General features: G+C 45.2%; 3 protein-coding genes and 1 long non-coding RNA gene across 6 annotated transcripts; all 4 read left to right on the top strand.

Annotated features, from left to right (window-relative positions):
- The first annotated feature begins 9901 nt into the window (after positions 1-9901).
- Positions 9902-14709, top strand: LOC141992553 (uncharacterized). The gene is made up of 3 exons (XR_012640610.1): positions 9902-10434; positions 13839-13926; positions 14462-14709. It is a non-coding gene; the product is annotated as an uncharacterized LOC141992553 (long non-coding RNA).
- A 19228-nt stretch (positions 14710-33937) lies between these two features.
- Positions 33938-60541, top strand: LOC141992551 (cytochrome P450 4B1-like). The gene is made up of 12 exons (XM_074961789.1): positions 33938-34242; positions 36928-37066; positions 39321-39365; positions 43082-43209; positions 44978-45099; positions 47022-47173; positions 48059-48165; positions 48947-49137; positions 53151-53284; positions 56068-56132; positions 58017-58099; positions 58973-60541. Exons 1-12 carry the CDS (start codon positions 34036-34038, stop codon positions 59139-59141), a joined length of 1542 nt encoding a protein of 513 aa, XP_074817890.1. The 5' UTR covers positions 33938-34035; the 3' UTR covers positions 59142-60541.
- Positions 60542-71849: 11308 nt separating this feature from the next.
- LOC141992550 (cytochrome P450 4B1-like) lies at positions 71850-92982 on the top strand. Of its 2 annotated transcripts, none has more exons than XM_074961787.1 (12): positions 71850-72174; positions 74608-74749; positions 76601-76645; positions 78328-78455; positions 78895-79019; positions 80158-80309; positions 80779-80885; positions 81829-82019; positions 83327-83460; positions 85958-86022; positions 86740-86822; positions 91417-92982. In XM_074961787.1, exons 1-12 carry the CDS (start codon positions 71965-71967, stop codon positions 91583-91585), a joined length of 1551 nt encoding a protein of 516 aa, XP_074817888.1. In that variant the 5' UTR covers positions 71850-71964; the 3' UTR covers positions 91586-92982. The 2 variants fall into 2 exon arrangements, with proteins under 2 accessions (XP_074817888.1, XP_074817889.1); XM_074961788.1 differs by lacking the exon at positions 71850-72174 and adding an exon at positions 72476-72482 and having other exon boundaries at positions 91417-92981.
- A 6424-nt stretch (positions 92983-99406) lies between these two features.
- LOC141992549 (cytochrome P450 4A4-like) lies at positions 99407-128244 on the top strand. Of its 2 annotated transcripts, XM_074961784.1 has the most exons (12): positions 99407-99645; positions 101245-101386; positions 105889-105933; positions 108028-108155; positions 109753-109877; positions 109966-110120; positions 110938-111044; positions 114970-115160; positions 115949-116082; positions 120076-120140; positions 120826-120908; positions 121827-128244. In XM_074961784.1, the coding sequence occupies exons 1-12, from the start codon at positions 99460-99462 to the stop codon at positions 121993-121995; spliced, it is 1530 nt and encodes a 509-aa protein (XP_074817885.1). In that variant the 5' UTR covers positions 99407-99459; the 3' UTR covers positions 121996-128244. The 2 variants fall into 2 exon arrangements, with proteins under 2 accessions (XP_074817885.1, XP_074817886.1); XM_074961785.1 differs by lacking the exons at positions 101245-101386; positions 105889-105933 and having other exon boundaries at positions 99523-99645.
- Positions 128245-144179: the final 15935 nt, after the last annotated feature.

The following is a 144179-nucleotide window of genomic DNA, read 5'->3' as shown; positions in this document are numbered from 1 at the left end:
ATATGTCTCCATAACCAGGCAGACATCAGACTGGTTACTGCTGATAAGTTTTGAATGACTCTTCCATAATAGTTTTAACATAGCCTGAAACGATCTAAGCTCTGAGACATTACATAGCCCAGGGGCATTCTGAATGGCTTTTGTCATCACTTTTAACAGGTGTACTCCTGCATCTAGAAAATGGCTGGATGAAGTAACCTGATTTTGAAAAAAAGCACGCTTATCTTTAAAGCCATGTTTTTACAAGCTCTTTAGAACCCCCTCTAGGATTTTTAAATGTTCTTCTGACATAGCGGACAAAGGTAACACTATCCAAAGGTTGGCAGTGGAAGCTAGACAAATTCAGACTGGAAATCAGGTGTATCTTTTTAACAGTGAGGGTAATTAACCATCGGAACAATTTACCCAGACTTGTGGTGTGTTCTCCAGCAGCCAACTTTAAAATCAAGATTGGATTTTTTAAAACAAGATCTGCTGTAGAAATTATTTGGGGGAAATTCCCGTGTTATCCAGGAGGTCAGACTAGATGATCAGAGTGGTTCCTTCTGGCCTTGGAATCTATGAATGAATGCGTCATCCAAATAAAAGGCAACACCATTTACCACCAGCACTAACTGATCCATTATTCTTTGAAACATAACACACGCACTAGCTACCCCATAGGATAATATTTCATATCTAAATAGCACCTTATATGTGTTCATTGCCCACATTTTTTTGAATCTAGCTCCAATGCCATCTGCAGGTCAGCTTGAGACAAGTCTTCTTTAGTAAACTTCACTCCCACTGTCAGCTTTGCAAATAAATCTTGTGGTTTAGGAACTGGATATTGGTCCAATTCCAGCCAGGGGGATATGGCACATTTATAGCCCTGCAAACTCTTATGCTGCCATTACCCTTTGGGCTACCTACAAGTGGTGCATCCCATTCGCTGAACTCCACAGGTAAAATTATGTCCTGTTTTTGCAATTATGCCAGTTGGAGTTAGATAACGTAAAATACTCTTGCTGGAAGGTTGCAATGTAACACTATTTTGTTTCTTAGGATGCAGAATGATACCCCAAAAGAGAGAGAGACAAAACAGGCACAACTCAAGTCAACTCACCACACTCTAGGATGGCTCTGTGCAAGTTGCTTACTAAAAGACCCAGATCATATGCTTCCTATAGAGCCCCCTAGCCTGCAAACAAGACCAGGAAAACCCCATAGAATTTAAAGTGATAGATCACAATTTTAACCCAGCTATAGAGGCCCAGCTACAGCCTCAATAATAAGGCTACAATCTAGCTAGGCCATAACATAATGAAGATATATCAAATATGGATCTGATCCAAAGCATATTGACATCAATGGGAAGAATTGCTAATGAATTTAATGGCCTTTGGATCAGTTCCTATATACCTAGACCTCCGTGGACTAAACAACCAGTCACAAGCTCTTCTCACTATTGTGTTTTGAATGTGCTAAATCCATTAGCCCCTGTGAGGAAACCAAGCACCAAATAAATGTCCGTTGTCTTCCCTGTGGACTATTTGAATGTTAATTTCCTCGGAGGGTTCTTCCTTCAGGTGAAGGTCACGCCTTTAGTCAGGCAGAAGGAAAGTGAAGATTATGCCAAGAGCCTGTCTGATCTGAATGACAAGCACCGATGATCTTTTTAGCTCTTCAGAGGAAGGACTATCTCTAATGATGTGTTTGTGCAGCACCTCACACAATGGTGCAGCGGCCTTGCATGGGAAATAAATAATAAGAACAGCAGCAATGGTGGAGCATTCCTCCATGACCCTTGTAAATTACACATGTGAGTTAAAGTGGCACAGACTTACTCTTTCAAAAGATGACCAGCTTCAAGACCATGGACACAGAGCACTTTGTATCCTTTTAATTCAGAATGCCATTAGCCATCACCTTCAGCCCCCAATTAAAACCTCTCCAACGCATCATCAAGGATCTACAACCTATCCTGAAGGATGAACCTTCACTCTCATGGATCTTGGGAGACAGACCAGTCCTCGCTTACAGACAGCCCCCCAACCTGAAGCAAATACTCACCAGCAGCCACACACCACACAACAGAACCACTAACCCAGGAACCTATCCTTGCAACAAAGCCCGTTGCCAACTGTGTCCACATATCTATTCAGGGGACACAATCATAGGGCCTAATCATAGAATCATAGAATATCAGGGTTGGAAGGGACCTCTGGAGGTCATCTAGTCCAACCCCCTGCCCAGAGCAGGACCAATCCCCAACTAAATCATCCCAGCCAGGGCTTTGTCAAACCTGACCTTAAAAACTTCTAAGGAAGGAGATTCCACCACCTCCTTAGGTAACCCATTCCAGTGTTTCACCACCCTCCTAGTGAAAAAGTTTTTCCTAATATCCAACCTAAACCTCCCCCACTGCAACTTGAGACCATTACTCCTCGTTCTGTCATCTGCTACCACTGAGAACAGTCTAGATCCATCCTCTTTGGAACCCCCTTTCAGGTAGTTGAAAGCAGCTATCAAATCCCCCCTCATTCTTCTCTTCCATAGATTAAACAATCCCAGTTCCCTCAGCCTCTCCTCATAAGTCATGTGTTCCAGTCCCCTAATCATTTTTGTTGCCCTCCGCTGGACGTTTTCCAATTTTTCCACATCCTTCTTGTAGTGTGGGGCCCAAAACTGGACACAGTACTCCAGATGAGGCCTCACCAATGTCAAATAGAGGGGAACAATCACGTCCCTCGATCTGCTGGCAATGCCCCTACTTATACATCCCAAAATGCCATTGGCCTTCTTGGCAACAACGGCACACTGTTGACTCATATGCAGCTTCTCGTCCACTGTAACCCCTAGGTCCTTTTCTGCCGAACTGCTGCAGAGCCATTCGGTCCCTAGTCTGTAGCGGTGCATGGGATTCTTCCGTCCTAAGTGCAGGACTCTGCACTTGTCCTTGTTGAACCTCATCAGATTTCTTTTGGCCCAATCCTCCAATTTGTCTAGGTCCCTCTGTATCCTATCCCTACCCTCCAGTGTATCTACCACTCCTCCCAGTTTAGTGTCATCTGCAAACTTGCTGAGGGTGCAATCCACACCATCCTCCAGATCATTTATGAAGATATTGAACAAAACCAGCCCCAGGACCGACCCTTGGGGCACTCCGCTAGATACCGGCTGCCAACTAGACATGGAGCCATTGATCATTACCCGTTGAGCCCGACAATCTAGCCAACTTTCTACCCACCTTGTAGTGCATCCATCCAGCCCATACCTCTTTAACTTGCTGACAAGAATACTGTGGGAGACCGTGTCAAAAGCTTTGCTAAAGTCAAGGAATAACACGTCCACTGCTTTCCCTTCATCCACAGAACCAGTTATCTCATCATAGAAGGCAATTAGATTAGTCAGGCATGACTTTCCCTTGGTGAATCCATGCTGACTGTTCCTGATCACTTTCCTCTCGTCTAAGTGCTTCAGAATTGATTCTTTGAGGACATGCTCCATGATTTTTCCGGGGACTGAGGTGAGGCTGACTGGCCTGTAGTTCCAGGATCCTCCTTCTTCCCTTTTTAAAGATGGGCACTACATTAGCCTTTTTCCAGTCTTCCGGGACTTCCCCTGATCGCCATGAGTTTTCAAAGATAATGGCCAATGGCTCTGCAATCGCATCCGCCAATTCCTTTAGCACTCTTGGATGCAACGCATCCGGCCCCATGGACTTGTGCACGTCCAGTTTTTCTAAATAGTCCCAAACCACTTCTTTCTTCACAGAGGGCTGGCCACCTCCTCCCTATGCTGTGACCTCCAGAAGAAGAAGGAGGAACGTCCATGTACCAGCAATGCAGATACAGGTAAGTAACCGTTTTCATGTTCTCTCCACAGGTACCATTGCGGGGAGTGGCCCAGATGATATGTCTGGGGGAAGGGAGCAGAAGGAGACTCCGCCAGCTGAAAGGCATGAGATGCACTGTCCTAAGGTTGGGGGTTCCACGACCACCACTCCCAAGAGAAGGAGGTGGGTGGTGGTGGTCGGGGACTCTCTCCTCAGGGGGACTGAGTCATCTATCTGCTGCCTGACTGGGAAAACAGAGAAGTCTGCTGCTTGCCACACTATCAGAGGCTCGTTCACCTGCACATCTACCAATGTGATATATGCCATCATGTGCCAGCAATGCCCCTCTGCCATGTACATTGGTCAAACTGGACAGTCTCTATGTAAAAGAATAATTGGACACAAATCAGACGTCAAGAATTATAACATTCAAAAACCAGTCGGAGAACACTTCAATCTCTTTGGTCACTCGATTACAGACCTAAAAGTGGCAATTCTTCAGCCAAAAAAACTTCAAAAACAGACTCCAATGAGAGACAGCTGAATTGGAATTAATTTGCAAATTGGATACAATTAACTTAGGCTCTAATAAAGACTGGGAGCGGATGTGTCATTACACAAAGTAAAACTATTTCCCCATGTTTATTCCCCCCCCCCCCCCCCCACTGTTCCTCAGAAGTTCTTGTCAACTGCTGGAAATGGCCCACCTTGATTATCACTACAAAAGGTCCCCCCCCCCCCGTTCTCCTGCTGATAATAGCTCACCTTACCTGATCACTCTCATTACAGTGTGTATGGTAACACCCATTGTTTCATGTTCTCTGTGTATATAAATCTCCCCACTGTATTTTCCACTGAATGCATCCGATGAAGTGAGCTGTAGCTCGCGAAAGCTTATGCTCAAATAAATTTGTTAGTCTCTAAGGTGCCACAAGTACTCCTGTTCTTTTTGCGGATACAGACTAACACTGAAACCTTTTAATTCTGTTACTCCTCCCACTTTCTTTAAGAGGCCCAATAAGGAACTCCCTCATCAAATACATTTTACTCAGGTCAGGCAAATTCCTAGTAAAAGCATCCAGGTTTCCCCTTGTAATGTGAGATTAAACCCTCTCCCCATCTATACCTGCAAGAGGACTACTTGGAAGCTTATTTGGCAAGGAGAGATGTCCTTAAAATAATAATAATAAAAAAGGTCTTGGGCTAAATGGCGACTATCACAAAATGTAATGTGCAAGATATCACACCAATGTCAGCAAATGGGACACCTGTATCACTTGATGATGCTGTATACAGAAGAGTTTTAAGAATAAGTGTGACCTAGGAGCTAAATATTATTATATATTGAAGAATTCAGTTCGTTGTGTATTTGTTAACAGATTGTTTCTGACTACTCATTGAAGTATTACTGCTCTCTTTCATTGTATTGCTGAAGCACATTTGCTCAACGGAGGCTTGGGCTGGGCTTTTCAAAGGAACCCAAGTGAGTTAGGCACTGAAATGTCACTGTGTTTCAGTGGGAGTTGGGCGCAAAGACCCCACTCTCAGTAGTGCAACATGCTGTGTTCATCCCCTAAGAAAAAAAACCATCTCTTGTGACTTCACACCAGCTTTCCAGGTTGGGCCTTTGGTTTGCATATCACATTCCCTCTACAGCTTTTTAATCTGCTAATAAGGAACACAGCATTGTAAGGAATTAACATGAACAAGGTGGGAGCTACTCTTCTCTGGTGAAGATACACCACTTTATTTAAACATACTGCTACCCCATTGAAGTCAAGTATGTGTCAGGGTGATGTGGGGGAGATGTAGTGGCCATGCAGACATGCCCTGAAACTATTCTTTCAAGCAGATCAGGAGACCAATTTCATAGCTAGGCTCATAAAAGAAGTATGCCCTTCCTTGAAAACTAATGCTACCATGCCCAAACTGATGGTTTAGGACTGTAGAAAGATTTAACCATATCCTTAAAAATATGCCCAAGAAGTGTACATCCCATGAACCCCACCATTGGGATCAGCTATTCCTGGTTCCTATTCTTTGCTGCATGTGGGATACCTCAACAGGATTACCCAACTGAAGTTACTCTATGGCAGTCAACCTCAGGGTATTCTTGATTTGCCGAAAGGGCATGTGGGAAGAACAGGTCCCCAGATGGGAAAGCGTTCAAAATGGGCTTAATCCATTGAAATAATTTCATTAAATTCTATGGATGCTGAATCAGGTCCCATGTCTTTACACTGTATGAGAAGTTAAAAGCTCTAGGGACTTATATAACAGACCTTATAGATTGCTTTGCAGGTCCAGGAACAACATCACAGCTAAACAGATGTTAATACCGCTGACCCAAAACCGGAATTTGAGATTTTGAAATGTCACATGTCCCAGACCTGGGCAAAAAGTCCAAAATCTCAGAATTTTTCATGAAATGAAATATTCTGAAACATTTTGTTTTAACCTTATCATTTTTGACATATCATATATTACAAAAGTCAAAACATTTGCACTTTTGTATTATAAATAATAACATAACAAAAGTCACAACAAAACATTTCAATACACATGTATCGAAAATTTAGACAGAATTGATACATTCCTCTGAACCACTTCCATTTAACTGCACAGCAGACTTCCACTGATGTGCAGCCTATTGCTTTGGAGCATCAGACTCCTTCCCTTCTTATTGCTGTTCCTGTTTCTACTCTTTCAACCCAGGAAAAGTTCGTACAATCTGGCAGCAGAGTAGCACTTGGGTATATATGCAACTGCCTCTTTGCACAACGCGTGACGATGCCAACTGAAGTCAAATGGAAGGTTGCAGGATGCTTAATTAATTATATGTGGGAACCTGCAGTGCTGCAGCAACATGAAATCTGTGCTAGAGAGGGTGGAAAAACATCTCTTAGTCATGAGTGTAGGAGGATGTCTCTTGGATTGATCACCTGCCTGCTGCTGAAAGTGATCCAACTGTGTCATAGGAGACAGGAGATGATCAAAAACTTACAGTTTCCCAGGTCCTCCGACCCACTTGTCTTGTGGCAACCGCCACAAGGTAGGAAGGAGTTGGATTGATGCTACATGCCCTGAAAGAATGAGCACTGACACAGCAATAGACATATTGCAACTGAAACTTAACTCCAAAGCACTGGACCTTGTGGCAGATAAGGGATGGGATCCTAGTGCTGGCTGCCCTGTCAACGGCTCTTTGTGCTGGAGTGTGGAGACAACTGCCTGTTCCAATAGGGATAAGAATAGTTATATACGTTACTGGAGTGTTGTGGGGAGTCCGTTACCCATGATCAGAGAAATAATTCCCTTTCCAGCCTTAATGCTAAGGTAATTTCTTTAATGCTACATGAACTATGGGGCCTGATCTCTCTTAAACTGGTGTAAGTCAGGAGTAACTGTGGTTAAATCTGTGGAGTTACACTGGTGTACATGAGAAGCAAATATAGCCTGCTGGTTTAGGTCGGGCTGATAGTCTGTAGGACGTCTGCCTCATTTGTTGCAGAAGTTGGAAAGTGTGTAGTAATAAGGGCATTGCAGAACGAGAAAGGACAGTTTCATGGGTAAGGTAGTTTAATGCCACCCACTCATCTTCCAGGGGTATAAATTAGTTAATGAAGATAAATTAGTTAATGTTTGTGAAGCAGTCAGATATCTTAGCAACAGAGTTAATAATTCTGTCTTTAGAGGAATGTTTGAATAACCTGCCATGAATAAGGCCTGGGGCCACACATTGAAAGCGGAGGAGCAAACAAAATATTGAATAGCTGCTCATTCACTGAGCACCGTCCATCCTGTGCTCTGAATGAGGCAGGGGTTTCTGGGCCTGTGCTTAGCTACTGCAGTGATGGATGCCATGTAAGTATCTCTGTATCTAGCTATTGCTAAAAAGGAAAGGCTCAAGATAGTGATCTGCGCACACCATATGAGCACATCTCACAAATCCCGCTCTAAGCAGGTTACATGGGTTTCCCTTATTAACAGGTCATTATCTATTCGTTAAAAAGTTAAATATGCTTTGCTTATATAGATGCCTTAATATATATTACTAATTGAGGACCAAATTCTGCTTTCAATTATACCAGTATAATTCTGAAATAAACTCACATCACTGGAATTATTCTGGATTTACACTGGTTTAGCCAATAGCAGAATTTGAGCCTGACTGTCAAACTGGTATCCTTGGGCCTGATTCTGATCTCACTTACAATGGCGTAAATCAAAGTTAATTCTACTGAAGCCAATAGAGTTACATCCTATATCTGAAGTGCAGTTCTTCTCAATGAAAATAGCAGTGTGGAGTTCCATGTTAATTATCTCTCAGTGACATCGAGAGCAAAACATGTTTGTTCAGTTACAAGAGAAGAGTGGTTGGGATTTTTTTGGTCAGCTCTGCAAACTCAGCTTGGGATCTGAGAAGCAAGCTGGGTTCTTTCTGGCTCATGGAATATCACTACTAATAAAGCTTTAAGATCAGCCAGAGTGCTTATGCTCAGAGTCCATAGAAGCATTTCTCTAGAGAATTGCAGAAGGGCATCCTCAAGGCGGGATTCCTGATTTTGGAATTTATCTTTCTAATTAGTCCAGCGAAGCCCAAATCTCAGGACCTCCATGGGACACTTACTAAGACTTTCCCTGAGTACATCAAGTTGCATAAGAAGGCTTGGCCCTAGATCCCTAGCTAAGCTGATTCTTATCCAGTGGGCTGTTTTTAATTATGTTTTAAGATGTTTTTAATTATGAAAATATGCCCAAAGCATATAAAGGGCGTGTATCTTACATGTCTAATAATTGCTACATGCAGCAGTGTTTGTGCTGTCTCTTATTCTTTCTCATGTTTTCTTCTAGCTACTATTGTGAGTCATTGCTATTAATGTTTATAGAGAAACAATTAAAAGTACAGAAAGGTAAATGGTTAACAGCTCGTATATGATCCCAAATACAGCACACTTCACAGGATCACCGATGGAATGGGACTGTTACTCAGTTTTACAACTCATCAAAATGACACAATCAAACAATGCTGCATAGACACAACTCATTTGGGTGGGGATTACTGAAAATAGGAGAAGATATATATGGAAGGGAAAGGAGGGGACTGGGAGGAGGGAAAAGGATGAAAGATTGGGGGTGGGAGCCATAGGTGGAATGGAAGTCTGGCACTCTTTGAGCTATCTTAATGGTCTTTATTCAAACGTATCTAGAAATAAGTTGCAAATTTCTTTAAATTCATGTCACTGATCTCTGCGGTGGTAAGTGATTTTTTCGTTGGCTGCTAACTAGAACATGTCTGAGTACCACTGCTGTATTGTGGGCATGGGCAGAGGGTATCATAGGCTGAGGGAGACTGCGTCCCAGAACAGCCTGGTGTGGCCCCACCCTCAGGCCCCTTCCTGCAATTCCCGGTGTTCTGCCCTGGCCCTGGCTGGCTGGGGCTCAAGTGTGGGCTGCCAGGCGCTGGGGACCATGGTGTGGGTGCTCTGGGCTCCTGCGGGGGGGTGGGGGGAGAGGTGAAGGGGGGGCCTCAGGCACAAGGGGAGGGGTCAGTGGCTAGCCTCTCCCAATGGCCGGGCAATAAGTATACTCTTCCACATTTGTAACCACATGGGCTTGGTGATCATTGCAGCCCTCAAGAAACAAGTCTTTGAGGCAGAGTGAAACCCAGCCCAGCCAGCACATGTCCTAGGATATAAGTTCCAGGAGAGGTTTGGCTGCTGAAGTTGAGTAGCATTTGAACTCTCATATCCACCTCTTTCTGTAGCTCCCTGGTGGTTGGACAGTCCCTTAGCATATGCACCAGGGTCCCTTTTTCCTTATTAAGCACCACAGACATCAGAAGACAAGGGCTTACGTTGTGTGACCTCAGTGGCATCCAGTCGTGGTATCAAGTATAGCCTGAGATCCACAGAGGCATTTTTAACATTATGTGACATGCACCGTGGCAGGGGGTTAGACTAGATGACCTGTGTGGTCCCTTCTATGATTCTACCATTGGGGTTCTTTCACATACAACTGAAGACTAATGAAGTTCCTCTTAATTCATAAATCATAGAGGGGGCATGAGCCTGGGGAGTTTATGAAGCATTTCTAAGGTTCTTGGTAGTTCTGGGGCCTTGGGCAGTGTCCAGATCAAATTGATCTGTCATCATTTGTTTTAGCTGTAAGTACTGCCACTCTGCTGAGGGTAGCCGGTCATAGTTTCGCTTCAGCAAATCCCTCATCATTCACTAATCCATATGATGGCCCTACTCAGTCAATTCTTCCAAATTATAGACTCCCCTCCCTGAAATGTGTAAGTCTGGGTTTTCCCATATAGGTGCTTTTGGAGGAAGGTTAGGCTGAAATTGGTACCTCTTAGCTAGGATAGATCAAACTCTTCTAAAGGCAGCTACCACTTCAGGCTCTTAAGTGAATTTTTGAAAAATATAGCAAAAGAGATAGCCCATTCTTTGATATCTACCCGTCCTCATGTTCTTTCTTCTCAGTAATACCCCTGGTAAATTGTTTTCTTGTCTTTTGTCTCATGGATCACATATGACAATTTTGGATCCTTTTCAATACTGCACGAGCTGCTGCTTGAGTATGAAGAAGCTGAATATGAATGTCTGAAGGTGAGTTCACGCCCATGACGCCAGCCTCCATTTCCCACTTGTTGCACTTTCGAAAAAGCACCTTCATGCTTGTCTCCTATCCTGGCCCTCATGGTTGGGAGGAGTTCCCCATTAACACCAACCCATTATCCTGCTCCAAACTCTCCTTTGCTGTGATGCCTTCAGAAAACTTGACTGATGGTATACTGAAATCACAACCTATCATGCTGATCAATATTGTCTCATTGTTTCCTTGTACTCCCCCATCTATCTGCATACATCCGTTGTCTCTTGTCTGATACTTAGATTGTAAGACCTTTGGTGCAGGGACCGTTGTTTTGTTCTGTGTCCATACAGCACCTAGCATGATGGGGTCCTGGACCGTGACTGGGGTGCCTAGGTGCTCCACTAACACAAATAATAACTAATGATCATTAAAAAGACTCTTGGAGTTGATTAAAAATGCCAAGCGGCACTGCAATACTCTCATGCCAGCAGGCATTTCAGCACTGACACGGAGACATATTTGGATAGATCATAAACACATAACACCCCATATATATTTATTATTAAACCATTCCAAAACAAAACACCCCACCGGAAACAATTCTGCCCCTGAAGAGCCAATGAGAGAACAAACACAAGACCAGGTGTTAGTCATGCTGCTTAATGCACTACAGAATAGTCATTCTATTCTATTTAGGTTTTTTACACTTCACCCATCAATCTGGTCTCTGAATGGCTAATGAGCCATTGCCGGTTTGTAATAGCCTCTGGTGATCATTTTTTGACTCTGGAAAGACTCTTGCACTCTGTAGGAAGGAGGTTTTGTCAACAACCTTATTTTCCTCTGCTGTCCCCACCGACCCCCTTATTGCCGCCATTTCAGCAAGATGAAAATGATGTAATTTGGAGCCATAAATACTTCTATGACTTTCCTGTTGGGTGGAGAGTTTCTCGGTGTATTTAAGGATCAGCTGCCCTGATTACGCTCAGGCCATATTTGCCAGAGAAGAGAAGAGTTATTGCATTTTATTTCTGAATGGTCACAAAAATGCCAAGTGCAGTGCAGATCCATCCCTTCATAGGACAGCCTGGTTCTCCAAATCTATTACAAAGAGCTCACCGTTCCCTATAGCCAGCTGTGTAAAGTTGTCTGATAACAACCACTGACTGTTATAAGCTCAGTACTGTTAACATATTATCTGTCATGGAAGAGCCCATGGTCTTTCAAGGAAAGACACCAGTCACCCCTTTCATCACAGTAGCAGCCATAGCTTTGTTGCAAACCTCATTTTCTAGAATGCTACATACAGATATGTCCCTAAACAGGAATCTTCGCTCCAGACCTTTGAACTTTGTCTGTTTGGGTAAAATGGAACCCAGAACCAAACCAGCCCCCATTTGGGGTTTATTAAATCAACCGATGACGTTTTCAAAAACATAAAGCAAACCCACACTCAGTTTGCCCATGATGATCTTTCATCCTCCACCCTCAAACTGCACTGGGTCAATTAAAAAGAAACCCAGCTCTGAATCAACTCTGGTTTGCGCTCTGAGGGTGCAAAACCTAAGCCCAGCTTTCCAAGACAACTAGGAACTTTGGAACTGCCAAAGAGGGTCAGACCGCAGGTCCATGTAGGCCAGCGTCCTTTCTGACAGTGGCCAGCACCAGATGAAGGTGCAAAAATCCTCACATCGGGCCGATGTGGGATAATTTGTCTTCCATTTTAGGTCTCAGCCACTGTGATGATTAGAGCTTGTTGCTCCTAGTGCCTTCAGAGAGGGATTGGTTTAAACCCTGAAGTGATTGGTTTAATTCTAATTTGGACTTAGTCACTATCTAAATCATTGATGAAGATATTGAGCAGAACCAGACCCAGAACTGATCCCTGCAGGACCCCACTCGATATGCCCTTCCAGTTTGACTGTGAACCACTGATAACTACCCTCTTGGAATGGTTTTCCAACCAGTTACGCACCCACCTTAAAATAGCTCCATCTAGGTTGTATTTCCCTAGTTTGTTTATGAGAAGGTTATGCGAGACAGTATCAAAAGCCTTACTAAAGTCAAGATAAACTATATCTACCACTTTCCCCCTACCCACAAGACTTGTTACCCTGTCAAAGAAAACTATTAGGTTGGTTTAACATGATTTGTTCCTGATAAATCCATGGTGACTGTTACTTACCACCTTATTATCTTCTAGGTGTTCACAAACTGATTGCTTAATTATTTGCTCCGTTATCTTTCTGGGTGCTGAAGTGAAGCTGACTAGTCTGTAATTCCTCGGGTTGTCCTTATTTCCTTTTTTATAGATTGGCACTATATTTGCCCTTTTCCAGTCCTCTGGAATCTCTCAATAGGTAGCTTTGTACTTCTAGACCCTCTTCGTGGCTACATCACAAATTTGCTCAAATTGAAAGTTTATTTTTGTAACTGGCTAGTGATGTGGGAATTGAAAAAAAATAATCCCTCACCAGTAATAGGGATTATGCAAGCAGACCTCAGCTAGTAATTTTATTGCCGATGGATGAGGCAGAATGGGATTCAACTCTTTCTTCCACAGCTGCATGGACTCTACAGGGATAAGGGAAGGTAAAAATTATTTCAGTCATAAAGGGTCAAATTTCCAAAAGTGCTTAAGTAACTTAGGATCATAGGTGCCTATGGGACTTTTGAAACTGGGACTTAGGTGCTTTTGAAAATGCTGCCCAAAGTCATTAAGTAAATGGCTGTGACCCTAAGGCTCCATCTATATTATGAGCTAGGGGTGTGATTGCCCTGCTTGCATCAGCATTCTTGCACCAGCTCTCATCATGCTAGCACGACTATAAATAGCAGTGTAGCCAAGGTGGCACATTTAATGGCAGACGAAGCACTACCTAGCTGTGCTGAGTACACACCCACTGGTTTCAGGGGGGGGTGTACACGGCATGGCTAAGTGATGTCTCTGCTGATTCTACCTGTGCTATCTTGGCTACACTGCTACTTATACTCATGGTAGTTTGACGAGAGCTAGCCCGGGTATGTGTACACGAGCAGGGGAATCGCCCCTCGAACTCATAGTGTAAATGTAGCCTTAGACACACAAGATCTATAAAGTAAGAAGGAGTCACTTTTCTGGTCATAACTACACTTTAAAGACTACTCTAATCTAACTATTAAAGTAGCTGGAATTTAACTCAGGCAGAGAAAGAAAAATTACTTTGGGCCTCTACCATAAATGAAAGGTGCAATCATATATCTTGTTCTTAGTTTAAAGATGGCATCTCTAAAATGTAAATAACCAGGCATCATTCTCCTTTCTGCCCAGTTTTGTTGCATAAACGTTGAAGGTACCTTGGGTATATTTTAAAAATGAAAGGACGATGGCATCTCACCAAATCATCTTGTTCCCTCTTATCCCTGTCTCCTTTTTTAGGTTAAATGGGAAGAACTGATCACAGAGGAGAAACTGGAGGAAATCTCTGAGCCAGTTACCAGGAGGCAGTATTCCGGGGCACGTCTAGGTGGGTGAGGGGGCATGTCTGGGGGCAATGCTGCATGTTGGCCCATTCCCCAGCTCATAGTGAAACAGTCCCCACCTCCATGCAGTTCCAGGAAGTCATCTCACCCCATCCCAGCCCTGGGATGAACTTGGCCCTAGGTCATAGAATCATAGAATACCATGGTTGGAAGGGACCTCAGGCGGTCATCTAGTCCAACCCCCTGCTCAAAGCAGGACGGATCCCCAATTTTTGCCCCAGATCCCAAATGGCCCCCTCAAGGATTGAACTCACAACCCTGGGTTTAGCAGGCCAAAGCTCAAACCACTGAGCTATCCCTCCCCCCTCCAGAATTTAAGGCCAGAAGGGACTGTTACGACTATGTAGTCAGGAGAATTTAGGTTTGAGTCAAATCTGAAGTGAAATTCTTGGCTGTTTCTTACTTTAGTCAGCCCTTGTCACCCTCATGACTGGTGCAGTGAGATCCAGCAAGATCTGTGAACATAATGTCCAATGGCTGACTGATTTGCACCCCTGAGTAGTATCCTTGCTTTACCAGGATAAAAATGGAGCTGGGTTATCCTGTGAAGATCTACGTGCTGAGGTGGACAATTTCATGTGTGAGGGGCCCGATACCATGGCCAGTTGGATCTCCTGGCTTGTACATTGCCTGGCCCTGCACCCAGAGCACCAGCAGAGGTGCAGGGAAGAGATCAAGCAGATTCTGGGAGACCGGGATACAGTTCAGTGGTGAGATGTCACATTGTACTTGATGACTTTCCCCCTCAAGATCATTTTCAGGAGACTGATCTATTCTTGAGAGCATTATTCACAAAACCAAGAAGCTCAGCATCTCTTCGGACACTTTATGTCATTGTGCGTCTTGAAGGGCTGTATGTTGTCATCAGTTTCATAGGACTTTCACCTTCCTAATTATGAGTGCTACTAGAATCATTTCAGGAACAAATGGCTTACGTCAAATAGCGGAGGCCCAGAGTTTATCCTACATTAAAAATACCAATCAGAGAGGTGCATTCCCTGGATTTTGTGTATCTGTCTTTAAAATCCCACTATCCCACCAATGAGAAACCCAGCTACTAAGTCAATGAAACTCATACACCATTATTTGTGTGCTCTATGTACCCTCTGCTGGACCTGTAGAAGCATTTACCAAGCACTGTTCCCCAAACAGTGCTCATACCATCAGCAGCACTGGGATACAAATCGGGGAGCAAATGGTAAATCTATTTAAAACATAGTCGGCAGGTGGAGAGGGGGAAACATTTTCCAGACAGAAAATGACAATCTCGCTGGCACTGAAATTAATGGCAGTATTCCTCTTGCTTCCGAGATCAGGATAGGGCTCAGAATGGGTAAAGGGAAAGAAATTGTACTATGGGGCTTCTACATATCAGCCATAATAATAGAACCTCCCCTGAGAACGTAGCACATAGGAATTGTCACACTGGCTAGATCAGCTGCTTGCACGAGTAGACACACCGACATCAGTGGGCTGCGCTCACCAATGTGAGTAAGACTGTGGTTCCCAAACTTTTGGGCCTTGAGTCTCCTTCAGGAGAACAGAACCAACCATGCCCCCCTGCAAACCCACCATAGGGTGACCCCTCCTGGGGCACCCTCCAGCCTCAAGCCACAGAATGAGAGGTGTGTCCAGCCTCACTTTCCCTTTTTTGTCCGACCATGAAAGGAACATGATCTCTCAGACCCAGGGTTTTAAAGGTATTTAGGTGTGGCTGCACAGCGTTGCAACACCTAAGTCATTTAATAGCCTACCTCTTATTCTGAAAAGTGATTTAGGCACGTAGCAACCTAAATCCTACTGAGGCCTGGTCTATACTACAGAGTTAGGTCGATGCAAAGCAGCTTATGTCGAACTAACTCTGCAAGTGTCCCCATTCAAATTTCGCTCCTCCACTATACTGATTTACTAACGTCACCTCCACGAGCAGCATAGAGACAAGGTCAATGTAATGCGGTTGTCCGTGTCCGTGTAGAGACCGTGTTGCTTTCATTCACTGTTGCTGGAGTTCAGAAGCTGTCCCACAATGCCCTGCACTGACAGTTCAATCGGTGCAAGTGCTCCTGGTGAGGACGCACGCCGCTGACACAGGGAGCAAAGTGGAGACATGCACAAGCGATGTGATTACTGCGGCGGCTGTGTGCCGACGTAAGCGAGGATGACTTAGTTGTGTAGTAGAGACGTGGGCGATACGCACTGTCAATGGGATTCTGGCTCCAAGGTGACTAAATCCCTGGTGAAAATGAAACGTCGGCTCCTACGTCAGTTAGGTGCTGCAACGCTGAGTCCAGCGACACCTTCACCTCTTCAAAAATCTCGGCCCCAGTGTCCAGCACACAGCTCACCGCTGGGCACAACGCATTCCCACGGGCCAGCACAGCAGCTCCCCAAAAGCCTTGCCGTAAAAGCATTCTGCAGTTCCCACCATCAACATCTAATGGGACAGCTTTCTCCAGCCCCCTCTCCGGGGCCATCCCCTCCAGCTCACCCACCCAAGAGTCAATAGCACCACATTGTTCACAGTTCCTGAGTCAGGGCCCCGCTCTCCGGGCCATTCACCTCTCAGTGACCAGTCTTTTGACTCTTTTACCACCTCCCTCAAGTCAGGTCTCTCACGAGAGGCCCCTCCCCACTCCTGCTTGCCTGGGACTCCAACCCCTGCTCTGGGAACGGCCCTCCAGGCCCAACCCCTCATTCCTTGGCTCTTCCTGGAGACCTTCACCCTGGGAGATCCCCACAGTGTTTCTCTCCCTGCGCCTCCCTGCTTGTGAGTCCCATCCCTGCTCAGGGGAGCCAACCCTTTTGCCTCTGGGTTCAGCTTCCCCGCACCAGGCTGGATCTTCCCCTCTGCCTGAGCCGGCCACTCACGGTGCCCAGGTTTGGTCAAGTTCTCACCAGCAGTTGTGTTCCCGCTCCCATCAGAACTCAGCTCGCTCTCTTCCGGGTCTCCTGTGGCTCTCTCCCAGTAGCTCTTGCCAGAGCTCCCCTGCAGCCCTTACCTGTCATGTCTGACTCCTCTCCGGCACCGACTGTCCCTCTGTCCTCCCTTGTAGGGCCCCGGTGCCCTCTCTTAAGCCCAATTGGGGTCAGATGACCAGTCACAGGTAGACTGGCCTCTTTTCTCTTAAAGGGCCCATGTCAGCCCCAGACAGTTATTAACAGCTTGCACATTGAAATTATATATCTCCCATGTGCCTCTCTCCTCCTTCCATACAATTTGAGCAACAGAGCTTTATGCTATGACCCTTCCTCTCCTTTTTTACATGCTTCGATGAGCAGTGAAATAGTTAACTGTGCTGACATTTAAAGTATCACCTTCTGCATCAGCGAGACACATGGAGCAGTTCACACCTCTCAGAGCTGCTCTTTCCCTCTCTGCTGCATCAGCCACTCTCACTTCACATTTTGAAGGTTTCCTCCTCTATAATAGCTAGAGGCTTACCTAAGAAATAGAACCGGATGGGACCTGCTGGGTCATGGAGTCCAGTCCCCTGCTCTCACAGGCAACCCCATCACGCAATTCCTTTGCTTACAAAATGCTGAGAAAGCGGGGCACAATCTTGCCCTACCCAAGTTTGACTATGTAAAATCCTCTATAAAATATTGAATATGTAAAATCCTATATTTCCAGATTCCCATACTCCCCGCATTCATCATATTGATCTCCTCTCTCACCTCTCCACACAGTACCATGATACTTTCACTCACTGTTGTTCAATATTAGAGCTTTTTACATGCTTCCATCCCACCCTGGATCATGTGACAAAAAAGTTGGCATGTGATCAAGCAGCACTTTCAGGGTCTTTTACTCCAAATTCTTTCCCTAAAAAATGAGATTAGGAAGGTTCTTAGTTTGTAATGTGGGTTGCTCCTTGGGCAGGTTGTTGGCACATAAATCAGCAAATGACAGGACTCCATAACAAAGGAGCACATTGGTTTTCCCGCACACCGTTCACTTAAAAACCATGAGCCGGATCCTCAGCTGGTGTATATCGATGTCGCTCTGTTGGCATCAGTGGAGCGCCACCCATCTAGAAGAGCTGTGGATTTGGCCAAAGTGATTTCCAGAAGCTGAGAAGGGAGCTACTAAAAAAAAGAATTCAAAAGAATTTTAAAAAAATATATTTTAAAAGCCCGTGTGAAGAAGTTGAGTGCCACACTTTCAGAGTGTCCGCAGCTCTGCTTCCAAATTTGCACACCCCAAAATGTGTGTGATGCAGGCTCCAAATTTGGACTGCGGTCACAAATGCTGTTTGGCCATGTGACCTGGAGAGTTAGATGTCTCATCATCATTGTTCTCTCTGTGGACTTTTTATCTGAATCTGAGTTCAGATATTGAATAACCCCAAGGTTTGGTGGGATTTGGAGATGGGGTTTTAATTAGGGGCCCATCCTCAGATGTAAAGAAGAGACAGAAGTGCAGTATTGTTTTTTATCCTCTTTAAAATTGTTTGGGGGAAAAATAAATTATTGTGGTGTACCAGAGAGACAAAGTGGGTGAGGCAACATCTTTCATTGGACCAGCTTCTGGTGCTGAAAGAGGCAAGTTTCTGAGCTTAGACAGAGCTCTTCATCAGGTGTGCCAGTCGTCTGAACAGATCCCATATCAATATAGAGATTTGCAACTTGCAAATGGCATTGCACTCTGTGTACTGGTGTTGGGCATGGGTTGCCTACTCGACTTTCTGTACCAAGAGGTAGGTGCCACTCATTCACAGTCTCTGTCTTTGGTTCGTTTTAAGAGTGACTGTGTCAAGATGCCCTATACCGCTATGTGCATTAAGAAGAACCTTCACCTTCATCCTCCAGTACCTTTTGTGTCCCGACAGCTCAGCAAACCCGACACATTGCATGATGGACATTCATTACCAAAAGTTCTGCTTATTCCATTGCCCCTTTTCCATTAAACCTTGGAAGATGGAACCTGTGATGATTGAAATGGGGACATGTGGAATGACCCAGACTCATAATCATCAGGTAGTCCCTGGGCGGGGCCTCTGCACCCCAACCGCCACCTTATGATGAGAGCCAGCAATTTCTGGCAAATCCTAAATCGAAACCTAGAATGGTACCTGTTGGAGTGAGTGCACGGGAGGAAGAAGTAGCAAACAATACTGTCACTGGCTTGGTAAGTCAGATGGAGGAGGATATGGAACAGTTAGCCGTGCACATTAGATGACAGGGGCTGTGACTTGATTGCAGGAGAGTCGATAGAAAAGAATTTTAAAGTGAAAAACCAAGAGTGAGTGAGTTAGCACCTAGAATTGAGGCAGTGTGGTGCCCAGAAATGGTTAACTGCAGCAGGGAAAGGCACTTCAGCAATCCATTTGGCAGGCAGACAAAAGCAACAGATGCTGAGGGGAACAAATTCAGGTTTTTCAGGAGCAGGTAGCAACCCCCACTCTCCTCCGAGAGTCAGGATAAAAACTAGGAGTCCGGATTTCCAGCCCCCTGCTCTAACCCATGGAGGCCCCCTCAGAGCTAATAATATAACCATTTTTCTCAGATAGTCTTGCATACCACTTAAGCTTTCCTTCATATCCTCTGTGAGTTTGCTAAAATTCACCGCTGCATTGGCTCCGGTCTCTCGCCCTTCCTAGGTTGCTCTCCACCCCCTCTCCTCACTGCTGCCCTCTCTTTGTTTTAAATATTAAAAGTCATAGTTATTACAGAAACCCCCATCACAGAAAGAAATGGAGCTGCTGAAAAAACCATGAGAAATAATCAAAATGCTTAAGATGGTAACATTACTTTAAATAAGTCCAGTAAAGTCATTATTTTAAGAGTATTTCCAGCTGTTGCACTCCTGAAGTGTTGACTTTCTTGACCATATGGTTGCCAAGCAACAGAAATGTTAACTCTGCTTCTAATTAACTAATATTTGAAACATGGGTTTCCTTATTTCCACATAGTAGCGTTTTTACAATAAAAGTCACATGAAGCAATGGAAACTGCCATGAGTTAACGAAATTAATACAACAAAGTGCGCAAATAACTTTATAGGAATTTGGTACCGATTCTTATTAAAAGTTTTAAATAAAAAAGGGAATAACTTGCCTATTTAAAGATTTAACTCTTTTGTTTACCTATCTGCTTTCTAAAATGCATTGCCTTAATAACTTTAAGCTCGTAATGCCTTATCTTGTACAGCTGTAAATTCAATTCTGGCACCGTTCATCTTTAATTGTAAGTTTGTGTTGTATGTTGTCCTCTCTCGTCATATGTTATGTGTGTTACGTGACTAATTTTTTGTTTGTTTTTATTTTGTTGCAACAAAAGCCAATTTGATACTCATTTTTAATATAAGTGGTATCACACTATTTGAATATTATGGTTGGATTATAACCATCATAATGGTTTTTAGATGCATTGGTGGAATAATGGTGAGCGTAGCTGCCTTCCAAGCAGTTGACCGGGGTTCGATTCCCGGCCAATGCAGAGATAAGAGGTTTGGGGGGAGGGATAGCTCAGGGGTTTGAGCATTGGCCTGCTAAACCTGAGGTTTTGAGTTCAATCCTTGAGGGGGCCATTTAGGCATCTGGGGCCAAAAATGGGGATTGGTCCTGCTTTGAGCAGGGGGTTGGACTAAGATGACCTTCTGAGGTCCCTTCCAAATCTGATATTCTATGATAATACCAATTAATTTTTGCAATGCCTAAAAAGGCCTCAGTTATTGATATATGTGCATAGATTTGTACCTCAGTTACTATTGCAATTACAAACATAAAGGGTTCTCTTTTATTAATCAAACGCTTTTTGTTCAAAATAAAAACCTCAACATTAATGCAAAGGTCATATTAACAAAAAGTCAGTTCCTTTTGGGGGTTTTCATAAACTTGTTTGTGCCTTTATTGAATATTCAAATATAATTATAGGAATGTTATAGCAACAATGTCAAAAAATATAATAATATTTACTAGGACTGGTTATGTTGCGAAATGTTAAAGTGAACCAAACAATTTCAACGGGTTTCCACATTTGTCTCCCAGACACAACCAAGTGTCATGAAAATTTAATACCCCCAAGGAGTTTGCATTTAAAATTAATTTGGGTTTAATTTTTATGTTATGTTAAAAAGAAGTAGTGGTTGTTAAAGTTTGTGCTTTCAAGCAGTTAACAAAAGGGGATTGCTATCATAAACAAATAACTATAAAATTCTGTTCCTAACTCTTTCGCTAAAACAGAAAGCTCAGCAGGGGAAAGCAATACACCCTCTCACAGAAGATAGTGAGCATCTATTTTAGCAGCCAAGCACTCTATTTATTATGAAAAAATTAATAGCGCACATGTTAAGTGAAAATGACTGCCTATGCAACAACTGTAAGAGCATCGAAAACAGGTATATTTAAGCTAAAGAATTGGGAAAATCAGAACAAAAGCATAGCTTGCGCTATAGAAGATTTGATTCCTATTATATTGTAAACAAGCTAAGTTAACGTATTAAATTTGGGTTATTGAAAACAAGAGAAATGTAAAACGAAAAGACTTGATTGTGTTAACCAAATTAAGCTGTTTAAGGGTGCATCCGAAATACTGAAGACACCAAAAGATATCAGTGCACAGTGAAGAAACCCCGAGGTGTCAGAAGAAGAAAAGATAAAGTGCTTTATAAACAACAGACTAGTCAACCACATCTCAACCTACCATATATGGACAATTAACTGCAAACAACTATAAACCACAAGCTGGACCAGGTCTGTTAGTTAAACAATATGCTACTAAGCAAAGTGAGTTCATGTGCTGGTGACTTTAAATCTTTCTTCCTGAAATATGGCTGAATTTGGTTAGCGTGTAAAAGCAAATCTATTATTACCATATACTTCTTTGTTAATTAACACACTAGCATCTTATCAGGAATATGCACAAGGCTCAAGGGCTGGGTAAGAGACTATTCCACAGTCTGGTATCTTTCAAAATAGGAGACTCCAAATCAAACGCAAGTAAAAATGAACAAGCTAATTGCAGCAAACAATATGAAGGCAAGGAAAAATTGGATTGGTAAAGAAATTATTTGTACTGCTTATGAGAGTTGCATAGTAACTTCCATAACTAACTCATCAGAGAATATTTAAAAAAGGAAAGTCACCTGACCTTATTAGTAATAAATAGCTAACTGGGATTGCCCTCAGGGTATAACAAAAACAGTGGTAAATTGGCAATGTGTCAAACTGTGTAGACAGACAAATTCCCTGTTACTACCAGTTGTAATTGAGGGTCAGTGACACTGCATCCGAACTGAGGTACATGCTATTCAAAACAATCTTGTTCGGTGTCTGGTTACCAATATTGAATCCTGACACAGCAATATTTGTAAAGTAGTTACTCTCCATTCAGTAGGGTATCTGGAAGACAGCATCCATAAGAAACAAGTGCATCTGCGTCAGCTGCTGGTGTATCACGCAGCAATGCAAAGCTGAATAATTCTGCACACGTCTTGCAATGCCAGGAATGTTGTTAACATCGCAAATCGAGTGTGTGGCCACAGTGGTTCAGGCCAATCTGATAGAACAGAGAAGCTAGTCGCTCCTGGGTCCTGCCTGGCAAAGCTTACCAGATGGTAACAATGAGCAGTAAGGGTAACCTATAACATGGATGGAGAGTGCTGTGTAGAAACAAATGACAAGAAATGTGTATATGAAGCCCTCATTTGTGATGTCATTGCTTTCTGTTTTATTCCTCTTGTACGTCGTGCCGTGGGACACACTGTAATAGTGCCTAAACCAGTTTTTCAAAGTGAATCGAGGGGCTTGTCGTCACTACTGAGGTAAGTCGACCTAAGTTACGCTACTCCAGCTATGTTATTCACGTAGCTGGAGTTGATGTACCTGAGGCTGACTTACCTCAGTGTCTTCACTGAGCTGCGTCAATGAGAGACGCTCTCCGGTTGACTTTCTTTACTCTTCTCGGAGAGCTGGAGTGCCGGGATCCACCGGAGAGCGCTCTGCCATTGATTTAGTGGGTCTTCACTAGACCCAATTGCAGCAACGTTGATCTCCCCATAGTGGAGACCAGCCCTAAGACTAGGCCTCTTAATGTCTCAGACCTAACATTCCCAGGCCCACTATATGGGACTAAGAACAACTAGAAAAGGAAAAAGTCCACAGGTCGTACAAGGGAATGTGTGGACCATTGGACACATGGGGCATGAATGTATGGTGGGCAAAGCACAATGGCCAAAACACTGTTTAGCCCACTGGGTCATTTTCAGTTCATATGTTATGCGTTTCCGGGATGATGGATAAACATCCTCCCCATAAAAAGACAAAAAAGAGGGGAACATAAGCCTTGCTGGAGCCCTAAGCATAAGTAACAGTAGGAACCAAAGCCTGTGAATGAGAGTAGACCTGGCCTTGGCAAAACAGAAGTGTACCAGGTGTCAGCTCACCAAATAAGCAGATTCCTGACCAGAAAGGATGGTATAAAAACACACAGATCTCTCAAGTACCTATGTAAACACATTCCTAAGAGATGGTAGAGGAACACACTGACCCCTCATAAGATAAGGATGGGGTGACAGGATAATGGATGAGGATGTTTTGTTCAAACCAGCAGGTACAAGGTGTAGGGTGGTAACGAACAACTTCTGGGGTGTAATACGGAACTTGTTTGTATCAACGTATAAAAGGAGATGTCACAGGAGATGCAACTTTGTTCTTGCCGATGGGTCAGCATCCTGCGGTGCCGGTCGAGCTGTACCAGTGGTGCTAGTACTGTGCTTTGTTGACAATAAACCTGACGGAGCTCCTTCACCGCCGAACTGAGCCCGTGGCCTTTCTTCATGAACGGCATCGAGCTCTGCTGAATCAGCCAGCTGTGCTCCCTGCTAGTGCAGCTGACATCGGAGCTCTGGAAACAGCAGCACCTAGCGGTCTTAACAACCCTCTGCAACACTAAGAACAGGAGTAACTGAGTGCCCAGGGAGTGATGTTTCCAGGGGTACAGCTAGCTACATTTATAATTTCCTTAACCTGTATTTTATGATTTTCCTCTCATTTCCAATAATTTGAAATAAAACCTGAAAATCTTCTTTGATGTGAGTGGAACTGACTTGGGCCTTGGGTACTGTCAAGTGGGTCAGTCACTCTTCAGAGAGAGATTTGAATTCTGATCTCCAGGAGGCAGGGCCAGGATAAGGTGACCCCTTGAATAAAAGTCCATGGCACTGAAGAAAACGTTATCTCCCTCATAGAATATTAGGGATAGAAGAGACCTCAGGAGGTCATCTAGTCCAATTCCCTGCTGAAAGCAGAACCAACTAAATCATCCCAGCCAGGGCTTTGTTAAGCCAGGCCTTAAAAACCTCTAAGGATGGAGATTCCATCACATCCCTAGGTAACCCATTCCAGTGCTTCACCACCCTCCTAGTGAAATAGTGTTTCCTAATATCCAACCTAGACCTCCCCCACAGCAACTTGAGACCATTGCTCCTTGTTCTGTCATCTGCCACCACTGAGAACAGCCGAGCTCCATCCTCTGTACTGGGCCCAGTCCTATTTAACATATTCATAAACAATCTGGAAAAGGGGTAAACAGTGAGGTGGCAAAATTTGCAGATGATACAAAACTACTCAAGATAGTTAAGTCCCAGGCAGACTGCGAAGAGCTACAAAGGGATCTCACAAAACTGGGTGACTGGGCAACAAAATGGCAGATGAAGTTTAATGTTAATAAATGCAAAATAATGCACATTGGAAAACATAATCCCAACTACACATATACAATGATGGGGTCTAAATTAGCTGTCACCACTCAACAAAGAGCTCTTGGAGTCATTGTGGATAGCTCTCTGAAATCATCCACTCAATGTGCAGCGGCAGTCAAAAAAGCGAACAGAATGTCGGGAATCATCAAGAAAGGGATATTGCCTCTATATAAATCCATGGTACCCCCACACCTTGAATACTGCATGCAGATGCGGTCGCCCCATCTCAAAAAGGATATATTGGAATTAAAAAGGTTCAGAAAAGGGCAACAAAAATGATTAGGGTTTAGAACGGCTTCCGTATGAGGAGAGATTAATAAGGCTGGGACTTTTCAGCTTGGAAAAGAGGCAACTAAGGGGGATATGATAGAGGTCTACAAAATCATGAGTGGTATAGAGAAAGTAAATAAGGAAGTGTTATTTACTCCTTCTCACAATACAAGAACAAGGGGCCACCAAATGAAATTAATAGGTGGCAGGTTTAAAACAAACACAAGAAAGTATTTTTTCACACAATGCACTGTCAACCTCTGGAACTCCTTGCCAGAGGGTGTTGTGAAGGCGAATACTATAGCGGGGTTCAAAAGGGAGCTAGATAGATTCATGGAAGATAGGTCCATCAATGGCTACTAGCCAAGATGGGCAAGAATGGTGTCCCTAGCCTCTGTTTGCCAGAAGCTGGGATTGGGTGACAGAGCATGGATCACTTGATGATAACCTGTCTGTTCATTCCCTTTTGGGCACCTGCCATTGGCCACTGTCAGAGGACAAGAAACTGGGCTTGATGGACCTTTGGTCTGACCCCGTATGGCCATTCTTATGTTCTCTTTGGAACCCCACTTCAGGTAGTTGAAGCCTGCTATCAAATCCCCCCTCACTCTTCTCTTTTGCAGACTAAATAACCCCAGTTCCCTCAGCCTCTCCTCGTAAGTCATGTGCCCCAGCTCCCTAATCATTTTCGTTGCCCTCCGCTGGACTCTCTCCGATTTGTCCACATCCCTTCTGTAGTGTGGGGGGGGACCAAAACTGGACACAGTATTCCAGGTGTGGCCTCCCCAGTGCCGAATAGATGGGAATAATCACTTCCCTCAATCTGCTGGCAATACTCCTACTAAAACAGCCCAATATGCCGTTGGCCTTCTTGGCAACAAGGGCACACTGTTGACTCATATCCAACTTCTCATCCACTGTAATCCCCAGGTCCTTTTCTGCAGAACTGCTGCTTAGCAGTCGGTCTCCGCCTGTATTGGTGCATGGGATTCTTCTGTCCTAAGTGCAGGACTCTGCACTTGTCCTTGTTGAAGCTAATCAGATTTCTTTTGGCCCAATCCTCTAATTTGTCTAGGTCACTCTGGACCCTATCCCTACCCTCCAGCGTATCTGCCTCTCCCCCCAGCTTAGTGTCATCTGCGAACTTGCTGAGGGTGCAATTAATCCCATCATCCAGATCATTAATAAAGATGTTGAACAAAACCGGCCCCAGGACCAACCCCTAGGGCACTCCACTTGATACCAGCTGCCAACTAGACACGGAGCCATTGATCACTACCCATTGAGCCCGACAATCTAGCCAGCTTTCTACCCACCTTATAGTCCAGGAGTGGCACAGAAAGGCTGCCCAAGGCCTCATCGGTGAAAGGATCCATGGAACTTGCACCTAGGGGTGAGGAGCCTGGGACAGCTGATAGTCCCACATCACCACCAGGAAGCCATACAGTGCTACCTCCAAGAAGCACTGTGGAGATAAGGCGCCGCAGGAAGTACTCCCCAAAGGGGCCAGAGCAACAGCACTCTGTGGCTTTCTGATCAGTCCATGCTCAATATTTGATCCTGCAGATTGGCCCAGGAAGTTGTCTGGGCCCACTACACAGACTTCTGACCTGCTTGACTCCAGACCTCACTGTGCTTTCTGTTCTCCAGTTTCTGACCCCAGCCTGACCCTGACTGTTGCCTCCTGATTCCAGCCTGGTTACTATCTCTGGTCTCCAACCCCAACCTGGCTTTGACCCTGACTCTTGCCCATTGATCTAGGCTCTAGTAATTATGCTGATCCCTGCTTGCTGGTTACTGTCTTGTGGCCATCCTTGACTTGTGGACACCACCCAGCTGTGACCACTAGGCCAGACTAGTGCCCTAGTTCCTTACAGTGTGGGTGAGAATCAATCAACCTGGAAGGAACCGGGTGCAATGACAATCCATGACAGATACCTATATCCTGTCTTTTCACTAGCATTTTATTCCTTCTCTTGCTTTTCAAGCTCCTTAGCTGCAATAAGTATTTATTCTCTTCATCAGAACTGCAGTGAGTGGCAAGACCCAGAGGTATGGTACTTCTTTAGTCCTTCTGATAAGCTGCTTAACATAAACTAGGTTATTAAACAGCTGAAAAAAGCTCCCCATTACAGATCGGCCATTCCCCCTGGAAAATGGTGGATTCCATAAGTTTCAAAGATACTGTTCTATGATTCTGCTGACTTTTGATTTTCTCCGCTGTTTAAAAACATGTCTGTGGAGCAGTGCTATTCAGTTCCCTCTCCATGGAGAAGGGGCATCAAGATGTCTGGGTTGTATTCCTAGATCAGCCATTGATTCACTGGGCAACTCCTGGGTGAGTCACTAGAGACCTCTCTTCTTTAGTTTGCCCCAGTTCAAAATTGGTCCAATGACACCATAGCAAAGGTGGCAGAAGAGGGAAGGGTGGGGAAAGAATGATTGAAAATAGAGAGCAGGAGAGAGAGATGGGTGGGGTAATGAAAGAAGTAGAGCGAGATAAGGTGCTGTCTGGAATGAATAAGAGTGCAACTGTATCTCTCTACAAATTCATGACCAATACCAATATTTAGATCAAACCCCTTTTCCTCCCAGTGCCGTTTTACAAAACATCATCCTGGGGAACTGGAAGGAGAAATAGAATTGCCCCTGGAGTGCATCATCACACAGTGAGACTGTCAGTAGCTTCCTAGACCTTAAGGCAGAACAGACCATTCTAAATACCTAGTCTGACTTCAGTCATGCCTGTCCAATCAGAACTTTCCTTACTAAGGAAAGTAGCAGGGTCCAGAAGCTTAGTCCCACTCAAAGCCAGCACACAGGAAGTAAGAAGTGTGGTCTTCTGATGAAGCCACTGGCCTGAGATTCAGGAAACCTGGGTGTAATTCCCAGCTCTTCCCCCTGGTTTCTTATGAAACCTTCAGGAAATCACTTCATCTCTCAGGGTCTCAGTTTCCTCTCAGTGAGCTGGATGTAATAGCACTACCTTCCCCAGTCTTTGTTTGTCTTCTCTGTTTAGACGGGAAGCTTTTCGGGACAGGGACTGTCACTTACTTGTGTACATCAGCTAACACAATGAGGTCTTGATCTCAAATGGGTTGTTGCAGTTGCTACCAGAATACAAAGAAGAAATAGTAAGAAAAATCTTCAGGAAAACTCTCTCCTTTATGCCCTGCTCTCACTGCGGCATCTGATTGGTGGCTTTACAATGCTATAATCCCAGTTATACAGCCAGTGGGCAGCAGTTTACTTAACCACAAGAAGACTAGAGTGAGTTGTGAAACCAAACGATCACTTTAGAGTGAAATGCTCCTTTTAGTTTACAATGGAACTGACTATTTCTGTTTCAGGCGTTTGACCCATTGAGGATTTTCTCCACAGAGCCCACCCCTCAGACATTCTCATGCCTTCCGACCTTTGGCATCTGTGACTTAAAAAGAGAGGAAAGAATCCCTATAGAACCAGTCTTCCCTGCACTTTGATGAATAGGATTTGGAATGATTCTTTCCCATTTGATGTGGCTTAGTGGGAACTGGGTGCAGTGAATGTATTTTGGTGTTTTGTGAACATGGGTATATAATTCTGGGACAGAGTGCTGGGCAACAGCAGCTCTCCCAGCACTCTGATCACTGGATCACCAAGTAAATCACCCCACAGTTAATCTGAGGGGCAAAACTGAGCCTAATTGATAGATTAGGGATGGGTGGGAGAGAGCTATAAGGCTAATCAAGTCGAAAGTAGAAAGGCACCGGAAGGAAGTTCTCAGAGGGAAAGAGAAACCGACAAGTTTTTCAGAGTCAAAGCCAGGACCAGGAGAGCTCTCTTGGGTAGACGATACCTTCTCTCTCCCACCTCCTTGGCTGAGTGAGCTAAGGAGCATACACTATTGTAAACACAGAGCTACACGAGATTTTAAGGCTGTAGAAAGAACTCTGTAAATACATTAAACAAGCTGTTTGACCAGAAGAAGGTCTCCAAGCGGTTTGTGGCTCAACAAGGAACAGGAATGGGGTGATGCCCCATCATACTTTTTCATTCCATCCCGACTCGCAGTGGAAGAGTGTGTTGGTTGATAGATCCTTGACTGAGGAGGCTTTGCGAAACCATAAGCAGCCCTGGTTGTGCCCACCACTATTTATTATTGTGATGGATTGTGCCAGGAGTAATAGAAGACACTCACTTGACCTTTGGCCTCATGGCTAAGTGTGCGATGATAACTAATAACACACACCTTTGTAGGGGCTTATCATGGTAGTTAACAAAGAAGAGGAGGGAAACCTCAGCTCTCCTGCTGCCTTTATACCCAAGCCATGCACGGTATATTATTACTATATAGTATATTAGTAATTACTATACTATTACGTTCCTACTGGGCCCAAACTTGAGGTCTTTATGAATGAAAATTACCTGTAACCTGAGTTCTTTGTGATATTGTTACATGTCATGGTTATGGGTAATGCACCAATCTTCCAAGCAGTGCTCATCAGAGCTTCCATGCACCCCGTGCCCCCCCCCCGCCTTTCCCCTCAGGGTCTTAGACTGTTCTGAGTGTGAGGGTATACAAGGGAGTCCTGCACCCTCTATCCTTCCACTGCAAACCCAGAGAAACCACAGCAGGACAATGAGAAAGAGAAGAAGGTGGATGGGAAGTAGGAATATGCAGAGTCATCTCGAAGAACTCCATTTACAAGCAACTAACCCTCATTTCTTCTTCAAGTGGCTCAGCATATTCCCACATATGGGTAGTTTGCCAAGCAGTGCTGAAGATGCAGGAGGAGGGAAGTGGAATCCCTGATTAAATAATGATTGGAGCACTGCTCTACCAAGTCTAGCATCCACTCTCGAAGGCAGAACCAAAGCACAAAGTTTAGGAAAGGTGTGAGCAACCTTAACAGATTTTCTCTGATAGGAACATGTTTAAGGCAAGCAAAACATGCCACAACTGGCCTAGCAAAATGAGACCTTACAAAAGTAGGCACAGAGACTGCTGCTAAGTTGTACCATTCAATGGTAGGTTGTTTAACCCATCTGGAAATAGTCTGAGCAGAAAGACACATGTGATTATGGGTAAGGTTAAGATTTTGTCACTGTTATTTTTAGTAATAGTCAGGGACAAGTCTCGTGACTTGTCCCTGCGACTTGCCCTGACTTTTTCTAAAAGTAACGGTGACAAAATGGGGCAGATGGGGGGGATGAGAAGCTCAAGCCCTGCTGCGGGAATGGAGAGTGGGGGGTCCAGCACCCACCACCACGGTGGCTGACAGCTCTGGGGTCCCCCACATCGCCCGTGGCTACTGACAGCTGCAGGCGCCCCCTGCCACACACAGTGGCTGAGAGCTCTAGGGACCCTGCCAGCTGACAGCTCCAGTCCCCCCACCATGGTGGCTGAAGTGGAAAATGTCACAGAGGTCTCTGTGACTTCCGTAACCTCTATGACTTAATCTTAGCCTTAATTATCAGCATAAGAAACAACCTAGATGGCTTTCTAAAACCCTTTGTTCTATTTAAATAATATGCTAAAACCTTTCTAACATCTGAGGTATGTGACACAGATTCCCTTTTATTAGTATGCAGTTTGGGGAAAAATACCAGTAAATTTAGTCTGACATGAACTCAGTACTATTTTTGGTTAAAAACCCAGGACCAGGCCTAAGATCCACTTTGACTTTGTGAAGGCTTATCGGCCATCAAAGCAAGCAATTCACTCACCCTTCTGGCTGATGGTTATAGCAATAATAAACAGTTCTGAGAGATAAATAAAACAAAGAACACTGTGCTAAGGGTTCAAATAGTGGCTTCATAAGCACCGATAAGATTAGTTTAAGGTCCCTTTGTGGAACCAGATCCCTCAAAGGGGGACACATATTATACAACTCCTTCATAAACCTTTAACTGTATTCTGCACAAATAACGATCTACCATCAATCAAAGCATGCTAAGCTGAGAAAGCTGCCCAGTGAACTCTTAGGAGAGGAAATAAATAACCCTTCAAACTTGCAGTACACTAAATTCTCTAAAACACAAGGAATAGAAGCTCTAACTGCTGAATGAGATCTTGCCACATCCAAGAGACAAATCTAGTCCATTTCAAACAATGAGGTTGGGTCAGCTCATCCTGTTCCAAGTAGGCATAGACAACCTGTTGGTTATAAACAATGGGGTGGCCATGCTTATACAAGTGCTCCCACTATTCCTGCCCCCACTGGAGCTGTACTAGGAGTATCTACAATAGGAAATTTCTAAGAGGAAAATGAGACTGTATCAAAGGCCTAAGAGATCTTAAGCCTAGATCTGTGGAGGATGTAGAGCATCTTCCCACTGAGTTCAGGGCAAGGTCCCTGCATCTAGATAAACTGCACTTAAAGAACCCAGGGCAGGGGAAGAAATGCTATCTACGTGAAATTTCCACTGCCTTGAGCAGCCTAAGGGCTGCTTTAAATTACTCTGGCAAGAGCAGTCCCATAGGGATTTCCCTACGGACTGGGAATCACTGGAAGACAGAGTACAAAGAAGTAATAGTAAAAATACTTCAGTTCTGCCCCTCATGCTCCTGGCCCTCCCAGAAAAGTCCCATCCAGCTTTGGGTGAGCAGGTGGCATAGAAGAGTTTATGCCAAGTTTGCTGTACCCAGGGACTCATCATGTGTCAGAGCCAACCCGTTGGGAGAGATGTCTGTGCCCTTTGTACCACCAGGCAAACACAAAGTGGCCAGGAGCTGGCTCTGAGGATGCCCGGTCATTTACAAGAGGCCCACAGACTCTCACAGGATCTAGCCTTTTGTAAAACAGGAGCACACACTGTGTCGAGGCTTCAATGAATTCAAACACAAACACTCACCTCTTCTTTAAGGTTAAGTAAGTAACAGCTGTAAATCCCTGCAGTTCCATTAGCCTTAAAAGACAGCAAATAACAGATGGATGGGACAGCTCCCCAGCTGATACAGCTGCCTTGAAGTCAATGGAGCCACTCTGATTTACATCAGGTGAGGGTCTGGCCTTGGGACTCAGAAGGACAAAGACTTTTAACTCAACTCTTATTTGCTGGTTTGTTCTAAGCTGAGGAATGTGCAGGGGCCTAGACACCTTTCAGCTACTGGACTGGTTACATGACCATGGGCAAGTCAGTAGGTCAAGTTTTCGAAACTGGGGGCTTGATTCTGATCTCACTTACAACAATGTAAGTCTGGTGTAAACTCCACTGAAGCCAATAGGGTCACACTGCTATATGCCTGGTGAAAGCTACTGGAGAATCTGGCCCTTGGCATCTAAGGTTAGGCACTGGATTACAGTCTTAGTCTCCTTGTCCAGCCAGTCCCAGTATCCTCTCATGACCACTCATAGTGCTGTGACTTTATTAATAATAACCTGTGACCGTATAGATCATTGGTGCAATCACTGCTATATATTTGCAGCAAATATTGTACAAAGGTTGTTGTGTAAGGTGTCTATGGAAAAGTTATGATTTGCTAACTATGATTATGCTATCTGTGTGTGTATCATTTTTGTAGTTGAAGTTATGAATATTGGCTATGTACATGTATATCAATGTGTTTTGATTCTGAAGTAACCTTAGTGAAGCATTTGGTCGCTTCTTGAGAAAGGAATTTGCAAGTTAAGAGCCCAATCAAGAAACACTTAACTGACAAAAGACCTTGGAAGACTCCAATCCACATAAGAAGTCTTCCTGGGGACGTTCAAGGTAGCATGTGAGCAATGGCTGCCACCTGTAAAGAACTGCGTCATGCATGGACATGTGGCTTGCCCAGGTGACTCCAGGCTCCATCTTGCTGCTGTGGTCTTTCACAGGGCAGAGGATATAAAAGGCCCTGGAAACCCCTCCATTTTGTCTTCAGTCCTGCTTCTTGCCTCCGGAGGGACTGTGCTACAAACTGATGTTCTGAACAAAGGACTGAATGACTCATCCCAGCTGTGGGTGTTCTCCAGAGACTTGATTTGAACCTGCAGTTTATTCCATCACTGCTACAAGCCTGAACCAAGACCTTTGCCATGACTGTATGTCATTGATTCCATTTAACCATTTCTAGCTCTCATCTGTATCTTTTTCCTTTTATGAATAAACCTTTAGATTTTAGATTCTAAAGGATTGGCAACAGCATGATTTGTGGGTAGGATCTGATTTGTATATTGACCTGGGTCTGGGGCTTGGACCTTTGGAATCGAGAAAACCTTTTTTATTTATGGGGTATTGGTTTTCATAACCATTTGTCCCCATAACGAGTGGCACTGGTGGTGATACTGGAAAACTGGAGTGTCCAAGAGAATTGCTTCTGTGACTTATGGTTAGCCAGTGGGGTAAAACCAGAGTCTTCTCTGTTTGGCTGGTTTGGTTTGCCTTAGTGTTCAAAGGAACCCCAGCCTTGGGCTGTAACTGCCCTGCTTTAAGCAATTTGCCCTGAATGGGCACTGTTAGGTGGGGCCCACCAGAACCAGCATAGTTACAAGTCCATGTTTCTCTTCCCCCTCCTCTTGGTTCCTTGTTCCAAACTGCTCCCCTCTCCCCAGGATCTGAGTCTTGTTCCCTGATTCTAAACAGGGAGGTCACTCCCCCACAGAGCCTGCAACCAGCGGGCAGACACCGGCATGGCGAATGTCAGCCCGAACAGTTTAAGTAAAGCAACTGAAAATGGTCTGATAATGGGAAGTGTTGGATAGCACCACCTATGACTGAGGTTATCAGCCCCCCCAATATTATATATATACATGTCTGTATGTGTGTGTGTGTATAAATACATACAAAGGTTTCTGTCTATATATGTAAAAAGAACTTCCCCTTCTGGTTTAACAGGGTACGAATGTACTGATCTTCAGATCATGCTGCAAAGTCCGTCTGTTTACTTGTGTGTTGTGGGGAGGGGCTCAGCACTTGACTGGTATCAGTTTACCTCTGGCCACTGAGCATTTCTCCTCATCCCTGTGTGATCGCTGATAGGTCGCTCTAAATTTACAGTTTCCATCTGGGCGGTTTAGCTCTGTAACAGGATATCTCAGGGCCAGTCCAGCTCTGGCTCTTCACTCCAGCTTCCACCACAGAGGGATAGGTGTGTGTGTGTGTAGCTTGTGAAGTCTGTGTATATGCAAGAGAGACAGAGGCTGACAGCAACATGACATCTGTGCTGGACAGCATGGGGCCCTCCTGGGCCTGGCCGCATGTGGACATCTATCAGATTTTTTACCTGGCTGCTGTGTTTTGCCTGATCTATGTGCTGCTGAAAGTGATCCAGTTGTGTCGGAGGAGACAGCAACTGCTTAAAGCCCTCGATTGTTTCCCAGGCCCACCAAGGCACTGGCTGTATGGCCATGCCCATGAGGTACAGTCTACTTATGATACCACTTGATAATGTATTAGGGAGCGTGTCGGAGTGTGTGTTACAAACGAATGAAGTCTTGGTAATCTCAGCACACTTCCCTGCTGTCCTGTACTTGCAGAGAATTGGGGAGATGTCATTGGTTTTGTGTGTGAATGGCAAAGGACACCGTCACCATTGGAGAGGGGGCTGCATTCTTCAGTGCCCAACCTTCAATACCTAGGGCTCAATTTCTTCAGAGGTGCTGAGCACCCTCAACTCCAATTCAACCAGGCTCAAGGTACCTTACTTGGGCACCCAAAAATGGAAGTACCCCCAAAATAGAGGCCACTTTTGAAAACTTGGGCCAAAATATTGCAAGGCTGTGCTGTAACAAGGATCAGTGCCAATTCTCACAGACACATCAGCAGCTGCCAGTGGCTTCCTGAGGGGTCTTACATCAGAGGGGAGCTATCCCAGCTGGAATTTTACCTAACGGGTTTTGGAATTCATACCCCTCTCTATTTTACTGTTCATACTGATCTCGCTATATTTAATGCTTTGAATATTTTGTACTCGTGAGTGTGAATGTGTGTGTGTGTGTGTGGACTGGACTTGGTAACACTCGTATTTGCCATCCTAAGCACCAGGAGGCTGCCTTAGACTCTACAGATGTGAATAGGATTGTGAGGTGTCCGGTTTTTGACCAGAACAACTGGTTGACAGGGGACCTTGGTAGCTCCTGGAAGCATTGCTGACCGGGCCGTTAAAAGTCTGGTCGGTGGCACAGTGGGGCTAAGGCAGGCTCCCTGCCTGCTGTGGGTCCGTGTGGCTCCTGGAAGCAGCGGCATGTCCCTCCCTCTGGCTCCTATGCATAGGGGCAGCCGGGGGCTCCATGCACTGCCTCCCCAAGCACCAGCTCTGCAGCTCCCATTGGCCAGGAACTGCAGCCAATAGAGCTGTGCGGGTGGTGCTTGCAGATGAGGCAGTGCACAGAGCTACCTGGCCATGCCTCCACGTAGGAGCTGGAGGGGGGACACGCAGCTGCTTCCGGGAGCTGCATGAGGTAAGCACTGCCTGGAGCCTGCCCCCCTCACCACCTCCCATGCCCCAACCTCCTGCCCCAGTCCTGATCCCCCTCCCACCCTCCAAATCCCTCAACCCCAGCCCAGAGCACCCTCCTGCACCCCAAATCCCTCATCCCCAGCCCCATACCAGAGCCTGCACCCCCAGCTGGAGCCCTCACCCCCCCCCCCCGTACCCCAACCCCCTGCTCCAGCCCAGAGCTCCCTCCCACACCATGAACGCCCAATTTCTGGCCCCAATCTGGAACCTGCAACCCCAGCCCAGAGCCCATACTCCTCCACACCCCAGCCCCCTGCCTCAGCCAGAGGCCCCTCCCATACTCCGAACCCCTCAGCTCCACCCCCAGCCCACAGCCCCCTCCTTCACCCCAAACCTCTCATCCCCAGCCCTACCCCCAGAGCCTGCACCCCCAGCCAGAGCCCTCCCCCACCCCATCCCAACCCACTGCCCCAGCCCGGAGTCCCCTCCCACACCCTGAACTCCTCACTTCTGGCCCCACCCCAGAGCCCGCACCCCCAGCCAGAGCCCTCCCCCACCCCATCCCAACCCACTGCCTCAGCCTAGAGTCCCCTCCCACACCCTGAACTCCTCACTTCTGGCCCCACCCCCAAGGGCCCGCACCCTCAGCCAGAGCCCTCAACCCCTCCCGTAGCCCAGCCCACTGCCTCAGCCCAGTGAAAGTGAGGAAGCAAATGAGGGTGGGGGAGAGCAAGTGATTGGAGGGGGGATGGAGTGAGCAGGGGGTGGGGCCTTGAAGAAGGGGCTGGGCCTCAGAGGAGGGGCGGGGCAGGGGCGGAGCAAGGGTGTTTGGTTTTGTGCGAGTTGAAAGTTGGCAACCCTAGATGTGAATCATACTAATTAATACTTGGTATTTATTGTTTCTCTTATAGTGGCACCCACAGACCTCTCTTTAGTTCAGGGTTCCATTGTGCTAGGCACTGCCAAGAGTTTACAATCTAAGTAGATGAGACAGGCAAACAGTAGGAGAAAGAAAATCATATTATCCCCCTTTGAGATACAGAGGTCCAGACTGGAATGATCTTTCCTATGTAGGCTAATAACTTTGTCACAAGTACAGCAACTGAAATCAATGGGACTATTTGGTGGGCTGGGGAAAGGTGTTACTCAGACTATCACAAACTGACCCAGGGGAGTTAACTGATTTGTCCAAGGTCACAAAGGGAGTCAGTAGCTGAACTAAAAAGAAAAAAGAAAAGGAGTACTTGTGGCACCTTAGAGACTAACCAGTTTATTTGAGCATGAGCTTTCGTGAGCTACAGCTCACTTCATCGGATGCATAGTAAGGTGCCACAAGTACTCCTTTTCTTTTTTCTTTTTACAAATACAGACTAACACGGCTGTTACTCTGAAACCTGTCAGTAGCAGAACTGTGAATTGAACCTAAATCTGCGTCCTAGTTCCGTCCCTAAGCTCTTCAGGGCAGGGATTGCCTTTTTTTATGGGTTTGTACAGCTCCCAGCACAATGCGGCCCCAGTCCTGATATATTTGGGTGCTACCATAATATAAACCTTTATTAATACTTAACCACGAGACCATCCCTTCCTGTACCTTTATTTTCTCCATAAACAGTATTTTTTTTTCTTTGTAAAAAATCATTACAGCTTCAAGATCAAGAACTCAACAAGATCATGTCTTGGGTAGAGAAATACCCAGGTGCTCACTCTGTATGGTTTGGAGGTTTCTTAGGATTCCTGAATATCTACCACCCCGAATACGCCAAGGCCGTATATAGCAGAGGAGGTGAGAACATGCAACTTTATTTCTGAGTTATACGGAAAAATCGTTTTAGGATTACCGTTGCTAAGTGCTCATGCCACCAAAGTCCAGTTTTAGTGGAGCACTGATATCTTTAAATCTGTAGCCTTGTTATAGAACTATTTGCTCCTACCTATTAACATCCATCGCCCCAGACACACCCCAACTTGCATCCTTATAGAAAATTCCTCTCCTGTTTGGTGGGTTTACACTCTGTACATATTTGGACACCATTCTGCCCTGGCAGGCTGGTGCTTAGCTAAGTCACACATATTCAGCTGTTTTGATATTTCTTTGTGACTTAGCTAAGCACCAGAAATAAAGAAGTGAAGCAGCGAGACCTGCTTTCCATGTGTAACACACTGGGCAGTTAGTGTTGACGGACGGTCCCCCTCCGGGTCTGATGCACAGAGGATGCAAGTACAGACACTGCTAAGGAGGCAGACTCTTCAGCTTTTGCTTTAGCGGCTCATTCATTTCACTCTGGCATTTCCCCGTTCAGTCTCTGGTATGTCAGCCAAGGTGGCGACCATCACACAGGCAATCTGCTGACAGACGTTTTGTGTTCGTAGAAGACTATGCAAATAATTGCACAGGGTAAAATTCAGTCCCATACAGAGGGTTTGCACCTAGGCTATGCACAACTTAACTTCCACTTTAGCCTGTTTGGAGGGCCTCATAACCCTTGGCTGGCCCTCCGCACATGAATTAATTTTGTTGTTCTGAGTTCACTTTGGTTTTTAATTGAATCTTGCATAAGCTGAAGAGCCTGACTTGTGCTTTTGTGGTTTACATTGTTCACATATTTGGAGACCATTCAGCCCCTGCAGGCTGTTGCTTAGCTAAATAACATGTATCCAGCTGTTTTGAGCTTCCTTAATGACCCCCATACATCATTTCTGTTGCTCTTCTCTGAACTCCCGCCCAGTTTCTGAATAGTTTTCTGACAACAAAGGGACCCAACTGGACACGGTCGCCTCAGTTCAGCCTTGGATTGACTAGGCACAGGGTTTGGATTACCCTTTTCTCCTCTGGAGGTTGTCCCTCTAGCCAATGGCTCTGAGGCGCAGCACGGTGGAAGCTTGCATGGCACATTGTGAACATATTGGCCTCTAGCGGCTGGCTGCTGTGAGGATATGACTCTCCTTCATCACAGCCAAAGAAGGTGCTTCTTTAATTCAAGTGGTGTTGGTGCTGAAGGTCTCAGGGGTGAACATTTGTGCTGTTTGTGTGTCGGCAGCCGCAGGTTTATTGGACCTGTGCACTCACTACCCGATCATACCTGCTCAGTGACTGTAAAGAGGACGGTCAACCCAGAGCCTTTCACGCACCTTGAGCTGATGGACTTCACTTCTGAAGGAAGGCGAGAGGCAGAAGAGAGTACTCTCAAGTGTGGCTGCCAGGTGTTCCCGGCCTTCTGAGCTCTGCGATAAAATCACCTGTCATCCCTCCCTATCACATGTGGACTTTGCTCCAAGATTAGGGAAAGCACCTCTGTCCCAATCCGACCTCAAGTTCAATGACCTTTCCCTATACATCGATCTAAATGTAGGGCTTGTTTCTGCTCCCATCCCCCCGCCCGTCTTGTCGGATTGCTCACCTCCTCCCCAGCCCAGCCAGCAGCGCTGGGAGAGACTGGCTGAGATTCTGGGCCACCTGCTCAGGGACAAGGGAGGCAAAGTGGGCTTGAACTGACCTTTCTGCCCTCCTGACTATGGGCTGCTCCGGCAACCAAGACTGCCTCTGGTGTAAATTCTGCAGTCATCCCCAGGACTTCCTATGGCTGGTGGTGCAAGGCACAATGGGTGTGTTGGTGCCAGCTTCAGCCCCGCCCCAGGGCACACCCCATGCACGGGGGCTTGCGGGAGAGGGAGAGGGATAATGCCCAGTGGATTCCCTTCATGGAGGTAATACACCCCCACCTCTGTGCAGGCTGTTATCAGAGTATGTAGGGTATTGGAGCAGCACTGAGAATCCTGACCACTGTATCTGTCTATGGCACAACCTCCTGTTGGGGCACGGCAGATCTACACTACCACCACCCACTGGAGCTTAAAAGCCACAATCTAGCCCTTAATGGGTTCCATGTAAATGCTTTACTTTTCCCTACTGAAGTATAGGATGTCAGGGGAGGGCGAGAACTTACCACCCTGCATGACCCCTTGATTCAACTGACTTGGCTTGCGTTAGAAGGCAAAGTTGTCTCCATTAAAACACACATCTCTGGTGCATTTTTCAGATCCTAAGGCTGGTGACTTCTATGATTTCTTTGTCCCATGGACTGGTATGTATACTTTTTGGCTCTCACATTACATTACATAACTCGTTTCTATAGGGACTGTTGAGATAATGGGGTGTGCAAATTTACCCTACTTGTGAGCCCAGCTGTGAAAAGTGAGTATCACAACAACCTGTAACAATAAACGTTGATGGAGAGAGACTGAACTAGTCCACACAAAAAGGCCTCTGGATATAACTCAAGGGCTGTGTTCAGAGGGCTGTGGTAAACAAGAGAAGTGGGGGACTAGACATCAAAGGACCAAAATCGTTGTGTCAGAGACTAGGCCTAATTGGTGAATGAAATAATGAAGGGCTGGGCTCTTCTGCTCCTCATTCCCTTCTGAAGTCCTTAAAAAGAAAGAGACATTTTGGGGAAAAAGCCACCCAGTGTGATGATGGCTGATGGAAAGAAGGAGAAAGGGTGAGCTTAACCATCATGGCTACCAGCCCCTCTTTCTCCTGCCTCTCCAGTGTGGCACCCTTGTGTCAGAAGGGGTCGTAGTGCAATGAAGTTTGAAAACCCGGGGATTAGATGAACACAGGGGTCCCTTCTAGCCTTGGAATCTATGAATCTATGGCTTAGTCGGCCAATCATGGGTACTTTGAAACACTGCTGTGAGCTTATGACCAAAAAGGCAGCTAACGGCAATGTCCAATGTTATACCAATAAAATGAAAACCAGCAGGATCTTATTAAAGGGAATAAGACAAAATGTCACATTTATTGTGAATACAAACAGAATCATAGTAGGCAGTCAGTTATAGCTATAACATTTCATTCAGTTTCACATTCATTCACACGTTCATTCATACACACACACACACAGAGGTTCTGCAAATTTGTTATAGTTACCAGCCTAGAGGTTGCTCATGCCAAGTTACTGGCCAGGTAACTTGGGCATGAGGATGGAGCCGAGTCTTTGTCAGATGCACATCCGATGCTCCTGGAGGGTGGTAGCAGAACCAGTCTCAAAGTTCTCAGTTTCTAGAGTCCATTTTTATAGGAATTTCTTCCTATGCCAATCTATGGGAATTGCTTCATCATGCTGTTGCTGAATCAGTCAGAAGATGGCACATTCCTGATGGCTCCGTGCTGCCAGATGTTATCTTGTTCTTCGGTTCTCCCATTCTTGAGGCTGTTGGGTGGATGCCAGTCTGCCCTCCTGGGGTCATCTGGTTGTCTCCACTCTGCCCATTCTTTGGCCGATCGATACTGAACTCCTAGGCTGGCACCTCCCTGATCATTCATTTATTATCTACACCAAGCATCCATCCACATACATCCTCTATCTCTATTTTAATGACAATTGTTAACAAAGCGAGATAAATACAACAAAAGGGCGGGGAGTCTCTGTGTGCTGTCTCTGTTGTTACAAAGTATCGCTTTGAGTCTCTCTCTGTCTTAGGATCTACTAACACAATTAGCAGCTTGCAAGTTTCACACAGAGAGGGAGAGAAACAGTAACAAAAAACAAAACAAAACAAGACCTCTTAATTAGCAATGCCCTGGAATTTAAACTATGGGGAATCAAACTTACTTGTGATTTTAATACAGAACTTCTTTAATATGATCCAACACCGAAACAGCCCAAAGCTAGTACGTGTTTGCCACATCTCTGAGAGGCACAGCTTACAATCTTATCAGCTAGTGTTTTTCCAGCACTGAGGTTGCAAGTAAAAGTCAACACCAGAGACGGAAGCTGCAATGTCTATCTTTGCTGTTCTTTTCCTTCCCCCTTTGGGGTTTGTCTTGTTTTGTCTCTTAGGAAATGGGATCGGGCTTTAACAACTACAACAGGCCATTTCAACTAACTTCTCTCTCCCCCCTAAGGACAGTTATTACCGTCTTTGGTACCACGTAGCAGACTGTCTCACAAGGGTGTTTTCCCCTCTTAAAAGCCTCTCTCCAGCTAAAGGGAAAGGGAACACGGGACGTGGTTACAATGAAAGCCTTACTTGAGACTTTACATTTCAAATGCTTAAACTGTTTTTTCTTCTTTTCCCGCATCATTAATAAGGGTTTAAAAGGGTGTGTAATGGTGTGTTTGCCCTGGTACTAAGCAGGCTGAGGTTTCTGCACACCAAACCCTGAACCTTGTTTGAAACTGGTTAACGTTGGACAGTGACTGGGTTATGTTAACACGCTTGGCTCTTGGGCCCATTTATTCTATCTAAATTAATACAAGAGGAAGAGATCTTATGGGGTGAAACTCACCCCACCTGCTCAAAGACCCAGTACTGAAGATTCATCCATCCCCTCCCCTGCAGATGAGTCTGTGTGGGTGGGGAGAGCAGGAAGCAGCTGCTTCAGGACCTGGTGAGGGCCAGAGAAGGGATGGGATGAAAGCATCAGGAGGACAGAGTGAGGGAGCAAGCTGCCCCTTCCTAACCTCCCAGGGATCCCATAGGAACCATGAAATTTTGCTGCTTTCCACCACCCCACTATGGTCCACCCTAGTTTGTATCTCATTGACTGAGAAGTCCTGGTGTACGGCAATGACCAAAAGGCTGGGAATCAGGAGCTCTAATCCTGCCTCCCTGTGGCTGTTAAAGGCCAGTGCAAGTTAAAGCAGTGAGCACAAGGGCTCTCTGTGTAAGGCCCCCAGCTTCAGGCCAAAGCAAAAGGGAACCTTCAGCCATCCTTGCACACCATCTCCCTGACGTATGCTCTGTACATTACAGCCATGCCAAAAATGGCCGGGGACTCCTGCCACCTCCTCCATGAGAAATGGGAGCACAAAGGTGGCCCAGGATAGGATGTGGCTTTGTAGAGTGTATACACCCCCCTGTCACCACACACACAATTTAGTTCCTTAGCATTTAGATGCTTTGTGAGCGGCACTGTATACCTAGGTGAACTAAATAAAACTGGATATATGCACAAGAACAGACCCAAATAGTAGAGATGGCTGCACAAGGGTGATTGACTGATGCAATTAAAGTCCCTGTTCTTGTTGAGCTAGAATCCTAAAAGCTCATAGGGAGATAGAACATAGGACTGGAAAGGACTGCTTGGGTCATCAAGTACAGTCCCCAGACACGGCAGGCAACCCCACCATATAATCCTGTTCTTAAATGTATCAAGCTACATCTTCAAACCAGTTAGGTTGTTTGTCCCCACAACTCCTATGGGGACATTGTTGCAGAACCTCACTTCTCTGAAGGTTATAAACCACCTTCCAACTAGGGAATTACTTTGTTATAACTACATCACCAGGGGAGTGAAAAATAAACCATTATGAATACAAAGATCCTTTTTTTGATTAACAACTGTCTTTCAAGGGCATAACACCGTCTCTTTGGGCTAGTCGACACTAGAAGTGCTAGAACGGCTCATCTGCATGGAAGCAGCTATAGTGCGTCTGGTGAAGACACTCTTTGCTGATGGGACAGAGCTCTCCCATCAGCATAATAAATCCACCTCAGCGACATAGTGCTGTCCACACCAATGCTTAGGTTGGTGTAATGTACATCGCTCATGGGGTGGCTTATTCACACCCCATGTGCAACATAAATTATGCTGATGCAACCTATAGTGTAGACAAGCCCTCAGATTTTTCACAGCCCAGATTGTCTGGGTTTAATCTTGTTTTGGAGAGGCCTTTTGTTAAGCTCATATAAGCAGTCTGATTTCTTTTGTCATGAGCTGTAAGTTATGGACAGAAGTCCAAACTCTCTGCCACAATCCAGAAGGCTTAAAACTATGTGTTTCCCTCCTCAGGGAAAGGATTAATCGTTTTACATGGACCAAAGTGGCTCCAGCACCGTAGTTTGCTGACTCCTGCATTTCATAATGATATTTTGAAAACTTATGTGTCATTGATGGCGGATTCCACCAAGGTGATGTTGGTAGGTAACCCTCTGCTCCTGTCGTCATCTTAACCTACCCATTTCCACTTTGAAAAGTAAGGCCTGTCAAGCTGCACTTTATGCTCGTTCGATACAGTGAGACAAGCTGGCGTGAGATGTTCCTCACCATTTCCATCCTAGAAATAAATCACATCTGGGTACAGATGTGGGCCAGTCTCAGGGACGGCCTTAGACTCCATCCAGCAGTGGCCTGGTAGAGTACGTTCCCAACACTGTCTTCTTACCCCTGAGTCAGTGGCGTCAAGAGGAGCAGGGGTGGGCCCCTGTTATCATTACTGCTTCATAGTGAATTGTGATTCGAATTAGAGTCCTCAGCCCATTCTAGAGCCTGTGCGTAACAAAGGCCCAGAGTCTCTTCTCCTCTACCCCAGTATAAATCAGTAATAAGCTCAATGACATCAGTGGAATTACAGTGGTGTATGCAAAAGGAGAATCAGACCTAATATGTCTTTAGTCATCGCCTCTGCTTTCAGTTCTAATCACCGCTGGCATTTTATTTTAATTAACTCACCTAAACAGCACGGTTACAAAGTGTGAAGCTAGTCCCCACTAGATGAAAGGGATCCACCTAACACATGATCTGCTAAGAAAATAAATGTAAATTCAATATGGCAACCCCCCTCCCCCTCTGGACACTGATTCACCATCTTCCAGATGTTCCTTCTGCTTCATGTGGCCGAAGGACCTGGGATTGCATAGCAATACGCTGGGCTCTACACCTATTGATAAAATTTGTATTGCCAATGTGTTTGAAATGCCAACAAGAAGTTAGTCCTATAAAAGATATTCCTCACTTACCATGTCTCTGGCCATGTCTACACTTACAAGCTTAAAGCGGCACAATTGTACTGATACAGCTATGCCGCTGTAAGATCGCTCGGGTAGCCACGTCATGCCAATACGATAGAGCTCTTCTGTCAACTTAATAAAACCAGCTCAACAAGGCCAGTAACTATGTCATCGGGAGAGCGTCTCCCACAGATATAGCGCTGTGCACACAACTGCTTATGCTGGAAACTCTGATACCCCTCAAGGGGGTGTTTTTTCACATCACTGAGCGGCAAAAGTTTTGCAGACATAATGCTAGTGTAGACATGGCCTCTCTCAACACGGATAAAGTATTATGAATAACATATGGAATGGAATTTGTTTAATGCTGCCACTCCACAAGCTGAGTGTAAATATCCAAAACAGTTGACTCAGGATATTGAAATCAGCTACGCCGTATCCGAGGGTTGGGAAATTGAAGAATTACCATAAAAGAGTGAGACAAAGTGGCTGAGGTAATATCTTTGGTTGGACCAACAAGCTCTCTCACCAACACAAGTTGGTCCAATCAAAGATATTACCTCACCTTGTCTAACTCTTTCATGATAATTCCTTAACTACCCAACCTCATCCATCTTGTCTCTTTAATATCCTCGGACTGACACGGCTACAACTGCACTGCATACATAGAAGAGTGAGTCATAATCAACTGTTGGAACAGATTAGTGAGGAAATTTTTAATTCATCCTTGTTTGGAATCTTTAAATCAAGATTGGATGTCTTTCTAAAAGATATGCTCAAATTCAACCACAAATCCTCCGTTTCTTCACTTCCACACCATATCCCTAATGCTGTACAGATTGCAAATGAATCTTGGATCCTACAGACAAAGAAATTATTCAAAGGATGATGGCTGGGATTTTAGTGATCTAGAAATTCCATTTGCTTTATGAATGCTGACCTCTCTTTTTTACATTAGGATAAATGGGAAAAGCGGGTAACAAAGGACAAGTCGCTGGATATCTTTGAGGACGTTGGCTTGATGGCTTTAGATAGCATGCTGAAATGCACCTTCAGTTATCAAAGCAACTGCCAGAACAGGTCCGTATGAGAAGAACTGTGGTTTTGCCTTTAAGGCATTGGACTCAAACTCAGGAGCTCTGAGTTTAATTTCTGGCTGTACCAGAGACTTCTTGTGTGACTTTGGGAAAGCAATTTAGACTGGGATTTTCAATAAAAGCAAGGAAAATGCACAAATTCCTGTGGCGGGTGGTGGTGGGAAAGTATGAAGTTGCACTGAGGTAGCATAAATGTTCCTCTTTAATTAACACTAGGGCTGTCGATTAATTGCAGTTAACTCATGAGATTAATTTTTAAAAAATTAATCTTGATTAATCACAGTTTTAATCACACTGTTAAACAATAGAATACCAATTGAAATGTATTAAATATTTTGGATTTTTTTGATATTTTCAGACATATTGATTTCAATTACAACACAGAATACAAAGTGTACAGTGCTCACTTTATATTATTTTTATTACAAATACTTGCACTGTAAAAATCATAAACAAAAGAAATAGTATTTTTTCAATTCACCTCATACAAGTACAACAGTGCAATCTCTTTATCGTGAAAACACAACTTACAAATGTAGATTTTTTTTGTTACGTAACTGAACTCAAAAACAAAACAATGTAAAACTTTAGAGCCTACAAGTCCACTCAGTACTACTTCTTGTTCAGCCAATCGCTAAGAGAAACAAGTTTGTTTACATTTACGGGAGCTAATGCTGCCCGCTTCTTATTTACAATGTCATCTGAAAGTGAGAACAGACATTCACGCGGCACTTTAGTAGCCGGCATTGCAAGGTATTTACATTCCAGATCTGCTAAATATTCATATGCCCCTTCATGCTTTGGCCATCATTCCAGAGGACATGCTTCCATGCTGATAACACTCGTTAAAAAATAATGCATTCATTAAATTTGTGACTAAACGCCTTGGAGGAGAATTGTATGTCTCCTGCTCCATGTTTTACCCACATTCTGCCATATATTTCATGTTATAGAAGGCTCAGATGATGACCCAGCCCATATTGTTTGTTTTAAGAACACTTTCACTGCAGATTTGACAAAACCAAAGAAGGTACCAATGTGAGATTTCTAAAGATAGCTACAGCACTCGACCCAAGATTTAAGAATCTGAAGTGCCTTCCAAAATCTGGGGTGTGGGGCAAGCTTTCAGAAGTCTTAAAAGAGCAACACTCCAATACGGAAACTACAGAACCCGAACCACCAAAAAAGAAAATCAACCTTCTCCTGGTGGCATCTGACTCAGATATTGAAAATGAACATATGTCGGTCTGCACTGCTTTGGATTGTTATTGAGCAGAACCCATCATCATCATGGATGCATGTTTTCTGGAATGGTGGTTGAAGCATGAAGTGACATGTGAATCTTTAGCACATCTGGCACGTAAATATCTTGCAATGTTGGCTACAACAGTGCCATGCGAATGCCTGTTCTCACTTTCAGGTGACATTGTAAACAAGAAGAGGGCAGTATTACCTCCTGCAAATGTAAACAAACTTATTTGTCTGAGCGATTGGCTGAACAAGAAGTAGGACTGAGTGGACTTGCAGGCACTAAAATTTTACATTGTTTTATTTTTGAACTCAAGTTCTTTGTATATAATTCTACATTTGTAAGTTCAACTTTCATGATAAAGAGATTGCACTAGAGTACTCATATTAGGTGAACTGAAAAATACTGTTTCTTTTGTTTTTTACAGTGCAAATACTTGTAATCAAAAATAAATATTAAGTGAGCACTGTACACTTTATATTCTGTGTTGTAATTGAAATCAGTATATTTGAAAATGTAGAAGACAACCAAAAATATTTATATAAATTGTATTCTATTATTGTTTAACAGTGCAATTAATCGTGATTAATTTTTTTTAATTCCTTGACAGCCCTAATTAACACACATTAAACTCCCCTTTTTTGTCTTCCCTTTAGCAAGAACACATTTCTCACAGCTATACGTCAGCTCACAGCCATGGTACAAGAGAGAACGAGGACGTTTCTGTACCACAATGACCTCATCTACTGGTTCAGTCCCCCTGGGCGTCGCTTCCGGAATGCCTGCAGAATAGTCCATTGCCATACAGGTATTTCTTTCCTCTCTTGACTCAAGACTTTCGTCTGTATGACTGAGACATTAACCCTGCTCAAGATACTGGGTCTCTTAAGAGGGATGGTCTTCTGGGCAGGTGTAGGGGACACACTGGAGGATATTAGATTAAAAAAGGGGGGGGCTATGTGGTGGTAAGAGACCTTGAATGTTCCTCAGATTACCTGGATCCTGAAATTTATGCTTTAGGGAAACTCCACTGCCTAGGAGAACCTCAGATTCTGGTCCATTAATTGAATCATACAGTGGAATCAGAGAAGAAAGAAATCTAGACTACTAGGTCATTTAATCCAGTGGTTCTCAAACTGCTCATGGAGTACAAGCAATGCACAGAGACCTGCCTGGCAATCTGCAGAATGAAATATACTTAGAATCAGGCAGTGGTGGGATGTTGCAATGGGATGGGAATATGACCAATGAGAAAATCCTTCTCTTACTAAGTGGTCCTGGAACAAAAAGGTAGGAGAATCTATGGATCTATTTCATGAGATGGTTTTGTGATTATAACAGGACTGGGAGTCAGGAGATCTGAGATATATTCTTGCATTTGCTACAGACGTCTCATGTGACCTTGAAACAACATCACGTAATACTTCTGTGGCCTAAATTTCCTTACCCAGGAAAAGGGGGAAATACCACATAATGTACATACTTCCAAGAGTTCTGAGAATACTGAATGTAAAGAACTTGGAGATTCTCTGTTGAAAGGTGTAAAGTATTCTGTTTTCTAGTGATTTGACCGGTCCATTTTTAAATGTATCTAGAGATGCGGCTTCCACCATTTGCCTTCCAAGGTGATTGAATTACTAGTGAATCACGGTGACATTTTAACTAAATAATATGTTGATCGTTCTTTCCCTAGAGAAGGTGATAAGGGAGAGAAAGGAGTGGCTCAAGGATGAGCGAGAGCTCGAAAAGATCCAGAAGAAGAGGCGCCTGGACTTTCTGGATATTCTTCTATGTGCCAAGGTGAGTCCTGAAGAACACACATAAACAAACTGCTCTATACCATGTGCACATTTCACTAATTATCATTTGGCAGATACCTGAGCATTGCTGACTGCAGTTTCCTCACCAAATACTCCCTTTTCTAATCTTATTGGCTGTTGGGTGTGGTTGGAATGTCTGGATGCAATAGGTCAAATTCAAACATGCTATAAATGGGCACAAGTCCTATTGAGTCTCATACCAGGGGTGAATTTGTTTGGATGTGTTTGTTTTTTAATAAAGTCAATCAAAATATTTTAAAACGGTTGAAATCTAAATGAAATATTTCAAGTTTGTTGAAAAAAATGTTTCATTCAATTGAACATTTCAATTCACCAAAAATTTTGAAAAAAAAATTGGTTTTGGTTCATCATGAAATCATTTTTCAAAACTTTTTTCAGAATTGCAAGAGAACTGAATAATCCATTATTCACCCAGCTCTAGCTAAAAGGGCTATGTTTGTCTGGCTCAGACCTGCACTACCTGATGTCACACCAAAATTGGTTCTTCCTGAAACCTGACCCTCTTTCTTAAGTTCCACCTATGTGAATTCATTACACAGCAGTGTGGCCACAGGGTGTCTAAGTGGTTGGATTTAATTAATTCCCAGCTCCTTCAAGTGAAGTTGTAAGAACGCTGCAGTAGCAGATGTGGGATAATCTGCCCACCACATCAGGTCTTATCCTCATCTCTAATAATTAGAGATTGTCTTAAACCCTGAAGCATGAGGTTTAATTGCAAAATTTTTCTATTCCAAAATTAGGATGAAAATGGAGAAGGACTACCTGATGAAGATCTACGTGCCGAGGCCGACACTTTCATGTTTGGAGGTCATGACACCACAGCCACTGGGATCTCCTGGCTCTTATACTGCATGGCCCTGCACCCAGAGCACCAGCAGAGATGCAGGGAGGAGATCAAGGAGATTCTGGGAGACAGAGAGACCATTCACTGGTGAGACACCTCATTTATTGCACATTGGTTCCTCTTGAAGATTGGGTCAGCTAATGCTGAGACTTAAGAATGTTCCAGACTCTGCTTTTAATCATTACACATTAACACTTGGGATGGGAGTTAAAATTTTGTGAACATCTCAAGTTAAATTTTAGGCATGTGCAGAGCCTGAGAATATAAATCTGGAGTAACTCTTCAGACTTCAGTGGAGTTACTCCAGACTTACACTGGTGCTACTGAGAACAGAATTTGGCTCTAAGAAATAACGTGCCAGACCCTCAATCAACCCCACTGAAGACACTCAGTGCTCCAGGGCATTCCTGCTGATATACATTAACTGGGCATCTGGCTTAACATGCCTATTCTGTCTCATCTCAGACACCTTAGATGTTTATTGATGAACTGCACCTTAAGGTTTGGTGGTAGGCCTGTCATCCCCTACTCATGATAATTGTTGGTTTGGGGCATTAACTGCCATGGGTTTTACAATTGACAAACAACTACAAATGAAATGCACTAAGTAAGTGCCAAGAATTATCAATGAGATGAAAGCAGTCTATGGCAGAGTTAGTGCCCAAGTCATCAATGAAAATAAATAGGGAAGCACAGATCTGTCACAGTTTTCTAAAGTTTACAGCTGGCAGAAATTTGGGATTTCCAGTTTGAGAAATTTTGGCACTTTGAATTTTGACTGTGTTCCGAATCAGAACAAAACCAAATTGTTCAAAATTTCTTGTGAACTGGAAATCCCCCAAACCATTGTTTTGAAAACACTGACATATAGTCGGGGACCCCAGGGCTTCCAGTACCCTGGGTCAGCTGGCTTCCTGGGCTGCTGGGAGTCTGGAGTCCCTGGGATACCTGGCCCTGTGGCAGTCTGCATGGAAAGGCTTTCCCACAACATCCAAGAAAATAAGAACGTAAGAACAGCCCTACTGGGTTAGACCAAGGGTCCATCTAGCCCAGTATCCTGTCTTCTGACAGTGGCCAGTGCCAGGTGCCCCAAAGGGAATGAACAGAACAGGGAATCATCAAGTGATCCATCCCCTGTCGCTCATTCCCAGCTTCTGGCAAACAGAAGCTAGGGACACCATATCTGCCCATTCTGGCTAATAGCCATTGATGGACGTATCCTCCATGAATTTAACTAGTTCTTTTTTGAATCTTGTTATGGTCTTGGCCTTCACAACATCCTCTGGCAAAGAGTTCCACAGGTTGACTGTGCATTGTGTGAAGAAATATTTTCTTTTGTTTGTTTTAAACCCGCTGCCTATTAATTTCCTTTGGTGACCCCTACTTCTTGTATTATGAGAAGTAGTAAACAACACTTCCATATCTACTTTCTCTACACCCGTCATGATTTTATAGATCTCAATCATATCTCCCCTTAGTCTTCTCTTTTCCACGCTGAAAAGTCCCAGTCTTATTAATCTCTCCTCATACAGAAGCCATTCCATACCCCTAATCATTTTTGTTGCCCTTTTCTGAACCTTTTCCAAGTCCAATATATCTTTTTTGAGATGGGGCGACCACATCTGCATGCAGTATTCAAGCTGTGGGCGTACCATGGATTTATATAGAGGCAACATGATATTTTCTGTCCTATTATCTATCCCTTTCTTAATTATTCCCAGCATTCTGTTCCCTTTTTTGACTGCCACTGCACGTTGTTTTCAGAGAACTATCTACAATGACACCAAGATCTCTTTCTTGAGTGGTAACAGCTAATTTAGACCCCATCATTGTATATGTATAGTTGGGACTATGTTTTCCAATGTGCATTACTTGGCATTTATCAACATTAAATTTCATCTGCCATTTTGTTGCCCAGTCACCCAGTTTTGAGAGACCCTTTTGTAGCTCTTAGCAGTCTGCCTGAGTCTTACCTATCTTTAGTAATTTTGTATCATCTTCAAATTTCGCCACCTCACTGTTTACCCCTTTTTCCAGATCATTTATGAATATGTTGAATAGGACTGGTCCCAGTACAGACCCCGGGGGGACACCACTATTTACCTCTCTCCATTCTGAAAACTGACCATTTATACCTACCCTTTGTTTCCTATCTTTTAACCAATCCATGAGAGTACCTTCCCTCTTATCTCATGGCAGCTTACTTTGCATAAGAGCCTTTGGTGAGGGACTTTAGCAAAGGCTTTCTGAAAATCTAAGTACACTATATCCACTATATGGTCACTATTACCAAGCGATCCAGCTATATTCACCTCTTGGACAAGATCCTGTGCTCCACTTAGGACTAAATCAAGAATTGCCTCTCCACTGGTGGGTTCCAGGACCAGTTGCTCCCTAGCGCTATATTCTTATTATTAGAGTATGGAATTTCTATCCATAGAGATTCTTTGGTACAGTTTGATTCATTAACGATTTTTACTTCATTTGATTCTAAGCTAAGAATCTGAGAGCCCTATCCGGGTCTCCCAAGGCTTCCAGACTCCTAGCTCCCCAACAGAGAGCTTAGAAGTCCTGGTATGGAAAGGCTGCTCCAGAGCTGCAGACTACAAAAGCTTGAGTTCCCTAGCCCCAGGGCAGTCTCCAAGAGCAGTCCCACCTGGCAGGGACCCCGGTAGTTTTCCAACATAACTGCCTGAGATTCAGCAAATGGTCTTTGAACTCAAATCACATTTGTGAAAATTGTAGGTTTGATGAACTGGCATTTTCCAGTTAAACTCGGTTTCATCAGAAATTTTCCCACCAGCTCTACGAAGGATGCATTTTATCAAAAAACATCTAAGATGTCCAATAACGTTAGAGGGACAAGGTGACCATATTTTAAAAATTAACATAAAAGTTGGACTCTTTTATGGTGACGTTTTTTGGAATTGTGAAATACTCATCGAAATTACATATTTTTTTAATATGTGTACTGATCTCACCTATTTCTAACTTCTAACTCCACAGCCACATGGACATATGTCTCAGAGCGGAGGACTTTCCCTCCCAGTAACTTAGTGCCCTGAATGAGTTTCTTGTGTAACCTTGAAGGAACGTTGTTAAACATGCACTTTGAGCAAAAGAACAGCTTTGATTGTACCTGCGGTTTTTAACTTTTCCTTTCACTGCAAACAGCATTCATTACATTGAATGTTTGTTCCACTGGACTGGGGCTTCTGGTAAAAACAGAACAAATGGTACCTGATGTAGCAATAAGTCTTGGACAAAGCACTGTAAGTCATTAAAAGTGTCTGATATGGATGAAATGAAAACAGAGGACATTGTGGGTGTCCCAAACGGAGTTCCTGAGACAAGAGAACGGGAGCTGGCTGAAATATGCAAATAATTTTTCATGGAAAATTTAAGAACATTACTTTCAAAATTTCCCATATTTTGTTTTGATTTTTGAAGACAAAACAAAAACAAATCTTGAAGAAATGTCCGTAAAAGATTTTTGTTTTCACGAGCTAAAACCCAAGCATGTGTACCAAAACCTGAAAAAAAATTTTGAACATTTTTCAGTTTTTAGTTTCTGCTTTTGAAAAACCAGAAAATTTCAACAACAAAAAAATAGATTTTCGTCAACACTTTTTGGTTTGGTCAACCCATACAAAATTTTCCTCAAAAACTTTCATTTTGATCAAAAAGGCATTTTTCATTAAAAATATTGTAATGAAATAATATTGAGCTGCTGTATCCATGGTATCAGATAAGTAACTGATCCTGTTTTTGGAAATTGGGTACTCAGTTACAGACTGAGAACCCCACTGAAGTTGGTAGCATTGCTCCAGCTGAACACACTGTTGGTGAGAGCAGAATTTAGGCCTTACTGCTCTTTGGATATGGAAAAACATAAAAGCATTTCCCAGTTTTAGTCAGCACTCAAGAGCCTTCTGTTTGAAGAGGACAAGAGGGAACTTCTTTTAGACTGTAGATTGCCTTGAGGGTTTGCAATCTTAAAAGATTCACCTAGAGAAACAAGAGGTTGTGCAGGCAGCCTTGTACTTCTGCATTGGGGGAGGAGGTTCCCACGTTCAGACATATCTTTGGTTTCTTTTCAGGAATGACCTTAGTAACATGCCCTACACCACCATGTGCATTAAAGAGAGCCTCCGCCTTTACCCTCCGGTACCTCAAGTGTATCGACAACTCAACCAACCAGTCACATTTTTCGATGGAAGGACTTTGCCAGAAGGTCTGATTCTATCCCTTTCTCTGTGTTCTTTATAAGTCTAAGGGGTACAACTTTATATATAGTAGCTAATGGGCATTGTATATGCATATATCAGCTAATTATGGACCCAAGTGATGGCATTTGGATCAGGATTAAGAGCCCATTTCTAAAGTTACAGGGGTTTTGATTCCAGAGTTTTAGTTTACTCCAGTTAGGAAGGTAAGCAGAGAAATAAGAGTCTGAATCTTGGTTTAGTTTCTGAACCCTGCAACGTTTGCTTTGGTCAAGGGAGGTGTCTGATCCAAGTTCTGATTTGGCCCTTTGTACAGAGAAGAGCAAGCCATGAAATTCGGATCAGGCTAAAGGTTCTGATTCCAGCCACTTCCGTGCCCCTGACTCAGGGTACTTCTATACTACAGCTAGTGGTGTGCCTTGCACCTCATGTAGACATCCCTGTGCTAGCTGTAACCTAGCTAGCTTGCTAAAATTAGCAGTGAGGATGCTGCAGTGCAGGCTGTACAAGTGAGTACGTACCCGTGGCATCAGCCTATGCTGAAGATCGCACTGCCATGTCCTCTCTACTATTTTTAAAAAAAGAAAAGGAGTACTTGTGGCACCTCAGAGACTAGCAGGTGCCACAAGTACTCCTTTTCTTTTTGCGAATACAGACTAACACGGCTGCTACTCTGAAACCTACTATTTTTAGTGAGCTAGCTAGATTAAAGCTGGCATGGGTATGTCAACACAGGCCACAAATCACACTCCCATCTGCAGTGGAGTTGTACCCTCAAAGTCAGGGAGTTTGGACCTGAGATTTTTATTCATACCCAACTCCACTATCAGCAGGAGAAGGTTCCCAAAGTGGGCACCAATGTCTAAAATGGATTAGGACAAATATTCTGCAATCACACAAAACAGAGACGTCTAATAGTGTCAGCTGAACCAAAAATCCAGGAAGCTTTTCCTTGCATTCATATCCATCTCAGTCATTAATTAATCACCAGCCAGGTGTCTCAGCCATATTTCACATATCCCTCTGACCACAGCAATCTACTGCAAGGAAACAATGGCACTTTGATCATAAGGTGACTGGGGAAAAAGAGAAGTCATGGACTGGGAAGGACATTAATTCCAGAGGATGTGGGGAATGATCTGGTCCATTCATAGGAGGAGGATGAGTTTGCTTTGCCAGCTGACAAAATTTATGTATTCCATCGAGAGGCGTAAGAAGTGGGGTGTGGCTCTCTGATCGGAGAGAACTAACTGCAGAGACATGGCGGGACACACTTGGAACAGCTGGTCTTAGGGGAAATGCTTAGTTTTATGTCACTTCATTGCTATGAGTGTTACCATTAAGCCAAACCCATAAAGAGGGTGAGCTTAACCTGGTACAGTATGTGTGGACTTTATCCAGAACTGTCTAGGAATAGCACCTGTGAAAGAATAGATGACCTCCTGAGGTCTCTTCCAACTCTAATCTTCTATGATTCTCTGATTGTGACCATGTTATCTCTTAACCCTCTCTTCAATAAACTAAGTAGATTGAACTTAGTAAATCTCTCACTATAAGGCATGTTTTTCAAACCTCAAGTCATTCTTGTAGCTGTCTTCTGTGTTTCCATTTATCTTTTTATTATATTATATTATATTATATTCCATTTATACAGCAACCTGTAAGTCGCTCAGACAAGGCGGTGCTGAGCGTGACTTACATGCTAGAGAGATGAATAAACAGATGTTCGCATACCAGTAAAAATAAAGCAGCAACCCCATATACTTTGGGTGGATGGACTGGACGTACTTGGCGGGGCTTGACAAAATTCACTCCAGGGACTTAAAGAGTCGATGCAATCTTGGAACCATTAGCAATTATATCTGAGAACTCATGGAGGATGGGTGAGGTCCCAGAGGACTGGAGAAGGCTAAGCATAGCACCTATCTTTAAAAAAGGAAACAACAGACCAGAGTAGTTTCAATAGTTGGAAAGATTCTGGAACAAATTATTAAACTATGATGCCAAACCAGCTTAATTTCTTTCTTTGACAAGGTTATTGGCCAAGTGGATAGAGCGGATCCAGCAGATTTGATATATCTTGATTTTAGTAGGCTTTTAACCCAGTCCCACATGACATTCTCACAAACAAGTGTGGTCTAGATTAAACTATTACATGATGGGTGCACAACTGATTGAAAGACGGTTCTCAAAGAGTAGTTATTTATGGCTCACTGTCCAACTGGGAGGACGTATTTCATGGGGTCCTACAGGGGTCTATACCAGGTCCCCTACTATTCAATGTTTCATTAACAACTTGGATACTGGAGGGGAGAGTACGCATAAAATTTGCAGCTGACACAAAGGCAGAGGGGTTGCAAGCACTTGGAGGACAGGAGTAGAATTTTAAAGGATTTTGATAAATTGGAGAATTGGTCTGAAATCAACAAGATGAAATTCAATGCAGACAAGTACTGTACTTAGGAAGGAAAAATCAACTACACATTGGGGAATAACTCGCTAGGCCAGGGGTTATCACAACAATTTTTATGGTTGCCTCAGAGTGTGTCCACCAACTCTTGCTGGTAGCCGCTCTGATGATTTTTCTTAAGATACTTAATTAACTGTAGGAAAAACAAATAAATCTGCCATATGATGGGATTACAAAGAACCAGTCAGCCAATCAATAATGGCTAACTTCTGAGTGTCAGTAATTGTGTGGTGGGGCAGGAATACAAAAAATATAAATGGAAAGAAAATATTTTAGCAGGTGATTTTCTTCTCATGAGATCTTTTCTCTCATTCTTACCAGGTAGCTTAGTGTCTCTGCACATTTACGCTCTTCACAGAAATCCCACAGTATGGAAAGATCCAGAGGTACGTTACTTTGCTTCTTGTGATATTTAGTTTCCTTTTGCCTGGGCACAATGGAAGGAACTTGCTACACCATCCCTCCTTACCCTCCATTGGGGTAGCGTGACTATATACCACCAGCATCTTGGGCCAGGCCTTAAAAGTGCAGTCTGGCCTTCTATATATGCGGAAGTTCTTTATTGGATTGTTTGTTTCGGATGTAGGCTTAGGGCTAGTTTCTTCTCTCAGTCAGACCAATGTAAAACCAGAATACATTTATGCACCCCAATGGAACTATTCAGGATTTACACCAATGCAACTGAGATCAGAATCTCTTGCCCTTTATCTGCACTGCTAATGAAGATGGGATCCAGACTTCTATTCATTTAGAAAGGTGTAATTGCTCTGAACCTTTTAAATCCCATTATCCCCATTAGGTTACTCAATGAAGGTTCTCCTTAGCAACGTGAGGCCTCATTCTCCATTATACAGCTTTGTACATCAGACAGTCATTTTTATCCCAGTCAGGTAGTTTTGGCACATTGCACGTATGATTGAATATATAAGATGCAAGCATGGGTCGGCACTGTGTCCGTGGTAAAAATTTTGAGGTCCATGGGCACGGACCTCAAAATTTTTACTAGGAGGCACACCGCCCCGCCCCCCAGAGGCAGCCCCCCCCCGCCCCCCGCAAACAGCTTCCCCGCGTCCCTCTGAGCTGGGGAGTGTCTGTCTCGGCCGCTCTGCAGCATGCTGCCTCCAGAGCTGAGCTTCGTTCCACCCCCCGTAGCGCTGAGCCAGATCCCAGCCCATTGGCTGCCCTCCACTGCACAGCCCCCCTCAGCCTAGCTCCCCAGCAAGAGCAGGAATGAGGGACAACAGAGATGAGCCCCTCCCCCAAGAATTTGTTCCACCCTGGCCCCTGCTCACAACAGATCCCTGCCCACAACTGGGGCCTGCTCTTGGAGGGGATGCCCTGGTCAGGGGGCAGAGGAGATGCCCACCCACCCCGGGATAACCCCTGCCCGGAGGGGTTGCCCTAGTTACAGTGAGGGGAAGGGAAACCCTGCTCCACTGAGAGACCCCCCCGACCTCCGCTTCCCACATCCTGTGACATGATGGGGGAACTCCCGTGTAAGGGACACAAACAGGGGAGAGGGACCCCTTGGTCTCAGACACGGGGTAAATGGTGTACCCTGGTCAGTGGGAGGTGCTCATCCTCCTCCTGCTCACACACACACACATCCTCCCATAAGACATACTATTTAAATAAGAACAATAAAAAAGTAAAAACAACGAGGAGTCCTTGTGGCACCTTAGAGACTAACACATTTATTTGGGCATAAGCTTTCGTGGGCTAGAACTCACTTCATCAGATGCATGGAGTGGAAAATACAGGAGCAGATATAAATACATGAAGAGATGGGAGTTGCCTCACCAAGTGTGAGGTCAGTCTAACAAGACAATTCAATTAACAGTAAAATTCAATTAACAGTGTAAGATATTGACTGCGGTGGTGAGGTACATTCAAAAACATTAAAGTGAGTTGAATTTATTATTAGTATTATTATTAACTAGCTAGCTACGTTACTGGTTTTTTTCAGGGTGGAAAATTGTGCATTATTTTACAGATTGAATAATGACTGAATGACATAACCCCCCACCAATGTCCGTCACTAAGTCCGGTAATTTTGTCAAGTGTCCATCGTGCAACACGGTGGTGCCTACCCATAGACGCAAGTCAGTGCAGAATAGGGCCCAATTGTACCCTCAGTTACAGAGAAGATGGGGGATAATCTAAATAGCTGAGGGAAGAAATGGGACCCTTGCTGTGTGAACACAGTTGCCAAACTCAGCAGTAGCCTTGTAATTAAAGGTCTTTAGAGTACAAGTGATCTTTTCTTCCAGGTGTTTGACCCCCTGAGATTTTCACAAGACAACTTGTCTGATCAGCATCCCTTCGCCTTCATGCCCTTTGCTGCTGGACCAAGGTGAAGTATTAATTAATTACTTGTGTGAAAACTACAAACAGAAAACCAAAAACCACAATGAGGGGAGAGAAAATTACCTCGTGTACCTCTAATTGTTCTCAGAAGTGATCATTATGATAGATTGTCCTTTAGTGCTTGATCCCAAGTCCATTGACTATAAATTTATTATTTTTATTACAGTAGTACCTAGAGGCACTAACCAATATTACAGGGCCCCATTGTGCTAGGACCTGTACATACACATAGTAAAAAGAAAAGAAGGACTTGTGGCACCGTAGAGACTAACCAATTTATTTGAGCATGAGCTTTCGTGAGCTACAGCTCACTTCAAATAAATTGGTTAGTCTCTAAGGTGCCACAAGTACTCCTTTTCTTTTTGCGAATACAGACTAACACGGCTGTTACTCTGAATACACATAGTAAGAGACAGGGTAACCACTGATGAGAGTGTGTTAGACGTTCCCCTCTCTGCCCAATCTGCAGAAGCTACTAGTCTGTTACAATCCCACTAAGAGAGCCCAGGTATTTATCTCAAGATGTATCAGCTCATGCTTTTAGCTCTGGAGGTCCCTGAGTCAATTCCCGATGTGTCAGTCAAGGTGGTAGCCATCACAGTAGACCCTGCCTGGAAGAGTTTAAATCAAAATAGTCAAAGGGTTGGAGGGGAAACTGGGGTACAGAACAGGGACGTGACTTGCCCAGGGTCACACGGCAAGTCAGTGGCAGAGTCAGTAATGGAACCCAGGTCCCCTTCACTCCCTGTGCACTATAGCAACTTCCTCTCTTTACACTCTGGTGGGTTTGGGTCAGACCATTAATAATTTAGCCCATAAATCTCCCTTACAGCCTGAGTGTTTTTCCTTCTCTTCTCAGGAACTGCATCGGGCAGCAGTTTGCCATGACTGAGTTGAAAGTGGCTGTTGCCCTAACCCTCCTCCGCTTTGAACTCGCACCTGACCTGACTACACCTCCTAATGAAGTAACTCAGCTTATCCTGCGCTCCATGACTGGAATACACTTGCAGTTAAAGAAACTTTCCTAATATCTTTGATATTTCATGCTGAAACTATCTTTGATACTTTTTTCAGCAAAGCTTGCAAGTCACAAGACTTTCTTAGTAGATTTGCTCATCTTAAATCTGAGGAACAGTAAGTTACCATACTAGTGTGCGGGCGGGGTAGAGACATTCTTTAAGGGTGAGGCTGGGTGGAGACTCAGCCACTGTAAAGTGACATAGCTTCATTGACTTGGAACTATGCCGATATACACCAGGTGAGACTTTGGTCTATGATGTTTATAGATATGCCATAGACAGTGACACGAACGAAACTACAACAGGAAATCACTGGTTTTGAAATCCAGTAGAGGGAGGGCATAATTATATTCTGTATAGAGAAACTTTTCTCTCTTTTGTCTTTTCCAATGCCCTTTGTCTATTCCTTCCGACCCACCTTACAAAGCAATGAGGATCGTAATGTTATGTCTGCCAGTGTAGAGAGGGGGGAGTATTTTCCTCTTTGCACTAGGAGGTGAGCTTCCCATTAATCTTTGGGCCAAGATGGAAAAATTGGTGGGAGCAAAATTTTCCTGTTATATGCAATCTGAGTTAGTCAATGGTAAAAGCCAGATTTTGATCTCACTTACCCAGTTGTAAATCCACTGTATAATTCCATTGATCTCAGTGGCGTTGCTCCGGATTTGCAAACAGAGAACAGGGTTTGTGTGTTATAAAAGTTGCTTGTGGAGATCCATATTTACTAAATCGGGTGCAGTTTTATCAGGAATGGGTCTGACAATCCCTTCTGGAGTTGAATCCCTTAATAAAGAGTTGTGGTGTTTTTTGAATCCTCAATTACTTGTCCAGGTTTTGCTGAGAGCATTTCAATAAACATATTAATAATCTTCAACCACTAGGTGACATATTCTGGATGTAAAATGCTGAGATGTTTGCTGTTCCCAGGGGTGACAACCTGATTCAGGTCAGTAGACTTTTCTGGAAGCAAAACCCTGCATTGTTAGGGAAGCAGGACAACAAAGTAACATCAATGATCAAAACCTAAGTTCGGAAACAACATTATTAACATCTAGGCTGAAGACTGTGTCAGGTGTGGCCAGCTGTGGGGGTTGAGCCAGAAATGACCAATGAGTGTCTTAATAAGCAATAAATAATTAAGGAATAAATGAATTTAATGATGGGTGAGTTTTACATCCAAGGCCTTGTTGGCGGGGATGCTGAAGTCTCCCTGAAGAATGAGTTTGGAGAATTTCAACACCAGTATAGAGAACAATGCTTTCATTTTGTTTGCACAATTATGGAGAAAGCTACCTGAGTGGCTGGGTCATTACACAAATTGAATCTATTTCCCCATCTTATGTATCCTCACACCTTCTTGTCAGCTGTCTGAAATGGGCCATCTTGATTATCACTACAAAAGTTTTTTTTCTCCTGCTGATAATAGCTCAACTGAATTAATTAGCCTCTTAGAGTTGGTATGACAACTTCCACCTTTTCATGTTCTCTGTAGGTATATATATCTTCTTACTATATGTTCCATTCGATGCATCTGATGAAGTGGGCTGTAGCCCACGAAAGCTTATGCTCAAATAAATTCGTTAGTCTCTAAGGTGCCACATGTACTCCTGTTCTTTTTACCTGAGTCCCTGACTCATGCCTGATCCACTGAACCAGGGTGCCTAAGCCAAACAGAATGGGACTTTTCAAAAGTACCTAGGTTATTTACAAGCACAAGTCCTATAGAAATCAGTGCCACTTGTCCTCTTAAGTTATTTGGACACTTTGGAAAACCTCATCCACAATCTCTCTCTGTCTCATTTTTCCTATCTTTAAAGTGGGCTAACAATAATTGTGAACTATTCCATGGCTTTTTTGATTACCTCTGCAAGACCCTCCTACAATAATGTCTAATATACCTGTTCAGTTTTAAGGACTGGGACTTTCTTCCAGCATTTCTTTACTTCATGGTCTAATTTGAGTTCATTGTGCAGACCTAGTAGCCTCTCCAGGGTCAAGATTGCAACCAGGATCCTATTACACATTTTGCCAATGGTCCAGCTAGTCCAGTGTTTGGACTCCCACACTAGCGAGTACCTGCTTCTGTGTAGAAACCCTACAGTAGGCAGCTATGGAATAACATTCTTCCAGGGAAAGTTTCTCCCTCACTCCCATCAGCCATAGTTTGGTTTATGCTCTGCAGAAGAAGTCTTTCTAGTGCTTCCAGACTTTTGTCATTTTTCATCTCTGCTATTATATCTTCAGACATCCCCATTATTCATAACAACATCCAGTCATTTTTTGATAAGTTCTTGGTCTCAATGATATTTTGCAATGGTAATTAATTGCTAACTTGGCTGAGCAAGGAGGAGACCAGACCTCCCATCCTTTGCTCTCTCAGGGAAAGGGCCAGTCCTGGATCTTGGCAGAGACCGCAGAATGCCAAAACCCTGCCAGAGGAAGGTAGGCCTGACCTAGGACCATTAAGTTTGTCTGGGGACTATTTTGCTTGTTTTGCTCAGGTTGGGAGAGGACTGAGGGGGTCTACAAAGATTGTTCCAAGGCATTTTGGCCCAGGAGCGGTGTGGGGAGCTGCCTTAATAAACGCTGTGGCTTCTTGCACCCTACTTGATCCTGCTCCATGATTTGTCAGGGACCCTGAAGAGTTTGCGGCCACACTGTACCTCAGCCCCCTCTGTGGTCTGCTCTGGGTCACCCTTTTAGGTATTGGACTTCTTAGCTGTCACCTTTCTTGGGGAGGGGACTTTCCCCTCCAGACCAGGGATTTAGACTTGAGGTCCCTGTGACTATAGGCCTTCCGTTAATCCAGCACCTGTATTTCGCACTCTCTCGAGGGCCATAGATGGTGTTACCAGAGACCAGACAACTTTCACAAAGCACAGTGCATTTATTTTAGGACAAAAGGAACACAGAGAAAACATATAATAAAATAGTCTACATGCATGCTAAGCTCACTAGACAGGGTCTCGTGTCTGTCAGAATTAAGAACCAGGAGAAGGCAGGGGAAGGGCAAAGTGCTCCCTCTTCTGCTTTTCTCCTGCTGCCCAGCCCCCAAACTCAATCACAACACAGCCTTCCCCACTCCCGACTGTCCCAACAGGCAGCTCTCTGGGGCAAGGCTGCTTCAAGAGGTAGGAATGGCAAGGACCCCTCTTTGACAGCTCTTCCAGACACCCAATAAGATCAACATTCATGCCAATGCCAGTAAGGCCTCTCTGCCTTTGGACCACAGTCAGTTAGGCTGGGCATCGTAGCATCCAGCTAGAATATTGAAATCCTCTTGTGATGGGGTGCATTTGGCCTCTTTGGCTCTCTTCTGGAGAGCCATTTTGGAAAACCTCAGAGATCTGGTCCTCCAAGGGCTAGATGGGCTAGCAACAGTCAGTCAGGGTCCTGATGCTGTAGATAAAAGGAGCTGCCTGGCCTTGGTGGGGCAGTCCCTGACTGGGATCAGAGAAGAGAAGGCAGGTGCCCCTCTCTGGCCACAGGGGCCTGACAATAGATGGAGTTCATGGCTAGCTGAACCTGCACAGCTGGGATTGCAGAGAGAGGAATCTGGGGATGCTGGCTCTGAGCTAGTGCTGGAGATAAAGGGCCTGGTTGGAAGAAGCCCAGGGAAATATCAGCAATGGATTGGAGCAGGCAGCATGTGGCTGCTGTACATAGGGGCCCCGGCCTGGAACCTGGAGAAGAGAAGGTTCCCTTACTGGCCACAAGTAAAATGGTTTAAACCCCAGAAAGGGGTGGGATTTGTATGGGAGCCCAAACAAAGGACTGAATTTAAAGGGCCCAGAGCTGGGACTGAAGCCCCCAATGAGGGCAAACAGACTGTTTATTTACTAGATTCTTTAATACCCCGGAAGGGTCATTCAGAGTTTGTGGCTTGGCTGGAGTGCCAAGCCGTAGAAGACCTGCCAAGGTTGTCGGGCAGCCTGCAGAGGGTGCCAGGGATGAGAAAAGACTGGCGGTACCACACGTAGCCACTAGGAGATAGTCAAGAGGTGAGTGCCCCTTTTCACGTTGCCGGTTACACAAAGAAGGGAAGTAACATGTATTTCAAACTCACTCCATGTTGCACAGAATCCTTTCCTCATTCTTATTTATAAGAACATAAGAATGGACATACTAGATCAAACCGATGGTCCATCTAACCCAGTATCTTGTTTCACACAGAGGCCCGTGCCAGATGCTTCAGAGGGAGTGGACAGAACAGGGCAATTTTCGAGTGACCCATCCCCTGTCATCCAGCACCAGCTTCTGCAGTTAGAGGTTTAGGGACACCCAGAGCATGGGGTTGCATCCCTGGCCGTACTGGCTAATAGCCATTGATGGACCTACCCTTCATGAACTTATCTAAATTATGTTTTAAATGCAGTTATACTTTTGGCCTCAAAACCTCCCCTGGCAACAAGTTCCACAGGTTGACTGTGTGGTTTGCGTACAAGTGCTGTCTTATGTTTGTTTTAAACCTGCTGCGTATTGATTTCATCAGGTGACCCCTGGTTCATGTGTTATGTGAAGGGGTAAATAACACTTCCCTCTTCACTTTCTGCACACCAGTCATGATTTTATAAACGTCTATCATGTCACTCCTTAGTCACCTCTTTTCTAATCTGAACAGTCCCAGTCTTTATAATCTCTCCTCCTATGCAAGCTGTTCCATGCCACTAATTATTTCTGTTGCCCTTCTCTGTACCTTTTCCCATTCTAAAATATCTTTTTTTGAGATGGGGCCACCAGAACCTTATGCAGTATTCAAGGTGACTTTATATAGTAACATTATGAGATTTTCTGTTTTATTCTCTATCCCTTTTCTAATGGTTCCTCTAATTCTGTTACAATAAATGAGGTGAAGGTGGCTCTTGCTCTCACCCTCCTCTGCTTCGAACTCTCACCTGATCCAGCTAACTCCCCTCCCCCCAAGGAAAACACGTCTGCTCCAAGAACGAGATTCACCTACACCTGAAGAAACTTCACGGACACTAATATCCCCAGGACAGGGGTGTGAAATACAATAGGCTTAATTTTGATTGAATAATGCTGTCAAAATAGTCAGTGCATTAGCTCTGCAGACACAGCTCTGATAATTCTTCTGTGTGATTAACCCAAAATATGAAAATGGGAAGTGGGCCTGGGGATAAGTCTATTAATTTTTATTTATCATCTTTGTAGTTATTCCCCTTCCCGTATGGGAGTAGCTATGCTAGTATAGAGTACCCTTATACTGATATAAGTCTACCTGACACGGGGGAGGGGGGCGATTTCACTCTGTGTGGTTTTCAAATAACATACCCCTTTTTCCAAATAATGTTATCTACTGCATACCCTCATCTGAGATATGGTCATAATATACCTATGATTAGATTACCAAGTTTTACCAATTAAAATGTGTTGTCTGACATTACAGGATTTTTCTTCCCTACCCCCGATGAGAGCTCGTGTACCCCTACGGGTACGTATACTCCAGGCTGAAAAACACCGCTTACCAGCATAGTCAAAGTAGTACAACTTTCTCGTGTACGCAAGTCCCACTGTAGGGCAGAAATGTGTGTGGCAGAACCTGGATCTCAAATGTTCAGCAGGCAATTTCATCAACATGAGAGATCTGCCCTGTTCATCCAGATTCAATTCAAGGGTGAAACCTATTATCAACTTGTATCCATCTCAGTTATCTTGAGATTTCACAGCCGTGTCACTGATGCACACATTCAATAGTGAGTATTAAACAAATTCTAATGTACTCCTGCTAGTACTTTAGGTTTCCAAATACAAGTTGAGCAGGATTCAGGCTTTCAGATCTGCTCTTTGGATCTCATAAGAAATTGATGCTCCTGCTGTATCCTTATGTGATGTCCTCACCCCCTCTAGTATCTGGAAGGCTGAAATATTATCATTTGTACTACAGTAGTGCCTAGAGGCCCCGGCTGAGATTGGGGCACAGGTGTTGTAGAAACACAGTGTTAAGGTAAATAACTTCCCAACAGGAGGTGCTACACTGTGATTATGTATTGGAAATTAGACTCCTGCTTGAAAATCCAGGAAACTCTAGATATGTCTGTAACCCACACACCTCCAGGTGTGGTGTTCTGTCCCATGTACTGGCACTTAGACCACTTAGAGCGAGATTAATGAGTCTGCTCTACAGCCTTAGCTAGAAGCTATATGGTTTTTAACCCGTACAGTAGAGGCTCATGCATTTAGCTCCAGAGGTCCCAGGTTCGATCCCGACGACCGGGGATCTGTTGGCATTACAAGTGGCGAAAGCCCCGCAGCATGGCTGCGGCTGGCCTGGGTCAGCTGACTCAGGCTGGGGCATGTCGTGATATAAAACTGTCGTGCAGATGTTTAGGGTCAGGCTGGAGCCCGGGCTTTGAGACCTCATGAAGGGGAAGGGTCTCAGAGCTCAAGTTGCAGCCTGACACCAAACGTCTTTACTTCAATTTTTAGTGCCACAACAAAAGCCCGCATCACCTGACCCAGGCTCTGAAATGTGGGGTGTTTTTTTTTATTGCAGTATAAATATACCCTCAATATGGAGGAAGGAATACAGCCAGAATATTGCACAGTCCTGGCTCTCTCTCTTTATGTTCACACACCAACCATGGTGTCAGGTGTGTGTTGGCTCCTGCAGGTCCATGAAATTAGAAGCCAAGAATAGTGAGGGGAGGAGAGGATGCTCCAGAGAAAACAATAAAACATGGCTGCATATCAGATTCCTGTCCCTGAGCAGATGGACATGAAAGCGGATGTGTTTAGCAGTTGGACATTATTTGGACGGGAAGCCTACAAAATTGCAAGGGACTGGATGAAAAGGAAAAGATAGTAAGAACAGTCACATCATTAGCTGTAATGGAGGAAAGCTGCCACAAGCTCCAGCAGCATCTGAATATGTCAGCAGCAGACCAGGAGGACCCCTGTAAAATCCTAGAACAGTGGTTCTCAAACTTTTTTTTTCGTGGACCACTTGAAAAATTGCTGAGGGTCTTGGTGGACCACTTAATGATCTTTCCAAATGTTGTTTGTACCGTTAGCTAACTATTGCAAAGCGCTTTGGATAAAAGCACTATATAAAAAAACTGAATAATAATTAACATTTTTGGTTCTACAAATAAAGGCATTTTAATATCAGTAGTCTTACCTTTCTAATGCAATGAATGTGCCCTCTCTCCCCCGCCGCAGCAGCCCACAAGCTGGGGCTGGGAAGGAGGGGTGTCTCCCCCACTGCGGCAGCCCCCAAGCTGGGGCTGGGAAAGAGGGTGGTCTCTTCCCCGCCACAGCAGCCACAGAGCTGGGGCTGGGAAGGAGGGCCATCTCTCCCTGGCAGCCGCAGCCCTGGAGCTGGGGAAAGTTGCCTCTTTCTCTTGCCACCACAGCCCTGCACCTCCCAAATTCCCCCCTCCCCCTCTTCCCACCCCACTACCCCCTCCCACCTACCCTCTATTCCCTCCAAAGCCACCCCCTCACCTTACATATGCATCTTCTCCAGGTACCTAATTAGTGGAGCCACGCCCGCGCAGCTCCACTAATTAAGTGGGTGGCCCTTCAATCTCTCGTGTGCGGCAGCCCAGGTGCGCACATTAGAGGGAACTATCCGCGGACCACCTGAATGGAGCTCGCGGACCACTGGTGGTCCGCGGACCACAGTTTGAGAACCTCTGTCCTAGAACACTCGTGTTTCCAGACTAGCTATACCTTTGACCTCGGTTGCTCTGTGGGCACCTGTTCAGGTGATTGGATCTGCGCCTTCACTTCTCTCAGAGTGGACTCCCACGAGTGACCCCACTTTTAGCCTGGGTCTTGAGGCTGCAGCACTCATGCACCAACTGTCATTACTTCACTGTCCTGATTGTGTTTGGCCACCTGCATGGATTCCCTTCAGCATCTCTGACCAGTAGGTGATACAGTGACTGCAAACAGCTTCTTCAAAGCAAAAATATATGTATCCATAGGAACATAGAAATCAGCAGAAAGGATTAAAACAACAACAGGCCTACATAAATATTGTCTTAGCACTTCCCTCAAGAGTTGGGTAGGCCCAACTCTTCATAGGCACACACCCTGTTTCCAGGGTCCTGAGTTCTGTCTGCTTTCCTGCAAGCCCTGCCTCTTCCCCTCTGCTCAGCAGATATGTGCTTTTTGACAACTTAACAGTTCTGAAGTTCTTTGTTTGAGGCCAGCCCGCATCTCTGAGCCAGCCCCTGGTTGAGGTCTGGCTCCCTCTGCCCAGTCCCCAGGCCAAGCAGAGCTCTGGATCTGCTGGGGCAGCACAATGCCCCAGCCAAAAGACAGGTGACTTGTGCCTCCCTTGGCACACACTCATTCCTCCCCAGGGAAATGCAACCCATAGTGAGGACCTCTGCTCCAGACCCATGGTGCATACACTGCTGCTTAATTACATGACATTTTCACTTATAGCCAAGACGGTTGTTAAGCATGTAAAGTAAAAGCAGGTCACCAAAAGGTGACATGCCTTAGACTGGCTCCTCCAGACAGGAGGTAAAACCGTGCATCTCTCTGCTGGGATGTAAATTCAGCACTTTAAGGGGACACAATGGCTGTGCATTTACATGTGAAGTCACATGTTAATGAAGAGAGGTGAAGTCAACAAAAAATGAGCACGCAGGAAAAAAACCATCCCTGGAGGGTTGTCATGCCTAGGAGTAAAGACAAAGAACTTTGGGTGTATTTCTAAAAGGCAAAGAAGGCATCATGGTATTCTATGGTTAGGAAGTAAATGAGCAGGGACCCTCATTGGAGTGCCTCAGCTGACCTGCCTCAATAACGTATCTGTATTCATGAAAATGGGATCTCTTCCTGCCTTGACTAAAAATGTTGCAGAGGACTTGGAGTGCAAGAAACAGCTTTAGACGTGCGGGTAAACTGTTAGTTAAGTTTAGTCTCCAGAAAACATGTTATGATTTTGTTTTATATGTAACCACCTGTTTCTGATATTCTTACTAAATATTCCTGAATCTCTATACTTTAATCCTAAATTTATTCTTGTTTTCACTATAAACATATCTCAGTGCTGTAATATTAAGCAGAATGCTGGTCCTGAGCAGAATCTTACAAGCTGGTCTGAACTGTTCCTTTGGTCACAGCAGGCCTGCTAGTTTTGTGAGTATTCAGTGGAGAAGAGGCTTGACACTGAAGGGAATGCTCAGAGAGTGCTTGGACATCGGTGTGTGCCATTCGCTAACCTGCACAAAGGGAATGAAGCCTGTGGGGCTGCAAGGTTGTGCTTGTGCTACCAGAGGCTGTTGGTTTCAGGGAGCTGAAGCATGGACAAGGCTGCATCATGCTAAGGGCATGTAGCAGTGAGGTGCTTTCCAACCCTGGGTACCACTGCAGAGAATCACAAATACATAATATGCTCGATTTGCGGGCTGCATCCAGAGCCCACTGAAGTCAGTGCAAAAACTCCCATTGAGTTCAGTGAGGGCTGGATTATGCAGATTTATTTTAAATCCATGTAGAGGTTGTAAAAGGTTACACTGCACTTTCACCTCTTACTGGGCTCAAGGCAGGGGTAACTGTAAAATTTTATGGCCTATGTTATACATGTAACCACTTCCTGGGGCATCCCTGCCCCACCGGTGGTGGAGTCCTTTGTTCCATGCTCCACAGGATCTCTCTGACCTCAACCCCCACCCAATGGGCCCTGGGTTCCCAGCAATTAGTGCTTCTGCCTAGTGGCCAGATATACAAAGGACTAACAATCCCTTGTCTGCTAGGACATTCATTAACTAGTACATTGAATCGAAGTCCACATAAAAAAAAACTGTTTAATCCCTGGATAGGAACAAGGTAAGCTAAAACAAGGGGACGAGAACAGGGAAAGGACTCAGGGATGTAAATAAATAAGGATCTAACCCATCTTGCAATAACTCCTGAAAACCAACAACAAAAATCAGTGTGACCCTTATACCAGAGGTTATAGGCAATAAAAAGGGCTGGTTCAAATGTCTAAGGTTCCTTCTGAAAATGTAGCAAACACTGGCTCACGCCCCCGCCCAGAAACCTAGGAAAACTACATACCCCCTGAGGTGCCCCGACAGGGAATACTTCTCCTCCCAAACACCGAGTCCATTGTACAAAACAACAAACTGTGAGTAAAGTTTTCTTTGTCACGGGTTGTCAGAATTCAGGCCGATCTATCTCCAGCCCCAAAGGAAAGCGCTGCCTGATCTGCTCCAGGAGCTACACCACTTCGCCCAGCTGAACTGATTATTCCTCTCATTCTTGGGTAGCTGGGACCCTCATTGGAGTGCCTCAGCTGACCTACCTCAAAAACACCTCTGTGTATGCCACTGTCTGCAAAACCATCTCTTCTTCGTGAAAGCTCCCTCTCCACCACCTCTTCAGATACAGATCAGTGACATAGCACTGGGCACAGATCTTGCCACCACAGATGGCATTGCCCCCATAAGGTAGCAGCCCCTTCTCCTTCTCTCACATTGTCGGGGCTCCAGTACCCAACCTTGCCAGACTGCAGTGATGGTTAGCGTGACCCATAATTGCAGGCACAGTTGGTGCAGTTCTCCTGCTCTTTTGTTACCCACAGGGATAACAGTGTTTTATTACCCCTAAATTTACGAATTAACTGAATTTTGACCACAGTTCCCCAAACTGCCACATATGGGAAATGTAAACGAAGCCTGGCCCATCCTGTCATTTCCCTTGGCTGACCAAGAAATGCCAGCAGACAGCTCCCTCCCCGGTGAAGCTTCTGTTTTTTGGAGCTCTCAGCAGCTCTGGGGCACCGTGATGGGATACACTCACCAGAGCGGCACCTCCTGCTGGCCGTCTCGGGGACTAGCTCTCTCAGCCCTCTTCTGGCGATGCCTCTCCCACCGCCTTCTCTGCCTGCAGATATGCCTGATTCCAGGAACCAGAAAAAGAAAAAGGTGCCCTGGCAAAGAGCCAAGTGGGTGTGGGTGCGGCTCAGCAGAATCACAGCTCATAGGTGAAGGTCATCAGCGAGCATGTGCGGTAAGGGGTGACAGAGGGGTGAGTCAGTTAAGCCTCTAGCTGGTTTTCAAGGGCAGAGCTGTCAATCAGAATGCTGAGCTAACGGTCAATTCTGAGCTGTCAATCAGAATTGTTTCAGAGCTGTCAATCAGAATTGTTTCAGAGCTGTCAATCACAATTCTGAGCTAATGGTCAATTCTGAGCTGTCAGTCAGAATTGTTTCAGAGCTGTCAATCAGAATTCTGAGCTAACGGTCAATTCTGAGCTGTCAATCAGAATTCTGAGCTAATGGTCAATTCTGGGCTGTCAATCAGAATTGTTTCAGAGCTGTCAATCACAATTCTGAGGTAACTGAGCACGTGCGAGCGAGGAAACTGTCGCTAGGAATAGGGAGCTATATAAAGGAAGAGCTGGATGGGATCTCAGGCAGGATCGAGTCCCGGTGGCCAGTGCAGTGGGGTCTCTGTGGGTTTTCCACTTCCACAGTTGCTGCATCTTCTGGGGACTCGGCCTCTCTTGTGGATCGGGGGGCTCTGGGTCGGCTTCAGACCCTGTGACCAAGAGAGTAAAAATGGCTGGCAATCCCCCCCGAGCCCTGTTGGTCACCAAGCATTGTCAAGCAGGTTTGTTTTCCTGCCACAGATCCGGGTGTCTCCCTCCAGGACAGCCAAACCAGGCAGGCTCAGAGACAGTCCCAGTTTATGTCTCTGTGCTACTTTTTGTAGAAGCAGCATCTATAATGCTCCCAAAATGGCAGGGGCTACATACAGGAGGGGAGACTTAGGGTGACCAGACAGCAAGTGTAAAAAATCGGGACAAGGGACAGGGGGCTTTAGGTGCCCTATATAAGAAAAAGCCCCCAAAATCAGGACTGTCCCTATAAAATCGGGACATCTGATCACCCTAGGCAGACTAGATGATCTAATGGTCCCTGCTGACTTTAGAATCTCCTAATCTACCCTGTCTGTCAGCAGATTTTTCAGAGCTGAACTCATCAGGGCTGCTAATGGTTCTATCATTTTGTAAATCTGCTCCATTTGTGAATCAGCGTAGCTGCAGTGGAGGATCTAGTTCACAGGTTTTACTATAGAGATAAGGTGAGTGAGGTAATCTCTTTTATTGGACCAACTTCTGTTGGTGAGAGAAAGAGAGGGAAGCTTTCGAGCTTACACAGAGCTCTCCTTCAGGTGTGGGAAACACAGAGTGTCACAGCTAAATACAAGGTAGAACAGATGGTTTAGCATAAGGAGTTACCACTATTTCAAGGGAGCATTCAAGGTGATGTGGCCCTTTAACATCTCTCCAGTTATAGGGGCAAAGAAGATGAGGGGGCGGGGGCTTAATGGGTTATAGATTGTTATAATAAGCCATAAATCCAGTGTCTCTATTCAGTCCATACTACTCTCACTTTGCTAAACACTAAAAATCCTGCTACCAATCCAGCTACAACTGTGCATGCAGGATTTACGCTGCCATGAAGAGCTGTGTGAGGTGCATTTTCTGATCTGTTTATGTTCTGAGGCAGAGAAAAATGATTACTCCTACCTCAGCTACATGGCTACCCAGAGCTTTATCAGCTATACAATTATCCAGCCTCTTTTGCATGAATTAGAGTCAGAGACAAGCTTCCCACAAAATGCTCATTGCCTTCTAGAGGCTATTATTTCAGCAAACTTCACCCATGGTTGTTCCGATTTGGGCGGTGCTTATAATCCATTTGAAAAGCACCTGAGAGTCTAATCTTTGCAGTCAGGTGTGATCAGAGTGTGTCTGACTCTGTGCATACAGTCAGGACAGAGTGTAGCAGAAGCTGACAGCGTTCGGGCTTTTTTATACAGTGCCTGCCAATGAGGGCAGCAGCATGAAATCTGTACTGGAGACAGTAATGAACCCTTCTGGGGTTTGGCCGCATGGAGCTGTCGCCCAGATTTTTCACCTGACGGCCGTGGTGTGCCTCGTCTGTGTGGTTCTGAAAGCAGTCCAGCTGTATTGGAGGAAGCAGAAACTGCTCAAAATCTTTAAAAGTTTCCCAGGACCTCCCACCCACTGGCTGTATGGCCACCTTAAAATGGTAAAGTAGCAACTGGGACTGTAGTGTGTGTGTTCACCGTGAAATGGTAAAGTAGTAACTGGGACTGTAGTGTGTGTGTGTGTGTGTGTGTGTGTGTGTCCACCTTGAAATGGTAAAGTAGTAACTGGGACTGTAGTGTGTGTGTGTGTGTGTGTCCACCTTGAAATGGTAAAGTAGCAACTGGGACTGTAGAGTGTGTGTGTGTGTGTGTGTGTGTGTGTGTGTGTCCACCTTGAAATGGTAAAGTAGCAACTGGGACTGTAGAGTGTGTGTGTGTGTGTGTGTGTGTGTGTGTCCACCTTAAAATGGTAAAGTAGCAACTGGGACCGTAGTGTGTGTGTGCGTGCGCGCATGTGTCTTCCTTGTTTCCATAAGCAAGCAGTTTCTTTACTTTCCTCTACCCTCCCACTAATAGGAGTTTATTGCATTATGGTCATGTTTGCTAAGGAGAGGTCACAGGCTCTCTGTGGTTAAGGCAGAGACTTGTTTCCTCCTATTAAACCTTCCAGAAAAGGCCAGTTCAGATTCTGCATGCATGGTCTGCAGCCCATAGAGAGATTTTCACTCTCTTTTGAGTTTCCAGCACACGGCTCAGAACAAAGAGAGGTGTCTGGCAATGTTTTGAAAATTCTCCCAAGCCATAAGAACAGCTTGTCCTGGGCCACTTCAGATGAGGTTGGTCTGAAAGACCTCAGTGAGTTCTAGGTCCTGTAAGGTAGGAAAATGCACATCTGTGAAGTTTTTCATGGGTGCATTCGGAACATCAGCATATCCCATCAAGCTCTTTGGGAAACAGACAGGAAGGCAAAACAATGACTGGAGATATGACACCTCCCAGCAGTGCTTAATTTGTAATGAAAGAGCTGCCAGGGCTCAAGCAATTTTTTTACATTCATAACCGATGCAGCAGGCCCAGAGGTGCCAGGGCTATGAACTGCTAAGCCTAGAGGTGCTGGGGCTTAGCCCTGGCACAAATTAAGCACTGCCATCCAGTACACACTTCTGGGTGGCTGAGAGACAATGCCTGAGCTGGGGGTGTCTTGAGGAAGTTAAGGCTTCCATCACAGGATGGCAAGCCTTTAGGTAGGATAGACATGCAAATAGTTGGTGTTGGTCCTGCTTTGAGCAGGGGGTTGGACTAGATGACCTCCTGAGGTCCCTCCCAACCCTGATATTCTATGATTCTATAGACTATTGTTTTAAAATCCTGTCCGTGTTATGCTATGCTTCATTCCTGCTGTTAACATTAAACTATACTTTGGTTTAAGCAGGCTGTCTGGTCACTAGCTCTCAAAGGGAAGAACTTGCGCTTGCCAAAACCAATGGGGTCTGCATGGCTGATCCACAGGGTGCTGTAGCCTAGAATCCAATTTAAGAGTGGGAGGACTGTTGGAATTCACTTTTGGGAGCGAGGAGACCGGTTGAAGGAGGGATTCCTTAAGCAATGCTTAACTGTGTGGGCTAGTTCTTATGGTTCCCCCTGGCCTTGTCCTTATTCATCCATCTCTACTGGCCTTTCTAATGCACAGGGGGGACCTCTGCACTTGGAATGACTTGAAAAGCTTGTGCAATGGCATCTTTACAAAAATACATACATGCAGTCCTGCCACGGCCCGCTAGCTATTGTCTCATCTGACTTATCCAGTCCCCTGACTGTAGCACGGCTCTTCCCCATTCTGAGTGTGCTGCTAAAGATCTGTCTTGAACTACATCTCCCTTTAACTAACAATGCAGCTTCAACAAGAGGAAAACCTAGACAACCCCCACGCAAGTTGTCAGTCACAGCTAGGTCTGTGCTTAAATCCCAGGTGCTGGTGTAAATGGGCATTGCTTCAGTGCCTTCAATAGGGCTTTTCCGATGTCCTTCAGCTGAGGATCTGGCCCTGAATGCTCATTTGAGCTAGATTCTAGATGTGCTACATGGGAGAACTCAGGCGGAAAGCTCAAAGGCCCAGGACAGACTCGGCCAGGTGTTCTGTGGGGATGGGATGAGGAAACACAATGGGAGGGGGAGGTAAGGTCCAGATGGGGATCTGAAGGCAGAACAGGGAGAAAGGGGATGGGTTGAAAGAGGAATTACTTAAATAATCTATACTTAAATAATTACTTAAATATTACTTAAATAATCTAAAAGTCTTAAATAAATAATAATTACTTAAATAATCTAAAAGTCTGGGCTAATTCTTATGGTTCCCCCTGGCCTTACCCATATTCACCCACCTTGATCTGCCTTTCTAACGAACAGAGGACCTCTGCACTTTGGGTGATGTTAAAAGCCTAGTCAGTAGCATTACGAAAATGTAGATGTGTACGTGTTCTTGGCCTATTAACTATTGTCTTATCTAACTAATCAACTCCCTGGACTGTTCCCCATTCAGATAGTGCTGCTAAATATCTGTCATGAACTACACCTACCTTTAATTTACAACACAGCTTCAACAAGAGGATGAACTAGACAACACAGCGTCCTGGGCAGAACAATACCCACAATGTCACCACATCTGGTTTGGCGGTTTCCTAGCATTCTTGTGCATCAACCACCCTGAATATGCTAAGGCGGTATACAGCAGAGGAGGTAAAGACACTGCGTCTTGTGATGTCCTGTCCCTCTAAATGTTTGAGCACTCCCCTCTTCCCAGTGCTATGCCTCACTTTCTTGTTAGTTTCAGTTATTCAGCCAGAACAATAAAGCAAGCGCAGCACAAAGCTGTTGTTTTTGTGGATACAGACTAACATGGCTACCCCCGATACACAGCACAAAGCAATGTTTCTAGCAGCTCCCTGTGTGTCTCTCTCTTTCTCTGCTGGGTCCAAAAATATAACACATCTTATATCTGAGTGATCGTGATATCATTCCACACTGCAAATGCCACTGAATGCTGTTATCTGTAAAGCAGAAGTCTCAGAAATGGATATTTACTTAAGGGTGAAGTGAAAAGCATCTATTCAAAGAAAATTCCGTTGTTTTAAGACGGAAACTGGTATATAGTGAAATCAGAGTATTTTGTGAGCATTTTGATCAACTGTTTTCAATATTCACACAGAAAATGATCACTCTCCATCTGAAGAGCAATTAATAAGTGCTGAAGTCCAAACAATGAGTGTGATTTACACCAGCTAAGCAGGTTCTGGTTCCTAATATACAGGACCTGCAAATATTTATGCCTGAAAATTTGTGGGTGGCAGAAGGTAGACCTATTTAGACTAGTCTGAAAATGCAGCCCTTAATATCCATTTCAATCTGTATTGCCCAAACTCCAGAAAGGTTGGCTCATTGGAAAATACCTGGAAAATGACAGCTTGTGTTCACTAGAGCTGTAGCCTCTTCCTCAGTGGGCCAAGCCTATTCAGCTAAAAGCACCATCACGCTTGAGTTATGGCTTTTACAGTGCAGACGGGACTTGAGATAGGGGCAACACTCAAGTTATAACTGGAGCTAACTCTACATTGAAGATAAAGCCCGAATTAAGTAATGGTATTAAACAATCTTCTGCAATTATTACACATAATGAGAATCAGGGGCTAAGGAGTCAATATTCCTAAAGGAAAGAGCAAGTCTGAGCAGGCACAAGCTGGAAAATGCAGACTGGGAGGTGATGTATTTATTGGAAGGGGTTTTAAGAATAACCAGCCCAATTTGGTTTCAGAGTAGCAGCCGTGTTAGTCTGTATCTGCAAAAAGAACAGGAGGACTTGTGACACCTTAGAGACTAACAAATTTATTTGAGCATAAGCTTTTGTGAGCTACCTCTCACTTCATCGGATGCATGCAGTGGAAAATACAGTGGGGAGATTTATATACACAGAGAACATGAAACAATGGGTGTTACCATACACACTGTAACGAGCGTGATCAGGTAAGGTGAGCTGTTACCAGCAATTTGGTCTTTCCCCAGTGCTCTGATGCTGGATAGATGGATGAATGAAGGAGAAGAGTATGCTCTAAATATAGAGAATTGTGGTCACCTTTTTTTTTTACTAAGGCTCCATTTATAAATAGTCAGTGATTAGAAAGAATGGGTGTATTAATAAATGGCTTGTCAATTGTTATGGAGGAGTCCAAGAGGTCAATAGGTTGCTTATAGCCATCTATTGTGCCTTTTTCTGATGTGGCTAAAACCCCCCTATAACACCACATATTACTCTGTTACGTGCTTACAATGTCTGTCAGACATTTATTAACCTTTAGAATCTATGAATGGAACCTTAATATAAAATGTAACAGTTTTCCTGTATGGAGATTGTCCTTCCCAATACACATTTTGCTACTAACGAAAGCATGATTAAAGCTTAGAAGTAATTCTAATAATTGTTTAACTAACATAGGATCAGATTTTGATGCCTTATTCACCATGTGTAGCACCTTATTCACCTTCTATATCATTTTAACCTAATATTATATTTATCTTCTCTTTTGAATTCTACAGACCCTAAGCCTCTTGTGACATACAATTTCCTGGTTCCCTGGATTGGTTTGTACTGTCATATTTCATTCTCATTTACTTCATGTAACAATATTGCTGGTGATATTCGTGAGGGAAGCAACACCATTTATTGTGCCACATAGATACAGAGCGATAGCATTTAATTGCTAACTCACAAAAAAGACAGTGACCGTAACTGGAAAGGTGTGAATGAAATGCAGGAAAGTGGGGAAATCAGAGTTCAGATTGAGAAATGGGGCGTAAGCTCCATCCCTTTACTCATGTCATTGTTGTAACTAGCTATTTCAGAGGTTTAATTCCGAGCACATTAGATACAATATTTTACACATGTGGTAAAACGTGACAAACATAAACAAGTATCAGATCAGCTTTGAGCCTTAACCTTGAATTTCCTTGTCTGGATTGAAATTAGACCTGGTTACACTTTTTTGTACATAAAGTTTTCTCCTCAAAAAATACGGCTTTGTTGAAACTGAAATTTGTGTGGAAAAATATCGATTCTGACACAAAAGTTCAGCTTTCAGCAGGAAATTTCTCAGTGAAAAATGTTCTGTTCTATCTTAAAATACCATTTTGTTTTGGTTGTTTTAGTTGAAACAAAACAACATTTTAAGTTTAAAAAAATTGAAAGCTTACATTTAATTTCAGAAAAGTTGATTCAAAATAAATTTTGGTTTGATTCCCACAGGAAAACTGAAAATTGTTGATTAAAAATTTTCAAACAAAGATTTTTCATTTGAAATTTCTCACAGGGGAAAAATATGGTTTTCCAAAAAGTTCTAAGTGAAATCAAGGATGTTTAATGATGTCACTCAGCAAAAGAAGTACTTCTTCACATAACACAGTGTCAACCTGTGGAACTCATTGCCAGGATAAGTTGTGAAGGCTAAAAAACTAACTGGGTTCAAAAAAGAAATAGATAAGTTCATGGAGCATAGGTCCATCAATGGCTAATAGCAAAGATGGTCAGGGATGCAACCCCATGCTCTGGGTGTCCCTCACTTCTGACTTCCAGAAGGCGAAAGTTGACAACATTATCATTGGATAATTGCTCTGTTCTGTTCATAGCCTCTGAAACACCTGGCGTTGACCACTGTTGGAAGATAGGATACTGGGCTAGATCAGTGGCTCTCAACCTTTCCAGACTACTTACCTCTTTCAGGAGTCTGATTTGTCCTGCATACCCCCAAGTTTCACCTGACTTAAAAACTACTTGCTTACAAAATCAGACATAAAAATACAAGTGTCACAGCACTTACTGAAAAATTGCTGACTTTCTCATTTTTACCATATAATTATAAAATACATCAATTGGAATATAAATATTGTACTTACATTTCAGTGTATAGTGTATAAAGCAGTATAAACAAGTCATTGTATGACATTTTAGTTTGTACTAACTCCATTAGTGCTTTTTATGTAGCCTGTTGTAAAACTAGGCAAATATCTAGATGAGTTGATGTGCCCCCTGGAAGACCTCTGCATACCCCTGGTTGAGAACCACTGGGCTAGATGGACCAGTGGTCTGACCCAGTATGGATGTTCTTATGTTCTAAAGAAAAACTCTCATCCTTCTCATGAATACACCGGATAGAACTGAGCAGATATTCATTCATATTACGGCTGGATTGTAATCATGCCACCTGAAATGATCAATTGCTTAGTAGGAAGTGATCTAACCAGCTCTTTTGCACTGTGCTCCTCCACAGGGCAAGGATTGTTGATCTTAAATGGGCCAAAGTGGTTCCAGCATCGGAGGCTGCTGACGCCAGGGTTTCACTATGATATTTTGAAACCTTATGTGACCATGATGGCAGATTCTGTCCGAGTGATGCTGGTAGGTACTGTCATGATTTCCTAGTGCTCCTTCCTGATTTAAGAACCTTTACCTAGTAGATGAGAAGGATGTAAAAACATTTAGAATGTTCTCCCCAGTGCATGCTGGGTCGGCTCCCAAAGCTGCAGCACTGTAGGACAGTGAGCAGAAGAGAGCCCATGCTAACCCACTGCACATCTCCACACAGTGACCTGTGATGACTTGGCAGACAATGAGCTCTGTTAAAGGTGCTCCTGCCATCTTCCAGCCTCCCATGCAGCCCAGGGTTTAATCTCAAGACTGTCAGTGAAACTGGCTCGACCATTAAAGATCACAGCCACCTGCCCACAGGCCCAATGTCCCCAGATGTAGGAGGTGGCCCAGACCCAACTGAATGTCTGTAACCAGGATTCTGTACTCCTAGGAAAATTTCTCCCTTCTCGTTACTCTCTTCCAATAGGATAAATGGGAACAGCTGATCACACAGGAGAAGTCGGTGGAGCTCTTTGAACATGTCAGCTTGATGACTCTCGACAGCATCATGAAATGTGCCTTCAGTTACCAGAGCAACTGCCAGACGGACAGGTCAGTACCAGGTGATGTCAAATCCTGATGAAATTTTCTTGTTGGCCTTAAGTGACTTTAAATTTAGTGCGGTGCAATTGTGTCCGAACTGGGAACTACACAGATGTGATAGAAGTAGTGGATGCATTAGCCTATTGATCTTCATGTCTCTAACACAGGGGAATATTGGGATCGGGGTGCTGGGACCGATTCAGCACCTCTTACAGCCTGCCTCAGGATCGAGAAGTGCTGGTGTCTTTTAAATGCAGAAGCTACTGGAGTATTGATGCCACCAGCTGATTTTTATGAGAATTAGGCGTTGTTTGGTGGAGGTGGTAACAAAAGTGAGACAGTTGTTGTTTAACTGAGACAAGGGGCATTCTTTCAAGGCAAACCAAGAAAGCTGTTTCATATACAGTCAATCATATTATACAGCTATTTAGATCTAAGAGTAGGTAAAATCATAATGAGTCTGATCTGGAGGTGGTGGAACTAGGGGTGCTGGAGGTGCTCCTGCACCCGCTGGCTTGAAGTGGTTTCCATTATATACAGGATTTACAGTTTGGTTCAAGGGCTCTCAACACCCCCACTATACAAACTGTTCCAGCACCCTTGGTCTGATTTTGCTCTGTTGAAGTTAGTGGGGGGTTGCTATGGAATTCAATGGGATCAAGATCAGCCCTAAGTTTTCACGTGACTAGTGACTTTTGGTTCCACAATCTCACAACCCAAAAGCCTGAACTGGGAAGGCACTGAGTGCCTGCCACTCCTATTCCAATAAAGGAGAGCTGAGGGCACTTGGCACCTCATAGAACTGGGCACGTAGTTATCAGATGCTTAGACTGCGGGTGCAAGGCCAGGCAAAAGTACGGCAAGCTCAAGACATTCAACTACAAACACTCAAGTTATCCCCCGGGAACACTGCTTTGCCTTGTGCAGGCTGGCCTGAATGCTTTGGAAGGAAAAGTCCATTCTCTGAGGCAGTCTACTGCATTACCGCCTGTTCACATTGCTGTCATGCTAGCTGAGCCTGGTCTTGTGCTAACCACACACTTACCATTGAAATCACCAATTTTGAAATCTTTGCAATCTCTCCCCCAGTACGCTCAAACTCACTGCCCAGTCTTTATCCATCTCTCCCTTGACTCTCTCTCTGTAGTGACAATTCATATATCCAGACAGTCATGGACCTCAGCTTGATGGTGCATCTGAGAATCCAGTCGCCCCCGTATCACAACCATCTCGTTTACTGGCTCAGTTCTCAAGGGCGTCAATTCCGCAAGGCCTGCAGATTAGCACATCACCATACAGGTATTTCCCAGTATCCTCTTCTCACCTCTCATTAAGGATTTGTGCCAGGCTTCAAGATAAACCCTAGTCTACACTACAGACTTATGTTGGTATAAGTACGTCACTCAGGGATGTGGAAAATCCACATCCCTGAGCAAGGTAGTTATACTGACCTAACTTGTGGTGTAGACAGCCCTAAGTCAACTGGCGGTCTTCTCCCATTGATATAGCTACCATCTTTCAGGGAGGTGGAGTACCTACACCAACAGGAGATGCTCTCATCAGCGTAGGGAGTTCAGGCAGCTCTGCTGTGGCCCTGATTCTTTACATCCCTCAGAAGCCACGCAGAGTGATCCACCTCATTTCAGAAATAATGAGAATCAAAGAATTCTGGCTCCTGGTATTTTGGGATCCATTGGGGTTCTGGGGAATCACAGTGCACACATTGCTCCAAATGGGATATAATTATTTTAATGTTTTCTTGATGCAGATAAAGTGATCAGAGAAAGAAAGGAGTCCCTTAAAGATGAGCGAGAGCTTGAAAAGATCCAGAGGAGGCGCCACCTGGACTTTCTGGACATCCTTCTAAGTGCTAACGTGAGTGTTGCAAGACCTGATCGGAGCCAAGTATGCGAGCATTTCCAGTAGCAGCACTGAGAGAGGCCTGGGCATTGTGGACAGCAGCTTCCAAACAATATATTTCCTTCAGGGAAAAGTTAAAATTGATTAGCCGGATTCATCAATGTTCAGAAGCATAGTTTTGACGCAAGGGATGGATTCTGCCCCGACTCTGTGGCTGCAGAGCGTGGCAATATACAGAGTCCTGTGTGCATAGTTCAAGCCACGCAAACACTGCAGCCTTGTTCATGTGCAGTCTGGGTTATAAACCACACTTAGTCCCATTAACATAAAGTGGAGTCACTGGCAAGACATAAGCAGACTCCTGTAGATCAAAAGAGTGATCGTTTTATAGAAATGATCATTTTAACGCAGCGATGATTGGATGGCAATGTAATCACGCAGAACTGTGCATACCATTTAAGCATAGCTTTGTGTTAGTCTGGGGAAGCTCCAGGAGCAGAGAGAAATTTCCGCCCGCTGCTGCACTGTGCATGGGGTACTAGTTAGTCCACTGCTACATCCCTTCTAAGGGATGCAAGAGATCTCCGGTGTTTCCCTTGGTGCATCATGCCCTTTCCATGGGCTAGTGAAGGGGGAGGGGACAGGTATGTCCCAGCTTCCTCCTTACTACTCACCATCCCTCCCAGAGGTTTCTTGTCCTCCAGAATGAGCAAGCAGGAAGCAGTATCTGCATTCGAGGGACAGCAAGGAATGCAGTTTTACCTGTCTGCGTCACAGGAGTTCATGCAGGGTTCCTTACATTTCTCCCCAACCTAACGGGAAGATCTGACCCACTGGGATTAATGCTCCAGGGTTTCCTTTCTAACGTGTTTGTCACTTAAGCTCTGAGCAGCAGGAAACCTCAGGTCTGTTTCCTGGGAAAGCCCATGAAACCCTGATAGAAGCTATGTGTTCTTAGGATGAAAACAGAGCTGGATTATCTGATGAAGACCTACGTGCCGAGGTGGACACGTTTATGTTTGAGGGTCACGATACCACGGCCAGTGGGATCTCCTGGCTCTTGTACTGCATGGCCCTGCACCCAGAGCACCAGCAGAGATGCAGGAAAGAGATCAAAGAGATTCTGGGAGACAGAAATACTGTTCAATGGTGAGAACTTATTTTCCTTTCAAGTGACCTCCCAAATAACTTTGAAACCCCTATCAGGTGATCAGTTTATTAACCCCAGTTGTCTCTCTCCTTACCCCTCAGTTCCCAACTGGGAAAGCTAGTTCTCCTGGACTGCAGGCAACCTTTTGTTCTGGGGTGAACCCACTTGAATGGAGGACCATCAAGTTTCATGATTCTTGATTTCTCCCAACACCTCCTGGGTGGCCCAGCCCAAGATGGAGGCCACAGTACAAACCAGAGGGCACGTGGCAGTTTATAGTCAAATTGGCATTCACAAAACAGAATGGCGTTTGCAGCTTGACGTGAGACATTTGTCCCATCTCTGCATAGAATATTGGTGAGACAGATTCTGGAATACTGCATCCAGTTCTGGTGTCCACATTTTAAAAAGGTCATTGAAAAGTTGGAAAGAGTGCTAAAAAGAGACACTGAAACGCTTCAAGGGCTGGTGAAAATGCCTTACAATAAGAGACTTAAAGAGCTCAATCTGTTTAGCTTATCAGAAAGAGGACTGAAAGGTCACTTGATTACAGTGTCTTTCATGGGGAGAAAATGCCAGGTCCTAAAGAGCTCTTTAATCTAGTGAGGAAAGACATAACAAAAGCCAGTGGCTAGAAGCTGAAGCCAGACATACTGCAATTAGAAAATGGACACATTTTTTAAAGTGAGGGTGATTGACCATTGGAACAAAGAATGAGAGGAAGTGGTGGAGTCTCTATCTCTTGATGTCTTCATGTCAAGATTGGATGTGTTTTTGAAGATATGCTGTAGTCAAATATAAGCTATTGGGAACAACTGGGCTCAGTTCAGAGGGATCTGGGTGAAATCTAATGGTCTGTGATATATAGGAGGTCAGACTCGATGATCTAATGGTCCCTTCTTGCCTTAAGACCTAAGAACTCTATATATTATAGATGGAGAGGTAGAGAAGGTTGCCTAAGTGTGTCCATTCTAACCACCCTTCCCCTTTCAGCTCCTTTTAAAGTAAGGGAGCCGGGCAGAGTACAGCTCCCCCTTCTCTTATAAAACCAGAGGGAGAACTCTCCCTCCTCTACTTGGCTTGCATAAACACTGCCTCCCCACAGCTCTCCCTCCTCCTTGGATGTCACAGTGAGAACTCCCATCTGCTTGTAATCTGCTAGACTTACTGGTTATAACATTCACCCTTCAGTTTTCTATTTTCCAGGTCACAGCTCTGCCTGCAGGTAAATCTCTGTAGAAAATATGAACAATATCTTTTTGGCCATTGTCAGTTGTCCCCAATCTCTGCTTCTGGTTCCTTTCAGGGATGACTTTGGGAAGATGATTTACACCACCATGTGCATCAAAGAGACTCTTCGTCTTTACCCTCCGGTACCTGGTGTAGCACGAGAACTCAGTGCACCTGTAACATTTGTTGATGGACGTACCTTACCAAAAGGTCTGCTTAGTCTATCTCCTCTTTAAATGCTAATTAGGCTGCTGTATGCCTGTACATCGATGGCAGTGATGCTCATGTCTCTCACTTGTATATTGCCTCTCATTCCAAAAGCATTCTATATACAGAAACTGAAAGGAGGAAAGGGAATTGTTCAGGGAGACATGGGGACTATTATTAGGAGTAATAGTGTGATACTTGATTTAGGCTAAATATCAAGAACATCCACTAACGCAAATTCAACTACCATCTCCGTGTGGATGATTCACAGATCTACCTCTCTACTCCAGACCTGTTTCCTTCTGTCCAAACAAAATCTCAGCCTGTCTCTGATTTCCCTTTGTGGATGTCTAGCCATCAGCTCAAGCTCAATATGGACAAAACAGAGCTCTTATTCTTCCCTCCAAAACCATCTTTGCTACCTCCTTTCTTGACCACCCTGTTACACATCACTGAGGCCCACAACTTCGGCATCATCTTTGACTCAGACTGGATGTGAGAACCTAGAGAGAGGTCCATGTCTAAGTCTCGCAGATTGTTTCTGTATAATGGCTCTAAAATCTGGACTTTCCTACCCAGCCACACAGCTAAAACTGTAGCCCATGCTCTCATTATCTCGCATGTCATGAACAAGACAATCTTGCCTCACTGATATGTATTCAGAATGCTGCTGCAAAGGTTATTTTCCTAACCTGTCACTCTGACCTTGTCATTCCCTCCACTGACTCCCTCTTCTCTATTGTATCAAACATAAGCTACTTGTCTTCACGTCATGAACTATCGCATTCCTCACCCCTACCTATCATCCCTTGTACAGTATCGAAAGGTCAACTCCCACCTCCAGCCTGCCCATGATGTCAGCCTCCATCACCCACTTGTTAAATTTTACAACAAGCATCTTCAGGTTTTCTCCCATGATGCCCCTCACACTTGGGAGGAACCATCATTAAAATTCTCCCTTTGCCATAAACCCTACAAAAAATTCACAACTGGCTGCTAATGTGCTGAGACCACTGCTGATGAATGTTACTTCTGTGAACTCCCCCAACAGTCTGTCTGATTCCATCTGTTGTCTCTTGTCTTATACTTATATTGTAAGTTCACTGGGGCAGGGCCTGTCTTTTTGTTCTGTGTTTGTACAGCACCTAGCACAATGGGGTCCTGGGCCATGGTTGGGGCTCCTCAACACTACAGATATACAAATAAATACCAAGAGTAAATTCCTAGTGGTGTGGTGTCAAGGTTCCTTCCCCACTCTGAACTCTAGGGTACAGATGTGGGGACCTGCATGAAAACCTCCTAAGCTTACTTTTACCAGCTTAGGTTAAAACTTCCCCAAGGTACAAATTAATTTTATCCTTTGCCCTTGGATTTCCACTGCCACCACCAAACTTTATCTGGGTTTACTGGGAAACGTAGTTTGGACACGTCTTTCCCCCCAAAATCCTCCCAACCCTTGCACCCCACTTCCTGGGGAAGGTTTGGTTAAAAAAAAAAACTCACCAATTTGCATAGGTGACCACAGACCCAAACCCTTGGATCTTAGAACAATGAAAAAGCATTCAGTTTTCTTTCAAGAAGACTTTTAATAGAAGTAAAGGAATCATCTCTGTAAAATCAGGATGGTAGATACCTTACAGGGTAATTAGATTCAAAACATAGAGAATCCCTCTAGGCAAAACCTTAAGTTACAAAAAAGACACACAGACAGAAATAGTCATTCTATTCAGCACAGTTCTTTTTTCAGCCATTTAAAGAAATCATAATCTAACACATACCTAGCTAGATTACTTACTAAAAGTTCTAAGACTCCATTCCTGTTCTATCCCCGGCAAGAGCAGCATATAGACAGACACAGACCCTTTGTTTTTCTCCCTCCTCCCAGTTTTTGAAAGTATCTTGTCTCCTCATTGGTCATTTTGGTCAGGTGCCAGCGAGGTTACCTTTAGTTTCTTAACCCTTTACAGGTGAGAGGATTTTTCCTCTGGCCAGGAGGGATTTTAAAGGGGTTTACCCTTCCCTTTATATTTATGACACGTGGTCTATAAGTTGTTCCACAATCTTCAAAGGTAAAAGGTGGAGGCCCAACATTGGACTCACTTAGAAGCAGATAAGACAAAGAGCAGGAGAACAAACCACAAGGAACAACCTTGCATTGATAAGGACATGGAGCACGTCCACCTCTAACATCTTTTGGGACTTCCTCCCCCACTCAACATTTCCCCTTCTCCTGACACTTACCTGAAGTGACTTTTTTCACCTTCTGTAAAAATTCTTTGACATTTTTGGCCAATTTTTGTTTTATTAGTCAGTAAAGGATGAGGTGGTCCCCTGATGAAACTCTGTTACTCAGTAAACACATGGGTGACAAATGAAAACAAAAGGATTTCAAAAGGAGATTTGTTACCAGTCTAGTTTTACAGTGTAGATGGACAGAACACTATAGTCTAGGACACATTTTTCCCGTCTTATGTTGATTTATTTCTCTCATTCTTAACAGGCTCCCTGGTTTCACTGAATATTTATGGTCTTCACAGAAACCCCACAGTCTGGCATAATCCAGAGGTACTTCTTTTTTTACAGTACTTGAGACTGATAAGATATTTTTGGATATGGTATATCTATTCCTTGTGCATACTCACTTGTCAGATCAACGAGAAGTTCCTATGTGCACAGGAAGCAGCAAGCAGGCCTTTTTCTTGGGTAGATGACCATTTTTCACTAGAAGTATGTAGATAACATAGTATTCATGCTGTACGAGGTCCCCAGTTAACTATAGATTGTAGGGGATATGTGAAGACCTTTGGATAATGGGAGATCCAGACAAAACTAAATTTTGTTTCTATGTGAATTTTTAATTAAAGGTGAAGAGAGAACCAGTTTCACCCATGCATTGGGCCAAACCCTAAAGCTGACATAATACATTTCATTGCCCTGATTCCTCCCATATTTGTTTGGGCCCACACCCACCCATCTTCATTTTGGGAAGTTTGTAGATCTCTCAAGGATCTTCTGGATGGGGCCATTTCTCTGCTGTAAGCTGGGAGCCATATACTAATACAAGGTGTTAGCTATGGAGAGAGATTGTGATGGAAATTGTATCCCTTTTCCCCTCCCAAACCATTGGTACACATTGCCCTGTCATTAAGATAAGGCCATTTACTTGACTTTAGTGGGCTTGTGCAGGGGTAACTGAGAGTGGAATCCGGCCCGTACTAGCTAAGCTCGGTTGCCACACTAAGCAACAGTTCCATAACTGCGTGTCTTTACTATTCTTTGCAGGTCTTCGACCCTTTGAGATTCTCACCAGAGAACTCAGCTAGACGCCATTCCTATGCTTTTCTGCCTTTTGCAGCTGGACCCAGGTGGAGTATATTTAATTGTATATGTCGCTTTAGTTAAATAAAATCCTCTTCCCTGGACACTGATGAATCACTCCCTCTTTGGGATGACATTCCAGTTCTCATGAAGTCAGTGGGAGTTTTGCCATTGACTTCAAGGGGAATAGAATTTCACCTTTTGTCTTTGCCATGTGCCATGTCAGAGTGCTCTTGTCTTACACATGCTCTCCAAGTATTCAATAGTGTGTGCTTAAAATGAAAGTTGGGACTGAAGCAAAACTCCAAATCCAAACATCCCCAACCTCTGGAAATTCTTGGACCTGGATCCAAATGCTACAACTCAGGCTTATGTCTGTTTAAATCCACAGCATGTCAGAACAATACTTCCATACCACCTTCAGTGTGGTCCCCTATACATGGTCTGACCTTGAACTCATCTGCAAGGCCCCTGCTTCTCTCTACTGTTATGTCCCTCTTAAAATCCCACTTTTTCTGTGCTACCTATAGGGAACCTTGTTGATTGTTATAGAAAATTCTTTTATTATTTTCCTGCCCTGGCCTCTGTCTGCTTGTTTGTCCCTATACTGTCAACTCTTTGGAGGAAGGGACTGTCCTTTGTTGTCTATCTTACCAAGTGTCTAGCACATTGTAGGCTCTATTGCACAATAATGGAAGTCCATCCTGTACTTAGGATGGAAGAATCCAATGCACCGCTACAGACTAGGGACCGAATGGCTAGGCAGCAGTTCTGCAGAAAAGGATCTAGGGGTGACAGTGGACGAGAAGCTGGATATGAGTCAACAGTGTGCCCTTGTTGCCAAGAAGGCCAATGGCATTTTGGGATGTATAAGTAGGGGCATAGCGAGCAGATCGAGGGACGTGATCGTTCCCCTCTATTCGACACTGGTGAGGCCTCATCTGGAGTACTGTGTCCAGTTTTGGGCCCCACACTACAAGAAGGATGTGGATAAATTGGAGAGAGTCCAGCGAAGGGCAACAAAAATGATTAGGGGTCTAGAGCACATGACTTATGAAGAGAGGCTGAGGGAGCTGGGATTGTTTAGTCTGCAGAAGAGAAGAATGAGGGGGGATTTGATAGCTGCTTTCAACTACCTGAAAGGGGGTTCCAAAGAGGATGGCTCTAGACTGTTCTCAATGGTAGCAGATGACAGAACGAGGAGTAATGGTCTCAAGTTGCAATGGGGGAGGTTTAGATTGGATATTAGGAAAAACTTTTTCACTAAGAGGGTGGTGAAACACTGGAATGCGTTACCTAGGGAGGTGGTAGAATCTCCTTCCTTAGAGGTTTTTAAGGTCAGGCTTGACAAAGCCCTGGCTGGGATGATTTAACTGGGAATTGGTCCTGCTTCAAGCAGGGGGTTGGACTAGATGACCTTCTGGGGTCCCTTCCAACCCTGATATTCTATGATTCTATGATTCTATGATAATATTAGTGGACAGGGGCACTGGACTGTAAGTCTGGAGACTTGGGATCTATGCCTGGCTTACCCACGGATGTGCTGTGGGACCTTGGGCAAGCCAGTCTACTCTGGTCCCGGTCTATAAAATACACATATTGTGAGGATAAATTCCATTAAAGATTGCAAGTTGCTCAGCTATTACTACTAAGGACAAAACAGGTAAGAAAATATTGCAATATAATGTTCCTACTTGATTCAGATTGATCTAGATTGCTTACTAATCTGGGTGCAAGCAAATAATATAGTTTTAATATGGCTAAATGTAAATGTCTGCATCTGGGAACAGAGAATGTAGGCCATACTTACAGAGTGGTGGACTCCATGCTGGGAAGCTGTGACTCTGAAAAAGATTTAGGGGCCAGGTGGATAATCAGCTGAACATAAGCTTCCAGTGTGATGCTCTGGCCTAAAAGGGGTGCATAAACTGGGGGATCTTGAGCAGGGGTAGAGAAATTATTTGACCTCTCTGTGTGGCACGGTTGCAACCACCACTGGAACACTGTGTCCAGTTCTGATGCCCACCATTCAAGAAGGATGTTTATAAATTGGAGAGAGTTCAGAGAAGAGCTACAGGAATGATTAAAGGATTAGAAAAACTGCCTTATAGTGATAGACTCAAGGAACTCAATGTATTTAACTTAATAAAGAGAAAATTAAATGGTGATTTGATCACAGTTTTTAAATACCTACATGGGTAACAAATATTTAATAATGGGCTCTTTAATCTAGCAAAGAAAATTTCACATGCGCCAATGGCTGGAAGTTGAAGCTAGACAAATCCAGACTGAAAATAGGTCGTACTTTTTTAATGGTGCGAGCAAGTGGCCATTGGAAAAATTTACCAAGGATCGTGGTGGATTCTCCAGCACCAACAATTTTTCAGTCAAGATTAGATGTTTTTCTAAAAGTTCTGCTCTAGGAATTGTTTTGAGGAAGTTATATGACTTGTGTTAGATAAGAGGTCAGACTAGATGATTGCAATGGTCCCTTCTGGCCTTAGAATATATGAAACAAAGGGGTTAGTGCTACTATGTCATCCTGTCCAAATGGAGAAAATCCCAGCAAGAGAAAACCCATCCTGCTTGCTCTCAAATCAACATCCAGTTTCTAAGGACAGCACTACCATTTCCCACATTTCAGTAGTACCCAACACAGTATCAGCTCGTACTCCGTTCTTGAAATGCATGAGCATAAGGGATACTGTTAGAAATACGAGCAGTATTTCCAACCCCAAAGATTCAGAAATCATGAATCAGACCCATACCACTACGAGATGGGCTCAAAACTCATGAGGTTTTTTTTATTTTTCAGATTATAGTGTGGTTTTTGGTCTGTCTTTTGATGTGTGAACCCCAGTGTTTGTATGACAATTAGTGAGGCCAACGCTCCCAGGTTTATTAAGGAGATATTGGTCTCTGCTGCAGTTGTTCCTACTTAGACATCTACCCATCCCCCTGCCAAGCAATCAATTCTTCCCCCCACTCCACTGCCTCCTTAAATCTTGCCTCCACATCAATTCTGTCCATTCCCAGCCTCCCTTCTGCTCCTCCTGCAGCTTCAGTTCCTCAACCTCCTCTCCCAGGCCTGGAAGGGCTGCAGCAAGGTCCCCTCTCCCTTGTCAGGGCTGGGAGTTGCAGGCAGGGAGAGAGGATGGGAGGAGCCATCCCTGTTGTTCGCAGGCAGGAAACGGGAGATCAGCCCTGAGCTGCCGGGCTTTTTCTGCTCATCCAGTGAAAACAATGTCAGCTACTAAGAAGAGTGTTCTGCCTTCTTCCTGCAGCTGATCTGATTGGCTGCTCTTCCCCAAGAAGTGGGGCAGTGGGGAGAGCAGCCAATCAGAGGCTTCTCCCCACCCCCCAGGGGGAGCTGAAATTCACTAGAGGGCTTAAGATTCTGGCATTACCGGACTCTAGTCCAAGCCAAACTCGTGTGACTTGTGAAGAACTACCAACCCTGTAGCTATTCTTCACTATGGAGAAAGGAGGTGGCAGCTTTCCTGCTGTATTCACAGCAGAACTGTACATGTAATTGTCACCCGTGTCTAGAATCCTCTTCCCTGACTAATGCCCACAACAAAAGAACAAACCTTTTGTTTAATTACAAATCAGCCAAGAGAAATACCGTTAGGTGCTGCTAATTGCGCTCTCCAGTTCCACCACAGGGACCAGATTCTCAGCCAGTATAGATGGCATAGTTTAATCAACTTCACTGTATCTATGCTGATTCCCATCAGCCCTTTGCCTGTGTTTGTTTCTGATAAACTACCAGTAGAGCTGGTGAGGAATTTTCCATTAGAATAATTTCCTGACGGTAGAGGCAATTTCTTCAGAATTGAAATTTTCCTTTGGAACATCTAAACAAATGCTCCCCAGTCTCCTCACACGGCCTGCTTGGCTTACAGGAGCTTTCATTTAGATATTCCTCAAAATTTTCCAACAAAAATTGGAAAATTTCTTGAGGAAAATTTCATTGTTGCGAAGACTGCATTTTCGGTTGGAAAATCATTCCAGTGGAAAAATCCCAACCAGCTTCACTGCTTAGTTTATCCAAAACAAATACAGGTAGAGAGCTGATGCTTAGCCAATCTAAATCCACATAGGAAAGTTGATGGCTCTTTGCCACTTTAAACTGGCTTAGCACCTGGTCTTTATACTGTGACCGGAGAGAGCAAAGTGCAGCATTTAGTATTTTTCTTGCCTGACATAATGAAATAAAACAGGCATGTTCTTGGGCTGCAGGCATTAGCTGGGGAAGATGTTTAACACCAGATGACATCTATGTTTACAGCTCTGCTGCCATCTCTTTTCTACTTGGTGAAGAAAGGGCAGCCGCTAGTCACTTCTCTGCTCCACAGTCTACTCAGGGAACTGGGGGTTGGAGGCTGGTCGGCTCCCCAAGCTGTCACATCCCCAGGCTTATTTGAGATGAAAAAAATTACAAAAAGGTGACATTTTCTCGTGGAAAGGAATTTCCATTTTCCAGCCATTTCTACTAACCCATCAAGTGGGCTCAGTTTGATGCTCAATAGAAGTGAATCCCGTTAACTATTTCTGTGGCCGCCTCTTGTGCTCTGCTTACTATGTTAAGTGGCTTTGGTAATTTTAGTGATGAAATATTTGTCGCTTCTCTCTGCTCAGGAACTGCATCGGGCAGCAGTTTGCCATGAACGAGATGAAGGTGGCTCTTGCACTGACTCTGCTGCGCTTTGAACTCTCCCCTGACCCAGCCAAGCCTCCCATCAAAATACCTCAGATCGTCCTGCGCTCCAAGAACGGGATTCACCTGCACCTGAAGAAACTTCAGTGACACTTAAATCATGTATGTGACAATCATGTGTGACACTTAAATCATGTGGGACATGTGTGTGATACATGACAGGGTTGAATCTACATTTGGTTGAATAACTAGAGCTGGGTGGGAACTGAAATTCCCTTTCGCGGGAAATTCTGTGATTTCAAAAGGTTTTCGTTCAGAATTGCAATGGAAACAACAGAATTTCAAAATTTCCCACAAAATGAATTTTAAAAAAAGTCATTTCAATAAAATTTTAAAAATTGTTCTGAGATTATCAAAACTTTTTGTTCTGCTTTTGACTTTTAAATAAAACGCAAAACGAAAAGTCGTTCTGAAATAAACAAATCTAATCCTGTACCAGTGTAAAAAAACATTGATCGATTTTTTTTTTCAAAACAAATTCTGTCAAATGCAACAATTTCTGTCAAAATTTTCACAGTTGGTTCTAGTCAAAACAAAGGCTGTGTTTTATCTCTGCAGACGTAGCCCTGCTAACCCTCCTTTGTGATTAACTAAAAAAATATTCAGGGGTGGGGAAGGCCGTGGAGATGCAGCTGGGTATTTTTATTGACCATAATAGTTTAGCAAGGGCTCAGCGTTGTATAGAAGAGAGCAAGGACAGCATCCCAGCTCTGAGAGACTTGCAGTGGGGCCAGATTCTGAAACAAGGGGTGAAGGAGGGACAGGAGAGAATAAGGAGACTTCTTCTCCCTCTCTCCTTATTTTTGACAGATTTCCAGCCCTTGTGCAGGGACCACTTCCTCTGAGGGAGCGAGACTAGTAGGTAGGGAGTTGTACTGGTGTACTCCAGAAAGGTTATTGCAGTAAGTCCACCAAGGGATGGGAGTGGTCTGCAATTCCTGCTGGAGTAGTGTGCTTCCACACTACCCCCGAGGGTGATGCTATGCTTAACAGGAAGAAGCCCTACCTAGCGGTAATGATAATTATTGTTTATTTACATGAGTGCCTAGAAGCCCCAATCATGGAGGTGAGGGATGTGATTTTCACTGCTGGTGTTATACCAGTAAAAGCCTCTAATGTGGATGCATTGACGCCGTTATTAAAGTGCCTTATACCCGTATAGTTATTCCCTTCCCATACAAAAATAGCTACACGGGTATAGAGCACATTTATACCCATATAGCTGCATCCACACAAGGGAAGGGAGTTGTCCCACTTTAACTGTAGTGGCATAGTCAAAGTGGTACAAGTTTCGACCGTACACTGTAGAGCAAAATTGTGTGTGGCAGAACAAGCATCCCAATGACCCAGCAAGCAATTTAATCAGTGTTTGTAAGGATTAAATTCAAGTGTAACCCCTTTTCTCAACTTGTTTGTAACTAAATTATCTTGAGATTTCACAGCTGTGTCAGTGATGTATAAATTAAATAGCATTAAAAAATATCTTCATGCCAACTTATTAGCACATTCGGCTTCCAAATATAAATGTATCAGGATTCATGCTCTCAGATCCCCTTCTCTCATCCCGTGGCGGATTGTGTCTCTTGCTGTGGCCTTATGCAATGTCCTCATCCCTCTAATGCCTGGAGAGCCAAATAGAGATTGGAGCTCCATTGTGCCAGGCACCATGGAAACACATGGTGAGAGACAGTCCCTGTCCGGATGAATCTAAATAGACAAGACAGACAAAGGATGGGGCGAGAAACAGAGGGGAAGTGACTTGCCCAAGGTCATGCAGTCAGTCAGTAGCAGAGCTGGGAGTAGAACCCAAGTCTCCCAATGTAGTGTCCTAGCCACTAGACAACACTGCCACCCCAACAAGGAACTCTGCTGATTGTCAGGGTATGACTCTTTGAGAAATCTGTATGATTTGTGGATTCAGTGTGAGATTATGAACTCTGTGCATATCTTTAGCAAGCAGAAAACTCCATTTTGAATGTGGGGGCTTTAAGTGCTGTCTTCTCTGTTCCCTCTTTACCTCCAGGTTGAACTGAAATTCTGACAGGGCTGACAATGGGGGGTCACTAATTCAGGATGGTCCTCTAGTCAAATACAAACATATTAAACAATAGTCTAGATCTCAACCAGGAAAACTGGTTTGTCAGAACAGAAGATGTCTGGCAATGAAGTTGCCTAGTAGAGGTCTATCATTTGTTAAGGCTATTCTAGGAGTCACTTGACCAAGGGCCTGAAAGGTTATAAAAGGACTCACAGCGGGATGACTGAGAGCCCAGAGGAGTTTTGGGCAGGAGAGAGGATGGAGTGGCCAAGGGCAGAATAGGAGGTCTGTGTGGAGAAGGCTCCATGTTTCAGAACACAAGGAGGACTCCAGACCCTAAGATGAGGACAGTGCCTGGACTTTGTTCAGACTCTGGAGGCTTAGGACACCCAGGGGATTCCACGGCTGGATCCCCTCACAGCAGTCTGGTGAGTAACCAAGAGGAGGTGCTCAGCTGGAGCTGTGACAAAGGTTGCCTCTTACAAAAGAACACTAAAAGGAAGGAGAGATGGCTCTATCATCCAAGGAATACACACTCTACATCTAACCATCAAGTTACACCTACCTTCCAAATACACTCATTGTAAACCATTACTGTCTCACACACACAATTGTCTGTCGACACTCAAGTGTGTTGGAACCGGTTGGATTCTTTGGGACTCTGTAAAGTGTTGCTGGGTGAGATTCCATGGCCTGTGTTGTGCAGGAGTTCAGACTAGATGATCATAATGGTCCCTTCTGACCTTAAAGTCTATGATTCTATGGAGTGCTTTAATTCATCCAAGAAATGTGACTACTGGGGAACAGTCACATGCCAGTGCATCTGTCGTTATGTTAAGGGGCTGTGATTCTTTAATCGTTTAAACTCGAGTGTATGGTATTATTTAACTAGAACATACAGCATAAGCTACCAATTAGTTGGCAGATACAAAATGAGTAACAAACCATAGAGATACCTAGCAAATATTAAGCTCCCAATAAAACTTTCTGGAACAGACTGGCTGCAGTCTGCGTCATTCCTTCTACTTCTTGAAAAGACCATTTAAATCATCCTTGGACTTTAATACAAATTATTTCTATTTGGCTTAGGTTCTACATAAACTATCACTAGTTACATAACAAACAGAGAAGCCAACTAGGTGGAAAGCTGCTATGTTCAGTAACTGACGGATCAGTTTTCCTGGTCACTCCAAGGCTCTGGTTTTAGTGTGGATTTTTCTGTACGCTTTGAAAAACATGTAATCTTCCAATTAGAAGCACATTTCTGGCCCTTATGGGGGTAAAGAGCTGTAAATGCAGGCACATTTTGGGTCAGATCTTCAGTTTTTGGCCCTTTATATCTGCAAGGCTATAGAAATATTCATGCTAATAACCTCACAGTTTATATTGAAACAAGAATAGGATGCAAAGAACCACTAAAAATTTAATTGCTCTTTGTACTCTAGGCCCAATTCAGCCCTGGTGCAAACAGGGTGTTTACACCAAATTTGGCTCTGTATGTTTATAGAATTTCAGTTTATACCTCCCTGGGGCTTTAATGCAAGAGGTCAGAGAAGTAGCTGATTTGGTAAAACACACTCATTGAGGAATGTGACTGATTTGCTTCAATAAGCCGTCAGAGCACTGCAGGTACTAAAGGGCAAGGTCAGAGATCTTTTTTCCACTGTGGAAGCAATCTTATGAAGGTCACCCCTGTTCAACCGCAAGTCTATCATCCTCACTAGTATCTATGTACATAGCTGGGAAGGATGATTCCCTCCCCTGTAGGAATCCCTGGGTAAAATGCTTTGGCGGTGTTATACTGGAGATCAGAGCAAATGATCCGACACCCCTTCTGGCCTTAATATAGATTAATCCAGTGTATGAGTGCCTCCGGTTACCCATTAGTAAAACAGACAAACCACAGATCTGTAACTTGATCAGGATCCACCAATGGACCTCATTTTTATAGAGGGCCAAAACCAAAACCCCTGTTCCAAACACCCCCCAAACCCAGGAATTTACACTTAAGCCTCACCATGGGTGTGAAGGTTAATTAATGTTGTTTTAGTGTGTGTCTACACTGCCATGTAAGCCCAGGGTTCGAACTCAGGCTCAAGCCTAACCCTCCTTCCATCTATACACAAATCATGCTCAGACTCAGGATACAAGCACACCAGGGGGTGGAGGGCCAGAGCCTAAGTCAAGATGGGACCCAGGTTTCAGGCCACATTGCTTTGCAATGTAGACAGAGCCCCACTGGACTCGTGCTCTGGGAGTCCCCCAGAAGTATCCCATGGACTGACTTTCTTTGTCCTCTGTGCAGTCAGGCTTTGATGGATGGCCAAGTTTTCCCACAGTGCACCATGAACAAAGGGCTAGAACAGCCACATTTTGGGAGGACACTAGGAAGTCTGGGCTATGAGTGGTTGGACTCAAGCCTGAACAATTCAGTGCAGACACTGGAGCCCCAGTTTGGGACACAGGGTTCTATAAATCCTAACCTAGGGTTACAAATCTGTGTGGATGCTCAAACTCTGGGTTAACAAACCAAAGGTGGTAACTTGGAAGTCATACGATATGTCTTCAGTAGTCCATATATTGAATAAGAACTCATGAAGTTTCCTCAGCTGGCTCTCACCTCCATATTCCAATATTTCTGAAGCCATGCCATCAGATCCGGGAGCCCTGCAGTTCTACATGGCACCGGTTGAAGTGCGGACTTCGTCAAGGGATGGGGCTGTGTCCATGTTGTCATTACACATTGGATGATCTACTACTCTTATTAGTGCCTTGTCTGTAATGTTGGACAGCATGTTCAAAAGATCACTGGAATGCTGTTGCCACCTCTGAAAAATTTCTCCTTTGTCAGTGATCAGTGTTAGGCCATCCACGCTCTTCAAAGGGACTGTAATAGTATGCATCGGACCATACATGTCTTTAAAAGCAGCAGAGAAATCTTTGGTCTCCTGGTGGTTGGCGTAGCCTTGGACTTCATCTGCCATAGTGCTCCACCATTGTTCCTGCATGTCTCTAATCTTAGATTGGATGTCATGACACAGATTCCTGTATGTTATAACTGTGCCTACAAGGATAAAGGATACAAGAATTTGATGATGCATCTCATGTTTTTAGTGAGTAACTGTAGAATTTCTAGATCATTCTCATCAAACCAGTCTTGATGATGTTGTTTTGCTGTACTCAAGATAGAAAGAGTAACTTGATATACCATCTCAAGAAGAGTTGCCCACTCACTGTTTACATTAACACTGGTAGTCAATCCAGCAGGGTCTGACATAGGTGCTGTAATGTCATTACAGAGCTCCACTTCATCTTGTAATCACTTTATGCTGAGCCATCTGATTGGTTTAGATGATGACTCTGGTTGAATTACTAATAACAGTTTGGAGCGATCATGTGATGGTCTTTCCAGAAGTCTGACCTCGCATGGTTGCAGTGACTTGTACATCCTGTAGATCTTGCCACTGGACAATGATGTAGTGGATAAGAGGCCATTGTTTGAACCTTGGGTGCACCAGTGATATTTTCTTTTTGTCTGGTAGGCGGGAAAAGGTACACATGATTGCAAATTGACACGTGATGCCATCACAAAGTAGCAGTGTTCCATTGCTATTCTCTTTCCCAGTCTCATGCTGTCCAGTGGCAGGCCACCAGATACTACTGCCAACCCTCGCATTAAAGTCCCCCCAGGAGAATCAGTGTGTCTGATGCTGATGTAGACATGATGAGTTTGTCTAAGTCGCCATAGAGCTTTTCTTTCTCATTGTCAGCATTTATCATGGTAGGAGCATAAGCGCTGATGATGGTAACATACCGCTTATGTTTCAAGGGCAACTACAGAACCATCGGATGATCACTTGTGCCTTTAGGTAGACTTTTAAGCTTGCAAGCAATGGAGTTGCTAATGGCAAAGCCAACACCCAATTGTCCTGGCTCTGAGGCTGGGCAACCTCCCCAGAAACGTGTATCCTGCACCCATCTCTGCCAATTGACCTTCGTCAGCAAGTCCGGTTTCACTGAGCAAGGCAATGTCAACCCTACACCTGGCCAGTTCTCTTGCAACAAGAGTTGTGCCTCTCTTAGGTTGGCTGGTGGAAGGGTTGTTGCCTAAAGTGCTAACATTCCATGAAGCTAATGTAATTGGTGTTAGGAGACGCCTACATGCAGATCTGCGACTACGACCACCAGTGTCACCATGCCTGTCGCTTTGCCACTTGGGCAGGGACTGTCGCTTATTATATTATGCAGAGTGCCTAGCACAGTGGGGCCTCGCTGTCTTTTGGGTGTTTGAGTCCTACTGAATTTGAATTATTATTACGGTTATTATTGTTTATTAAAATTAAAGAGGCCTGGAAGTGTATATGACAGTTCTGGCCAAAGTACTGGTCACTTAAAATGGCAGATGAATAGATTTCAAATATAAATGTATGTGATAGAGTGTACCAACCCCACAATGGAGAGCAAGGGGTTAAGGAGCAGCTCAGGGCCCAAGTGGCCCTGACCAGACACACCTGAAAAGCTTGCACAGACTGGAGGGAGACCTTAAAAGGAGAAGCAGAGCAGAGTGGCTCAGAGGGGGGCAAGTAGTGGAAGGGAGCAGACTGGTGCTCTGAGGGATAAATACTGACCAGCAGCTCCTTGCCTGAGGCCTGACTACACTGACCAGTGGAAACTTACAAAGGAGAGATAAGTGACTGAGCGTGCCGGTCAGAGACTTGGCTGAAGTGACTTACTCCGTGAAGCTAAAGGGGTAGGAAGGGGAAGTGGCTTGACGCCCCAAGGTGTCCAGTGTAGCTGCTCACCATTTGGCCCTGATCCAGAGGAGAGCACAGGCCCAGGCTCTCCTATCCACTCCCAGAGGACATTACAGCACTGGGGACCTTCACTTAAGACAATGGTCCCCCAAACTTTTTTTGTCAGCCCCACCCCCACCCCTTTCCTGGTCTATGCCTCCCCCAGAAGCCAAGGTCAGGAGCTGAGCTGGGATCCGAGGGCTCCAGCTGGGAGCAGGGCCGGTGCTGCAGCTGGAGCCATGGCTGGGAGCAGGGCTGTGGTCGGGGCTGGAAGCAGGGCTGCAGCTGGGGCTGGAGCTGCATCAGGGGGTAGGGACAGACTGGAGCTGGGGGCAGAGCGGAGCTGGGGGGGGCGTTCCCTCCCCACCTCCAGTGGGGGCCAGCCCAGACCCCACCATGCCCCCTGGAATGTTCCTCCAGGCCCCCCTAGGGGGGGCATGCCCCACTGTTTGGGGACCACTGACCTAAGGTGATAGCCCTTCTGGAGTAGACCTTGACTGCCCAAGGGTCCATTCCCCAGATCCCTGTGCTGAAGGAGAGGATGGGTAATCCTTGGGTCAGGGCGCTGAAAGGCAGCACCATGTTTTCAATGGGAAGACAACCAGCCGACACCCTCCTGACCACTAGGCAGCACTATGGGAGTTTGTGAACCTTCTACCATACAACCTAGGACTGGATGGAATATGGACTGGATCAGGCCAGAGGTCTAGTTAGTTCAGCATCCTCCTCTCTGACAATCCTGGCTAGCACCGGCGACTTCAGAGGAAAGGTGCAAGAAATCCTGCCGTGATAGGATAACCTGTCCACATGGGAAGTTTCTTCTTAATCCTCTGTAATTAGCAGTGCCCTAAGGAAACCTGTAAGTTCCTGAAGTAGGGGGAAAGGACAGATGAACTCGCAGGACAGTTGGGTCTTCTCCTGCCAAGCAAAGTCTGGCCAATTGCTGGTGAGAACTTCAGAACTTTCTCCTGTACATTCTCAGTAGGTTACTTGGCATTCAGCATTCCATACAAGCTTGTGTGGGAAAGGGGAGGGAGTTATATTGCTTTGACTATTGGCTAACCCAGACACAAAAGGAACGTGAGCACGGTGAGAGATTCAGAGCCTGTCACTGCCACAGAAGCTGCAGGACCATGGCATTTGTGCTGGAGAAAATAGCAAACCCTTCCTCTCTGCTTTTGTACCTGGCTGCTGGGTTTTGTCTCATCTACGTCCTGCTGAAAGCGATCCAGCTGTATCGCAAGAAACAACAGCTCCTCAAAGCTTTTGCAAGTTTTCCAGGTCCCCCCAGCCACTGGCTGTATGGACACAACTCTCAGGTAGGGAAAGACGTGGGGTTATGCAGCTAAATACACCATCCAGGTTAGTTTCAACAGAGAATAGATAGAGGGAAGGTAAATACAGTGAGTAGGGTATGTGAAAACTGTTTGTTAGTAAAGGATCCTGGCAGGCGGCAGTTTTCTTGTCCTACCCTCTAACAGACACCACGATCACATGTTAGTGTCATGTTTGTGTGGGACAAATAAAAATGCAGCCACAGTAAGAATTGTGTCCAATTTTCAGCTCCAGTCCTTTAAGCAAACAGTCCCATTGACTTGACACTTATAGTTAAACATGCTTTCCAAGATAAGGACTTTGGTGATCAAATTTAATAGGAGCCACATAAAAAAAGTTTCTTGCCTCCACTTAAGGGGCACCCACTCTCTAGGAAGTAGGTTCTGTTTGTTTTCACAGCTACTGAGCCCTGCTGTCTGTGTGAACATGGGGAATTTTTATTTCAAACATTTTCAGCGTTTCATGATACAGACATTTGGGGGTTTATGCATTTTTGCATCCAGTTGCAATCATAATAATAGATAAATAGATAGATATAAACTAAATATTCCCCTGTCATACTATTTAAAGATGAATATATAGTACTGTAGTAAATGAAGCAATGAATTCTCACGACTGTGGCTCTTTTGGGTAATGCTGATCGCTAATTTGGCTGCTGAACCACTGAGGTCTGAGTATCACTGGTTTAAAATCTTGAGCCTGATTCTGCACTGTTTTGCCTCTTGCAATGTCAATATTTTTTCATCCGCATGCAATTTTGACCAGAAAAATGGTTTTTTGTCTAAACCAAAAATTTTGCTGGGAAAATTTCATTTTTGACAGTGTTCCTTTTTTCATGCAAAACCAGAAACTGTTTTTTTTAAGCTGAAACTTTTTTAAACCTAAGAATTGTAACTTAAAACCGCTTTCAAGCACCCCCAACATTTTCAGGTTTTGGGTTTCAGTTTTTTATTTAAAAAATTCAGAGGAAAAGTTTGACAAAAATTTTAATTTTTGAAATTTCTCTGAAAAAATAGCAAATTTTCCAACCAGCTGCATCATTTCCGCAGTGCAAGGGGAGTGTTAAGCTTTACCATTGTGATTTGCAAAGGAGACAGGACTACAGTGCAGTTCTCTCTAGAACTGTGTAGCCACTGGTTTCAGAGTAGCAGCCATGTTAGTCTGTATCCGCAAAAAGAAAAGGAGGACTTGTGGCACCTTAGAGACTAACCAATTTATTTGAGCATAAGCTTTCGTGAGCTACAGCTCATCCAATGAAGTGAGCTGTAGCTCACGAAAGCTTATGCTCAAATAAATTCGTTAGTCTCTAAGGTGCCACAAGTCCTCCATTTCTTTTTGTATAGCCACTGTGTGTAGATTTTGGTCTTCTCTACCCCAGCCAGTTTGGGGCCAGCATAGCATCTTCCCTCCATCTCGAGGTGTAGAGCCCCTCATTGCAAATCCACTCCACCTGCTCCCCATCTCCCACGGAGAGGCCTTGAGCAGCCCAGATGGCCTTGTGCAGACTTTCCACACTGAAGTGATTTCACCCCTTTCTCCCTAAGTGCGCTCTCTCTCTCTCTCTTTTTTCACTATCATTGCAGATTTCTCAAGGTGGAGAATTAAAGAAGTTGCTGTCTTGGGCAAAAAAGTACCCCTATGCCTATCCCAGATGGACTGGAGGTTTCATGGCTACCTTAGTAGTCAACCACCCTGATTATGCCAAAACTGTGTTTGGCCATGGAGGTACGGTCATTGGATCTTATTTCAGAAAGGTTCACACTTGATGCCCTCTTCCACTGCAAAGGCCATGTGTTATTTCCACAGAGAACCATTCATAGAATCATAGAATATCAGGGTTGGAAGGGACCTCAGGAGGTCATCTAGTTCAACCCCCTGCTCAAAGCAGGACCAATCCCCAATTAAATCATCCCAGCCAGGGCTTTGTCAAGCCTGACCTTAAAAACTTCTAAGAAAGGAGATTCTACCACCTCCCTAGGTAACGCATTCCAGTGTTTCACCACCCTCCTAGTGAAAAAGTTTTTCCTAATATCCAACCTAAACCTCCCCCACTGCAACTTGAGACCATTACTCCTTGTCCGGTCATCTTCTACCACTGAGAATAGTCTAGAACCATCCTCTTTGGAACCACTTCTCAGGTAGTTGAAAGCAGCTATCAAATCCCCCCTCATTCTTCTCTTCTGCAGACTAAACAATCCCAGTTCCCTCAGCCTCTCCTCATAAGTCATGTGTTCCAGACCCCTAATAATTTTTGTTGCCCTTCACTGGACTCTCTCCAATTTATCCACATCCTTCTTGTAGTGTGGGGCCCAAAACTGGACACAGTACTCCAGATGAGGCCTCACCAATGTCGAATAGAGGGGAACGATCACGTCCCTCGATCTGCTCGCTATGCCCCTACTTATACATCCCAAAATGCCATTGGCCTTCTTGGCAACAAGGGCACACTGCTGACTCATATCCAGCTTCTCGTCCACTGTAACCCCTAGGTCCTTTTCCGCAGAACTGCTGCCTAGCCATTCGGTCCCTAGTCTGTAGCGGTGCATTGGGTTCTTCCGTCCTAAGTGCAGGACCCTGCACTTATCCTTATTGAACCTCATCAGGTTTATTTTGGCCCAATCCTCCAATTTGTCTAGGTCCCTCTGTATCCTATCTCTGCCCTCCAACGTATCTACCACTCCTCCCAGTTTAGTATCATCCACAAATTTGCTGAGAGTGCAATCCACACCATCCTCCAGATCATTTATGAAGATATTGAACAAAACCGGCCCCAGGACTGACCCCAGGGCACTCCACTTGACACCGGCTGCCAACTAGACATGGAGCCATTGATCACTACCCGTTGAGCCCGACAATCTAGCCAACTTTCTACCCACCTTATAGTACATTCATCCAGCCCATACTTCTTTAACTTGCTGACAAGAATATTGTGGGAGACCGTGTCAAAAGCTTTGCTAAAGTCAAGAAACAATACATCCACTGCTTTCCTTTCATCCACAGAATCAGTAATCTCGTCATAGAAGGTGATTAGATTAGTCAGGCATGACCTTCCCGTGGTGAATCCATGCTGACTGTTCCTGATCACTTTACTCTCGTGTAAGTGCTTCAGGATTGATTCCTTGAGGACCTGCTCCATGATTTTTCCGGGGACTGAGGTGAGGCTGACCAGCCTGTAGTTCCCAGGATCCTCCTTCTTCCCTTTTTTAAAGATTGGCACTACATTAGCCTTTTTCCAGTCATCTGGGACTTCCCCCGTTCGCCACGAGTTTTCAAAGATAATGGCCAATGGCTCTGCAATCACAGCCGCCAATTCCTTTAGCACTCTCGGATGCAACTCGTCCGGCCCCATGGACTTGTGCACGTCCAGCTTTTCTAAATAGTCCCTAACCACCTCTTTCTCCACAGAGGGCTGGCCATCTACTCCCCATGTTGCGATGCCCAGCGCAGCAGTCTGGGAGCTGTCCTTGTTAGTGAAGACAGAGGCAAAAAAAGCTTGAGCACATTAGCTTTTTCCACATCCTCTGTCACTAGGTTGCCTCCCTCATTCAGTAAGGGGCCCACACTTTCCTTGGCTTTCTTCTTGTTGCCAACATACCTGAAGAAACCCTTCTTGTTACTCTTGACATCTCTTGCTAGCTGCAGCTCCAGGTGCGATTTGGCCCTCCTGATTTCATTCCTACATGCCTGAGCAATATTTTTATACTCTTCCCTGGTCATATGTCCAACCTTCCACTTCTTGTAAGCTTCTTTTTTATGTTTAAGATCCGCTAGGATTTCACCATTAAGCCAAGCTGGTCGCCTGCCATATTTACTATTCTTTCGACTCATCGGGATGGTTTGTCCCTGTAACCTCAACAGGAATTCCTTGAAATACAGCCAGCTCTCCTGGACTCCTTTCCCCTTCATGTTAGTCCCCCAGGGGATCCTACCCATCCGCTCCCTGAGGGAGTCAAAGTCTGCTTTCCTGAAGTCCAGGGTCCGTATCCTGCTGCTTACCTTTCTTCCCTGTGTCAGGATCCTGAACTCGACCATCTCATGGTCACTGCCTCCCAGATTCCCATCCACTTTTGCTTCCCCCACTAATTCTTCCCTGTTTGTGAGCAGTAGGTCAAGAAAAGCTCCCCCCCAGTTGGCTCGTCTAGCACTTGCACCAGGAAATTGTCCCCTACGCTTTCCAAAAACTTCCTGGATTGTCTATGCACCGCTGTATTGCTCTCCCAGCAAATATCAGGAAAATTAAAGTCACCCATGAGAACCAGGGCATGCGATCTAGTAGCTTCTGCGAGTTGCCGGAAGAAAGCCTCATCCACCTCATCCCCCTGATCTGGTGGTCTATAGCAGACTCCCACCACTACATCACTCTTATTACTCACACTTCTAAACTTAATCCAGAGACACTCAGGTTTTTCTGCAGTTTCGTACCGGAGCTCTGAGCAGACATATTGCTCCCTTACATACAGTGCTACTCCCCCACCTTTTCTGCCCTGCCTGTCCTTCCTGAACAGTTTATAACCATCCATGACAGTACTCCAGTCATGTGAGTTATCCCACCAAGTCTCTGTTATTCCAATCACGTCATAATTCCCTGACATCACCAGGACCTCCAGTTCTCCCTGCTTGTTTCCAAGGCTTTGTGCATTCGTATATAAGCACTTGAGAGAACCTGCTGATCGCCCCTCATTCTCAGTATGAGGCAGGAGCCCTCCCATCACAGACGTTCCTGCCTGTGCTTCCTCCCGGTATCCCGTTTTCCCACTTACCTCAGGGCTTTGGTCTCCTCCTTCCCCCGGTGAACCTAGTTTAAAGCCCTCCTTACTAGGTTAGCCAGCCTGCTCGCAAAGATGCTCTTCCCTCTCTTTGTAAGATGGAGCCCATCTCTGCCCAGCACTCCTCCTTCATGGAACACCATCCCATGGTCAAAGAATCCAAAGCCTTCTCTCCGACACCACCTGCGTAGCCATTCGTTGACTTCCACGATTCGACGGTCCCTGCCCTGGCCTTTTCCTTCCACGGGGAGGATGGACGAGAACACCACTTGCGCCTCAAACTCCTTTATCCTTCTTCCCAGAGCCACGTAGTCCGCAGTGATCCGCTCAAGGTCATTCTTGGCAGTATCATTGGTGCCCACGTGGAGAAGCAGGAAGGGGTAGCGATCCGAGGGCTTGATGAGTCTCGGACTCTTCTTCCTGCTTGTCTCTTCTGTTGACTATTGTAATTCCCCCCTTTATACCCTTCCCAAATGCTTAGCTCTTCACCGTTTAATTGGGGCACTTTATATACGCACCCACAATGGGAAATGAGAACCAAACACCTGCACCCTCAGAAATATGTCTGTCTTAGGGTTTCCTAGAGCACCCACCACCATAGTATCTAAGTTGTTCCCAGGAAAAGCAGCATAGACCATCTCCTAGGAGACCTCCCAGAGTCTTCAGTTGTTCTCCCTTTCTAGTGTAGGAAGCTCTAATTATTATTATTACTGTTGTGGTAGTAACTAGGGATTTTGACTAAATCGGGGTGACATGGTTCTAGGACTAGATGCTATACAAACACAGAACAAATGACAGACCCTGTCCTGAAAAGATTACTATCTAGAGGTATTTCTCAATATTATTCCAGTTAGGATGGGAAAGCTTTTTTCAAAAAGGAGGTTCTTGCCGCACATCCTAAATGCGGTCAGAGTCTGGATGAGGGTCATCTCTCAGATTGGATTCAACAGTTGCATCATGACCCCAGAAGAGCACAGCTGCCCTGGTGGATCACTGATGTCGATGTGATCCCTGATGTGGCTTGGACCTGGCACATTAATACCTTTGAAGATCAGGCCCAAAGCCTAGATCGGGCAATAGCATCTCCATTCACTTTCTTGTTCCTCCAGCCCAAAATGTCCTTCCTCAACTTTAAAAGCTTCCATGGCCTTCCCTTCCATTTCCTCACCCATATCTCTAATCTCATCTTCCCATCATCCTCCCCAGTCCCGTGTGCATCTAATTAATGAGATGTATGTAAAAGACCCTCTTTAAAATGTAGTAATAGTATGAAAAGAAACATTTTTAAATATTTAATATACTAAATAACACTAAAAGATTTAGCTGTCTAATTTCTATACCACTCATTTCCTAATTAATTGAGCTCCTTCGCCGTGACTAGAAGAGTGAATTCATACCAGAACTGCATCATGGTGTGTCAACTCCTAACATTGTACTTGTCTTCTCTGTTGAATTTTACAGATCCCAAGGGTCTTGCAACCTACAAATTCTTAATTCCCTGGATTGGTATGTAGAATCATGCTTCGTCCATCCTTTTGAACAGTTTCACGAATGACTCAAAGGCATGCTATGCCCTGGAGCGTTAGCCCAGAGTTTCAGCCCTCATCCCCAGTTTCCTTGCCTCATCAGTTCATGGTGGGCCACACACTTCTCTTGTAATTTGATTTACTTTATTCCTTGCTATTATAAAACCAGAGAAGATGACCATTCTGCTATGGAAAGCTACTAGGGATGACATGACAAACACAGGAGATACCATATTAGACTAGACCATTTCTCTATTTAATCCAGAATCCTGCTCCACAGTGACTAGTATCTGATATTTCAGATGGCAGTGATTATCTTCTCCCACAACCAATGCACAATAGAGATTGTGCAGGCCAAATGATGCCCTCAATTACACATGTTCAACTTCATGGTCTTCAGAGTAGGTCCTCGGTGCCACCATTGCAACCTCACTGAAGTCTAATGGGGTTGGCAGGTGTCACTGAGGATGCCTGAGAAGGAAAAAACCCAGCCTGACTCTCAGAACCAAAGCTGAGTTTACAGGGCTGGTAAACTGTAAACTGAGGAAACTGTGTGTGGACTCAGCAAGGTGCATATGCACTGAGTTCCATAACACTGATTTTACTGAGTAGAAACAAACTCTGTGCATCAGGGTTGTTGTGGAAAATGAGTCACACCATCTGTTTGGTTCAAACAGTCTGAGGTCCTTTTATTTTTGAATACAATCATGCAGGGAGAAGGAGACAGAGATGGTCACACACAGGTGCCACCCTGGTCTCCCTCTGTCCTGCCCCTATAATACCAGTCTTATATAGTTTTTACATTTCAGTCAAATGATACATTTCCTTAATTTTTTTTATCACTCAAGCATTGTTAACAAAGCCTTATAAGGAGCCAAGGTAAACAGCTTTATAATTAGCATTGTGCTGATGCCCTTTGTTATTATCAAGATCTGCGGTTTGCTTGTGGCAGCGTTTTGTCTAGGGGCTTTTGCAGGTTTGGGGGGGGGGGGGCGTATGTACATAATAGACAGCTAGGGACTTGAGCTAGGTGAAAGTTTGGCCTAGTTTGTTATCTGTGCCAAAATACCACAGCCCAGCATATGCTCTTAGCTTAAGCTAAGTCTTACAGGATGCAGGCCTGTAGGTCTCTTGCGTTACTGCTCTTGCCCATGCTGCGTATAGTGCCTAGGTCTTGTCACAAAGTGGGAGAGGGTCAGGTCAACAATACTTTCCCCCACAGGGTAATTCTGGACATTAGTGTTGTTGTTCCTAGCTGCTGATGTTTATTGCACCGTGTCATTCCATGGCACAGGGTATTAACATTGCTAATACCTATGTCATTTGTAAAAAGAAAAGGAGGACTTGTGGCACCTTAGAGACTAAATAAATTTGTTCATCTCTCAGGTGCCACAACTCCTCCTTTTCTTTTTGCGGATAAAGACTAACATGGCTGCTACTCTGAAATGTGTCATTTGTAGAGCTGCTGGCAAAATTTTTCTCTTCCATGCAAAACATTCCTGCTTTTAGTCAAAAACCTGGGGAAAAAATGCAGATAACTAAAATGTTGGGTTTCCAACCAAAAAAATGGTTGCCATCAAATAAAGTTCTCAGTGTACAACCCAAATTTCCCATTTTGGAAAACCAAAATAATTTCAGTTTCAGTTTTCAGTTTTTTGACCCTTTTCATTGAAAATTGGTTTTGCCCAGCTCTACTTGGTGTTGCAGAGATTTCATTCTTGCTGGGGCATAACTAATTTCAGCCTTATTAAGGGCCCTGTGCGGCTGCTATCAAATACCAATAAGGTACTACATCAAATATAGATCCCCTTTGCCCCTGCCCTCTTTCAGTAAGTGCCATTCCCAAATGGTGTGTTCTTTCTAATCCTTCATCAAGTTCTTAAGACTCCCTCTCCTTCCTCATGGTACCATCCCTCAGAAAGCGATCCACTGAGGACTTGCTTAGGTATGGAATTAAGTATTCCTGTTTAAAATGTTCCCTCCCTTCAAAGCACCGAGACTACTCTGAGTGATAGAGTAATTCATTGTGCTGTGAAGGGATCTGACTGGCTCTTTGCTATTTATATTCCCCCAGGCAAGGGATTACTGATCTTACATGGGCCACAGTGGTTCCAACATCGAAGGCTGCTGACCCCAGGGTTTCACTATGACGTGCTGAAACCTTATGTCTCATTGATGGCAGAGTCTACCAAAGTGATGCTGGTAGGAATGATCAGCTGCAGAGCTAGGAAAATAACTGGGTCTGATGTTGAACAATTAGAAGAAAGTGGAATGAGATGTTCTAACCAGTTTGTTTCCCACACACTCTACAACCCTTTAGTAAAGGGGCCAGACCCTCAGCTACTGTAATTCAGTGGAGCTACCCCAACATAGATCAGCTAAGAATGTGGCCCAAGATATTTTTCTGTCATCAGGTTTCCAATAAAGTGATACGGTAACTTTTCTCAGCTCAAGGATGGTGAACATAGAAGATAAATGAGGAGAACAGGCTGTCTGCCAGATAAGAAACTAAACTTGGGCTCGTATAAAAGAGAGCCCAAAACAAACACAGAAACTGGGAAAGAAGAGTAGATGAAGAGGAGGGCAGGAAGGAATCTAATGAAGTTCATATACTATCATGCACCATCCATGAGCTGTCCACTTCTACTAGACCAGCTTGTTGGAAGGGTCCTTTTCTCAAAATACTCTCTTTAGCTAGAAACCGTGAATTCACAAGGATTGTATGGCCCTAATAATAATTAAAGTCTCTGAGCCAAATTGATCTCTGGGGTAACTCCACTGACTATAGTAGAGATACATCAAGAGATGGACTTGGCCCCAAATGTCTTCAGCTTTTCAACCAGCACATGAGGTGTGCTCTAACCACCTAGAAATAACCATTATGTCTCGCCTTTTAATAAGGGTGGTTGCTAAACTTACATTAGTTTGTTTACAATGCTGGCAGATAAAACAGTTTGCTAGAGACAGTCACTCAGTTGCAGAGATCAAAGAAATTTTAGACACATCCTTTAACCCAGCTGGATTGGACTCAGATAACCAAATCCTTCTGGCGTGGGCATATCTGTTCAATTGTCAATGAACTTTTGCTCAGAGGACATTAATATATGTGGAGAGGCTTGTTGCTGAGTCATATCAATTATGAAACCAGTAAAAATCAACTCAAGTCTTAATTTACCTTGATTTCCGATTATATCTGCTGTGCATTAGATATGCCAGTGATGAAAGATGTTATAGAAAATACGTTAGATCAACAATGCACCACTGTATGTGGATTCCCCCTCAAATTTGGATCTAGTTCCTGCCAAAAATAATGGCCCAAAAACCTATTACACAGATCAGTTTCTTTTCACTTTGCTGAAAATAATCTCAGGATATCATGAAAACAATTTGTCTGTAGAGATGGCTGTGAGTCACCCCAGGTCTGGTTCCAAACGTGCTTTAGGAGTGTTTGGATTTTGGTTTCTAGTTCAGGCCCAGGACAACAAAATCCAGATCTTACCAATCCAAAAGAATGGGAAAGAAGAATTCAGATTTAGTTTTTCACTTTGGCTTGATCTCCAGCCATAAATAAATAATCCTGTAATCTGGTTCCGAAAGGGAATGCCAATCCCAGCTAACATTGTACCTTTTAGATCAGAGTCTTTGTTTACAGACCAGGGTCTAACATGCAACAGGGGTTTGGCAGGATGCAGATATGGAAAGCAGCAAAAATAAATAAAGGGCACTGAATGGGATCTCTGTAGTCAGCAAAACCCTTTTCTGGAATCCCATCCCTCCTCATCTCACTCTCCTCCGTTAGGATAAATGGGAACGGCTGATCACAGTGGATAAGTCGGTGGAGCTCTTTGAACATGTCAGCTTGATGACCTTGGACAGCATCATGAAATGTGCCTTCAGTTGTCATAGCAACTGCCAGACTGACAGGTCAGTGCCAGGTGCTTTCAAATCCGAACAAAAATGTTCTTGTCAACCAGATCCATAGTAGCCTTATTTAACTGTTCTTTTCCTTCAGTGACTCAGACTACTACGTCAAAGCAGTCTATGACCTGACCTACCTGGTGTTTCATAGAATCCGCTTTCTCCCATTTCATAATGATTTCATCTATCGAATCAGTCCTCAAGGACGTCGCTTTCAGGAGGCCTGCCGACTAGCACACCAGCATACAGGTATTTCCCAGTGTCCTCCTTTTCTTCTCCTATTGTCTGTAGGATGTTGCCTAGTTTGGTGGGATTAACCTACTGTTAGTTGGTCTGTCTATGAATGGAAACCCTGGAGAAACTTATTCTCCAGGGAAGAAGAATGGTTTTAAAATTGAGGCACAAGGCTGGTAGTCAGTAGATCTAGGACCATATCCAATGCTGATGGAATTCCATGAACTTCAGTGAAATTCCACTGAGGATGGATTTCTATTCCTAGCTCAGTCATTCATTTACTGTGGGACTTCAGGCAAGTTACTTCATCTCTCCACAGGTCAGTTTGATCACCTGCAAAATAGAGATGATGATTCCACTGTTTGTAATGTTCTGAGAGATCCTTCAGTGGAAGGGACATTAGAACATAAGAACGGCCACACTGATCAGACTAAAGGTCCATCTAGCCCAGTATCCTGTCTTCCAACAGTGGCCAATGCCAGGTGCCCCAGAGGGAACGAACAGAACAGATAATCATCAAGTGATCCAACCCCCGTCACCCATTCCCAGTGTCTGGCAAACAGAGGCTAGGGACACTATCCCTGACCATCCTGGCTAATAGCCATTGATGGACCTATCCATCAATGACAGTACTTTAGAAATACAAAGTCTTCCTGGTTCTAAGAGACCTCATCTCCTGCACTGGTCTACTATATGTCCAGTTCATCATTTGCATTAAGCAGAAGAGCCTCAGACTCTGATCCTTTGACTTCTCTGCAGCATGACCTTTCCAGACAGACAGGTCACAGTGATGTTGAGGTGTAGCTAATATATTTGCCACTCTTGTATGCAGATAAAGTAATAAAAGAGAGAGAGACATTCCTCCAAGATCAGCAAGAACTTGAAAAGATCCAGAAGAAGAAGCATTTGGATTTTCTGGACATTCTTCTGTGTGCCAAGGTGAGTGATGGAAATAATAATGTAAACAGCCAAGCAAGTGTCATCAGCAGACACACCTGGCTATTGTTGATAATAGCTTCCCCATCCTATATATCCTCATGTCTAATTCTGTCAGCTGATAGCGGGGCTGGAAGTGAAGGGAAGAAATGTCAAGCAAGGGTGTGCAAAGAACAGTACTCAGTGAATGAATAACTACAAGTAGTAACCGTGCTGTGAGGGTAAAATTAACTCTTTCCTCTCCGTGAGTTGATTTTCACTCAGCATGTTAATCTGTACAGGAACTGAGACACGACAGCATGTAAGTGTGAATGAGACGGTTGGCATATTCTAGGGAGGATTCCAGGCAGGTAGTGGTGTCTATACTGTGTGTAACTAGGTAAATGTTCCCTTTTTGGTTCCTATGTACAACATCTTTAAATTTCTACGTGCCTGCTGGTCTGTCGGAGACAGCTGCCATTTGGAGTTCAGTTGAGTGCAGACTCTTCCGGGTGGGGGGAGACACACACTGTGCTCTCGCTCTCCCTCCCCTTCCCCCAAGGGATTTTACTTTTATTCTTTCTTGTATTGTTTGTTTGTCTTGTAATCTTAAAAAAAAATATCCTGGCTGAAAGTACATAACTGCTCTTTGTGTAGATAAAAAAAAAAATAAACAGAATAAGAATTCTTGTGAGGAGAGTGGGCAGCGCATGATAGTTGCCACAAAAACACAGAAATGCAGGGCTGGAAGAGCCCTCGGGTGGCTCAACCTTTTCAGAGACACAGGCGGTACGGGCAGTTGTGTGGCACCCGTGCGGGCCACGTACAGAAACAAAATGGCGTCCTCCACGTAGCGTGACCTCACGCACCGTGCTTACAAGGCCATGCTCCACAGAGGATGCCATTTTGTACAGATAATCTCTGGTACGTGCAGCATGTCACTGCAATGCTCTCTGCATGCTAGGCAGCTGCTGCTGGGGGAGTGGTCGCCTCGGGGCCAGATGGAATTGGCCTGTGGGCCCGCTCTGGCCCCTGGGCCACCCGTTGGGCTGATCTCTGCACTGAGGCAGGACTAAGGTTACCTGGGGTGTCTGTGATGGGGTTATTGGAGTGGCGTGAGGACCTGGGGGGACATGCGAAGGGCCAGGGTCAGGAGGGGGCTCTGTCTGGCAGGGAAGCAGGTGGGGCTCTGTGCAGGTGGTCTGGGCTGCTGAGACCAGGCTTCGTATCCAACTCGCTCCCCCACTGCCGCACCTGCAGCAGCCACCAACCAGCAGTTACCCTCCTCCGCCGGGGAGGGCTCAGAGAGCCGGGGACAGAAGGATGCACCCCGGGAGTACTGTCCCCCCCTCCTTGCCAGACAAACCCCCTCCTGACCTTGGCCCTTCAGTGGGGCCCCAGGGCACAGAGCCCCATCCACGTCCCCTGCTGGACAAAAGCCACACAGGGAGAGCGGATGGGGCCATGCCGCTCCCCAGATTTCTGCCAAGGTTCACACCAGAATGTGGCTTGCAGCAGCGTTTCAGCATGGAAGGGACCGGAGCTGCTTCCAGCTGCAGGGGAGGAGGAGTGCGGGAAGGGATGATTTGTCGTGTCTTTGCAGAGCTCATCTCTTCCCCCCACCCTGATCCCCTGTGGCTGGAAGCAGCTTGTCCCTTCCTGCCGACACAGTGTCGAAAGGCAGCTAACACCTCCAGGCTGCTGGTGGCCACCGAGATAACCCAGCCACCTCCTGTTCCCCGGCTACAGCGCAGGCAGAAAGGGGTTAAGCCCTAAGGATGCATTGTGCACCAGGGCCCAGGGAACTGGACTGTAGGGGCTTCAGCAAACCTGGCCGGGGAGGTGGCTCAGCAGGGGAGGGTGCCTAGGGGACGGAGCAGCCCCGCGCTCCCTGGGGGCAAGACCCAGGGTGGGGAGTGGGGGCAGGTGAAGAGGGTGCTAAGCCCCTGCCCAGGGGGCTGCTGTGAAGCCTGCAGGCTTGGGGAAGAAACAGGCTGGAAATTGCTTCTCCCCTTGCCACTCCAGAGTTTAGCTGAGGGGCAGAGAGAGGCTTCCCCGTGCCAGCGTTGTTCGGCTCCTCCTGGCCAGCGCCCCAGGCCAGAGCATCTTGAACTTTCCTGGAGCGCCAGCCCAGCCAGAGGCAGTGGGGGAAGGAAGGAGCCTCCTGTCCAGGCTGCTTGGGAGCTGAGCGCTCCGACCCGGGGCTGGTTCTCTGCACAGCGCTGGGAACGGGACACACCCCGCTGGGGGGATATGGAGGAGCAGCAGGGCTGGGTGGGGGGAAGGGGCAAAGCAGGGAGAGGACAGCAAGAGGGGGAGCACGTCAAGGGCTGATGGGTGGGCAGCAGAGGTGACACGTAACCGGCCGCTGCCTAGCGCCTGCCCGCACACACCAGCCACCGCTGCTCACAGCCATTGCTGGCCGGAAACTGGACGGGGCCCCGCTGGCCGAGAGCTGGCACACAGCGGGGGCTCAGCTGGCGGACCAGCAGGGGGAGCATCCGGACCTGCTCGCTGCAGCTTTGCCACGCTACCAGCCTTGCACACCCACCCCCATCATTGGCCACTGGACCCCCCCACTCAGCACTGGTGGGCGGGCGGCTGGTGAGCAGGGATGCGGCCAGCAGCAGGACCCGCCAGTACTGATGGGGCGGAGAGAGAAAATATGGGACAATTTGCCCATTTTTTAAGAAAAAGTTGGGACACCTGCAGGGGCACTTAAATATGGGACTGTCCCTTTAAAAACAGGACGTCAGGTCACCCTAAGCAAGGGGGCCAGTACTTACAGGGTGCAGCTTTCTGCTCCCCTCCTTACTCTGGCCCTTCAGCGTGGCCCAGTTTGCCGCCCCTGAGAGATTGCCTGACCATGGCAGGGAGCAGAAGGCTTCCTCAACTGTTACGTGGTGAGGACCATCGCTGGCCCCTGTGAGTACCGGGCATACCATCCCCTACAAAAATACTGTTTCTTAGAAAGAGGGGGGCTCGTATGAGACAAATATCCAAAGTGGGGTCACAGCAAAAACAAGTTGGGAACCTCTGACCTAGCCCATCCCCGACAGGTGTGTGTCCAACCTGCTCTTAAAAACCTCCAATGATGGGGACTCCACAACCTCCCTTGGAAGCCTGTTCCAGAGTTTAGCTATCCTTAGAGTTAGAATGTATTTCCTAATATCTAAATGTGGATTAAGACTGTTACTTCTTGTCCTACCCCCGGGGCACAGGGAGAACAACTCGTCCCCGTCCTCTTTGTAACAGCCCTTAACATATTTGAAGACTGTTACCAGGTCCCGCCTCAGTCTTCTGTTCTCAAGACTAAACAAGCCCAGGTTTTTTAACCTTTCTTCATAGAGCCCCCAGGTTTTCTGAACTTTTTATCATTTTCGTTGCTCTCCCTCCAATTTGTCCACATCTTTCCTAAAGCGTGGCACCCAGAACTGGACACAATACTCCAGGGGAGGCCTCACCAATGCTGAGTAGAGTGGAACAATGACCTCCCATGGCTTACATACAACACTCCTGCTAATGCACCCCAGAATGGTTTTAGCTCTGTGTAGGTGGTCTGGGCTGCTGAGACAAACACCTGTCAAGGATGGGCTAGGTCAGAGATTCGCATTGTTGGCTCATATTCAGTTTGTAAGCACTGAAGGTTGGTACCTGATACCCTGTTAATGAGTAACTTGGATCTTAGCCCATCTCTGCTGCCTTCCTAATCCTAAAAGGGGAACGCCTGCCTTTGTACTCAATGGACCTGAGTCTGATCTCACTTACACCAGGTAGACACTGCATAATTCCATTGCTTTCAGTGGACTGACACCTGATTTCCACTGATGTAAACAAAACAAATCAAGCCTGGGAACTTCACCAGTAATCAAGGTGTATTTTTTCACTCCAAAAATTGCTCATGAAATGAACACTTGTTTGGGGATTATTTACCTCCCTGCTTTCCTAGGATGAAAACGGAGCTGGATTATCCGATGAAGACCTACGTGCCGAGGTGGACACGTTTATGTTTGAGGGTCACGATACCACCGCCAGTGGGATCTCCTGGCTCTTGTACTGCATGGCCCTGCACCCAGAGCACCAGCAGAGATGCAGGGAAGAAATCAAGGAGATTCTGGAAGACAGGGAGACTGTCCAATGGTGAGATGTTACCTCACTGGTTTAATATCCTTTGCCTTTGGATTATTTTCTTATGTATCCAATCTGAGGAATTAAAAATGGATCAATTTCACAAGCTCTGCAATGAAGGATCAAGACTTAGTATAGCAATGCTACGAAGAACAGATCCAAGGCCAAATCCAAACTTTCCTTGTGTTAAGGGCTGTTCAATTCTAGATCTTTGGTTTAGATCTCTCTCTACATTAATAAAATGCAGCAGTTTGATTGGGATAGGAACTTTAAACTATTGAAGTTGAGGAAGTTCCCCTAAGTTATGCTAGGACTGCATTCGGCCCTTGGAGTTTGAAATTGAATTAAGAATAAAACAAATCTGACAGCAGCTGTTTATTGAAATGCAAACTCTTAATAGTTGGGATTAAATTTAGCATGAAAACACATCAAAGTACCTTGTAATTAATATATTACACCTTACAACAATCCTGTGAAGCAGATAGTTATTTCATGGCCCAGGACCCCATTGCGCTAGGTGCTGTACAAATATGGAGCAAAAAGACAGTTCCTGCCCCAAAAAGTTTACAGGAGCACTGACAGATCAAGAGTCTTACTCAGTGTTGCAGGAAGTCTGTGGCAGAGGGAATAGAGCCTAGGTCACCTCTATGCTTTAGGCACAAGATCACTTTCCTGTCTTCAAACAGAAATAGGCGTGTGGCATGTTTGTTTCACCCACTGATGTTGATGCTGCCGGCTAGTATTTTCAAAGTGGTAGGAGCCATTATTCATTCATACTCTCCACCTATGGTTGCTTTCAGGGATGACCTTGGCAAAATGACTTACAGCACCATGTGCATCAAGGAGAGCCTTCGCCTTTACCCTCCGGTACCTGGAGTGTCCCGACTGCTCAGCAAACCCATCACGTTCCACGATGGACGTACCTTACCAGAAGGTCTGTTTAGTCTCTTCCTTCTTAAGGGCCCGGTTCTGCCTTCAGCCGCACGCACGCCACTCCCATTGAAGTCCCTGAATGTGGTTCACGCCAACAAGAGGGGAAGAAATTCTCCTGTGACACCCAAGTGAAGATCTAGGATCTGTTGAGCCGTTTGTGGTGCTCCCATGGTGTATTCTGTCTCCATTGTAAATTGTAACATGACTCTTTGATTGTCCATTACAAATTGCACTTTCCCGTACCAACCTGTCTCCCTGAGCCGTGGGCCGATTCACCCGAGGGAGGGCAGCTGGGACTGCTGCCTGCCCTACCTCAGAGACTTTGCTAGAAAGTAGCAGTGCCAGTCTCCTCCTGAGACTCCATGGGAGTCCTGCCAACTAAGTCCGTCTAGGGGATGCTTTGAATCAGTGCAACCTTTGCTGCACACGTGCATGCCTTAGTGATCTCTCATCTCAACACCAGCCAGAGCTGGCTGAATGTTGTTAGTGTTGGCTGAGAGCTTCAAATGAGCCCAGGGGAATTAAGCACCCAAATCTCACTGGAGTTGAATGGAATTTGGGTGCCCAATTCCCTTAAATTCATTTGAAAATCCCAGATATTGTTTTTATTGTTTATTATTTGTACATTGGAGGTATCCAGAAGCATCAACCAACAAGGAAGTCCCATTTGCTAGTCACTATCGTATACACATGAGACATTATACATACGATTTGAGAGAGTCTCTGCCCAGAAGAGCTTACAATCTAATGGAAACCTTTATTACTAATAATCATTCAATGGGGGGAGGGCGAGAAAGAGAGAGAGCACACCCTAATGTACAACTAATATTATTTGCATTGAACAATTCTACTACCTCTAGGACTGAGCTGTCTTAGCTTGTGAGATTAGACAAGATCACACCACAAGACTGCTTGGCCGTACATTGTAGGACTGAGCTGGAATTGCTCAGGTCACGGTCTTGTTGACTCAATAAAAGCAGAGAGCTTCATGGGAACAAAAGTTATAGAACTGGATCTAAAGCCTTTCAAAGCCAATGGAAAGACCCCCCATTGACTCAACCCGCTTTGGGTAGGCCCAGGAGATTTACAAACTGAGTACCCCTATCATTGCTATCTTCTGTTATGTTGGGCATAATGGAGGACTATAGGGGCTGTATTGCCTAAGCAAACCTTGGCTGAATAAAATGGACCATTTAGGACATCATGGTAAATTTCACCCAGTACTTCCTGGCATAGTGTTCTGCTTGCCTTGTCTTGATCTTACCAAATTCTCCAGCTGCCACTCCTCTCTTCACTCAATGAGGTGGGTATGATTCTGCCAATTGAAAAATGCTACGTGAATGGAAAACATTCAACGATCAGAAAGCAAACAAACAGAGCATGGCCTTTAATTCCAGCCGGCAGTGCCCATAGCCAGCGCGTTCTGTCCTGTCCCAGGCATACGCCTTGCAGCGCCAGTTCTAGTGACACCCACAAAAGAGCAGGGAACTTGCAGAAAAATACATTGCAGGTAGGGGACTGTTGGCTTTATGCTCTCCACTTGCCAGCTGGGTAGCACTACGTCAGGGACTGCTGCCCTAGCGGGGAGAGGGAGAAACAGGGCCCGGCTCAGAATCCCCCAGACCCAGAACTGTGCAGGGAAACCCCCCTACACACACGCTATCACTAGAATCCAGGCAGTGCCTCCCCTTCCCCCATCACGTGGCCTTGGGGGAGAACTGCAGAGCAGCCAGCCAGAGATGCAAGCCAGTAGGAGCAGAAGCAGCCAAAACAAGGACCTTTGGACATTCCAGTCAAAGCTGGAGAATGTTCTCTGCCTTTTTCTGCACTGTGCTGATCATCCATTTGCTCCAACCCTCCCTCTTCCTCCACTCAGTCTCCTTACCTCCGTTTCACGCCCCATCTGCCCCTCCTGCTCACTTCTCCTCTGCTTTGCCCCCCTCACCGCTCTTCCTTCCATTTAACTGGTCCCCTCCTAACTAACCCCCCCCCACAAAATCAATCAATACAATCATGGAACTAATGTGTTTGTTTGCTGCCATCACATTGTTTCCTCTCCTTGTGTGTTCTGCCTCTTCCCCCACCCCGTGTCTCTCTTGTTTGTTTTTTTGGGTTGTAGGCTGTAGGGGTCATGTGGCTGTCTCCTTCTGGTTTTACTAATTCATGCAATAAACACACCGCAGGAGGTGAGAGGGGAGACTTTACCCTTGCCCCAATAACTATGCTAGTGAAATATTCACCTGAGGCAGGTCAGTTACTTGGCTTTAACTGCAGTCCGTTCTTCTAGGTTCAAAGTACAGCCGGCATGTCAGTCATTCTTCCCTAATCATTAGGTGCTCTTGCCCAATCTTCTAACCATTCCCTGCTTCTGACACAAAATCTATTGACTCTGTTGATAACCTGCACATGCACGGCTGTTGAGTGTAAATTTTTTTAAAAAGAGAGTTAGTTATTGCATAAGATCAATAAAAAAGATGAAATTCACTAAGGGCCAGATCATCCTGCCCTCCACTGTCACAAGCCAAACATGTAAGCGTGCAGCCGTGCGAGCCGTGAAAATCTCACCCTGAACGTAGAATGATTGTCACGCAAGTGACCGTAAAAATAGCATTGTGGCATTCCAAGTTCTTTCTCTCCACGAATGCTGAAGATTAATATATTACAACGCCGCTTACTATTGCCATTACATCGTTGCTAATAATAGAGGGTCTGCACTCAGCACTCACCTGACACAGTCCCAGATTCCTGCAGGACCACTGTGATCATGTAGTCTGACCTCTTGTATTACACAGGCCGGAGAACTTCCCCAAAATAACTCCTAGAGCTTATCTGTTAGAAGAACATCCAATCTTGATTTCAAAAGTATCAGTGATGGAGAAGCCACCATGACCCTTGGTAAATTGCTCCAGTGGTTAATTACCCTATCTGTTAAAAATGTACATCTTATTTCCAGTCTGAATTTGTCTAGCTTCAACTTCCAGCCACAGGATTGTGTTTTACCTTTCTCTGCCAGATTGAAGAGCACATTATTAAATATTTGTTCCTCATGTAGGTTCTTATAGAGTCTAGACTGTACTCACATCACCCCTTAACCTTCTCGTTCTTAAGCTAAATAGATTGAGCTCTTTGAGTTTATCACTATAAGGCATGTTTTCCAATCCTTTCATCATTCTTATGGCTGTTCCCTGAACCCTCTCCAATTTATCAACAACCTTCTTGAATTGTGGATGCCAGAAATAGACACAGTATTCCAGCAGTGGTCTCCTGCTGCCAAATACAGAGGTAAAAATAACCTCTTTACTCCTACTCAAGAATCCCCTGTTTATGCATCTCAGGATCGTATTAGCTCTTTTGGCCACAGCATCACACTGGGAACTCTTGTTCAGCTGATTATCAACATACAATGACCCCCAAATCTTTTTCAGAGGCACCACTTCCCAGGATAGAGTCCCCCATCCTGTGAGTGCGGCCCATATTCTTTGTACGCACATGTATACTTTTACATTTAGCTGTATTACAAAGCATATTGATTGCTTGTGCCCAGTTTACTAAGCGATCCAGATTATACTGAATCAGGGACCTGTCCTCTTCATTATTTACCCCTCCCGCAATCTTTGTGTCCTCTGCAAACTTTATCAGTGATGATTTTATCTTTTCTTCCAGGTCATTGATAAAAATGGCCTAGGGCCTGCGGGACCCCACTAGAAACACACAGTTCGATGACTATTCCCCACTTACAATTACATTATGAGACCTATCGCTTTTGCTGGCAATACATGAGTCAGAATGGAACCCAGCTCATTCTCCCATAGTTTAATGTTGCCTCTGCAGGGCTAAAGGGAGTGAAAACATGTATGTAGAAATGACTCAAGACATTTCTCAGACAGCAGGTGTGTTGGTGAAGAAGATTAAGGGCCTTTAACAGAATAGCGTGTTTTGCTGAATAGATGTTTGCCCTGTGAGGTCACCAAGATTTTTCTTCTTTTTCTTACAGGTTGTCTGGCTGCAGTGAATATTTATTCTCTTCATAGGAACCCAGCTGTATGGCAAGATCCAGAGGTACTTTTAACTTTACAGAAAGAAGAAGTGGTCAAATAGTTAAAACAAAGGACCGGGTACCAAGAGAGATGGGTGCTATCCCTGCCTCTGCCTCATACTTCGTTGAGCAAGGGATTTCTTACTTCTCCCTTCCTCCATTTCCCCAGCTGTAAAGCAGGGATAATATTGACCTTACCGAGGTGTTTTGCAATCTTATTCAAGTAGCGTCTGTCCAGACGAAAGGTGCAATAGATCTGCAAAAAGGAGGTTGCCCTAAACATTCTGAGTATTGTAGAGCAACAGAGGAGGGTGTGGAACGGTCTGTTTTTACACATAGTCATGTACATCCGGTGGACTAAGGATTCATAGCGTTTTGGGGCAAATGTAGCAGATGATGCTCTTGGTTGTACCAGCAACTCCTCCCAGTCACCTGGCAGCTGTGGTGAGGGGCAGTAGGACTCTGGGCCCAGCACAAGGGCTCACTCTTTAGGTAGGGGGCTGCACAGGGGATGTGTTGCAACAGCACCTCCCCAGCTTACAGGGTGATGGCATTTCCCTGGTTCGCACAGCTCACATTTGGGACAGTGCTGGCCCCTTATGGGAGGGGAGATCACCGCCCCTTCACAGTGCTGGCGTCAAACCAAGCAACGCTGCAGTTTGGGAACTAAAAGCCTTTGCCACAGACCTTTGAACTCTCTTCCCACAGGTATATGATCCCATGAGGTTTTCACCAGAGAACTTGTCCAAGATGCATTCCCATGCTTTCGTGCCCTTCGCAGCCGGAGCACGGTGGGGGATATTTCATTCACTCTCTGGGGGGTGGTGTCAGCTTCACTTTCCCAGCCGCCCCCTATTCAGTTTCACCAAATATATTCGCACAGTAAACATCCCAATAATCCAGGGGGGTTTCAAACTGGATGTCGGGACCCCTCAGCGGGTTGCAAGGTTATTACATGGGGGGTTGCGAGCTGTCAGCTGCCACCCCAAATCCCACTTTGCCTCCAGCATTTATAATGGTGTTAAATATATAAAAAAGTGTTTTTAATGTATAAGGGGGGTCACACTCAGAGGCTTGCTGTGTGAAAGGGGTCACCGGTACAAAAATCTGAGAACCCCTGCAATAATCCAATCAGCACACCATCACCCTAAATTATTACAGAGCAACTCCAGAGCCATCACTCATGGGACTGAATTCTGGATCACTTGTAGGGGGAGGTATTCCATGCACAGGTGTGTGGCAGTTAAGCACATTAAAAGCCAATGGGAGCTAGGTGCCTAATTTCTATATGTGGCTTGGAAAAATCTCCCCTGTGGTCAGCAAAGATCTCTTGGCACTTTTCATTAGAGTGGGGGAGTAACTGTATCAATCTCCTTGCAGGTTCAATGGGAAAGAGCTTTTTTCACACCTGTCCCAAAACTGCCTGATAGTGGTTGCTGTGCACTATTAAACAGCTGCCATGTCTTAACCCAGAAGTGGCAGCACTACAGTGATGGGTAAAGGGATTCGTCTAGGCTATATTACAGGAGCAGCCAAAAGCCCCAATTGAGATGAGGACCCCATTGTGCTAGCCGCTGTACATACACATGAGAAACGGTCACTGACCCAAAGAGCTGGGTTGGTCCACTCAGCTAGCCAAGCGCTTTGGGATACATTTGCGAATGAAAGTTGATTTCTAAGTTCTTATAGGCTTCCCCTCCCTCTTCCAGGAACTGCATCGGGAAGCAGTTTGCCATGAACGAGCTGAAAGTGGCTCTCGCCCTGACTCTGCTCCGCTTTGAGCTGTCTCCTGATCCAGCCAAACCACCTAAGGAAATACCTCAGGTTATCCTCAAGTCCAGCAATGGGATCCACCTGCTCTTACGGAAACTTCCCTGACACCGCAGAAACCATGGAGCTCCGCACTGGAAGTCTGTAGGATCGACTCATTTTCAAGGGAGTGCATTCCATGGGTGTTTCCCGGGATAGCCCCACTTCAGCCAACCCGTTCCACAACCTTTCCTGAATTCTCAGCACCAGCTGGTTTCTCTGGGGCCTTCCCCATCCCCAGACTTGGAGGGAGCAGTGTTGGGAGGAGACCTGGATATGGGAGTAAAGCATCCCAAGTGCCCCCTCCCTGGCTAAGGAGCACTCTTGCCTGTCAGCACCATGCTCTGGGACCCGAGCTATGCAGGCTCGAGGGCAGCGCTTCTCCCCTTTCCACAGCCCCTCACGCGGTACTGAGGGTACAAGCAGAGCTCTGAGTGCAATTTCACGTCCGTTCCCTAATGCAAACTGTAGAGGGCAGCACTGCAACGGAGCTAGCTCTCCTTCCCCGACAGGAGTCCAAGTGTCTTCGCAGCTCCCATCGGAAGAGAGCCAGTGATCTAGCTGGGATTTAAGGCCTCCTTACACTGGGATTTTAGGCACCCCTAGTGTAGACACAATTTACACCGGTGCACTGCAATGTGCACTAATGTCTAAGCTCCGAGGGTAGACCGAGCCCAACACTTATCCCCACACAGTAGCACATTGCTCTGTTTTGCACTGATCTCCTATCCACCCAGCCTTGCAGGGAGGTGTGAATTCCACCACCAAGGCCACTCTCATCCCCTATGAGGGATTATCATCAACGCTTGGCTGGGAAGATTGAAGTGTGAGCTGGGCCAAGTCTCCCAGTCGAGAGGTGGGTGGACACTGCTCCCCACTGAGAAGCTCTGGAGTTTTGGTTTGGCCCACTACAGCAATAGAGGCCAGTGAGAATTTTTGCTCCAAATCTGAACTTTCTTCCAGTGGAGGCTGCTCAGATCTTGGCTCAGAGCTCTCTGTAATTTAAACACCGACACGATGCAACATGGACAATCAAAGATCCATGCAGGCTGCCTTCAGACTACACACACGGCTCTGATTGGCCCTAAAAAGTCACTCAGCTGGCACCAAGATACCTCTGATTCCCCCTCTAATCCAGGATGGATACTTACATGATCCCCAGAGTAGAGCTTCCTTGTCACATTGTTTATGCTAGACAGATATTGAGGGTTCTCCCCGTGCATTCAACCTTGGAAACTGCCCCTCCCATGTAGCAATTACATCAAGATACCTTCCAGCCCAGAGAAAGGTGCAGCAATTCCCTCCTCACTTGGAGCCTGATCCCCAGTCTGTCAGTGAGAGTCTTCTTCCCATCGACTTCAACGGGCTTTGGGTCCTTCCTTTGGAGAACGTGACAGCTAACTCTGCCAGTCTGCTGATTAGCAACGTTCTATGCATTCTTATGCCCATGCTATCTCGGACGCTGTGCCTTTGAATGAAAAATCTGTAGCAACCTGGAGCCGGAAAGGCCTGCCAGGGTCAGACTCAGACACCCACCTCCAGATGAGACACCAGTTTGCATTCAGAAGGAAGGAGGGTTAGCTTGTCAAATGCCCCGAATACAGCCATGCCCTGTAGAATGCAGCTGAAAGATTGTGAATTGGTCAAGAGGTCTTTACATATCCTTGTCAGGCTGTGAGCTGTAGACCGAGCAAACCCTAATATGCAGTATCCACAGCTACCCATCTGCGAACTTCGTCACTCACCTTCCCTAGCCTATGCCTAGGGGAAAGCCAGTTCAACAACTTGCCGTTGGCTTTATGTTTCTCCTCTCTAGTTCTGTAACGAGCAGGATGTTGTTCAACTCCCGCTCTGGTTTGGATGTGGCCATTATTGCAGGGATGTCGGTGTTGCCCGAATGTCCCAGGATCTGAAAGAATCTCTTAGCCTAAGAAAGGAAAGAGCAGATGGGGTCACTGCTCCAGGTATCCCCAAAGTGGGCATGAGAAGGACTATGCCCATAAAGGCATCACAGACAACGAAGGGGGATCCATGCGGGCATAGAATGAATCCTCATACCTTAGGGGCACTGGCTGTTACAGTGGGACTGGCCCTTTAAGTAGCTGTGCACCTCTTCAGCCATTCTCCCTGCTGGGTGAATGCATGGGAGACACAACAGCTCCTGGTTGGATGTGGGAAAGAGAGCGAGATGATGACCGAGGTTCTCTCTCTCTCTGGCTGGCTGTGGGGCCTTGTGAATAGGAATACATTTGTCCATTTTTTTTCTATTGTAAAGGCTCTCGCCTCTGCAGAGTCATGCTTGGATCTAAATCAAACCCTTTCCAGATTAGACACATAGGCTCAAAACTGGGGAAATGAGAGCTGAATAGGCTTGCTGCTGAAATGGGCCTGGCTTTAGTATGGATCCGTTTTCACAAGGCAAGGAGTCTGAGTTTGTCCTGCACTGAACCAAGGAGTGTACTGAACAGGATGTTCCTAGATAAAGCAAGGCCATTTGCTCCTTTCCCACAACAAACTAAAGGGGTCTTTGTTCAAAATCCTTTTCTGCACTGAACCGTGTTTTCTGGCCAAGTGGGTAAAGAGAAGAGGTGCTTTGGGGGCAGTCGGCAAAGGCTTTTAGAAGAAGTCAGAGAGAAAATTCCTAGAAGACAACAGACCAATAGAATGGGAGGTTCAATATAACAGAGCTAAATCCAGCCACTAGACTAGGCAGTATGTAGCTGACAAAACAGACTCAGGCTTAAGGCCCAGGCTGAAAGTTCAATGCTCATCTCAGACCTTGTTCAGCAGAAGCCAAGGACTGACAGCTCAATAGTAAGAGGCAGAATATAATAACATACATAAGAGCAGCCATACTGGGTCAGAGCAATGGTCCATCTAGCCCAGTAGCCTGTCTTCCGACCATGGCCAATGCCAGGTGCCCCAGAGGGAATCAACAGAACAGGGAATCATCAAGTGATCCATCCCCTGTCGCCCATTCCCAGCTTCCGGCAAACCGAATCACCCCCTACATCAGAGAAAGGCATCTCTGCACCTTTAGAGGTTTATTTAGGCCATTGGCTACAGCTGAGTCCAGGGACTGAAACCAGATGGGGAAAGCTGTGTGTCTCGTGCCTGGGACTAACCTGTGGGAAAAGCACCAAGTCAAGACAGACTTAAGAAGTAGAGAATCAGTTCCTGCTCTGTGACTCCAGTTACGTGTCTCAAACCTGGACAGAGACTAAAACATTATTCCACACTCCTTAAGTATTAGAAGCCTGGTTGGAGAAATAGCTAAGAAGTCTCACCATGCTATCCAGCTAAAAATCCTTTAATTTACTCCAATTCTAAAGCTGTAATCTGAAAGCCCCCTTCAGGAGATGAGCTACTGAAAATAATGACTTCCAGAATAACTGAAGTTTTAGCATCCTGCTTAACCAATGCACTAAGAACCTTTGGCCTAAGCTGCTCCTGTGATTTCTGTAGACGACAGTGGATACTGCTAACGGAATAAAGTGGGAAATGCTCCAGAACTTGCATCTTGCTTGGGTTTGCAGGTCAAAAGTGTAAGCTACAGAAGTGCCGAGTGTTGTGACAGGACCTGCTTTGCCTCCCATCGGAGACAATCACCGGTGAATTTAATTTATTTCATGGGTAGGGTCTGAGTTTTCTGTCTTGAACTAATTCATTTGCGGGGGAAGAGTTTCAAAGGCAAACGAGACACTTAGGTGTCTAACTCTTTTTTGAAAAATCAATGGGAAATCTCTCCCTGTCCCCAAATCAGACTCTTGGTAAAACTTTTCAAATGTTATCTTTGTTTAAATTGGGTCCTAAGTCACTAATAGAGCCCCGACCACGAACGTGGGATGTGTCTTTACCCTTCATGACGCTGAACTGAGAGAAATAGAGACATCATCGAGTCCGGCCAGTTTTGGACAGTAGGTACAAAGGTCCCTCAACTCCTGTGCAGTATTTCCCTGCTGCACGAACCGGGGGTGCTGAGAGCGTCTACTGTTTTATAGATTTCAGAGTAGCAGCCGTGTTAGTCTGTATCCGCAAAAAGAACAGGAGGACTTGTGGCACCTGAGAGACTAAAATATTTATCTGAGCATCAGCTTTCGTGAGCATCATGAAGGGCGTTTTATAAACATCTACTTGTGCCCCAGAGAAGGGGTATCCCAAAAAATAATGGGTGGGCATAAGAGATGGAGTTCGAAGTGTCCAAGGGGAGACTGGAGGGGGACAGCTAATTGAATGCAGTGGGGCTCTTTAAACAGAGATCTTTTGCTTACATGTGACTTTTGGATCCAGGCTAGCTTCCGAGTCTGATCTTCTCCAGAAAGATGGGTGGAGGGGTGTTCATGTTTGATTCTTCACGTTAGCCCACCCTACATACTTAGAGAGAAGCCATAGCCGTGAAATCCAGAGCCGGGTCTGGATCCAGATCAGAATCTCTGCAGAGTTCAGGACTGGGCTTCTGTCTGATGCCCTGGTTCAAGCTGAGGGATCTGGAGCAGGAGAGCTGCTTGGAATAGGGAGGAAGGATGGCCTACTGGATAAGGCACTCAGGATACCAGGGCTCAATTCCTGGTACTGCCTCTCACATCCTGTGTGACTTTGGGCAACTGATTTCAGCTGCCCTGTGCCTCAGCTTCCCCTCTGTAAAACAGGAATGATACTTCCCTCCCTCAGAGGAGTGCTAGAGATTATGAGGTGCTCTTGTATGATAGTGATGAGGGCTATATAATCACCGAGACAGGGGAGGCCATTCCAGGCACAAAATGCAGCATGAATATACACAAAGACCAGTCTAGTTAAAACAATACAACTTGTGTGCAGACCATTTCTGAGAGCCGAATTCTGCCTTGACCTACATTTCTCTCAAGCCTCCCTCAAAAGAAGGGCATAAACTGCTGTGGAATTTGGCACCTTTACAACAGTCTACTAGAAGAGCAGCCATACTGTCTGTGACGTGTCCCAGCATCATGAGTAACCATGGAAATATTACTGAGCTATCTCTCCCCCTTGTTCTGAAAACGAAAGCAAAATTCACCCTTGCTGTCATCCCCCTGGAAATTTTTCTTTATCTTCAGTAATTCTGCAAATGCAGTCACAAGTCAGCACCCAGAGTCCAAATGAAGAAAAAGTTCACACCCAGATTTGAATTTCATGGTTAATGGCCCATCCTGGGATGCGTAAACAGGGGAATGTTGAGCAGGCTTAGGAAGATTTTTTGATCTCATGTATGGCAATGGTGCGACCGCTGCTGGGATCTTGTATCCAGTTCTGGTGCCCACACTTTAAGGAGGATGGAGGTAAATTGGAGCGGGATCAGAGAAGAGCCATGAGAATGATTAAAGGATTAGAAAACCTGCCTTACAATCAATGAGCTCAATCTATTTGGCTTAACAAAGAGAAGGTTAAGGGGTAACGTGATTACAGTCTACAAATACCTACCTGGGGAATAAATATTTAACAATGGGCTCTTCAGTCTAGCAGAAAAAGGCGTCCAATGGCTGGAAGTTGAAGCTAGACAACTTCAGGCTGAAAATAAGGCCTACTTATTTAACAGTGAGAGTAATTACCCACTGGAACCATTTACCAAGGGTCGTGGTGGATTCTCCGTCACGGACAATTTTTAACTCGAGAGTGGATATTTTTCTAAGAGATCTGCTCTAGGAATTAATTGGGCGAGGCTCTGCTGCCTCTGTAATGCAGGAGGTCAGAATAGCTGATCACAATTGTCCCTTCTGGCCTTGGCATCCATGAATCTCTACTTAAAACAGCCCAGGGTTTGAAACTCTCTCGATACATCAGGCCCTGTTGGTGACTGTAAGCGATGAAAATGCACAAGGACACAGCCAGCTTTTAGAAACCAGTAATTACCGTAGATGAGCATCTAGTCTGACCTCCTGCACAGCCCTTAGGACTTCCCAGTGTTAATCCTGCTTCAGCTTCAGAGCTGGGCTTGAAATAGAAAAATATCCGCTCTTGATTTAAACATTTCAGTACTGGAGGATCCATCACAACCCTTGGTAAGTTGCTTCAGTTATTATTATTTATTGGTATTCCTGTAGCACCTAGAACAAAAAGACAGTCCCTGCCCCAATGAGCTTACAATGTAAGTAGGAAATAAGAGACAACAGATGGATACAGACAGAGGAGGGGAAACAAGGCAAAAATTAAATGATATTGGTCAGCATGACAGGCAGCTGTCTTAGCACATCAGTGACCTTACAGTTGTCAAGTTTTTTGTAGGCATCACAGCAAAGGTGAATTTTAGGGAGGGATTTGAAGGAGTAGGAGGACTTAGTTTTGCAGATGTTTACAGGGAGCTCCTCCCAAGTGCGAGAAAGCACAAAGGGAAGGAAGGGTTTGGAAATGTAACAAGCGGGGGGATTGGAGATGGGAGATTACCTCTTGTCACTGAATCAGAGATGAAAGGAAGGGTGGGGGTAAGCCCAGAAGGGCCTTGAAAGTGAAGACAAATAGCTTATGTCTGATGTGGTAGAGAACCAGTGGAGGGATGCAGAGGAATAACACGATCAACCCTAGGGAAATTATGTTTGCAGATAGCCAACGGTTAATCACCTTCACTGTGAAAAATGTACATCTTCTTTCAGGTCTGAATTTCTCTAGTTTCAACATCCAGCCATGGGTTGTTAGATGTTTGTCTGCTGGGTTCAATTTCTGTTCTCCATGTAGGTCCTTCTAGACAGCTTGAGTCACCCCTTAACCTTCCTCTTTGCTAAGTAGATTGAGTGACTTGAGTCTTTCATCATAAGGCCTGGTTTCCAATCCTTTAATCAATCTTGTGTCTTTTCTCTGAACTATCTCCAGTTTTTCCAACCCCCTTCTTGAAACGTGGACACCAGAATTCAGCACAGTCTTGCAGTCACGGTCACACCAGCACCAAATACAGAGGTAGGAGAACCTGTCGACGCCTATTTAATATGTCCCTGTTTATGCATCCCAGGATCACATTAGCCCTTTTGGCCACAGTGTCACATTAGAGGCAGCTCATGTTCACAGCTGATGATCCACTGTGGCCCCCCAGGTCTTTTTCAGAGTCACTGTGTCCAGGATAAAGCCCCTGGCTTGTAAGTAAGCCCTGCATTTTTTTTTCCTAGGTGTATGTCTTACATTTGGTTCTTGTTGATTTGATTTGCTATATTGTTTGATCTGCTAATAAAATTACAACATGGGTCAGAATAGTCCTTATAAAAAACCACAGTGAAATCACTTCAACCTGCTATTACCTGCCACCGCCTCTGGGGGTGGAGCACATCGGTGGTTTAACAGCACACAACACAACAGTCTAACTAAAGATGTGAAAGAATATGTATCTCATCACAACATGCAGAGGAAATTTTCAATAGGCAAATGTGATTTGCCAAACTGGAACTGATCGAAGACACTCAGATTAATCCCTGACTCCTGAGAAAAAATGCCATAAAAGGACAAATTGGTCAGGATCTGTTTGTCTCAGCAAATTAGTGAGTGCAGGGTCCCTGACATTATTGCTGGGGCACAAATTCAGCTCTGACTCAGAGAGGAGGAGGGAAAGTACCCAGTCCACCACCAGGACTGTAACTGGAGGTTTAAAATAGGTTTAAATATATTTGCCTGAAAATATTCCAATGTTTTGTGTTGTTATCTACAACATAACACTAGGTGGCAGCAGAGAGATTCAGATATACTGCAAAGGAGTCCTCTTGTCACTGAATTCAAAGTGATTGGGCTAATATTGCATAGTTCTATAATCATTCATTTGAATTGTTAAATCAATTCATTTTGGCCTTCTTCATACTCTTCTTGTGCTTGCTTATGTTGTCGGAGTATTTGTGTGACTGCATTTCAATAGCAGAAATCCTCTTGCAAATCAAAATGTCAACTCAGCTATCCTAATGTTCCCGGAGCATGCATTTAAAACTCACTCTTTCTCTCTGAACAGTCATATGAAAAACCCCATTAAAGAGTTAACCCATGTCCAGTCCAGGGAGAGAAACAATGCGTGTGGTTGATGCGCTGATCTAGGACTACGGTAGATCACAGCTCAAATACAAGCAATAAAAGTGTGGTGGGGAAATGTGGTATAATTCTGAGCAGCGAATCGATCTGAGAAATTTGTGATCTGTTTGTGGCAATGAAGAGCAACGTTTGTTCCTCTGTGATGAGCCAGCGCAATGCCTTCTTTAACTTATTTCTTATTTGCATTTCAGTCGACCCCAAGAGCCCTGGGCATGGATCAGAACCCCATTGTGCTAAGTGCTGTACAAACACAGAACTAAAAGACAGGCCCTGCCCCAGAGATCTTACAATCTTAGTATAAGACAAGAGAGAACAGATGGAGGCAGACAGACAGGGCAGCAAAAGGAAACAATGAGACAATATTTATTAGCTTGGTAAGTGGTGATCGCAATCGACACTTAAGGCCCATTTAAGCCCTCTGCACAGAGGTAAGGTTCACCCTCTGGGAAGAGAACGAGAGGTGAAATTCATGAGATAAATTATTCATTACAAATCATTCGCTCAGCTCAACTATTGACTCACCTCCCCTAGGGTGACCAGAGCTGATTGACCAAATGTTAAATTGCCACAAAAACCTTCGGATCCTCTTGGATTGTTTTCGAAAGCCAATTTTCTGGGTTTCAGAGTAGCAGCCGTGTTAGTCTGTATCCACAAAAAGAAAAGGAGTACTTGTGGCACCTTAGAGACTAACAAATTTATTTGAGCATAACCTTTCGTGAGCTACAGCTCACTTCATCGGATGCATTCAGTGGGTGAATTCAGTTACTCAGGAACGGGAAGCCCTGGAGACGGATGCCCTCGGCTCAGCCACAGGACAGGTCAGGGGGAAGGGTAAAACTTCCTCAGCTCAGACTCAGAAAATAAACCCTCCAAGGGCTTGTCCTCACCACAAAGTTACCATGAAGCTCTGGTGTTCCCATCATCTTGACCCTTGTCCAGACACAAAACCTCCCTCCCTTATGTGCAAGGGGGGCAACGCGAGGTGGCCGGGACGACCAACGGTTCAAGGCACACCTCAGTTGGACTCACCTCATCAGCTGCTAACATAACTTCTCTGTAGTGTGGCCACAGGCTTGTGCCATGACCAGCAGTTGAAGGCTGCCAGTGTCTTCCCACAATTCTCCCCGGGCCTCTTCCCCAGGTCTTGTCTTGCTATCTACACCTATTCCCTGCTTCCAGACCAGAAATCACCTACCATTGGCTTATTTTACCTGCAAACCATACACCCGCTCCCCCCCCCCACACACACACACACACACACATACATTCAGATGTAGCCTTCTCTCCCATCACTTGATGGCATGGCAAGCTGCCCTTTAGGAAATCAAAGGAGACCACTAACTTATTACTCATATGCCATCAGGCAGCCATGGGATTTGTTACTCCTGTGTGCCAGCTCATTCAGTCTGGAGGTGAGAGGTGCTGTATCCCTCGCCAATTCCCTGACCGGCTCTCACGATATCTGGTGTTTTTCCTGGAAGCCCCAACTCCTGGAGTCAGGTGCTTAACTGAGAACCTCAGCTAAGCTTCTAGGCTTCATGGTTGCGGAGAAAACCTTGAAAACACAACCCCGAAAGGGTCAGAAAACAGAAGGCGAATAAAGGGAGCCCCCAACGGAATAGTTCTGAAAAAAATCTCATGCATTTTAAGGCTCTCATGATTTTAGAACTTGAGGAGTTGGGATACTGGCCGTGATCCTGAGCCCATTGAAGTCAATAACAAAATTCCCATCTACCGTGCACTCTAGCAAGGATCTTAGTGTGCTTTGCAGTGACTGATTCATTAAGCCTTAGAGCATCCCAAGGAGAGATAGGTACTAGAAGTATAATACCCATTGCACGTCCAGGGAAACTGAGGCACAGAGAGGTCAATGATTTGACAAGGGTACACAGCTAGTGTTGCAGAGGGAGAGCTGGGAAGGAAACCCAAGAGGCCATATTTCCACTCCTTTGTTTTGACAACACTACTACTTAGCACTTACACAGCACTTGACATGTTCAAATTGATGCTAAGCCATTGTCACCTTCACTACACTCTGGTGTAGCTAGGGAGAGTATTATTTGTTATCTTCATTGTACAGGTGAGGGAAACTGAGGCATGGAGCTGGGCAATGACTTGCTCAACGCCACACTGTGCAGAGCTGGGGATTTACTCCTCAGGAGCGCCTGACTCTCAGCCCACTGCTCCTTCCACTAGGTCACAAAGCCAATAGATTGTTCTTATTCCAAGTATAAAGTTCTAACTGCAAAACGACAACTGAGTCTCTTTCCTTCTATCTATTTAGAGTGTCTTGGCCATTTCTGAGCTACCTATGCCTTAGTATTTCAGCAGCACACATGCAATGTATGTCTTTTTAAATTATTTTTTTGGTAGGGGATGGGGGGGCAGAATCTGCCTTTTAAGAGTCAAGTGTGGATTCTGATCTCTCTGACCCCAGCGTAAATCTGGAGTAGCTCCCCTAAAGTCCTGGAGGTTACGCTGGATCTCAGAGATTAGAATCTGGCCCTTTCGCCCCGTCTGCAGCCTGCAAAGCAAAGGAAGGTGTTTCCATGAGACTTTTTGCAGTTTATTACCTATTCGTCCCTTTTGGCTTGAGACTCTTTTCTGTCTCCTCCACCCCTTTGCACCACCCGAGAGGCCGCCTCAGAGTGAGTCAGCTGTGCTGATAACATGGAAACGGTTTCCCTGATGGACTGCAAGACTCCGTCTCAGTGGCTACCGCAGGCCCTCCCTCTCATCCTGGTTTCTTTTCATTTTACCCAACTCTCACAGCAGGGTGGATGGAATTAGATAAGGAGGGGTAGATTTTCAAAGGGCTCAATGATGAGCAGCAGGGGTGGCCGAACCAGCTACTGGAGGCCTTTGAAAATACATTACTGGGTCGCTGCTTTGAAAAGATTTTCCCCTAAGGCATCTGGTCTGCTGTCCCCTATGGGACATGCAGCCGGGACTGTTGGGTAATTGGCATGAAGCAGAGTTTCTTCACGCAGTAAATGGCAGAGCTGGTTGGATCCTGCAGAAACAGCATTCTGCCACCAGTCGGCTGTTTGATTTAACCATTTCACTGCTTGTTCTACTTTGCTCTTGGGGAGCGTTCACACCCACGGGTGTGTGATCACATGACTGTCTGGGAGAAAGGCCGGTCTTCACATTCACATCTACATTCACCCCAAACCAAGGGTGTTCATTCATGATCAACAGAATTCTCCCTTCTGCAATCCTTGTTCCTAGAAATAAGGAGTTCCAGTCACACAGTCAGGGCGCAGAAATAATACCATGCAACATAGATGACCAATCACACATCGCGAACAGCAGAGGATCAAAGTTATCAGCGTGAGAGCAGTTTACTGGCTCGGTCCAAATGGTTTGGTGAATAGTCACGAAGAAGAAACATTCACCCAAGTTGGGCTCAGTTTGTGATTGATTCACGAGCAGGCTGTCCTACACGGTTCACATCCAGGCGTAGGAATTGACGGGTGCAATTCCCTGGCCTGTGTCCTGGAGAAGGTGAGAGTAGATGGCCTAATGGTCCCTTCTGGCCTTTAACTTTCTGTATCTGGATCTGAGTGCCTCAGCGATCATCTCACTCCATCTCTGATTCCTACAAAAGGCATGAAACACACATCTAAGATGACTTGCTGTAACAGCTGGCTACCTAATAGTGAGGAGCTAACTTCCAACAGCACAGTGATGCCCTGGGTTGATTTTAATGGCAAGAATCAGGAAGAATCTCTATTCTACATCCTCACCTAGAAATACCACCTGGGACTACAGTGCCCCAACATCACCCTGGGTTTCTCTTCGAGGCTGCCCAGCCAAATACTGACCCAGTCTGAGCTGGTGTGTGTGTTTATATTTCACAATGACTCAGTGGCCTATCATGATCATTTGCAGTGTTTATTCAGAAAGGACCCCGGCTGAGGGATCTCTGGAGACGGGACAGACACCTTCCCTAACAGGTAGGTTAAAGAAATTGACAGTGAGCCTTTGTCCGGAAAGGAAGCGAAGTACAAATATGCAGCTCTGCTTGGGGATGGGGCATCTAGACTCCAGTCAGTAGTTAGCAGAGAGGAGGTTACCACTCTTTCTGAGCACAATAACTTAAACAGAGGCCTGCTGTCACTCGCAGAGATTACCAGCTGTGTCCAGCTGGAACAAGGGAAGAATAATGGGCCAGATCCTCAGCTGAAAATTTGGCTCCATAAAAGGACTCTTGTGGTTTGGGTTGATCTGGGTACCTACAGATATGGGGAAATGCTTGCTGTGACAGGCCCCTCTGCCATCATTTATTTAGGGTCGATTTCCCTTCACTCAGCCATCAGCTTCCAACCCAGCCAGCCCCTTTAATATTCAGGAGCAACAGGTTGGTTTAAAATGTGAAAACTAAGATTAAAAGAGAGAACTAAGAACTTCCTCACGGTTCTTTCAATGTGGGGATGGGCGTGCAGGGAGGGCATTGCTATCTGGAACGTAGAACAGGGGACTAGGAGTCACGGCTCCTGAGTTCTGTTCTTGACTCACTGTGTGAACGCGGGTTCTCCTGGGTGTGTCCGTATTATCTGGAAAACGGCCAGCACTTCACTACCTAGCAGCCGTGCTATGGGGCTGAGTGGATGCCTGGTCGTGAAGCGCTTGGAGATCCTCGGATGACATGCGCTGTGCACCAAGATTACCATGTTAATTTTTGTTGTTGATTGTTATTTTCAATGCTGCCATTGCATCTCTCTGGCACTCTCCCCCAGCGTATGGATTAAAGGTGTTATATATAGAAATAACAGGTAATAAGGAAAGCAGGTCAGAGAATATTTTGTTGCACAACAATTTCCATTTGTGATCAACGTCTTGAAAGTTTCCAGCCCACTCTGGTAAGCAGTGCCAGGTGTTGTCATTACTGCGGAAGAGGCATGAGGTGAATACCTTTTTAAAAGCCAATTTACGGCCTTTTCTGCAGCCAACATGGACCAAACTTGCCTTGACTTGTAGATTTGCCTGCAGCAAGACCAGTGCTTCTGGCATGACCTCGAAAAACGCTAATGTCTGGTTCATTGATGGGCTCAATGGAGGGGCAACTGGATGAAATTCTCTGGCCTGGGCCATGCAGGAGGTCTGATTAGATGACCCTTTTTCTAGCCTTAAAGCTGCGGGCGTTTGGATGCCTGCATGTTCACATGACATTAAACAGCTCTTCATCTCTTTCTGAAACCAACGTTCAACGGCTTCTAGAGGAGAAGAAAACCAGGGTGAGAAGCGGTCAGCGTGGCGAGATAAAGATCTAATCGCTCAAGTGTTCACCCCAAATGACTCCCTCTAATATGATGACATTTCTGTACTTTCCCGGCATTCCCTTTGCATTGCCATGACTACGACGACTGCACAATCAAATGGCAATTTATTAATGGGGGTTGGGGGGGGGGGCTTGGTGCCATAAATCCAGTTAAAGACACAGATAGCGCCAGCTCTGTTGGCATTAATGAGATGGTAACGCGGCACTTAGGGAAACCGGGCTGTGTGTTTAGTACCGAATATTCCCCTCTCTTTTTTTGTTTTGTTTTTGAATCGCAACCAATGGAGCTAAAAGGTTAGGTATCAGCCCGATAATCGCAAAAGACGTGTCATTATTACGTGCCACACATTTATTATCTCCTCCTCCAGCCGTGTCAGAGGCGGCTGGAGGAGGGCAGATAACTGGTTCCTCCATGCAGATGGTTTATTATCAGCGTGCTCCAGGAGGAGGTTTAAGACAGTTAGTGATGCTGTTTGCCGGTTAAAGATTAGCGACCCCAGAGAATAATTAACAATCCCAAAACGCAGTTTTCTGCAGGATTCTTATGGTTTCTCTCCCCTCTTCCCCACCCCCTTTAATCTCTCCGTTCTAGCAGGTGTAATAAAGTGATAAGGAAAGGCTCAGGGGACGTTTGGTTGACTGCTGTGGGTATACAAACCAACACTAGATGGGGTTTTACTGCTGGCTTTTCATTGGTTTGAACCGAGACCAAAAACTTTTTGAGCCACTTTGCCACACACACTCCTGCGCTGGCCCCAGATACCATCCGGCCACGGAGGACGTGCCCACCATCAGGACATGGGGAACATATACCTCTTCCAAACAAGCTGCAGTGCTCACCTCAGGTTGCTCCGGCCATCTGCCAGAATTGCAGCCATGCATGGAAGCCAGGGGCAGTTTGTGGGTTAAAAAACATGCGGCTCCATTTCTCTTCTCTTCCGCCCGTGGTTCGGATCCTCTGATTTTTTCCCCCTTGGGGAATTCTTGCATGCGCATTGTTATGACAAAACAAACTTTCCCCCATCTTTATGTGCTCCCAAATAGCCTCTTGAGATACAAACCTCATTTCCACCAAGGCCTCAAGGCACAGCGGTTGTATGATCATCCCCCAAGCAACTTCCACACAATGCAAAGACTATAATGCAGGATACTCCACCCTAGCAGCAGTGAAAACCCTGCTTCATTTTTACAATGACAGGACTGCGGAACAAAAAGTTGCTTACAGAGATCATTGATCTATTTCTTGCAATGATCATTGAAATACAAGGAAATGTTCTGGTCTGATTCTGTAAACTTTGAAAAGCCACATTCCAAATTTCTTTGGGGGCCAGATCCTCAGCTGGTATGGACTGGGGTTGTTTCACTGAAGGCCGCAGAGCTACACCAATTTGCATCGGTTGCTAATGCATTAGAGGCAATGGGGCATCACCAGTTTATACCAGCCAAGTACCCAGCCCTTAATACCAAGCAACATTTAAGCTCTTTGGGGCGAGAACCATTTTTCTGGTCTGTTTGTGCAGCGCCTCGCACAGGGAGGTCCTGATCAACTACTGGGGTTCCTACCCACAGGGTAAGACCAATAATAATAAAACCAGTGTCACTCCTGTGATTTCACTGGGGTCACATCTTATGTACGCAGCTGTCAGAATCAATCCCCATTGGAAATCTTGCCACAGACTCCACTAGCAGGCCCTTAATGGCAGTCTCAAGAGGAGAGCAGACTCTTAGTGACTGTGGCTAGGATATGAATATTGCCAACTTCCATACAACCCAAAGGCAAACAGATTGCCATGTCCTTGGGCAGCATGCCAGGCAATCCTTTCATCCAAAAGGGGCAGGATGGAGGTAAGACCATGCAAAGGGACATGAGCAGAAAGGCAGGAATGGAGCGTGACATTGTTAGAGGTCACTGATTGGTGACCAATTTCACATTTCAAATTAGAGCAGCCTCGTGGCTGCTCAAGTTTACACCATCCACTTACGGGAGTTCTCGCCCATCAGCCAGCCAGAGACTAAGGGCGGTAGAGATTTATGCGAGACACATCCCTTTTAAATCAGCCTCGTGGAACATCCACTTCAGGTCACGCCACCAGGCAGTGTGTGTGTAACTGCGACTATGCTGCTCAAGGGGACAAGCAGCTCATATTCAAACTGGGATAAGGCTTCACACCCACTCTGCACTGATCCTGCCTCTGCTCTGATGCCCCAAAATCACGACCCTCTGGCACTGGTGGCCTCCTGCAAGGACTAAAGCTGCTGATTTATGAAAACATACCTGCCTTTGCTGTTACCTCGTCCTCTATCCCATCCCATTTGTCTGCCCGTTGTGTCACATCATCATTGTAGACGGTGAGCAATCCGGGGCAGGCACTGCCTTTGTCCGGACAGTGCCTAGCACCCTGGGGTCCTGACTGGCTTCTCTTAGTTGTTGTTATTGTTTTACACAGGTACAGCTGCTGAAGCATGCACGTGTTTACTACATGCCTGTCTACAGATGCTGTCCCACACACAGTCCAGGTGATGGTCAAATGGCCATTAGCCAAGACATACAGTAATCAGAACTGTTAGGGATAGAAAAGATGGGCTAGGTCACCTAGAGGATTGACCCCCACCCCCGAGCCCTCACTTAGCCAGTGTACAATTGTACCTTCCAATACACTCTCCAGTGTCCTGACAGCATTGAAATGACCTTCCTGCTGCAGACAGCAGTGCTGTGGTTTTCACATAAGACCACCACAACCCGCGCATTGCAGGAGGAAGAGATGTGCTAGCAATCGCCCGTGTTTCACCCCTGAGGTGGCTGCATTTCAGCGACACTTGGCAGTGGTTCCAGTACATGTCTTCTGCAGGGTAACTTTCGCATCCTTCTGATTGCAGGCGCCAGCCAGCTGCAGGACATCATGATCGTTCAGCTATTTTGAATAGAAATGGTGACCGCAGTTAGAGCAGGAGGCGGGATGCCAGGTCCATAGGGGTTCTCTTGAAGGATCTGTCATTGCCAAGTCATCCTAACCTCTCTTCATTTCCATTTTCCCATCTGTAAGGTGGCAATTACAGCTGACATCCAAGGCCTGGGTGGGGGGCATGCTGAATTTCTAGTTGTTTAACCTTTATAGAGTGCTTTGGGATCCTCCCACAAGCCTTGCTATAAACTGTATGGACCATTAGTCCTGGAGTTGTGACTGTCTGGTCAGGGGTACAGCACCTGTACTGTGACTGCCACTTGGTCTCTAACTTCAAGCCATCGGGACACTGGCTTGATTCTCTACCAGTCCTGTGCCTTGTCATTGCGGTCACAGCTGTTCCAGTTAAATCTCTTACCTCTAGGGGGCAGCACTGACACTGCTTAAGGGACCTGTATGTCAGGGAGTAGTAGAGACAAATATACCACTAATTTATTTGAGCATAAGCTTTCGTGAGCTACAGCTCACTTCATCGGATGCATCGAAAGCTTATGCTCAAATAAATTGGTTCGTCTCTAAGGTGCCACAAGTCCTCCTGTTCTTTTTGTGAATACAGACTAACACGGCTGCTACTCTGAAATATACCACTGTAGTTTGTTGTATGCGATGTTGTCGTAGCCGCGCTGGTCGGATATTACAGACAGAAGGCGGGTGAGGTAATCGCTTTGATTGGACCAAGTTCTGCTGGTGAGAGAGACAAGCTTTCGGGCTTGCACAGAGCTCTTCTGTAGACTGCAGTTTAGTGACTTTCTCCCCCCTCGCCTGTGGTCCTTAAATAAGTATAATTGTATTTTAAAATGAGTGCTTCGGAAAGGGCTCTGAGGCCTTTCTCTCGTCATTACCGCCCTCATTAGCCCCTCTCCCACCGTACACAAAGTCCTCCACGCTCATCCCATGGTGAAGATTTCACTGGGCCCATGGATCAAATTGTAACCTGGCTGAAACAGTTCTTATTCCTTCGCCCCTTACATTTTGGTTCCCTGATGCTCCTAAAGCACAACTCTAGCACAGAGTCTGCTACCCCCACATAGTTATGTCAGTGTTACCCCATTGAGTTCACACTGGTATAGAACTGGAGTGATGCAATGCTGAATTAGGTCCTAAAAGTGTGGTATCTGGACCTCAGCTCTTCTTCGGCATCATGGGACCAGGCATTTACTTTTCATCATAGTAGGGAATTATCTGACCGGTTGAGGGTTAAAGACGTGCCCTGATACTGCAGTGATGGGCACCTTACAATCATGGGTAGTAATAACAACAAACAATAACCCGCTCCCCTAATATCTTTGTCCAAAGGACAATCAGGAATGACAAGATGTCGACCAGTTCTGTTAACCTCCCCTTCCTGTGTGTGTGTGTGTGTGTGTGTGTGTGTGTGTGTGTGTGTGTGTGTGTGTGTGTGTGTGTGTGTGTGTGTGTGTGTGTTAGACCCAGACTGGGAGAAGAAGGGTGGATGTCACGTACAAGTGCCATGCTGGTTGGGCCAACGTGACTGAGATTGGTAGCACCTATGGGCCACACCTCCTTGTTACAGAGGAGGGTGAGAGAGTGGGCTACTTTGTGGAACCTGTGTGGGAAGTGGAAGCCCATCCTCGGCTCACACACAAGGATGCCCTGGCTTGTCTGGAGCAGAAGTATAACACAGCCACTTCTGATTTGTTGCCAGATGTTACTCTCAACTTACCCGCTATTGATTTCCCTGTTCAAGCCCGTGCGGTTACAGCGAGCATGGGCTGTGGCTCGTGGTTTGTTTCCATGTAATTGATGTGGCCTTTGCTAACTCAGCCAAGAAGTAAATATAGAACCGGGGCGCTGGAGATAATGTGTTAAAGGCCCAGCTCTGCTCAGGGGAAGCAGGGCGTGGTAGTTTGACCACCCTGCAGCAGAAGCGCTAGGAGGGAGCCAGCTCGAATTCCTCCGGACTGCGGCCAGGCCTCTGACACCCTCTAACAAGAGAGAGCCAGGCTCATGGGTCTGGATGACCCTGCAGAGAATTCTCCATGGGACAACCTCCCCTCAGCCTGTATGGTCACTCCAACATGGCCAGCCTTGGCCTACAGCATAAGGAGAAGCCAGCTCCCCCTTTGCATAGCCAGATTGCAATGATGCTGCCAACTCATTACCTCAGGATGGACATGAGGACCTTCACAGAGCCTGCTTATCACCCACTGTCAGAGCAAGGGGTCACCTCAATGTTGTCAGGATCTCTGAGCCGTGGGCCACAGTTCACTGGGTGCTCGGCTTTGGATGGCATTAGTGCCTGGGCACAGTGAGAAGTCGCCATCCTGTTCAGTGTTGTCAGCACGGCATTTAAACAGCTTGCTGGCCCTATCAGCCAGAGATCAGATATCCTCATTATGGCAATACAGCCGAGAACCCATTCCCTATCAGCCAGCGTAGCAAGGTAAACAAGAAATATAACAATGAACCCTTAACACGCATTAGCTGTGTCAGATAATACCTCACTTTTCTCTCTTTGGGGCTTAAAATCTAATTAAGACTTTCCAGCAATAGATTCCCTTTGTTCTTTGTAGGACTATGCTCAGAAATGTCGGTGAGCCATCTGATCAGTTGCTAATGTGGATGGGTGACTTTCTGTCTCTATCTGTATCACCACAGCACCTCGGTTGAGATCAGGGCTCACTGCCCGCGACTGTGCCAGGCGCTGTACAGACATCCAGTGAGAGACAGTCTCTGCACAGAAAAACTTTACAGTCTCAATAGACAAAGAGAAAATGGACACACAGAGAGGTGAAGTGACTTGCCCAGGGTCATACAGCAATTCGGTGGCAGAGCCAGGATTAACCTACGGCCACACTGCCTCCCAAGCAAGCAACTAGAAAGCAACCTCACAAGCATTAAGTCAGGCCATTTTCACTGGGCCACTGCAACAAGTGACTCAGGCAGGCAAAGTTTCACGAAGGAGTGTGGGAAGAGAAGAGGAGCTTCAAGTAAGATTCCCTGTGTTCTCCAGGCGAAATGTGCTTATGATTACTATCCTACAGAACAGATCTGAAAGCAATTTCACACACAGGCCGCACCAGGGTCACTCTCCTTTTGTGTGCGGTGGGCTCTCATCATTCATTCCAGATTACACCAGTTTCTGCTTCATTCTGCATCAAAACCATATACTAATGAATGGAGCAATCACTGTTCCACGCCCCCTTAGCAGCCCAGCATTTGAAGAGCTCTGCAGAAGCTCAAAAGCTGGGTTTTTTTCACCGACAGAAGCGGATCCAATCAAAGCTACGACTCACCCCCTCTTTGCCTTTCTAATATCCTCGGACCAACAGGGCTACAACACTGCAGACAGCATGTGACCGGTGCTCGGCCCATGTGTGCAAAGATGAACCAGTGTTATGGTTACTCATTACAGACGTGGTGTTTATAAGTTATTTTGCAACCAAGAAGTAAAAGGAAGAGGACCCCTCCTTCCCCACAACCCCTCCTCCCCGCGGCCCATTAACGTGAGCTAAAATGCCTACGCAGTGTAAATGCTAACCTGATTTTGGCAATTAATTGATCTTTGACTATTAGTGGTAAATAGGCCCAATGGCCTGTGATGGGATGTTCGATGGGATGGGATATGAGTTACTACAGAGAATTCTTTCCTGGGTGTCTGGCTGGTGAGTCTTGCCCATGTGCTCAGGGTTTAACTGATCGCCGTATTTGGGGTTGGGAAGGAATTTTCCTCCAGGGCAGATTGGCAGAGGCCCCGGGGATTTTTCACCTTCCCCTGCAGCATGGGGCACAGGTCACTTGCTGGAGGATTCTCTGCACCTTGAAGTCTTTAAACCATGATTTGAGGACTTCAATAGCTCAGACATAGGTGAGAGGTTTATTGCAGGAGTGGGTGGGTGAGATTCCCTGGCCTGCGTTGTGCAGGAGGTCAGACTAGACGATCATAATGGTCCCTTCTGACCTTAAAGTCTATGAGTCTAAATGACTAATCTGAGGTACAGTCCATTGAGCAAGGAGTTGTCAATAAACTCCAGGATCTGGTTTCTGAAGTCTACCTAGCATTCAGTGCTTACGCTGCAATCTGTGAGCATCCCTAGGCTAGGAATCCTTGGGAGAGCAGTTCAGACTAGGGGTTAGAGCCCAGGACTGGGAATCAGGAGTCTGCGTTTCCATCTCCGTTCCTACCACAAACTCATTATGTGACGTTAGGCATGGCACTTAATTTTTGTGCATGACTCTTGTCACCTGTAAAGTGGGGAGCTCACCTGCCTCACTGCAGTACTGGGACCCTTAAATCTGAAACAGAGAAATTGCCAGACTGGATCAGCCCAGGGTCCATCTAGCTCAGTAGACTGTCTCTGACAGCAGCCAGTTCCAGCTGCATCCAAAGAAGGTGCAAAACACCCTGCAATAGACAGTTATGGGATACAAAACTGCCCTCTGGGAAAGTTGCTTCCTGGCCCCCAATAATCAGAAGCTGGCTTAGGTCCTGAGGCAGTAGGGGTTCACTTTTCCAAAGCTCTTGGATTTTTAAAAAATCTTTTCTTTGTTATATTAATACATGCTTTAAGATCTTCAGTGTGGTGTATTGAAAATGGTATTGAAATTGCAAGCTGTCACTTTAAATGCATGGGGTGGGGGGCTTCCTGCTCCTGCTTGCAGGCTAGGGGGCTCTCTAGAGAAGCATGCAATCTAGACTTCACAGCAGTGAGACTAGAGTACGGTGGGAGAAGTCGTGCCTCTCTGTTTTGGGGAGCAGCCTGTATTCTCTCTCTCTCTGTTTTGGAGAGCAGCCTAAATTCTCTCTCTGTGTTTTTGAGAGCAGCCTGTATTCTCTCTCTCTGGTTTAGGGTTATAGTGTGTTCTGGCTCTGATTTCCAAGAAATAAAGTTCTGTTATGCTGCGACCTTTCAGCAAGAGTATTTTTATGTTGTTGACTTCTCTGTTTGTATCCCATGAACATAACATTCAGATAAAGGGCACTTTATATATTGAAGTATTATCAGAAGTAGTACTGTTGTCTTGACACTAGCTAGGCCATGTGTTATATTTTATTTGGGCCCCTGGATTTCCTGGCTGCCACCTACTGAAGACATCAGCAGCATCACCTGGGTGAAAACATTTCCTAATTCCAATAACATTAGGTTCTGGTTTCAATGTAAGCAGACAGTATACAGGGAGAGAAAACAGAAGGAGATTTCAAGTTTCCTGCTGTCATAGGCTGCAGGGATAACACACACTAAAGGTTTCCCTTTCTGTATATCTCTTGCTTCTTCACCTATCTTGGCATCAGAGGTGCTGTCAGTGTGGGGGAAAGCCTGTTACCTCTCCACTGCTGGATGATACACATCCTCTAGAATCAGTTGAATAACAAAAAATATTTGGTCTCGCTATAGCTCTGTTTAGCCCTTCACAAACATTCAGTGGAGTCACTCTGTATTAATAATGGTGTAAATGAGACTACTGCTTGTCCCTTAGTAATTCATTCTGTCAACACCCCCCTAACGAAGGTATGATCCCTGTTTTACAGATAGGCAAAGGGAAGCACAAAGAGATAAAGTGACTGGCCCAAGTCAGCATCAGAGCCGGGAGTAGAACCTCAGTGTACTCCCATCCTAGTCCTTTGCCCTAGCCAGAAAACTCTGCTGTCTAGAAAAGGAGGTGTGATCTAGAAACAACATGCTTTGTTCCTTTTCTGACTCAGCCTCCAGGTAGATTGAATCGGCTGCTCACCGAACAAAAACTTCAAATCGCTCTTGAAATAATGGCGTGGGGCCATGTAGCTGTTTTCGTTCTTCTGAGAGCTGCTCTGATGCTGTGGGAAGTGGGCCCCAGCCAAAATTTCAGAATCACAGAGCCCTAGACTGCAGAGCAATTTGGATCTGGCTCTGAACACCACAGATCTAGAGCCCCTCTTCACTTAAATAGACACAGCCAAAAGGCAACAGAATTTTACACACCCATCCAGCTTCCCCCCATAGCTACACGTGCATTTGTGCTCCTATACTTGACATTTGATCCAATACAAATGTTTC

Source organism: Natator depressus, chromosome 8 (genome assembly GCF_965152275.1).
Source record: "Natator depressus isolate rNatDep1 chromosome 8, rNatDep2.hap1, whole genome shotgun sequence".
Taxonomy (NCBI): domain Eukaryota; kingdom Metazoa; phylum Chordata; order Testudines; family Cheloniidae; genus Natator; species Natator depressus.
The sequence above is the reverse complement of the archived record's forward strand: the minus strand, read 5'-3'. Positions and strand labels throughout refer to the sequence as shown.

Coding starts and splice junctions, on each gene's coding strand:
- LOC141992551 (XM_074961789.1), top strand. CDS start 34,036: ATGACATCTGTGCTGGACAGCATGGGGCCCTCCTGGGCCTGGCCGCAT. Junction 49,138..53,150: donor GACAGAGAGACCATTCACTG/GTGAGACACCTC, acceptor GTTTCTTTTCAG/GAATGACCTTAGTAACATGC. Junction 58,100..58,972: donor CCCTTTGCTGCTGGACCAAG/GTGAAGTATTAA, acceptor TTCTCTTCTCAG/GAACTGCATCGGGCAGCAGT.
- LOC141992550 (XM_074961787.1), top strand. CDS start 71,965: ATGAAATCTGTACTGGAGACAGTAATGAACCCTTCTGGGGTTTGGCCG. Junction 79,020..80,157: donor AGCAACTGCCAGACGGACAG/GTCAGTACCAGG, acceptor CTCTCTCTGTAG/TGACAATTCATATATCCAGA. Junction 83,461..85,957: donor TGGACGTACCTTACCAAAAG/GTCTGCTTAGTC, acceptor CATTCTTAACAG/GCTCCCTGGTTTCACTGAAT.
- LOC141992549 (XM_074961784.1), top strand. CDS start 99,460: ATGGCATTTGTGCTGGAGAAAATAGCAAACCCTTCCTCTCTGCTTTTG. Junction 108,156..109,752: donor AGTCTACCAAAGTGATGCTG/GTAGGAATGATC, acceptor CTCCTCCGTTAG/GATAAATGGGAACGGCTGAT. Junction 120,909..121,826: donor CCCTTCGCAGCCGGAGCACG/GTGGGGGATATT, acceptor TCCCTCTTCCAG/GAACTGCATCGGGAAGCAGT.